This window comes from Choloepus didactylus, chromosome 13 (genome assembly GCF_015220235.1).
Source record: "Choloepus didactylus isolate mChoDid1 chromosome 13, mChoDid1.pri, whole genome shotgun sequence".
Classification (NCBI taxonomy): domain Eukaryota; kingdom Metazoa; phylum Chordata; class Mammalia; order Pilosa; family Megalonychidae; genus Choloepus; species Choloepus didactylus.
Genome location: NC_051319.1, coordinates 98,329,926 through 98,474,104, shown reverse-complemented (window position 1 = coordinate 98,474,104; position 144,179 = coordinate 98,329,926). Strand labels below are relative to the sequence as shown.

At 42.4% G+C, this 144,179-nt stretch overlaps 1 protein-coding gene across 1 annotated transcript; it reads left to right on the top strand.

The window, feature by feature from the left end:
* The first annotated feature begins 30,224 nt into the window (after window positions 1-30,224).
* Window positions 30,225-117,528, top strand: NSG2 (neuronal vesicle trafficking associated 2). The gene is made up of 5 exons (XM_037802080.1): window positions 30,225-30,394; window positions 31,282-31,432; window positions 50,228-50,311; window positions 107,951-108,061; window positions 115,657-117,528. Exons 2-5 carry the CDS (start codon window positions 31,304-31,306, stop codon window positions 115,846-115,848), a joined length of 516 nt encoding a protein of 171 aa, XP_037658008.1. The 5' UTR covers window positions 30,225-30,394; window positions 31,282-31,303; the 3' UTR covers window positions 115,849-117,528.
* The last annotated feature ends 26,651 nt before the right edge of the window (window positions 117,529-144,179 follow it).

Below are 144,179 nucleotides of genomic sequence, written 5' to 3'. Positions count from 1 at the left end.
TTTATTTAGGATTAACCTATTTTTGGATTTGTTTACCAAAGAAGATTATGAAGAGTTTAAAGATGGATCTTTAAATTGAATCATAATGTTTTTTTGTTAATTTTTGTGTGTTTTGTTGGAATTGAGACTTTAATTGTTGAATAGAAAAACTGCTTTCTTTATTAATATAATAGTTAAATATTGTTATACTCTGAATACAAAGGCAATTTTCAGAATTAATGCTTATTCCATACTCTTTGAAATTAATTTTACACATAAAGTGAAATTAGCGTATCAATACAATTGCACATATTTAAAATTTGCCAACTTTTCCCTTTTATTAGTGAGTCTGACACTGCTGCTTTATTCATCCTTTCTTTTAGATTTAACTATTTTAAATTAAATTTGAATTCATTTGAATTAGTTTTGGCTTCCTCATTCTCTCTAAATTTCTCAATCATTTTATGATAACAACCTACACTTTACATAGGAACAATTATTTTGAGTGTTAAAACTGAACTAATGATTATTTAAGCCATCTTTTCATCCTAAGGAAAATTAGTATATTTATGCAAATTCTATATTATAATCTGGAGCAATTTTGGGAAAAGATGAGAGGGGACTCCCTTCTCCTTGCCAGGAACTTTATTAATAGATGGATTTTTCTTAAGTCAATGAATGAGCAGTTTTGAACCCTGAAGATCATTTACAAGTGTTTTTCTGTGAACTTCATTTATTTTCTGCTCAACATAACATTAAGTAGTGATTAATCAACTATTACCTACGCTGGGTTTTCATTTTTCTTCTGGTGTGCTCTCTCTCCCTAAATCGTTATCAGAGGCGTAGGTGGAACTAGAAACAGAATGGAAGGACAAAAAGGTTTGTCTGGGGTGAAGCTCCCTCAACACTTGTCACTGCTTCTTTTCCTTGAGGGGGCAGGTCCTTCTCTTTTATATCTAAGATGACAACAATGATGACATCCATTCTTTTGTGGGGCATTGAGAGGGTGGGCTTCCTCAGTTCTCTTACAAAGGCATAAAAAGTGGCAATCATAGAACATTTACGTGAAATAGTACAAGGTGAAAGGATTGTAAAATAACTCCTGGTTGTGTTTCTTTAGTTACAACTTAAGTAAATTCTTTCGCAAGACTAAAGCAGCCTAAGATTTATGGTAACCTATTCTTCTAGTGCCTGTTTACCAAATCCATATGTTTGCAATCGAAGGATACTTTGCCTGGACAAAAGGTCTGGGCCTTGCTTGCCATGCCTATTTCAAAGTTCCCCTGGCACAGAGGGACATGTGACTTCTTTGGAGTAGGCTGGATAAATTTTGAGGCTGCTGAATCCTTGGGCGAAACTTCAAATTTTAACTTAAACAACTTAAATGAGACATTTACTTGTTTATACTATAATTTATGCTGCATAAATGTTTGTGGGGAATATGAATGAGGATTTTAGGTTTTCTTCAGTGTAGGGTTATATTTATGTGACTTATGCAACTTGAAATGGCAGTCTGATCTAATTATCAGGTATGTCAATGTTAGATTTAAAATATGAGTCTAATGCTGGATACAAACTTAGTGTGTCTCACTATTCTTGAACCATGAAACAAGGAAGACTTCCACTGAAATGAGTGTTCCAGATATTTGTTCCAAATCCTTTCATTTTTATTTAATAATTTCTGATGAAATGTAATAAACCTCTGCTTTGTTAGTAGGATACGGTAAACATAATACAAACTTTTTTTTCTGACATACCACTGAAAATCAGCTATGATACTGTGATTTAGTTAAAGTACTGTAATTCCAGCAGGGGTTAATGAACCCTACATTAAATGACCTCAGATTACCATGTTTTTATAAATTTTCAGTTCGTGCCATCAGCTCTCACTTCTTGCCTGTACTGTATTGCTGCTTCTAAGCAATTACCTTATTTCCAATATCCATACCTTAGAGTTGCTGCCTCCTTTCCTATAGTTTAAAATAAACAGACCTTGTTAGTTGGTCTGTCTTCTAGTTGATTGAAGTTCTGGAAGTCTGACCTCTTGGATAAGGCAGAATAATACCATATTCTACATTATAATAGACTTTAAAATACCTTATGATACTTTTTATATGCCTGACTGTGATAGCTTGGCTCATAATTTTCCCTTTACTCAAGATAAATTAAGACATAATTATGTGTGCCTGGGTATGTTTGTGTATATAACTTTGCAGCACAAAAGTATATTGTTTTAGTTTTTATGACTGCTGTAACAAATTGCCACACAGTTAATGGCTTAAAACAATAGAAACTTACCCTCTCACAGTTGGGGAGGCCAGAAATTGAAGTTCGGTTTCACTGGGCCAAAATCAAGGTGTCGCAGGGCTGTGTGCCCTCTGGAGGCTCTGGAGGAGAATACATTTCCCTGCCTCTTCAGCTTCTGGTGGCTGCCAGCATTTCTTGCTATGGGGATGCATCACGCCAGTCTCTGCCTCTGTGGTCACATTCCTTCTCCTCTTCTGGGTATGTCAAATGTCCTTCTGCCTCCCTCTGATAGGGATACATTTGATTTCCTTTACGGCCCACCTGGATAATCCAGGGTATTCTCCTCATCTCAGAATCCTTAACTCAATCACATCTGAGAACACCTTTATTCTACATAAAACAACATTCACAGGTTTTAGGGATTGGCACATGGGTGTCTTTTGGGGGATATTTTTCAGCCTGCTACATATGATTTATAATGTATACGTTTTACATCTTCTTGCAAGTTTAAATATCTTAGTTTTATTGTATGTCATATATTATATGACGATGTGAGAGTTAACTCTATTTGGAAGCTAATAAGTTATCTTGTCACAGTTTCATGGGTGCTGGCAGAAGACACAAGACTTCTGGGTCAGAGACAAAGAGCATATGTAATATATTTATTACATATAACAGAGCAGTAGTCAGAGTATCATTTTTGCACCAGTTTCCTGAGCACCAAAGTCTATAGTTGGGTCTTTAAAAAAAAAAAAAAAAAAAATCCAATCTGCAAATCTCTCTCTCTTTTAATTGGTATGTTTATGCCATTTACAATAAATGTAGTTTTTGATAGGGTTGCATTAAATCTACTACATAATTAGCATTTTCTCTTGGTTCCATCTTTTTGCTTTTCTTTTCCTATTTTCTTTTGAGTTAACTGAGTATTTTTATTATTCCATTTTATCTCCACTGTTGGCTTATTATTAGTTGTCTATTACTATATAAAAAATTAGTTATCTATTACTGTATTAGTTATCTATTACTGTATAACAAATTATCCCAAAACTTAGTGGCTTAAAATGACATGCATTTATTATCTCACATTTTCTGTAGGTCAGAAATACAGACATGGCTTAGCTGAGTCCTCTTCATGGTTTCTCTCAAGGCTGCAAAGTTTTAGTGCAGGGTGTATGGTATCATTTGAAGGCTCAACTGTGAAAGGATATACTTTCAAGAGTACTCATTGGTTCTTGGCAGCATCACTTCCTTGCTAGATATTGGCCAGAAACCACCTTTTGTTCCTTGCCATGTGGGCCTCTCCAATGTAACAACTTTCTTCATTAAAGTGTCCAAGATATGAAGGCAATGGTGAGAGTCAGCTAGCAACATGGAAGTAATAGTCTTTTATAGCCTGATCACAAAAGTCATAGCTTATCACTTTTGCCCTATTCTTTTAGTTAGATGCAAGTCATGAGGTTCTTCCAACATTCAAGGGGAGGACATTATACAGACGGTGTGAAAACCAGAAGTTGGGCTTATTGGAAGCTATGTTAGAAGTCTGCCTACCCCAGCTTATTATTTATTGCCTCTTTTTTTAAATAAGTGATTTCATTAGGCTTTCCAATATATATCTTAAAATTATTCAGAATCTACCTTCAAATAATCTGTTAGAGCAATTAAAAGAAAAAAAGAATTATATATTTACTTCCCTGTGTGCCATTCTGGCATTCTTCATTGTGTAAATTCAAATTTCTGTCTGGTATCATCCTGACTGAAGAACTTCCTTTAATCTTTCTTTTAGTGCATGTCTGCTGGTGATTAATCTTTTTTGTTTAGTTGTATGAAAAAGTCTTTATTTCTTTAGTTTTGGAGGATATTTTCCTTGTGTAGAACTTTGCATTGACCTTTTTTTGATTTTAGTACTTTAAGAATGACACTCCATTGTCTTATAGCTTACATAGTTTCTGATGAGAAGTCTTCTGTAATTTTTGTCTTTGTATGTAATGTGTCTTGTGTCTGGCTACCTTTAAGATTTTTTCCTTTATTTTTGGTTTTCAGGAGTTTGAATATGATGGGTCTGTGTTGTTATAGTTTGTTTTTGGATTTATCCTTTTGATGTCCTCTGACATTTTTGGAAATTTGGTTTGGTGTCATTTATTACTTTGGGAAATTTTGGCCATTGTCTTTTCCAATATTTCTTCCATCACATTTTCTCTCTCCTCCTTTTGGGATTCCAATTGCACATGTATTAGACCATTTGATATTGTACAACAGCTCATGGATGCTCTGTTCTATTTTTTCCCCCCACTCTTGTATCTGTGTTTCAGTTGGGGCAATTCATATTGCTCCATTTTCAAGTTCATTGATACTTTCTACCACTGTATCAAGTCTACTGATAAGCCTGTGGAAAGCATTTTTCACCACTATTACTATCATTTAAAAAATTTTTATTCTAGTATTTTTTATTGCTAGTATTTTCATTTGATTCTTTCTTATAGTTTCTTTTTTCTCTGATGAAATTCCTCATCTGGTCATACCTATTGTCTGCCTTTTTCACTAGAACCTTCAATGTAGTAATCGTAGTCATTTAAAATTCCTAGTCTTGTAGTTCTAACATCAGCCTCAAATCTGAGTTGTTTCTGTTGCTTGCTTTGTCTGTTGACACTTGTTTTTCTCTTGCTTCTTTGGTCCTCCAGTGGCTTAAATTTTTGTTTGTATAAGAGCTAGAGAAGAATAATCTGGACAGAACTTTGTGGCTTTCCAGCAGTGTTGCGATTTCCCTATCCCAGTCCAGCACCATGAGGGAGGCTTTCTCTGGTCTTTTCCCTGTCCCCAATCTTTCTTTTGAGCACCTGGTGAGGTCTGTGGAGAAGATCCTTTGAATAGGTTCAAATTCTCTTGATGTCTTTGGGTCTTGGGGATTCTGTACTCTCACACTAGCCCATACTCAGCTTTTAATAGTTCATTTTTAGCTGAATTATGTTACCAGTTTTAACAGTATCTGGCATCAGTAAGCAAGTGCTGACATCCAGGCTTTCCTTGGAAGTGCTTGTCTTTCCTTAGATTCCGGTTAAGATGGGTTAAAGCAAAATCGTGATTTTGCAAATATGCAGCTATCCTTTTGTTAGTTGTTTTAAAGGTGGGGGTGATGCTCTTACTAGTTGACTCTTAATTGACTGTAATTAATTTTAGGTCATCAATTGACCACCATGTTGTATTCCTTACCACCACCACCCCCAAATTTATGGTCCTGAAGTATATAGATTGGATTAATCATTAATTCTTGGTTCATGACATGCTCATTGATTGATGCTTGGTCTGCTTATTATTTTTAATAATTCAATAAATAACTATGAACCTGCCTCCAGAACACTATCTTGAAAATAACTTACATCTAATCATATTGCCCAATACTACCCAACCCATCCCCCTGCCTTTCCTACTCAAGATAGCTATCATGCTAATCGTATGCCTATGAATTCTTTGCTTTCCTTTTTGTATAGTTTTATTGCAATTGTATGCCTTCTTGAAACTTGCATTACAAATTTTAGATATTTTTAATTTTATGAAGAGGACATTATGCTATATATAATCTTTTCAGACAATATTATATTGCTAAAATTCATGCATATTGTGTATCATTGTGGTTCATTTGTTTATTTCTGCATTTTCTAAAAGTCAAGTAGAGTGTGGGGAAATGTCCACATTTTTGGAAATAAATATGGTTTGATCCCAGGTGATTTCACGTTTCCTCATTTACTTCCCTATGATGTCCAATATGTCTTCCTTGGACTAGTGTGCTGATCTAGTACATTTCTTGATCTGAGATCTGTCCACATTCCTAGAAATGACTTTATAAATCTCTCTGTGACCCCAGCTGTCTTTGAAACTAACCCACTTGCTTTCTAGGAATTTTTGTAGATAGGAATAAATGTTTACACTTTTAGAAAGAGCTCAAATTGTTTTTATGTGACCAGAAATGACCCTCTTTAACTTCCAGTGAACTTTCAATGACCTTGATGATCACTCTGTGATCCTAAAGCTTTCCTCAGTTGACCTTTACATTTTACAGATTTTGAGAGGTGTGTGAAAAAATATTTACAATCTTGAAAATATCCATGTTTGACCTCAGCTAACCTCACTGACCGCTAGATGTGCTCACTTTTAATACACTGTTCCAAGATATCAAATATGTCATAATTTCAATCTTATCTTTATAAAGGAATTTCATATCTGGAGAAAAGCGTTTATAAATATTGGAATTTTTCCAAGGTAACTTCAGATAAACTCATTGACGTCTCATTGAGTCTGTTCAATTTTATTCATTTTTCCATAATCCTAAATGACTACTAATGTGATCCAATGATTTTGGAAATCTGGTCATGTTTATAGAAAAATGTTATATTCCTAGAAAAGTTACAGTTTGAAATCAAATTAATCTGTAGATTTCCGGTTGTCTTTATTCCACCTGAAGAACCATAGTCACTGCTTCAAGAAATGTGTCCTTGTTAAACCACCTCTATACTTGCTAAGAATCTGGTGGAGTATAAGGGAGTTTTTTTTTTATTTATAGAACTGTCTCAATATGATCTCAGATGACTCCCTTAAATTGTCAGTTGTTGTATTGGGATTTCTGTGACACTAATGTTTCCTTATTTGACTCCTTTCATTCTAGGGATCTGGTGGAGTTTTTAGAGGAAATATTTAAATAACTGGAAATAGCCTTGTTTGCTAGGGGTAACTCCATTAATCCCAATATTTAGTATCTGCCATATTAGTGATATTTCCTCTCTGCCTCTTTAAGCCAGAGTTTTTTGTTGTTGTTTTTCTTAATCACCATAAAATGGAATCTTCTGGCCATCAAGAAATGCAGGCCAACTGAAATTGAAACGATCCCAGGAAAGACAATGCCAAGTAGTTCCCAAACATGTACTACCCACTCTTTCCTACAGATGGGAGTCTTGTGTTATCTCATGGACTAGGGCAGAGCCTGTGGACGCATGGTGGCACTCAGTGACAAGTCTCCTACCTTATGTGGGTGAGGTTCAGGTGGGTCATTCATTCACTCACTCGGTCATTTATTCATGAAATATTTACTGAGTACATACCATGTTCCAGATTCTGTTTGAGGCAGTGGGGGAAGAGAAGTAAACAAAACATACAGAACCCCTGTGTTCATGGGAAGACAGACAAACAAAAAGAGTAAAATATATAGTCCATTAATAAAGAAGTGCTATGGAGAAAAATAAAGCAATAAATCAGGGATGGGGAAGAGGGTGGCCAAGGGAAGGCCTTACATAGAAGGTGACATTTAGATAAAAACCAGAAGGAAACCAGGTATGCAGTTATCTGGAGAAAGCACATTCTAGATAGAAGCCAGGCTCCTGAGGCGGGAGAAGAGGGAAGGGGCAGAAAACCCAGCAAGGATGGGAAGCAGAAGGAGGCAGGTGACACGGCAAGAGAGGCCAGATTACGGTGGGTACTTTAGGATTTTCCTTTTACTCAGAGTTAGATTGAAAGCTACCAGAGGGTTTTGACATGAACTGACTAAAATTTAACAGAACTACTTTGCTGTTTTGAGAATGGATTGAAAGGTGGCAAGGGTGACTTCTATGAGTCACCGAGTGACTTTTGTTTCTTATTCATTAATAAACAAAAAAGCAAATATAACTTTTCTACAAGGAGGGACTTTTCATGGGGAATTTGCAAATTCTACAAGTTTTCTTTCCCTGAGGAAGATTTAGTCCATTTTCTGGAAGGAACACTCAAATCTTTGTTGCATTTTGCTTAGGAACCGTAGAAAATGTTTATAGTCCTTTAATCCTCTCTGGTGACATCAGAGGGTCTCAGACCCATAAAAGGCATTTTCTGCAAGGTATTACATGACACCTAGTGACCTTATACTCAACTGTTTGATTTCATCATGTTGGCTTACCAGCCTTTTATCAATCCACTGTCTTTTTTAAAAATTTTTCTGGGACTCAGTGGATTTTCCCTCTAACAGAAAATTATTCTGTTTTTCTGTTGATTTAAAAATAAATAACATTTTGGGGGTAATGAGAAACTAAAATTTATTAGGAAAATAATGAAAATTACTGTTTTGCTAAAGCTGCCATTATGCAAAATATCAGAAATGGATTGGCTTTTATAAAGGGCATTTATTAGGTTATAAATTTGGTGCTAAGGCCAAAAAGTGTCCAAACTAAAACATCAACAATAGGATGCCTTTACTGAAGAAAGGCCAATGGTGTCTGGAACACCTCTGTCAGCTGGGAGGGCATGTGGCTGATGGCTGCTGGTCCTTTGCTCCCATGTTGTGTTTCAAAATGGCTTTCTCCAAAATGTCTCTGGGCTTCTGTCTCTCTTAGTTTCTCTCTTTCAGCTCCTGTGCATCCTTGCTTGTTCTCCGAGGGCATTTCTCTCTAAGCATTTGGGGGTCCTCTCTTAGCTTCTTCGGGGCAAACTCTGGGCTTCATCTCTTAGCATCTCCAAATGAATTTCTGTCTGCATCGCCAAGTGTCTAGATCTGTTTCAGCCCCTGAGCTCTCAAGTACTCCAGTGAACTAATCAAGATCCACCCTGAATGGGCAGGGTCACACCTCCATGGAAATAATCTAATCAAAAGATCTCACCCACAGTTGGGTGGGTCACATCTCCATGGAAACAATCTAATCAAAAGACCCGCCCATAATAAATCTGCCCCCCCCCCCGCAAGACTGAATTAAAGAACATAGTCTTTCCTACGGTACATAACTCAAACCGGCACAATCACCCATAAAATCATGCAGAAAAAACCCTATTTTACACTTTTCAATCTTTTATGTATATTTACACAGAATTGAGATCATAATGTGTATTCAATTTTGATTCCTCTTTTTACCTAACTGTATATTGTAAATATTTCCTGTGTTACTCATTATTCTGTCACATTTTAAATGACTGCATAATATTTCACCTTATGAGATGAACCAAATTCACCCATCCACCCCCTGGCTGTTGATACTGAGGTTGCAAAAAACTCAAACTGTATTCTCATTGAACTACAATTACATGGCCAATCATGTAATTTTTAAGTATGATAAGTATTTTGACATAGAAGAAGAGGGTGCTAAGGGAGCATATACCAGGGAGGTAGATATAGGCTGGGACCTCAGGGGAGACTTCTCTGAGGAAGTAGCATTTGAATTGTTCTGTCAGCTCATGATCAATTAATCAAGGAAGTGGGGAAGGACACTCCCCAAGGAAGGAACATTGTTAGAAACATGTGGAAAGTCCCTGGGTAGGAAAGGAGTGTGTTTGGGGGTGTAGTGAGCAAGGGCAGATGTGGCAGGAGATGAAGCTTGTGCGATAGACAGGTGTCAAATCATGAAGGACCTTATAGGCTAAGTTTGAGATTTTGGTGTTTACCTTTAAAAAAAAAAAAAGAAGAAAGCCTCAGAAGAGTCACTTCTGAGTGACTTCCTAAGCAAGGAAGTGACACCTGAATTTCATTTTACAGAGATAGTCTGGGCTATAATATAAGGAATTGGTTGGTAGGAAGGGCACATGGTTGTCAGGGGACATGTTAGGTAGGGAGATAGAGTGGACTAAGGTGGCACATTGGAGACAGGAGGGATGGACTGATTTGAGAGAGATCTGTGAGGGAGAATTACCAGGAGTTGACAACTGGATGTGGGAGTGAGGAAGGAGATGTTAAGAATTCCTCTTAGGTTTCTGAATGGAGCAATGAGTAGATAATGGGGCTATTCACAGAAAGAGGCAGCACAGGAGAGTGAACAGGTTTGAAAGGAGATGCATGAGTTCAGTTATGGACATGTTGAGATTCAGGTTGCCATGAGCCATCCAAGTGGGGATGTCAAGGAAACAGTTGCATATATGCGTCTGCAGTTCAGAAGAAACCTTTCTCCTGGAAATAAAAATTTTGGAATTATTGTCATATGAATGGTGTTTGAAGTCATGGAAGGCGATGTAATTGCTGAGGGAGAAAGTATGGTTTGAGGAAAGCTTGTGGCTGATGCTGTGCTACGCTGCCCAGATGCCCCATCAGGACTGAAAGTCTTCCCCCACCCCAGCTGCTAGCTGACTGTGCTTGGTTATTAGCCCTCTCTGAGAAGGGATTTTGGCTGAAGAGAGCCACCTTGCACAAGGCTATGCTTTCTTGGTGCAGGGGTCCCACCTCACAATAACTAACGAGGGCCATCCTAAGTTCATAGCTACTTTTGAGATTGACTGCAGACTTTGTTGAGACTGTATCACAATCCAAATTCATCCTCTAACTAATCCTGCTTCCTTCCTTCCTTTCTTCATCCTGAGAGCATTCCCCAACAAGCTTTCTGAATGAAAAGCTCTGTCAGAGTTGGTTTTATAGGGAACCTACCCTGCAACCATCTTACTACTCAATTTTGATTTACTTTACAACATAGATTGGGGATCCTTTTGTTAAAAGAGACAGATGAATGGATCATTTAACAAGGAAATAGTGCCTTGGAATGCCTTTTAAAAACATAGATTTCTAGCCCAAAATCAAAAATTTTCTCAAAAAACCTTTATTATTAATGTATTTCTTTCTAAATGGATTCCTAGACCTTAATTGAAAGGGTTCTTTGTAAGTCATCCTGCTTGTGTTAAGTAGATGTCAATTTTCACCCTTAAGGCTTGCCTCCTTTATTTAGACAGTTTCTTTCTTCTATTTTTTTCTAACCAATCAGAGGAGTGATTTTGACTGGCCTTTCTGCCTCTCTATTCTCCTTTTTACCTTTAAATCAAAAATATGCAATGTCCCTGTCTCTTTTTAAGAAGAAAGAGACTCTCAAGCTTTTCATAGCTTTCTGACTGCTATTATTTGAAATTTAAATATAGAGCTTCTAGCATTAGTTTGAGCAAAGCGTCCTTTCATGCTTGCCTCTGGGAGATTCTTAGAACAGATTTCTAAAAAGCTTATATTCCTATCAGACTATTAAATTTTAAATAACATTCTTAAACTGACAACTTAACAAGATTTATAATGAGACATTTAAAGTGTTTTTATCGTCTCTTTCATTGGAGATGTACTTATACATGGAAAAAACCCAATATATTAAATGCTAAGATGCAATGAAAATTGATTTCAAAAGCCTCATAGATCCTTTGAAATTTATGTATGTAAAAATAATTAGTTTTAGATAGAGCATCATTTGAGGCCTTCTGGAAAAAGACTCACATTATATTCCCTTTTCCTCCATTTCCAGTTCTGACAAGAGTGTCTCAGAAAATGGGAATAAAACAGGTGAAAATGAGCAGCAGTGAAAATAAAGACTTGAATTTAATATCTAAGGTTTTTGATAAATATATTGGATAAAGAAGAGGCACGGAAAGGAAAAGGAGAAATAAATGTGTGCTAATTATTTCATTTCACATAGGGGAAGATCAAAATAATTTGTTCAGCTCTTGTGGCTGGGAGAGGAATGTTGATTCACATATGTTTTTGACATTAAAAAATAATTGAAAACAATTTTTAAAACTTTATATGTATCTTCTAAACTACTGGCAAAAAAAGTTTATGTAGAGGACAAATGAAAGAAATAAATGAAATAGAAAGGAACCATTAAAAATAATGTTAAACAAAACAAAACATGACACTGTAACAATTAATTTTAAGGGGCTAAATTACTGTTTTAGTTTGCTAGGCTGCTGAAAGCAGATACCGTAAAATGGGTTAGCTTTTAACAATGGGAATTTATTAGCTTACAAGCTTACAGTTTTTTTTAATGCAATTTTATTGAGATATATTAATACACCATACAATCCTTCCAAATTATACAATCAATGGCTCACAGTGTCATCATTGTTCATTTATCACCACAATCAATTTTAGAACATTTTCATTACTCAAAAATAAAAACAAAACAAAACCCAAAATATCCCATACCCCTTATTCCCCCATTATTGACCCCTAGCATTGCTATTGTACATTTGTTACTGTTGACAAAAGAATATTAAAATATTACTCTTAACTATAGTCCATAGTTTGCAGAAGGTATATTTTCCCCCTTATACCACTCTATTACTAACTCCTTGTAATAGTGAAATACATGTTCTAGTTCATGAAAGAACTTTTTTATATTTGTATTGTTAATCACAGTCATCATCTACCACAGGGTTCATTGTGTTATCCAGTCCCATGTTTTAACCTCTGGCTTTCCTTCTGGGGACATCATGACTCCAAACTTCCCCTTTCAACCACAATCACACACGTAATGCAGTGTTGTTAATTACACTCACCATAATGTATTACCATTACCTCTAGCCATTTCCAAACATTTAAATTCAACATAGATAAAATTCTTTACTTATTAAGCACCCACTCCCCATTCTCTAGCCTCATTCTATTTCTGGTTATCTATATTCTAGATTTTATCTCTGTGAGTTTACATATTATAATTAGTTCATATTAGTGAGATCATACAATATTTGTCCTCTTGTGTGTGACTTATTTCACTCAGCAGGATGTACTCAAGGTTCATCCATGTTGTCTCGTGTTTCAGGACTTCTTCTTTCTGTTAAATAATATTCCATCATATGTATATATCACATTTTATTTATCCATTTGTCAGTTGATGGACACTTGGGTTGTTTCCATCTTTTGGCAATTGTGAATAATGCTGCTATGAACTTTGGTGTGTGAATGTCTGTTCCCTGCTTTCAGTTCTTCTGGTTATATGCCTAGTAGCAGGATTGCCAGATCATATGGCAGCTCTCTATATAGCTTCCTGAGGAGCTGCCAAATCATCTTCCAAAGAAGCTGTACCATTATATATTCCCACTGGCAGTGAATAAGTGTTCCTATTTCTCCACATCCTCTCCAACCCACTTGTAGTTTCCAGTTTCTCTAATAGTGGTCATTCTAGTGGGTATGAAACGATATCTCATTGTGGTTTTGATTAGCATTTCTCCAATAACTAGTGAAGTTGTGCATCTTTTCATGTGCTTTTTAGCCATTTGTATTTTCTCTGGAAAAATGTCTATTCATGTCTTTTGCTCATTTTTTAATTTAGTTGTTTGTCTTTTTATTGTTGAGTTGTAGGATTCCTTTATATAGTCTAGATATCAAACTTTATCATATATGTAGTTTCCAAATGTTTTCTCCCATTGAGTCAGCTGCCTTTTCATCCTTTTGACAATGTCCTTTGAAGCAAAGAAGTATTCAATTTTGAAGAGGTCCCATTCAGTTTTTCTGTCATTGCTTGTGTTTTGGGTGTAAGGTCTAATAAACCACTGCCTATAACTGGATATTCAAGATGCTTCCCTACATTTTCTTCAAGGAGTTTTATGGTACTGGCTCTTATATTTAGGTCTTTGATGCGTTTTGAATTAATTTTTGTAGAGGGTGTGAGATAGAGTCCTCTTTCATTCTTTTATGAATATCCAGTTCTCCAGGCACCATCAATTGAAGAGACTGTTCTGTCCCAGTTGAGTGGACATGAAGCCTTGTCAAAAATCAATCAACCATAGACCTAAGGACCTATTTATGAACTCTCAGTTTGATTCCATTGATCAATATGTCTATCTTTATGACAGTACCATGCTGTTTTGACCACAGTAGCTTTATAATATGTTTCAAGGTCAGGAAGCGTGAGTCCTCCAACTTCATTCTTCTTTTTTTAAGATGTTTTTGCCTATTCAAGGCCCCTTACCCTTCCAAATAAATTTCATAATCAGCTTTTCCATTTCTGCAAAGTACACTGTTGGAATTTTGATTGGTATTGCATTGACTCTGTAAATCCATTTGGGTAGAATAGAATCTTAATGACATTTAGCCTTCCAATCCATAAACACAAAATGTCCTTCCATTTATTTAAGTCTTCTTTTATTTCTTTTAGTAATATTTTGTAGTTTTCTGAAGATAAGTCCTTTACATCCTTGGTTAAGTTTATTCCTAGATATTTGATTGTTTTAGTTGTTATTGTAAATGGAATTTTCTTCTTGATTTACACCTCAGATAACTCATTACTAGTGTATAGAAGCACTGCTGAATTTTTGCTTTTTTATCTTGTATCCCCCCACTTTGCTGAACTCGTTTATTAGCTCTAGTAGCTTTGTAGTAGATTTTTTGGGACTTTCTAAATATAGGATCATGTTACCTGCAGATAGTGAAAGTTTTATTTTTTTCTTTCCAATTTGGATGCCTTTTATTTCTTTTTCTTCTCTAATTACTCTAACTAGAACTTCTAGTACACTGTTGAATAACAGTGGTGACAGTGGGCATCCTTGTGTTGTTTTAGATCTCAGAGGGAAAGCTTTCAGTCTCTTACTGATGAGTATGATGTTAGCTGTGGGTTTTTCATATATACCCTTTAATCATGTTGAGGACATTTCTCTCAATTCCTATCTTCTGAAGTGTTTTTATCAATAAAGGATGCTGGTTTTTGTCAAATGCCTTTTCTGCGTCAATCAAGGTGATTATGTGGTTTTTCCCTTTTGATTTGTTAATGTGGTGCCTTACGTTAATTGATTTTCTTGTGTTGAACAAGCTTATAGTATGTTTTGAAGCAATGAATATATCCAAATCAAGGCATTATCAAGGGATGCCTTCTTCCCAAAGACTGGCTGATGACTGACTCCTCTGTCACATGGCAAGGCACATGGCATCATCTACTAGTCTTTCCCTTTTCTTCTGGGTTTTGTTGCTTTCAGCTTCTTGCTTCTGTGGCTTTCTTTCTTTCTGTATTTATTCTGTTTATAAAGGGCTCCAGTTAGAGGATTAAGACTCACCCTGGACCACACCGTAACTGAAGTAACCTAATCAAAAGGTCCTATTTACAATAGGTTTATACCCACAGGAATGGATTAGCTTCAAGAACATGCTTTTCACATTATTAATGGCTGGGAAGAGCAAATACAAACCTTAGAAAGAAGGGTTTGTAATTTTATTTTGTGATAAAGAGGAATTCGAATAGCAAAATATTTAACAGGACAAACAGGTCATTTTACTTCACAGGATTCATGAGACTGCATCATAATATTGAAAAGAAGATGTGATATGAAACTATATACTAAGTAACATAGCTTTAAATATACAAAGAGAAATTTGAAATGCAAGGAGAAATATCACAGCAATAATAGAAGATAGTAACAGACTCTTTTTTTTGACAGATCAAACAAACAAATTAGAAGATTTAAATAATATAATAAACAGACTTGATTTAGTAGTTATGTATAAAAATTTGTACTTATAGAGAATATGAGTTCTTTCCTTATTCACAGAACATTGTAACAGAGATAGTTCATATGATAGTTCATATGTTAAGACACAGAGAAAATTTAATATATTTCCCAAAGCAGAAAATATACAGACTACATTGTTAGACTACTTGCAGTAAAACTGGGCTTAGTCTCAAAAAGGTATAAATAGCCAGCCATTTAGTAATTTAAACCATTTTACTGAACAAATCTGAGTCAAAGAGAGCAGCAGATCTTCAGTTATATTTGAAAATTGATCACAAGAAAGCAACAGTAATCAGAGATTAAGTAATAGCATTAACTGCATTCCTAAATCTGTTTTAGTTTCCTCATTGCTAAAGCAAATACCATTCAACGGGTTGGCTTAAACAATGGGAATTTATTGGCTCACAGTTTTGAGGCTAAGAGAAGACTAAATCAAGGCATCAGCAAGGTGTAACTTTCTTCCCGAAGACAGTGTTCTGGGGCTGGCTGCCGGGGATCCTTGGTCCTTGGCTCTTCTGTCACATGACTATGCACAGAGTGCCTCTCCTGTCTTCTGTTTTCTCTTCCGGGTTCTGTTGACTTCCAGCTTCTGGCTGTTCCTTGAGTCTTCTCTCTCTGTGACCTTCCCTGTGAGGCCTTCAGGAATAGGATTATGACCCATCTTGGGCCGCACTTTCTCTGAAGTAACCTCCTCAAAAGGTCTTGTTTACAAGGGTTCACACCCACAGGAATGGATAAAGTTTAAGAATAAGCTTTCCTGGGGTACATAACTCCAAGCCACCACAGTTATCAAACAGAAAGAAGTCAAATCAATAAAATCCTTATAAAATGGCAATAAAATATTTGTGCCAGGACATTCAAAAGAGAAAATAAGATAAACTTAAGGAAATAGGAAGAAGAAAAATTTTAAAAGCATAAATTAATAAATTAGAAAACTAAAAATCAATAAAGCTGATTAATGCAAGAACTGATTATTTAAAATGCCTATCGAATAATAGAATAATGAGGAAATAGTTGCATAGCACTTAAGGGCATTATTCTAAGCACTTTACATATATTACCTCATCTAATCTTTGAACAGTTTTAAGCAGTAAGTATTAGTATTATCCCTAATTTACCATGAGAGAATGGAGGCACAGAGAGGTTAAGTAACTTATCCAAGATCAAAAAACCTAGCAAGTGGCAGAGCTGAGATTTGACCCCAGACTGTCTGGCTCCAGAGACTGTGTTCTTAATTCCCATACTGTACTCACAATTATTAAGGAAAATAATTATCAAAGTAATAAAAACAATAGCAATTTAAAAAATTTAAGTGAAAACAATGCATGTAACATTATGCTAAACATATGGATGAATTTTTTTATATTCTTCATTAATTATTAATGGAGAAAGCCATCTAGAAATACCAGATAATGTTCAAAAGAATAATTATTTCTGTGTTTTATCTAGGCCAGTGCTGATACACTGCCTTTAGGGTAAAGCTGATAAAGTGTAAATTCTTCAGCATGGCCCTGTGCTAGAGAGACATCTGTTGTTTGCCATGCCCAGTGCTCCTTTTGCTTCTTGGAAATGTGCCCCTCTTTTCTTCCAAGAAATGCTTTTGTCCACTTCAACCGTGTGGAATTGTCGTGTTCATACAAATCTATTTTCACTGACCAGATTCTACCTCAGAAGTTTAGAACGTGGAACCTGAGAGAAGGAACCCTCAACTTCCTCTTTGGCTATGATGGAAAATATATCTTAACAATAGTCTTGCTAAGGACAGCTAAAATTTTGGTTAAAATTAAAACAAAACAAAACAAAAAACAGCTGTTTGAAGAAGAGTGACTTGAGGAGCTAAAGTTCTGGAGAGAGGGCAATGGATTTGGGTAAGTTCCAAATTTTCCACTGCTTTCCCCCTTCACACTGTCAGTTCTTAATGGCAGACTTTCAGATCCCCGAAGGACTGTTCAAACCAAAAACAGACCATACCTTAACAAAACTGAAACCTGGCCTCTAAATATCTCATGTCTTGAATGAATTAAGGGGAATTGGCCCCTTACTGCATGCCAGAGAAAAAGGAAATTCTCTCTATAGGAAGATATCAGTGTCTAGAGCCTGTACCGTTTTTCATATGTCATGTTAAACATTCAATAAAAAAATGTTACAGGCGTTTCAGGGTTAGATGACTAAAAACTAAAATAGAAAAAAAAAGATAGTAGACATAGATCCACCTGTGATCCAGACACTAGAGTTATTGAACATGGACTTTAAAATATCCATAAATAATATGATCAAGAAAATAGATGAAAGATGCCAAATATTGCCAAAGTCTGGAATCTATATTAAAGAACTATAAAGAAATGTCTAGAAACTTAAAAAATAACTAAAATCAAGAACTCAGTAGATGATTTAACAGCAAATTAGATCAATTAAGCAGATAAAGACCCTAAAGATTAGACAGAAAAGCAGATTGGTGAAGTGGAAGTTAAGCCAAAAGAAAATATCCAAATTAATAAATGTATTTAAAAAAAAACAGATGGGCAATGCAGAAAAGGCCATAAGAGTGTGGGAACAAAGTGAAAATGTCTGACAAACATGCGATTAACATCCCCCCAAAAAAGAGGATTGAGGAACGGGGGCAGTAAATGCCTAAATAAAGCCAGGGAATTTGCTGAATCTGTCAAAAAACATCAAACCACAGATTCAAGTACTATGCATCTTAATCATACATAGTTTTACATCACAGTGAAACTGCTGAAAACTAAAACAAAGAAGAAATATTAAAAGAACCCAGAGTAAAATGGAAACATTACCTTCAAAGGAGCAAAAATGAGGTGGATAGCTGATTTTTCAAGAGAAATAAAGCAATGGGATGGCATCTTTAAGTGCTGGAAAATCAAAACAAATGCCAACTTAGAATTATATACCCAGAAGAAAATATCCTTTAAAATTGAAAGACAATTCCAGACAAACAAAAGATGAGAGAATTTTCATCAACACATCTATACTAAAATAAATACTAAAGGTAAATCTTCAGACAAGATGAAAATGATCCAGATGGAAGCACAGAAATACAGGCAGTAATGAAGAGCAATATAAAGGATAAATTTGTGTGTAAATCTAAATGAATATTGACTTAATAAACTACATTATAATAATGTATGGTGGGGTTTTACACTTTGTATAGTTAAAATGTATTACAAGAGAACCAAGGTAGGAAAGTGTGAATATAGTTAAATTGTTCTAAGGTCCTCTCATTGAGAAGAAATAAAAAAAATTATATTAGATGGTAATAAATCAAAGACATACATCATAATCTCTAGGATAATGACTGAAGTGTTTTTTTTTTTTTTTTAAAGAAATAACTAAAAGCCAATATTGGGGAAAATGTAACTAAAAATATTTGAATAATCCAGAAGAAGGCCAAGAATGAGAAAGAAAGAAAGAACAGATGGGACACAGAAAACCAATAGTAAGGTGGTAGGTTAAGCACAAATATATCAGTAATTGCATTCAATATAAAAGGACTAAATAATTCAATCAAAGGAAAAAAATTTTCAGACTGGATAAAATCACAACCCAACTCTATGCTGCTTGCAAGGGCATAGGGATAAGAATGATTTAAAATTAAAGGATGAAAAAATATTTACCATATGAACACTAACAAGAGATCTGCTTTATCTATACTAATACTGGACAAAGTAGACTCTAAGACAAGACACATTTGTAGTGATAGAGTGCCATTTCATGATAAAAAGGGCTAATCCACCAGAAACAATTCTAAATTTGTATCTGCCTAATGAAATAGCCTCAAAATACATAAAACAAAAACTAACTGAAATAAAGTGGGAAATAGATAAGTCCACAGTTCTACTGGGAGATTTTAACACACTTATTATAGTTACAAATAGAGCAATGCAGATTAAAAAACCAGTAAGTATATGGAAGATTTGAACAATGTGAAGAACAAAACTGACCATGTTGACATACCTAGGCCCCTTCACCCAACAGTAACAGAACACACATTCTTTTCAAGTGCATGTGAAACATTTACCAAAATTGGCCACATGCTGAGCCAGAGTAAGAATCAACACATTTCAAAGGAATTAAATAATAGTGTGTTCTCTGAACACAGTGCAATAAGTTATTAATTAATAAAAAAAGAGATATCTAGAGAATCCCCAAATGTTTGGAAATTAAATACCCTTCAGAGAAAGGTGGTCTTAGTGACTACTGTAAGAGGTGATCCTGAAGGCTGTTGTTGATCTTCATTTCTGCTTTATGGAGGAAGATGGTCTGAGGAGATAAAGCCAACACAGACAGAAGCAGATCCAAGAGACAGACAGACAGATAGATAGATAGATAGATAGATAGATAGATAGATAGATAGATAGTAGACAGATATGATGATGGAGATAGATAGATAGAAACAAAGAAAGATAGATATAGAGGTAGATATAGAGATTGAGGGTAGACAGAGATACTTATATAGATGATGGATATAGAGATAAGCAGGCAGATAGATAGGTAGATAGATAGATAGATAGATAGATAGATAGATAGATAGAGATATCCATTACTGTGGTCCCTGCAGTTGGGCTACTTGAGCTAATACATTTCTGAGTCTGCCTAGACTAGCTCCACAGACTTACAGCTTGAAACCACGAGAGTCCTGATTAAGACAACCATAAGAATGCTTTTCCTGGCCTGATCTCTACTTACCTCTTCACTCTCCTCTGTTGAGTGTTCCTCCTTTTAACCCTATGCTCCAGTCAAACCAAACTACTCATCATTCCTAGGAAGTGTGCAGGCTTTTGAAATGACTTTATCCTCTTTGCTTCGCTTGACTCTTATTTGTCCTCAGATCTCAGGTAAGACTTTTTCTAGGAAATATTTTATGTCCCTAGGCCAGGACTGGGCCATGAATTCTTCCTCTTCACTCCTCTTGCATCTTATGCTTCCATTTATCATAGTGGTTATGGTAGTATCTGGAGTCAGAGACTTGGCTTCCAATTAGATGGCTTGCTAGCTGTTCAACATTGGGTAAATCACTTTAGAGTCTTAATTTTCTCATCTGAAAATAATAGTATTTACCTCACATGGTTATTGTGAGAATTAAATAGCATTATACATGACTAGTGCTTGGCACATAGTAAGTGCTCAATACATTAGATATTATTATTACTTCAGAAGTGTGCTGCAAAGATAAAGAGACAATGACTGTAAAGCCTGTAGCATAGTGACTGGCACATATGAAGGGTTCTGCAATAGTCTGTTAGCGAGTCTAATCCATTTAATGGACTGCGAGTTCTTCATGACCTGCAACCATGTTGGAGGTGAATTCAAACCTCGTGTCTGACCCCACCATCTATGCTTTTTCCATTTTACATTATTGCCTCCTTGGAAGAAGCTGGGAAGTAGATAAAATTCACCTTCAAAGCATTTTCTCCTCTCCTTTCAACCTCTTTCTTCCATTTAACCCCTCTCCATTTCTTTCTCTATGAAAACTAACTCTTGGGGAAGGATCAAATAGACTCACACAAAAGCTGATTAAATTAATATGTCCTCCTCCAGGACCTTAAGAAAGATATTAGATATGCTTCCCCATTCCATCAAGTGGAGAGAGCCTCTGGATTCACTAGTTGGGAAGCTATAGTAGCAGCTCATACACTTTTGTGCTGTTGGCACAACCCAACTTATTAGGCACATACTCATCTCTTTCCCACTTTGACAGCTTGAGATTGCTTCCACAGAGAGAATGGGAAGCGAATGCCTATTTATTGAGCACATATTATATGCCAGATACTGTGCTAGGCACTCTATATACATTACCTCTAATTCTCACAATCATCTTGCAATTATTATTATTCCCATTTTATAGTAATAGTAAGAATAATAAATCAAATGAGGTTTAGAGACAGGAAGTCATTTGGGATAAGGTCAGAAAAACCAATGATTCTCAGAGCTGAGATTTAAATCTATATCACCCTGACTCCAAAGTTCTGAACTATGCTGTTGTCCTATGACTCCTATGGCAATTTTCTCCCATGAAAATAAAATAGCATGAGCAAACATCTATTGCACAAGGGGTTTATCTCAGCTTTAATTATAACATTTGGAGATTGTCTAGTTGAAGAGATTATTAAGAAGTGAAAACATGGACAATGTTAGGTAAAACAGCAGAATGCAAACCGAACTGATGGTATAGTTGCATATATGTACAGGGTTTCTGCAGAAGATAAAAACTGGAAGAGAAAATGAAGAAGGAAAAAGAGAAACAGAAAAAAAGGAAAGTAAGAAAGAAGTAGAATTAGTGTAAGTTCAGTGAATTTGACATGCACTGAGCACACTGACTTATTTGTTGAATGCATCCTTATATGATGCATATTATGATGTGGTAGAACTATTAAATTCACTGAAACTTTATTTCTTAAATTAACATACAATGAAATTGACATTTTTTGGTATATGATTTTGTGAATTTTAACGCATGCATAGATTCATGTAACTACCACCACAATCAGGATAAAGAACAGTTGCATCACTCCCCAAAAGTCCCTCTTGCTATCACTTTGTGATGACACACTCCCCTCACATCTAACCCCTGGCAACCACTGATATGTTTTCCATTGTTATCAGAAGTGGAATAATTTGAATTATTGGAATGGAATAATACAGTGTGTTATGCTTCTCCTACTCAGCATAATGCCCCTGAGATCAATCCAAGTGGTTGCATATATCAATAAATCATTTCTTTATATTGCTGATTAGTATTCTGTTGTATTGATGTACCAGTTGTTTAGCCATTTACCTGTTGAAGGACATTTGGGTTGCCTCCAGTTATTGAAAATTATGAATACAACTGTATAAAGAGGTTTTTGTGTATATACTTTTTTATTTTTTTAGGGTAAATCCCCAGGAGTGGGATTGTTGGGTCATATAGTAAATGAATGCCTAACTTTATAAGACGTGACCAAATTGTTTTCCAGAGTGGCTGTACCATTTATATTCCCACCAGCAATATAAGGGATGTTCCAGATGCTCATCATCTTTATTGGCACTTGTTGCCATCAGTATTTTTATTTTAGCTAATCTAGTAGGAGTGTAGTGATTTCTTATTGTAGCTTAATTTATAGTTTTTCCTGATGGACAATTATGTTGAACATATTTCAGTGTGCTTATTTGGCATCTATTCATCCTCTTTGGTGAATTGTCTGTTCAAATCTTTTGCCCGCCTACCCCTTTTTATTGGGTTGCTTGTTTTCTTACAGTTGAATTTTGAGAGTTCTTTATCTACTCTGGAGGCAAGTCCTTTTAAGATATATGATTTGCAAATATTTTCTTCCAGTCTGTCTTTTCATTCTTTTAACAATGTCTTTGGAAGATCAAAAGTCCTTAATTATGATGAAGTCCATTTTATCTTTTATAGGTTGTGCTTTGTGTCAAGCGTATATACTCTTTGCCTAACCCTGGGACATGAATAGTATCTCCTTTGTTGAATTCTAAATGTTTTATAGTTTCATATTTTCCATTTATATCTCTGCTTTATATTTTTTGCATGAGTCATAAGGTTTAGGTCAAAGATTCATTGTTCCAATACCATTTTTTTAAAAGATTGTCTTTTCTCCATTGAAATGCGTTTCTACCTTTGTCAAAAATCAATTGGTCACATTTGTATGGGCCTATTTCTTTTCTGTATGTTCAGTTCCATTGATCTATGTGTTTATACCATTGCCAATAGAATACTGTTGAAAAATACTGTAGCATTATAGAATATCTTAAAATTGGGTGGTGTGATTTCTTCAACTGCATTCTTCCTTTTAAAAATTGTTTTGGCTATTCTAGTTCCTTTGCTTTTCCATATGAATTTTAGAATAAACTTGTCCTAGCTACAAAAAATTCTTCAGGAGATTGGAATTGAACATTGATCCATAGATCAATTCTTAGAGAATTGGCATCTTTACTATGTTGAGTCTTCCAATCCATGAATATGGTATGTCTTCAATGATTTAGGTCTTTGAGTTCTTTCATAAGAATATTTTAGTTTTCACCATACAGATCCTGTACATGTTTTGTTAAATTTATACCACAGTATTTCATTTCTGTGAGCCATTGCAAATGCTATTTTAAAAATTGACTTCTAATTGTTCATTGTTAGTTTATAGATATATGATTGATTTTTGCATGTTGCTCTTGTATTCATGACCTTGCTAAACTCATTTATTACTTCTAGGGATTTAAACATCTTGGGATGTTCTACTTGAAGAATCATCTTGTCCTCAAATAAAGATAGCTTTATTCATTCCTTTCTAACTTGTATTCTTTTTTTCCTCCCTTCCTCCCTTTCCCTCCCTCCCTCCCTCCCTTTCTTTCTCTTTCTTTCTCTTCTTTCTTTCTTTCTTTCTTTCTTTCTTTCTTTCTTTCTTCCTTTCTTCCTTTCTTCCTTTCTTCCTTTCTTCCTTTCTTTCTCTCCTTCTTTCTTTCTCTCCTTCTTTCTTTCTTTCTATCCATTACCTTTCTAGGCTCACTAATTAGTTCTAGGAATCTTAAAAATAGACTTCTTGGGGTTTTCTACATAAACAGTCATTTGTCTGCAGATAAAGATAGTATAATTTCTTCCTCTCCAGTCTGGATGCTTCTCTTTCTTTTCCTTCCTTCCTTCCTTCCTTCCTCTTTTCTTGTCTTGTCTTTTCCTTTTTGCATTGGCTACTACTTCTAGGTATAATGCTGAATAGCAGTGGTGAGACTGGACATTCTTGCCTTGTTCTAGATCTTAGGGGAATGCACTTAGTCTTTCACCATTAAGTATGACTTAGCTATAGGTTTTTTTTTTTTAACTTTATTTATCAAAAAATTAGAAAACAAAAACATTGAAAACAAAACAAAACAAAACAAAGGAACAAGAAAACAAATAACCTAAAATAACTAATTGCTTCCAACATGTTCCTACCATACCCCAAGAAAATTAACAAACTATAATCATAAAGAGGAATAAGAAAAACAAATAATCTAAAATAACTAGAATGATGCTAATGATTTTTTTTAAATGCAATAGCTTTTTTTTACTTTATCAAAAAATTAAAAAAAAGACAATTCAAACAAAAACAAAACAAAGGAATAAGAAAAATAAATAACCTAAAGCAACTGCATTGCTTAGAACATGTCCCTACCCAAGGAAATTTAACAAACCATAACAAAACAAAGTAATAAGAAAAACAAATAACTTAAACTAACTACATTGCTTTCAACATTAGGTTTTTTTTTAAAGATGTCCTTTATTGGGTTGAGGAGCATTCCTTCTATACAGTTTGCTGACAGTTTTTATTATGATATAATGTTAATTTTTTTTCAAATGAATTTTTCCATTAATTTCACTCCCAAGATAAAGTCCACTTATTTATGCCATATTATTTTTTGTCTTTTGCTGGATTTGATTTTCAAATAGTTTGTTAAAGGTTTTTATACCTATGTTCAAGAGGGATATTTGTCTGTAAGGTTTTTTTCCTTGTTCTGTCTGTCCAGTTTTGGTATTTTCTGGGAAGATGCTGTGTAGAGTTGGTGTTATTTCTTCTAAACATCTTTGGTAGAATTCACTAGTGAAACTATATGGGCTTGGTGATTTATTTTTTTGGAAGATTTTAACTATAAATTCAATTTCTTTAATAATTAGAACTATTCAGGTTATCATTTCATCTTGAGTGAGTTTTGGTAGTTTGTGGTTTTCAAGGAATTACCTCATTTAATCTAGTTCATTTGTATTATAGAACTATTTGTAATGGTCCTTATTATCCTTTTAATGTCTACATACTCTGTAGTGTTATTCTGTTTTTCATTCGTGTTATTGGTCATGTTATTGGTAATTTGTGTGTCTTCTCTTTTTCTTTGTTGGTCTTTTGAAAATTTTATCAAATTTATTGATTTTTTTCAAAGATCCGGCTTTTGGGTTCATTGATTTGCTTTATTGCTTTTCTGTTTTCAATTTATTGATTTATGCTCTTATCTTTATTATCTCTTTTCTTCTGTTTGCTTTGGGTTTATTTTGCTCTTCTTTAATTGTTCTGGGTGACAGCTTAGATTATTAGCTTGCGATCTTTCTTTTCTAGCATAAGCATATAATACTATAAATTTTTTTCTAAGCACTGCTTAAAGACTTTCCTGTTATCATTCTGTCTTTGATTACTGTTCTAATTCTGTTATAGCCAGAGAACATACTTCTTATGATTTCAGTTTGTAAAATTTGTTCAGACTTGTTTTATAATTCAGGATATGGTCCACCTTCATAAATATTCCATGTGCACTTGATAAGAATGTTTAATTCTATTGTTCAGTAGAGTGTTCTATAACTGTCAATTAGATCCAGTTGGTTGATGGTGTTTTTCAATTCTTCTATAGCAGTGATTCTCAACTGGGGGTTAATTGGCCCCCAAGGGAACATTTGGCAATATCTGGAGACATTTTTGAGTGCCATAATTTGGAAGCGTGTGCTCCTAGCATTTAGTTCATGGAGGTCAGGGATGCTGCTAAACGTCCTATAATGCACATGACAGCTTCTACCCCCCTCCAAGAAATAATTATTTAGTCCAAAATGTTAACAGTTTTGTTATTGAGAAACCCTGTCCTATACTCTTGTTGATTTTCTATTTATTCTATCAATTAATGAGAGAGAAGTATTGAAGTCTCCAACTATAATTGTGAGGTTGTCTGTTTCTCCTTTCAGTTCTGTCAGTTTTTGCTTCATGTATATTTTTGTAAATTCATTTTATTGAGATATGTTCACATACCACGCAGTCATACAAAACAAATCGTACATTCGATTGTTCACAGTACCATTACATAGTTGTGCATTCATCACCAAAATCAATCCCTGACACCTCCATTACCACACACACAAAAATAACAAGAATAATAATTAAAGTGAAAAAGAGCAATTAAAGTAAAAAAGAACACTGGGTGCCTTTGTTTATTTGTTTGTTTGTTTGTTTTTTCCTTCCCCCATTTTTCTACTCATCCGTCCATGCACTGGACAAAGGGGAGTGTGGTCCATATGGCTTTCCCAATCACATTGTCACCCCTCATAAGTTACATTTTTATACAATCGTCTTCAAGATTCATGGGTTCTGGGCTGTAGTTTGATAGTTTCAGGTATCTACTATCAGCTACCCCAATTCATTAGAACCTAATAAGGGTTGTCTATAATTGTGTGTAAGAGTGCCTACCAGAGTGACCTCTAGGCTCCTTTTGGAATCTCTCTGCCACTGAAGCTTATTTCATTTCCTTTCACTTCCCCCTTTAGGTCAAGATATTCTCCATCCCACGATGCCGGATCTAGATTCCTCCCGAGGAGTCATATTCCACTTTGCCAGGGAGATTCATTCCTCTGGGTGTCAGATCCCATGTAGAGAGGAGAGCAGTGATTTCACCTGCCAAGTTGGCTGAGCTAGAGAGAGATGGCCACTTCTTGCTTCATGTATTTTAAGCTTTTTTTCATTAGGTTCATACACATTTAGAATTGTTATATCTTCTTTGTGAATTGTTCCTTTTATCATTTGTAATGCCTTTCTTTATCTCTGGTAATTTTCTTTGCCTTGGATTCTACTTTTTCTGATATTAATATGGTATAGTAGATTGAATTATGTACCCCAATTTAGACACTTTCTTAATTTTAATATGTGTTCCTTTGTTAAGAACTTATAAATAATCTCTCTTGTAGGTGTTATTTTTAGTTAAGGTATGGTCTTAGTGTGTATTATTGGAGACCCTATAGAGAGAATAAGTAAATCACAGAAGCTAGAAAGGAGGGGACATCACCATGTGATATGAGGTAGAATTGAAAGCCATGGAATTTCAAGGATTGCAGCAATCTAGCACCAAAATGCTACAGTCTTCAGGGAGAAAGCAATCCTTTTAGCTTCCAAAGCCGTGGACCAATAAGTGCTTCTTGTTTAAGCCAAACCAGTTTCTGATATTTGTGATAGCAGCTCAGACAAACTAAGATATATAGCTACTCCAGCTTTCTTTTATTTAGTGTTATCATGGTGTATTTTTTTTTTTTTTACCATCCCTTAACTATTAACCTACCTATTTTTTTTTTTATTTGAAGTAAATTTCTTGTTGAGAGCGTATATTTGTGTCATGTTTTTTCTCTATTTTGATGATATATACATTTTAATTTGTTGGTTTAAAACATTTACATTTAATGTAATTATTAATATATTTAGATTTAGGCCTAGTATTTTGTTATTTGTTTTCTATTTGTTCTCTCTGTATCTTTGTTCCTCTGTTTCTATCTCCTGGCCTCCTTTTGGGTTATATGAGCATTTTTTTAGTATTCCATTTTAATATATTTGTATATTTTGGGATGCCCTAGGGATTATAACCGACATCTTTAAATTATTACAGTTTGCTTGGAAATATTTTATCACTTCAAGTGGACCAGAGAAACATTATTACTGTATTGGACCCTTTACCCCCCCACTCCCCCCTTTATTTTGTAGTTGCTTTATGTATGACATCTATGTACATAAAAGATTCCATCAGAAAATGTTACAATTCTTGTTCTTGACTGTCAAAAATATTTTAAAGAACTTAAGAGGAGACTAATAGTCTATTACATTAAGGATTTCTTAATGACATTCTCCAACAAGGGGCTTTTCTACATCACTCTGGCCCCAGTTTTCTTCCTGCAGCCTCTCTCCTGACCTTACCCATCAGAAATCTTGGATTTTCCATTGCCATGAAACAGGCCCTTCTCCTGTCTCAACCCTCAGGGTTTCTGGCTTGGCATTATTAAAGGTGTGATTTTTTCTTGTGAATCAATCACAACACATGTAAAAGGGATTGCTTTTTTCCTTCAGAGGCAGCAATAATAGGATTAAATACAAGGGTTCACAACTGATTCCATATGGTTTTATACATTGTGTTGTTCTTAGAAGGTGTTTTTTTTTTTTTTTTTTCCTGAAAATCATCCAGATCTTGGGGGAGAAGGGGGTAGGGAGCTAACATTTATTGAAACACTTCCCTCTCATATATATGCATACTTTCATTAATACTGCCTCTTGGAACTCTGATGTGTTGTAGCCTTTCTTGCCTTAGAAACCTCTCTTTCTCTCTCTCCACACACACACACACACACACACACACACACACACACACACATACACACAGCACACATCCATTTCATCACTAAACAATACAAGAAAATATGTTTTCTCCTGGCCTCTTAGCCAGTACAGATATACTCAGCATGGGACTAGCTGGGGTGACCAAATAATTTATCATGCAAGCCCAGGATGCTTTTGAAAGTGAAAGGGGAAGCTATTAAAAATGCCAAGACAGCTAAACTTCATGAAGCGCATCATTAACAACACTGCAGCTGGGGATGAATGGCCAGCAATGATTTTAACCACAGCTTGGAGAAACCAGTGGTGACAGTCTTGACCTCAGAGGATTTCAAGAGAGTATAAGAGCAGCAACCAAAGATGAAAGAATTCAGTCATGGAGAACCTTGTCCCTGAGCTAAATGGGGTTTGCTTGAGCACACATAACCTCTTTTCATATTCGCAACCGCTCTGTGAGTGAGGTGCTATTATTCCCACATGAGCAATAAGGAAAGAGAGGCTAAGAGAATGAACACAAATTGTCCAAGATCCACAAGGCTAGAATTTGCTAGGGACTGACCTCTGAGTCCAGATACCCCGTGAAGGACATATGGTGCAGTGGACTGAATACAAACTTTGGTGGCTAGGGATCAGGGTTCCAATCCCAGTTTTAGTGCTCTACTAGCTATGGGTTCTTAGCTGACCTGTATGATCCACAGTGCAATTGTGAAAACAGTAGCTGATGTGTTTGGACTACTCCATGTGCTCTGCTCTGAGTGAAATGCTTTCCCCATGCCATCTCATTCACACCACATGCTAACCCAGTCAGGTAGGTAGTATTAGAAATCACATTTTGCAAATGAAGGAAATAGTGTATGTGAAGGAGACTTGGAAAGTGCCCACTGCACGGGAAATAAATATTAGTGTCCCTTTTGTCTGGAGCACAGGTAGGTCTTGAACTATTCTGTGTTTCATAATACACTTTGGAAAGTTTTAGGAGGTAGTCATGTCTCCTAATGAATGTATCACTTTTGCAATTTTTCTAAATACTCAAGGGTTGTGTCGCGGTTTGAATTGTGTCCTCCAAAAAGATATGTCCAAGTTCTAACCCCTGGTGTGTGTGTTTGTGATCTTGTATGGAAGTAGAGTCTTTGCAGATGTAAAGTTAAGGCTCTCCACATGACTTCATGCTGGATTTAGGGTGACGCCCAAATCCAATGACTGGTTTCTTTATAAGAGAAAGTAGAGGGGGATTTGAGACCCCGAGACACAGGGAGAAAGCTGTGTGAAAACAGAGGGAGGGATTGGAGCCAAGGAATGCCAAAAGTTGCTGGCCATCACCAGAAAGCAGGAGAGGCTTAGAACAGATTCTCCCTCAGAGCCTACAGAAGGAATCAACCCTGCCGACACCTTGATTTTGGACTTCTAGCCTCCTGAACTGTGAGCGAACACATTTCTGTTCTTTGAAGCCACCAAGTTATGGTGATTCGTCACGGCAGCCGTCAGACACTAATCCAGATCGATTGTTATATGGTGTGTATTAATTTGTTTCTTTGTTTTTTGGCCAGAATCCCTCCCACCTGCTCAGCTGTTTTCCCACTTTTTTGAAGCCGTTTTGTCCCGTGCAGCGGTTGTGGCCATGCATGAGAAACAGCAGGTGGTGCCAGATGACAGATGGTGTGAGAGCCCGTTCCCCGGTGGGAGGGGGCGCGAGCAAGCGAGCAGGCAGGCAGCTGCCAGCAGCTCTTCCCTGCTCGCCTCTCGCTTCTTAGAAGCTTCCAATCCAGTCACTCGCAAGGCGCTGTCCTTTCAGCACCACAAGCTCGGGCTGAGGAGGGAGGACCCCAGGCCGTCTTCTTCAAATTGACTTGAATCTGCTCTGACCCCTCCAAGAGTGCAAGACAGTAAGTAGGCGTTTGTTTTTGCTACTCCCCCACTCCGCCCCATATCCTCCAACCCCTAACCGCCCCTTTCATCCGCACAACAACCCTGTTTTGTCTAATAATGTTCCATCAGCAGGATTGACGAGAGAAATTCAGTTGCACTGGGCTTTTGGGGGTGGAGTGGGAGCATTATTTGACTTCCAAGAGAGCTGGAGAGGAATAAACGTGATTTGTTTATTTGGTTGGCAATCTTGCAATACGGGGGTCGCTAACTTTCCTTGGATCCAAGGAAAAAAAATGGCCCTTCGCTATTTAGGAAATGGAGGCATTCCATGGCTGAATAACAGGATGGAGTTCAAGCCAGCCTTTTTTGTTTTAGGAAACTGTATCCCATTTACAATGTACATATTATGTAAAAGGGTACACTTGAGGATATTTAACATATTGTTTTTTTTTGGGGGGGGGATTTCTGGGGAAAAATCAATATAATAAAATAGCAACCAGAGTGATGAGGTGAAATTTATCATGTGGCAGGGTGATCCAGAGTAATAAGATTTTATTTTGTACTAAGAATAAGCTTTTCCCTGAGATTAGATGAATACTTTAGCTTAGTGTCTTGGGTAATTTTTTAAGCTTGTATTTTTTTGTGTAGGTCTGGGATTTTCCTTGAGTTTCCCAAATAAGCAGGCTGTTGAATCCCGTGGGCAGGTGGCCTATTTTGATGATTAAAGAAGTTTTACTGGGCAATGGGGATCATGTCAGGAAATCTACCGGAAGATTGATGACTGATCTCTAGATTGAAAGCCACCTGATTGGAATTGTTGAGGACAATGCTATTTTCTCTGTCGTCAGTCCTCTTTTCCCCTGCTTCACCTCCTGCTGTAATCAGAATCCTACTGCTTGCCTAGGTCTGGGAAGAAAAGCGTAAGGATGGTGAAGCTGAACACTAACCCTGGCGAGAAGGGAACCAAGCCCCCTTCGGTGGAGGATGGCTTCCAGACCGTCCCTCTCATCACACCCTTGGAGGTTAATCACTTGCAGCTGCCTGCTCCAGAAAAGGTAAAGCACGTTCTCTTCTCCTTATCACTCCCCAAACTCCCTCCATCTCAGGAAAATAAAATAGCAAAAATCTGACAACCTGCCCCCCCCCCCCAATCCTTTTCACTCCCTCATCAACCAAATATGTTCTCTTTCTGGTAAAATGTAATTATACTCCCTCCAGAGACGTAACATCTCTTGTGTTATTTCAGATTTGTGATAAGTGTTAATTCATTTTTTTGGTTCACATATACAGACATGGTCAAGAAAATTAATCTTTCATTTTGTAAGCTTTGTCACAGCAGATGAATACTATTAAGCTTCTAGGTGGTGACAGGGAAAAAATAAGTCTTATTTTGGGGGGCTGTTAAAAATTTATAGGTATAGATCTGAGGACAGAGAACTGGATTCAGTCCAACAAGCATTTAGTTTGCACCCAGAAGGCCCTGTTCCTGTGTTAGGAGTTGGTTATAAAAACACAAATGACAAGTTCTCCAACCAATATAAAAATAAAATATACTGCAAAAGAATTAATTAATTTATAACGAATGAATACAATGCATCATGGTAAAAGCATTATGTAGGGATTACAGACATTGTGAGAGCATCTCCACTCTCACAGGGGGTGGAAAACAACTCAATTCTGTTGGAGTGGGGAGGGTTTGGAGAAGGGGCTGGGAGGTCAGGTTAGGTAAGTTGCAGAGAAGAAACGTTTGAGTTGGGCTTTTAAAGGTGAGTAAAAATTTTTCAGGTAGACCGTGGGAGGAAAGGCAGTTAAAGACAAAGGGCACACGTGTGCGAAGGCATGGAGGTGTGGAGAGCTTAGGGGGAAGAGATGGCAGGAGTAGAGTGTCTTTGGGGAGGTGTGGCTGGCAATGAGTGAATGTCTGATGGTGAATCTGACATGGCAGTAGTCCCTGAAGAAGGGAGGTGGGCATTTATACAGAGGCAGAGGAGAGGTTTATCTCATGGAACAGGTGGGAACAGCGTAATCATTTAAAATCCATCTGAGAGGACTTGAGATTTTATATTCCAAGCTTTTGTGCAGTCAGGGATACGCTTGGAGGCAAATGATGGAGTTCCCTGCCTGAAGAGCACACAATGGAGCATTCCATCTGCTTGATTTCTCATTGGCATCTCCAGGAGGGCATTGTGTATCTTAACCAATTGGCTCCATCCAATCAATAGAAGAGAAGCCAAAGCTAGATAAAGGGCCTTGCTGATTGGCGGTAGGTTGAGTCATCTGTTTTGAAAGTGCCGAGGCTGTCAATATGAGAACGTGTGTGGGGGTGGCAGAAATAATCCTCAAATCATCCGGAGACACTGATAAGCTCTTTAAAAGTACATTTCGAACAAGCAATTAACAATAAAGAAGTGGGAGGGATAGGAGAAGAGACAGTGTTAACTGAGTACCTGCTACATGTTATAGCAGAGGTTCTCAGTTTTTGACTGCTTATTAGAATCACCTAGGGGAGCTTTCAAAAATTCTGGCATCTAGGCCACACCCCAGACCAGTTATGTCTGGATCTCTGGGTTAGGACTGAGGCATCAGTATTAATTAAATCTCCCCAGGTGACTGTGTGTAGCCAAAGTTGAAGACCACTGTGTTAGAAGCTCATTAACCCTGGGAGTCAGAGATTCAGCCTCAGATTTACAGATGAAAACATGAAAGATCAGAGAAATTTGGTGAGTTATTCCAGTTCACAGAAGGAATAAGGGGATTTTGAGCCCAGATTTATGTGAGAGGTAGGGAGGAAGAATATAGCATATTTTCTGAAGGTTTTCTGAGGCTCTAGGAAGAAACTTTACCCCTCCACTAACAGCTACATTCTTCCAGATCTGCATGTCCCTGAAGGGTAAACAGTGACAAGGGATTATGGTGAGGCCACCTCTCCCCCTAACCCCTGCTGGCCATTCCAGAGATTACCATGGCCTCTGACTCCCCTTACTCCTCCCACCCACCTCTGAGGGCTTCTTCCTCTCCCTGGGACAGGAGACAGGCCTGATAACCACTGAGCATCCAGCCCAGATGTCCCAGAAAGCTGTCCCAAAGCCTGAAGGAGAAATACATTGACTCTCATGGTGACCTGCAGTCATGGAAGGGGAAATCAACTCATTTTGAAAGATGCATTGGGTCCCAGTTTGACTGCAAGTCCCTACGGGGGCCCATCCTCACAGGGGTACTTCCCGGGAGGTGTACTTACTCTCTGGTATTCATGACAATTTTTCTACCAGGTGGACCTCTGTTTCCTTCTCCATGAAGTGGGAAGGATCATACCTGCCTCGAAATGGTCAGAAAAAAATTAGATGTGACCTCATATGTAAAGTGCCTGGCATAGAACTAACTATGAGAGAATAATAGTTATCATTTTTGAATGCTTCCTAATTGCTAGATGCTTCTCTAAACCATATGTGTACACACACACACACACACACACACACACACACAAACACACATGCACAATTGTATTTCATCCTCTCAAGTTAGTAGAACTCAATAAGGGAGTCGCTACTTTCATCCACATTTTAAAGATGAGGAAACTGAGGCACAGAGTGATAAAGTAATTTGCCCAAAGCATGTGGTTATTCAGCAGTGGATTCTGGTTGCTGAACCCAGGCAGCGTGGTTCCCCAGCTTTCCACCTCAGCAGGAACGTGGAGGGAGCTGGTCTGGGAGTCCCCAGCATTGGGCTCAGCCACCAACCCAATGAGAGTCCATCAAGTCACATTTCCTCCCTTACGCCTTTGTTTTCTCTTCTCTGAGTCAGGAATTGTATGAGCTCTTTTCTCAGGTAGTGTTTAGATTTCATGATCTTTATGAGAGTAAACAAATTTTTGTTCCTGATGTTAGGAGAAATGGGTTAAAAGTGAATTTGCCTCAAGGAGCCAAAAGTCCTCTAAATGTTTAGAGTAGTGTCGCAGTTACCAACACAGGTTCAGGAGCCCCCACCATAGGGTTCAAATCCCTGCCCTACCTTGTATTAGCTTCTTTCGGTTATCGGCTCTTTGACTATGTTGCAGTCAGATGGTAAGTATTTAAAGCTAAAATAGCTATCAGAAAGATGTATAATTTGGTCCCGATGTAAAATAATGGTTTTTTGTTTTGAAAATATAAAATACAGAATGTGTTTGGTGTGTAATATGACAATCATCTTTAGATTCGATCACTAAATCCTCTTTGGGATGGAATGTGAATATTAGAAGACAACCTTTAGGAAGCTAAATGGAGGGGACAAACACGTCCAAAGTACTTGCTCTGAGTTAGGGATGGGGCCACTCAGGGTGCTCAATAGCTGCATTTAGGTTAAACTTTCCAACAGTCCCATGAGGTGGGTGTTAATGAACCCATTTCACTGATGGGGAAACTGAGGCTCAGATAAATGGACTGTTGACTTGCCAGGGAGTGGAAGAGCTGAGTTTAGATCTTCAGGGTACCTGCTGACCTACCTTTCCCTCTGCCCCATGCTGCTTTCAATACTGAGAAGCTTCCCACCCCAGGAGAGCCCTTCCTCAAACTCTGCCTTCCCTCATCCATGGCCACAGCCATTTTTGCCCTTCCTGGAGCTCCCCCTCAGGCAGGCGCCTGGACCTGCAGGTGGGCCTGGGGAAATGGCTCAGAGAACATCTGGGGCTCCAATGCTCCCTCCCTGCCCTGTTCTGTGGAGGCTGGTGCCTCCCTCGGGAGAGGAGATGGGCCTGGCCTCCTGGATGGCCTCCCTGCCTCTTCTTTCTTCCACTCTGGTCAGCCTCCACCCTGCCCCTGAGGTACCTTCCCTGGAGTTGTGAGCAGGTCACTCTCCTGCGGAAACTTCTTTTCAGCCCCTCATCCCCACAGGATACAATCCTCAAATCCTTACCTTGGCATTCCAGATCCTTCATTAACTGGCTCCCTGGCTTCCATTCCTACCACCCCTATTTTGTACCTTGCACGTCAGCACATCACATCCACCTAAGCAGCGGTTCTCAACCAGGGGGACATTTTGCATGTCTGGAGACATTTTTGATAGTCACAGCTGGGAGGGAGAAATGTATGCCACTGGCATCTCATGGGTAGAGGCCAAACACGCTGCTAAATATCCCGTCATGCATAGGACAGACACCAAAGTGACGAATTATCTGGCCCAATATGTCAATGGTGCTGAGGGTGAGAAACGCTGACGGAGAATTTTCTACACTCTCCAGGGTGTTTCCTGCTTCTGCATCCTCGCTCTTCCCATTCCTTTGGCCTAGAAGTCCCTTCCCACCCCTTTGCTTACTGATAAGACATTATTGCTCTTCCTAAACCCCAGTTCAGATGTCAGCTCTCCTGGACACCTTCCCTGACCACCCAAGAATATGACTATAGTTGTACTTATCACCCTGGAAGGTATTCACTCATTCATTCATTCATTTATTCATGAAACTCTTCTTGTTGGGCACCCTTTCTGTGCTAGGCATGGTGCAAGGCTGTGTGTGTGCAGCCAGGCATGGCCACTGACTTCATGGGGCTTCCAGTGCAGGGGGAAAAGGGACTGCAGACAAGCCATTACATGAATAGAAATACTTGCAAATTGTGAGAAGAGCTATTAAGGAAAGGATAAGGCATTTTAATGTAACAGAGAATAAGACTTTGGAGAACATGAACATGATGAGAAGACGGTCAGGGAGGTCTTTCTGAGGAAGCAGGAGGATGGGTTAGTAAGGGGAGCAGGGGAAGACAGCCCAACATGTGGGCAGACCCTGTGCCAGGGCAGTCTGTGCATTGGAGAAACAGCTGAACAGGCTTGGCTGGAGCGTGGCGAGTGAGAGGAGTGTCACAGACCACATAGACACAGTTCATTTAGGACCTCATGCACCTTTTTTAAAAAAGGTTTAAAGCAGGAGTACCGTGGTCTCAGATTTTAATTTAGGAAGATTACTCTGGCAGCTGTGGGCCATACTAGGGACAAAGGACAGGCCCAGCCTCATGCTTGGTCTCCTGACCTCCCCTTCCTCTCTCCTCCCAATCAGCCTGGTAATGACACCAGAGGTAGTTACCCTCAAACAGAGGTGACTGGATCCCACACCCTGCTCCGTGTGTGGTAGAAGAAGAGAAAAGAGTGGAAGCAGTGAGACCAGCTAGAAGTCCACTGCCATTTCTTAAAAGTGATGGTGGTGATTGGGACTAGGGCAGGGGCCCTGGGAATGGGGAAGTGGGTGGATCTATTTAGAGAATGGACAGGACCTGGTGCCAGGTTGGAGGTGAGAAGTGAGGGAGAAATCTCTTTCCCAGTTCCATTTGCCCACCAGTCCTGAGCACCCTGCCCTGCTCCTATGTCATCTCTCTATCCTGAATGCTGGCTGAATGACAGGGGCCCCCTCTCACTTGCCTTGCTTCAGACTAGGCTTGATTTCTTCATTGGTTAGGTGGGGGGAAGATCTGAATCTAAGCTGTTGGGTGATGTTCTCCAGGCAGAGGGAACAAGCTTTTGAGAGGCTTGCACATCAATCCACAGACACCAGATTCTGGGACATGCCCTCGGGGCCTCACTGCCTTCAGTTTATCTAAGTAAACCACAATAACCCAAAGGTCATCACAATTACTCTGTGAAGTTGCTTCCATTACTGCCATTTTATAGATATAGAAACAGGCTCATAAAGGTGAAATGATTGCCCTAGAACACACCCAAAGGAAATGGTGCAGCCACCATAGGCTCCCAGGTGTCCCAGGAGATGTCAGCTCATGGATGGCAGATCTGCAGAAAGCCACCCACGACAGGCACTGGCCCACTTTATCAAAGCCCCAGATGCTTGGCAAGCCAGCTGCCAGGCTCTGGGCAAATGCAGCTTTGCCTTGTACTGATTATTAAGTCTCCACACAGTTTTGGAGGAGATTGACTCACCTGCTTGTGAGAGGAAAGGTACATAGACATCCAAAAACCAATTATTGATGACACTTCTGATTTTGCATGCCAGACCACATGCACCCTGACCAAGCCCTAACTCTGTCACCCAGGTTTCCTTCTTGGTCTCCCCTTTGGCTGTGCCAAAAGTCACAGGAGCCAAGAAACGCCAGCCTTTCCCTAAGGAGCAGCAGAAATGCCCATCTCTGCAAGTTCCAGGCTCATAGCTCTCTCTTGTCCTTTGGAAACTACTGAAGGAGGGATTATAAATCCCCTAAACTGGGGCAAATGCTCTGACTAGGCAATTGCAGCAAAGAGATGTAAAATGACAAATAGCATTTTTTTAAAAGGGGTGTAGACATTATGGGGAAAGGGGACACATCTGGTTGATGTTCTTGAAGAGGCTATTGCCTCTCGATTTTGGGACTTAACTGGCATAGTATTTCTCTGAAGGATTTAAGTTTCTGAAGAATAAACTTGGTGAGTGAAACTTTTATAGAGTCTCAGATAGGGATCTGGGTATTCTTTAGGGTTTTTGGGACTAGTGTTGACTTGGGCTTACTATACTGTGGCCATCTGGCATATCTAGGTGAAACTTGCATAGAAGTAACCTCCAGGACAGCCTCTTGACTCTATTTGAATTCTCTTAGCCACTGAAAGCTTATTTTGTTGCCTTTCTTTTCCCCTTTTGGTCAAAAAGGCATTCTCAATCCCTCAATGCCAGGGTCAGGCTCATTCCTGGAATCCGTGTCCACGTCACCAGGAAAGCTCATTCATCTGGGGGGGTCCTGTCCCATGGTGTGTGTGTGTGTGTCTGTGTGTGTGTGTGTGTGTCTGTGTGTGTGTGTGTGTCTCTGTGTGTGTGTGTGTGTGTGATACATTTATTTGCGGAGTTGGGCTTGGAGAGAGAAAGTTGACACATTTGAGCAACAGAAGAGGTTCTCTGGAGGTGACTCCTAGGCATAATTATAGGTGGACTTAGCCTTCCCGTAACCACCATAAGTTTCACCTGAGCAAGCATCAATATCGAGGGCTTTACTTATAAAGTCGAGGGTTCCTAAGTTCACATAGCATATGTTATATCTGTGATAATCCATCCATATCTCACATTATCATCACTTAGTTGTACAATCCTCATCACTCTTGATTTAATAAGCCAATAAGCATATTAAAATGCTCATTTTGATAATTTATAATCTTTGTAGTTATAAATAGAATTTTAAACAGTTTGTGACTTTTTTTAACTTAACATAATTGGCAAAAAACAAAAGTTTGATAATGCCTAGTTTTGATAGTGTTAGGGAACAAATAAACTATCTCAGTGCACTCTTATTTGGTGTACAACTTGATGCTTTTTTCAGAGGGCATTTTGGCAGTGTTTATAACATTTAAACTGTGTATGTCATTTAACTAATGATTCTACTGGTAGGAAGGTATCCTATGTATATATTTTCTCAAATTTATTAAAAACTGGAGCACCCAGAATGTTCTGTGGGAGGGGCCTGGTTAAATAAACTCTGTATGGTTGTGGACTACTAAGCAATTGTTACAAGAATGAAGCAAATCTGTAAGCATTAATGTGGAAAGAACCAAAAAGCACATTGTTCAGTTAAAAAAAAAATGAACTTTAAAGAGAGTGGTGTTGAGTAATTGCATTTGTGGAAATACATTCACACATGTGTGTATGTTTTATGCTTATAATTTATAAAGCATTTTTGGAAGAACACACAAGAAACTGTTAAATGTTTGGGGGTGGGGTAAGGATTGGGGTGGGTGGGGCCTGTTTGAAGATGTTTATTTTATAATTTTGTCCATTTTTACCATGGGAATAAAATTTTCTATTTTTAAAAAAATCACCCTGTTCCACAGATGGTGAAACAGTCTCAGAGAGCTAAAGCGATTTGCTGATGTCCACACACAGAGAGACCACTGGGGAGTGAGCTAGTGTCTCTATACATACAAGGAGGTGCTATAGCAGCACAATCTGGATTAGAGTCCTAACGCCACCACCTACTTGCTCTGTGACCCTGGGAAAGTTTATTAACCACTCTGACCCTCAGTTTCCTCATTGTAAAAATGAGGACAATAATATCCCCCTTTATGGATTGTTGTAAGGATGAAATGCAAAAATACACGTCAAATGTTTAGCACGATTCCTGGCACACAATAAATGTTTAATACAAAGTGGTTATTACTATAATTATCATTTAACTCCCAGAATCAGGTCCCTGTTTCTGGAGAGCACAGGGACTGCCCCCAGCAGGAATGAGAGTTGAGCAGTGAATGCTCTGGCCTCTGGATCGTGGAGGACAATCCTTGGTGGCAGAGTCCTGTGCATCCATTGTAATGACTCCTGCCTGGGCAGCTAGTTTTTTGCTCATATCAGAAGGAACTGGAAGGCCTCTGTAGAGGATCCCACGGAGAACCCCTCATCTTGCACCACACCCTGCATTGCCACAGAGTGGGAGAGTCACAGACTTAGGGGGCATAGGAGTCATTTGAGACCATCCTGGTCAGCTTTCTTTTTCTCTGCATCTGAGAAAGCAAAGGCCCAGCAAGGAAAAGAGATTTGATGGCATGGAAAGAGCATGGAACTGGGAGTCAGTAGGTCCATACTAGAGTCTTGCTTCTGACCCAGTATTGCTGTGTGACCTGGAGGAAATCATTCCCCACTCTGGGCCCCAATATCCCCACCTGTGAATTGATAGGGTTAGAAATCACTGCCACTAAAGGCCCTTAAGCACTAACATTTTGCCCTGAGTTCTGGGCCCAGTACTAGGCTTCAAGGGGCCAGGGAAAGACTCAAACCCACAGGGATAGAGTGTGGGTGAGGAGTGAAGGGGGCACAGTGAGAAAGGTTGTCAAGTAAGGGCTTGGTCCCCATTAGGGCAGACTTTGCCTTCTCTCTTTAGAGATACGACCCATTCACTTGTTCATTCACACAGCAGTCTTTATGGGTCCCCTGTTATAGGATCAAAGTTTGGGTGTTATGATTTTAGAATAATGACCTTGCTTGTGGGTAGCATTTGTATCTGATCCAGAAGCTTAGGTTCAAGCCTCAGTTCTGCCTCTTCGTGGCTATGTGAGGTTGTGAAATCATTTATGTTCTCTGAGACTCTGTTTCCGCATCTGTAAAATGAGGATAATCACCTCTTCCTTACAGAGTGATTGTGAGGACTGATGAGATACAGGATGTTAACATTTTTGGCACAGTGCCAATAGTGGGTGCACAATGAATGGGACCTTTTTTTTTTTAACATGATATTTAGGAAAGAGCATGATAATTCCAAAGTTGAACACTGGCTCTGCCACTTGCCAATGTTTGCTCATAGGCCAGTCACAACCTTCTGAGTCTAAAGTTCCTTTTCTTAAAAATGGATGGGTGGGGGTGGGGGGATGATTACAACCATTTTAAAGAAGAGAACTGAGGATTGGGGAGGAGATTGTAGGATAATGATGAGAATTAGAATTAAATGGGTCCCCAAAAGTGGAACATCCAGTTCAGCGTCCGGCACACAGTAGGTGCTTAGTGGCTTGCTGTGCTCTGTCTTGGCTCTAAACTACCTCTGCTGTAGGGAGGGGTGGAGGTCTATGGCCTAGAGCTATTTTTGGCCTGTGCGAGTCTGGCTCATAAAAATACAATCTTGCTCCTTGTCAGCATTTCTGCACTTTTATTTATTGTTTCTGCCCATCCTGGGGCCTCTCCTTGTGGGAACCTCTTCATTATTGATAATCCTGGGAAGTCATATTTTAAATTTTTATAATCTGTACTTTGTGCCATCTGAACCACCATGTATTATCTGGCCTTGCCAGTGAAGGGGGAATTATATCCAGACGTGGAGTCCTTTTGGGATGAATAATTTATTTCATTTTCACAATGCCAATTATGTTGAATTTATGTTCTTTATATCAGTGCCAGACAGGACAATGGGAGACCAGTGTGTAAATATGAAAAGAAAACAAATTTATTAGTTTGCCCAAATCTGCAATGATATTTGGAGTTTCATTTTTTTCCAAATATTTATAAAACCCCATTTAAATAATGAACAGCATAGGAACAATTTTCCTCCCTTCTCTCTGCTTTTTTCTCCCTCCATTTCTGTTCTTTATCAAGGAGCTCAGCTCTCTGTTTTGCTCTATTTTTTTTAACTCCTGGCAAAAGAGAATTTCCAGAGTAGAGTCTTTCTTTGCAAATTTCTCTTCTCTCTCCCCTTCCCTTCCCTTCTCTTCCCCCTTTCCCCTTCCTCCTCCTCCTCCTCCTTCCTCTCCCTCTCTCTCTCTCTCTCATCTCTCTCCTCCCCCATTGCTTATTCAAGCTGATTCCTCCAAGATACAATTAATAGTTATTAGCTAACATGTCTTTTGCTTTTCCCTTCCTAGTACAGTAAAAAGTAACTTACTGTATCATTTTTGTAGAAATATTTCTGGCCTCATTCCATAGACAGAACACCAAGGCATCATGAAACTCCTAATAGCCAGTTAGAAAATACAGCCCTACAGTGACTTTGTAGGGCTGTATTTTCCCTGCTCTCTGCCTTGACCCACTCCAGGGCATCTTCACTGTGGCTAGAGGGTTCTCTTATACTTGAAGCACATCTGGAAAGCAACCTTTTTGCTTATAATCCTTCCTCAGCTCCTCATTTTCCTTTAACTTGAGTCCTTTAACTTTAATTTCATGTGGCAATTTGGAGCCTCTCTCTGCCCCTCCAGCTTAATTTCTGCCACCCTTCACATCACTTGCCCTGTTGTCTCTGTTCTCAGAACAGACTGGTTCTTCAGGATGTCAGACTCCTGAATGTCTTCTGAATGCTTGTTGGTATGTGTTGCTCCTACAGTCTAGAAAGCTGTTCCCTGGGTGTGGGGAGGCAAGAGTGGAAACAAAGAGGGTGGCCTGAGCCAATGTCCACAGAGAGATGATGATAGACTGGAAAAGGGAATGGTGCTGTAACTGGACCAATGGGTAGATTCAAGATAAACTCTTGAGGAAGCAGGAAGTGCTGATGGAATGGATTAGGGGAGTGAAGCAGATGTGGAGATCATAGGAGAGTCCTGTCTTTGATTTGACATAAATAGTGGTGTGAAGGATGCTGCTATTTTCTGAGCTAGGAATTACATGGGGAATAAAGCATTAAGTGTAAGATGTTGGGGGAAGGGGGTGGATAAAAGCACTCAAGAACTTTGCTTTGAACACATTAAGTTAAGGTGCACAGATCCAAGGACAAATGTCAAGTAGGGTAATCTGAGTGTTGGGTGTGGTCTGAACTGGGGGTATAAATTTGAGAATAAAGATGGACATGGAATTGATAGGAGTGAATGAGAACACTCAGAGTGGGGTGTAGAAGGAGAGACCTAGCCCTGAGATATTTCAGCCTTGAGAGGTCAGGCAGAAGAGGAGCCTGGAAAGGAAACTGAGGAAGTTTGGCCATGGAGGTAGGAAGAGAACCAAGTCAGAGACTTCATGTACCAAAGGGAGGAGAGTGTTCCAAAGAAGGAGAGACCAAGCCTGTCGAATACCACAAAGAGGTCAAAGATGATCAAGACAGAGGGCTGTCCATTTGTTCCAGAGAAGTGGGCAAAGACCTTCTTTTGAAATGGAGATGGGGTTCTATAGAACTAACATTTGTTTAGGGGTAAGGTAAGATTTTATGTCGAGTTGCAACTCTTTAACCTTGGTTGCTTTTGGAGAAAATATGGCTTAGCTGAAGAGAGAAGATGGACTGAGGACTGATGTGGTGTCAAGTACCCACCTGTTCCTTGACCTGCCTTTGAACTTGTGGTTTGAGGAGTGAGGCTCTGAAGCTAAGTGTATTAGTTTCTGAGCTGCTAAAATGAATACCATGCAATGGATTGGCTTAAACAATGGGGGTTGATTGGATCACGTTTTTGAGGTAAGGAAAAGCCCAAAATCGATGTGCCAGCAGGATATTTTCTCCCCAAAGACTCTGGTGTTCTAGGGCTGACTGCTGGTGATCCTTGGTCCTTGACTTTTCTGTCACATGGCAATGCACCTGGGGGTGTCTTCTCCTTTCTTTTCTGGGTTCTGTTGACTTTCAGCCTCTCTCTCTCTCTCTCTCTCTCTCTCTCTTTCTCTCTCTCTCTGTGTGTGGCCTCCTCTAGAAGGCCTTCAGGATTAGGATCAAGACCTATCCTTATTCAGCTGGGCCATACCTCAACAGAAGTAATCACAATAAAAAGTTCTATTTACGCTGGGTTCACAGCCCAGGAACAGATAAGATTAAGAATGTGTTTTTCTGGGGTACATAGCTCCAAGCCACCACACTGCCTTTTCACAAAACGCCAGAAATGAGTTGGCTTTTATAAAGGGGGTTTATTTGGTTACAAAGTTACAGTCTTAAGGCCACAAAGTGTCCAAGGTAATGCATCAACAATCGGGTACCTTCACTGGAGGATGGCCAATGGCATCCGGAAAACCTCTGTTAGCTGGGAAGGCACGTGGCTGGCATCTACGCCAGAGTTCTGGTTTCAAAATGGCTTTCTCCCAGGATATTCCTCTCTAGACTGCTTCTCCTCAAAAGTGTCACTCTTAGTTGCTCTTGGGGCATTTGTCCTCTCTTAGCTTCTCTGGAGCAAAAGTCTGCTTTCAAAGGCTGTCTCCAAAATGTTTCTGTAAATTGTAGCTCCTTTCTCAGCTCCTGTGCATTCTTCAAAGTGTCCTCTTGGCTGTAGCAAGTGTCTGGGCCTGTGTGGCTCTTTAGTGATTTAATTCAGACCCACCCTGAATGGGCGGCGTAACACCTCCATGGAAATTATCCAATCAAGTCTTGCCCACAGTTGATTGAATCACATCTCTGTGGAAACACTCAATCAAAGGACTCCAATCTAATCAACACTAATATGTCTGCCTGCACAAGACTGCATCAAATATAATGGCATTTGGGGTACATAATACATCCAAACCGGCACACTGAGTGAACTGTTTTCATTAGAAAGTCACCCTGGGCATAGTGAGTATTTCTTAGGGGCTCATGGCAAAGCAGAACATGGGTTTAGAGAAAGGACCATGGCCTGAACTCTGCATAAACTCAGCTCCACCCCTTCCCCACCTCACCTATTACTACAATTGGTAAATGGTATCTTTCTTTATATATATGTGTGTGTGTATCTATATATACACACATATATATGTATGTATATACATGTGTATATAATATATATAATACAAGTTTTTTTTATTTTTTAAAACTGAGATAGAACTTACATGCAGTAAAGTGCATAAAGTGCACTAATCTTCTAAGGTACACTTTGATGCATTTTAATATAAATATCCTCTTATATAATTGCCACCCAGATCCACATATAGACTAGTTCTAGCATCCCAGAAGATTCCATTTTGCCCCTTCCCAATCAATTCCACCCAGTCCTGGGTATTTTGACTTCTGTCATCATTGATCAGTTTTATTTTTTTTGAACTTGATATAAATGAAATCCCACATTTTAGGAAGAAATCTTTCTGGGTTTTTGGTTTAATATGATGCCTGTGAGATTCACTTGTGTGTGTGTGTGTGTGTATGTGTGTGTAATATTGATGCAGTATTCTATTTTATGAATAAACCACAATTGTCTTATTGATGGACATTTGGGTTGTTCTCAATTTTGGATTATTATGAAAAAAACTGCTACGAAATTCCTGTATATATCTTTTGGTGGATCCACCATATTTTTGCACTTATTTTTGCTAAGGTAATCTATTGATTTGAGTATGATTATTTCATATTTGGCCATCTTACTAAATTCTATTAGCTTTTAAGTTCATTTTCCTGGGTTTACTTGGAACACGTTTGTGTCAGAGAGACAGCGTTTGGCTTCAAGTAATGGAAAAACCAATCCAAATTGGATTAAGGCCCAAAGAGAATGTATTTGCCCCCAAAACTGCAGGATCCAGGGTGGGACCAGCTTCAAGCAAAGGGTGATCCAGGAGGCAGGATTTCATCAGAACCCATTTCCTTTCCACTGGGTTTCTCCTTTGTGTGCTGCCTTTGTCCTCATCCTGGCTCTCCCTCATTGGGGCAACAATTGCGACCATAATTTCAGAATTATCACACCATCCAGTGAAAGAGCTCCCGTCTTTGGAGAACATCCATGAAGTGTGAAGAGGATTCTTTCCCCAAAGCCCTAGGTCAATATTGCCTCATATGTCATTGGCTCAAATTGGGTGGCCTGCCCATCTCTGAGCAAGCCAAATTTTGTGATCGGTAACGTAGTAGGCACTGATCATCCCTATCATTAAAGGAGGGGGTCGATCCCACCAAACCACATGGCTTCCACACAGTGGGGCAGGGGTGTGTTCCCAAAAGGAATAACAGGGAGCTTTTGATTAAAGAAGGAAATGGATGCTAGAGAAGAAACCTCAAATGGTTTTCTATAACACTTAGAATGATATTGTGTCAACAATTATTCAATGTCTCCTCCCAACAGTTAAATGTTTTAGTTCTGTCTCCTGCCTCAACATTTTGGCTAGAACTTTTAAATTTACTAGGAATGATGAAAATGGTTTGGAGCTTTTTTGAGAAGCTTGGGGAAGAATGTTTATAAAACTAGAGAGGTAGTGGGAAGGACTAAGAAGCAAATATTTAACATTTCACTTGTGATGTGAAGAAACTGTAGACCCGTCTGATGGCTAAGGATCCAGAAAGGAAGGGATGGAGCCAAGACATGGTTGAGATGGCTAATACAGCAAGGTGTATTTGTTTTCTATGACTGATGTGCAAACTTAGTGGTTTAAAGCATCCCAAATTTATTATCTCACGGGTTTTGTAGGTCAGAAGTTCAAGCACATGTTATCTGAGTCCTCTGCTCAAGGAGTCACAAGTCTGAAGTCACGGTGCTGGCCGGGCTGCATTCTCACTTGGAGCTTAGGGCTCTCCTCCAGACTCATCCAGGTTGTTGGCAGAATCCAGTTCCTTGCTGCTGTAGGATTGAGGTCCCATCTTCTTGTTGACTAACAGCCAGGGGTCACTCAGCTCCTAGAGGCAGCTCTCAAGTGCTAGCCAGGTGACCCTCTAACTACACGTCAGCTTCTTCAAGGCCAGCAGGAGGGTCTCTCTCCAGTTTGCTAAGACAGAGTTTTTAATAACATATTGTAAGTACAGGGGGGCAACTGTGGCATCATATTCACGGGCCCAATCCGCACTTTTGAGGGAGAAGAACATGAGCATCAGGGGACAGAAATCTTGGGGATCATCGTAGAATTCTGTCTACCACAAAAGGCAACAAACTCAGCTGTGGCCCTCTCTCTCACTAACTGAGCCATCTCGACAGGTGAACTCGCTGCCCTCCCCTCTACGTGGGACTTGACTCCCAGGGTTGTAAATCTCCCTGGCAATGCAGAGTATGACTCCCGGGGATGAATGTGGACCCAGCATCGTGGGACTGAGAGTATCTTCTTGACCAAAAGGGGGATGCAAAATGAGACGAAATAGTTTCAGTGGCTGAGAGATTTCAAATGGAGTCCAGAGGTCACTCTGGTGGACATTCTTACTCACTATATAGATAACACCTCTTAGGTTTTAATGTATTGGAATAGCTAGAGGTAAATACCTGAAACTACCAAACTCCAACCCAGCAGTCTGGACTCCTGAAGACAATTATATAATAATGTAGATTACAAGGCATGACAGTGTGATTGTGAAGACCTTGTGGATCACATCCCCTTTATCTAGTGTATGGATGAGTAGAAAAATGGAGATAAAAACTAAAGGACAAATGAGGTGGGATGGGGGGATGATTTGGGTGTTCTTTTTTCACTTTTATTTTTTATTCTTGTTCTGGTTCCTTCTGATGTAAGGAAAATGTTCAGAGATAGATTGTGGTGATGAATGCATAACTATGTTATCATACTGTGGACAGTTGATTGTATACCATGGATGATTGTATGGTGTGTGAATGTATTTCAATAAAACTGAATTTAATAATAAAAAAAAAAGGCAACAAAATTATTGTCCCAAGTCTTGTGGCCTGAGACCTGGTGATCCAGTTCATACTGACCAGGAAATTTACTATGCTTAAAAATAGATATCTAGATATATTATACACATCTGAAGAATGGAGAGCTGAAATTATAATTCTAAGTTTGTGAATTGTACATCTAAGAATGTAGATTCAGAAAAATGATCAGACATTTAAGTTTTCCATTACTGCTGCAGAATCTGGCAGTTGATTTAGGGATATCCAAAATATTTCTAATAACTGAAATTTGTATAATATTCCTTAAGATTACAAAGCTCCTGTGCCTACATTATTTCATTTGGTCCTTCCCGGAATTTTGTGAATTAGGTAGTAATAGAAACAGCTAGCCCCTGAACTGTGCTTTAGTGTTTGCAAAGCTCTTATATTTACCTCACTCTTGGTACCAAAATTTGTAATAGTCAGGGTTCTTCAGAGAAATCAAATTTGTTATAAGAATTGGTTCATGTGACACATGGGGATTGGCAATTTTAAATTCTGGAGGTCAGGCCACAGTCAGGAACTCCAATGGAGGTTTTCAGTGAATTCCGCAGGAGAAGCTGGTAGGCTGAAGTAGGGATGGAAATTCTTTCTGACTGCTGAGATCATCAGTTTCTCCTTTAAGACCTTTAATTGATTGAATAAGGAGACTTCCCTTTGTTGATTGTAGATGCAATCAGCCATAGATGCAATCAAGTAGATAATGATTTAACTCCACAAAATTCCCTCAAAGTAGTCATCAGGGCAGTGGGCTAGCTTGACTGAATAACTGAACACTATAGCCTGGCCAAGATGACACATGGAATTAACCATCACAGCTCCCGATGCTCACGTTCCCATTTCATTTCACATGTCAGGAAAATACGTTACTTCACACTTTTGTTTCTTTGGCTATGTGGTTCCCTTGCCTTGTCCACACAGTAGACTTCTGTTGGTCCTTCAGAACCCTGGTTTTCAGGCAAGGAGATCAGGGGCATGCTTGAGCAGCATTAATCTTGAGGCTTCCTTATATTTGTTCTTGATGGGATGGGTAGGATGGACCTGCAGGCTGATAGGTGCAAGTCAGGCTCAATTTCACAACTGCCTTTGATAGGTATGGATGGAAATGCAGCAGCACCCAGAGACAGTGTTCAAATAAACACTTGCCATTGAGTGAATGGTCTGAATGTTTAACTTGTATTAACTCACTTAAATCTCACAAAAACCCCATGAGGTGGTTATGGTTATTTTCCCATTTTGTAAATGAGAAAACCAAGACACAGAAGGCCTCAATGACTCACTAAAGTTCATCAGCTTGTAAGCAGTAGAGCCAGGGTTCAAACCCAGCCCATGCTGTTATATCTGCCCCCTTCAATAATGGTAATATTGGTATCTGCCTAGTGATCTAGAATTCAGTGAGATAACACATATCAAGTGCTCGATGCCTGCTATATGGTAAATGTGCAAAACATGAGAGTTATTTTCATTACCTATGGCACAGAGGCTTCTGCCTTCCTATTCTTTGGACTAAGAAGAAGGAAAACATAAATAACAAAGCATCCCTCTACTTCCCTCCCAAAGAATTCCTCATTCTTTCTTGGCTGTACCAATTACCTGTTTGAAGGAGAAGCCAGAGTCTCTCTTTTTGTAATTTGGAGGAACAGACTACAGAATTTACATCTGGAAATGGGTTTTAGATGTCTAGGTGTTCTTGATGGGCTGGGGCCCAAGGCCTCTTTAACCAACATATTTATGTGCCATATAGTAGGTGTTCAATACGTGCTAGTTCTTTTCCCATTCATTCCTTTATGAGATAAATTTAGCCAATGATTTGCCTCACAGACTTTAAAGAATATTCTTTATGGAAGAATTCTTGCTTGAGTCAGTACACTGGACTATTGCCTCCAGGAAAACCTGGCAGGAGTTTTCAGTGAAAATTCCATTAGTGTAAGTTCTAAAGGGAGGTAAGAGTGATCATGGTTAGAAAATTGCTTCCTTTTAGCTGTGTGACCTGGGGCAAATGTCTTAGCATCTCTGAACTTCAATTTCCTTGTCAGGAGAATGGAAATAGTAGTGGTACTTGGGTAAGGAAGAACTTGTTTTAATTCTAGCACATCATAAATGGTTCAAGAATTATGACCTATCATTTAACCCTCAAAACAACCTTGTTAAATAGATACTATGATTATGATTACTGTGCATATTTTATGGATGAGGGCCCAGAGGCTTTGTCAGATTTTGAGTCCTTCCTGGTATTATGGCACATGGCAATAGTTATTGATTATCTGTCAGGTTTCTTTTTCTCCCACTTTGCCTGCACAGTGGGATGGAGTTTCATAAATGTCTTGGCAGGTTGACAGCATATCTCAATAAGATGTGAGCCACCTCTGCAAAAGATTCAGATTTTAGAAAAATAAGATGATACAATAGATTCAGTAGACTTTTATATTTTTCTTTGCACAGGTCCCCAAATCAAATTGGAATTAAGGATACATGCAAAGGTTTAACTACAAGATTTCATCATAATTTTTGTTTTTATGACCAAAATAGGGGAAATAGCCCAAATGCTCAGTGATTAGAGATTGATTAGATTAATTGTAGTATACTGATACAGCGAAATATTATGCTACATCAAAATGCAAAATGAAATCATTTATATGTTAACATAGAAAAAATGTGAATGTATTATTGTGTGATAAAAACAGAGTATAAACCAGTTCATGAAGTATGAATCCATTTATTAAAAGGGAGATATGTTTGTATAAATCATATATATATGTATTACACACATATAAAAACATCTGGAAAGTGTAACTAAAATAGTCACCTGTGTTTGTCTCTGTTAGAATGGGGAAGTATTATGGGTAATTTGAATTTTCTATTTTCTTGACTGTGTTTTTTATTTTTCTGATCTTTACGCAATGTATAATAACTTCTAGTTATTAAAAAAGGAAAGAGAGAGAAAATGAATGTTTCAGGTCTCCACACTTACTAACACTGGTTGAACATTTCAGGTGATTGTGAAGACAAGGACAGAATATCAGCCAGAACAGAAGAACAAAGGGAAGTTCCGGGTGCCGAAAATCGCCGAATTTACGGTCAGTTTCTTGAGGTTGTAACAGAAAGTGTAAAGGTAAGGCTGGCTTTAGCCGGCTCAACATTCCTCATGCTAGTGGAGCAGGTATACATGGGAGTGGGAAAATGATGTGTGAGCTATTTTGAAAGATTTCTTGAGGCCATACTGTCTGGGGCACTGAATTTAGTCAAAAAACAAGAGCTGTTTCTTGAGAACCCCTGATGCTCCTTTCTACTTGGGAATGTTCCAGTAATTTGATAATTGATAAATGCATCTGAATTTCTTCTGCTTATAAATGACTCCAGTAATCCGTATTAAAGCCTGTCCTGATTCAGTTAGGCTATACCTAAGTAGGATCTTAGAAGACCCCATTCACAAATGAATTCCCACCTAGAGGAGCATGGATTAGGATTCAGAACATGTCTTTGTCAGGGTACATAATTCAGTCTATCCCAAGCATGAAGCATGCTCTGAGAGGATGTGAGGAGGAACCTTAGGGAAGTGCCCTGAAGAAGTAACTTGGGAGCTGAGATAGGCAGGCAGAGGGGTGCTGGTAACTGAGGAGAGCACAGCTTTTGCAAAGGTCCTGGGGCTGGTCCCAACACTGAACAGGAATAAGGGCAGTGAGGCTGGGTTCCAGGAGCCCAGCGACAGAGATGGGTAGCACTGGGGTGTAGAGGAGGGTTGGCTTGGGGAGTAGGGGTAGGAAGCAAACAGAGATGTGGCAGGAGAAGCTGGCAGAGGGCAGGACAATTCCAGGCCTTGTAAGCCATATGGAGGAATTTGGATTTTATGCTAAAAGAATCAGGAACCCTTCTGAAAGACTTCAAGAAAAAGGAGGATATGATTTAATTTGGGTTTTGAAGAAAGTCTGACTGCTATGTGGCAAATGGAGTGTGGTGGGCAAGAGGGAGTGTGGGAAGATTAATAGGCTATGGCAACTGTCCTAGCAAAAAATGATGGTGGCTCAGACAAGGATGGTGAGCAAATGGAGAGATGTGGGCAGAACTAAGAGATAGGTCTGATTTTAGGAGGCAAAATCAGCCATGAAGGCAGTAGCAGAAGTGGTTCTGTGCATCGTGCTGGAGCAATCCGGCTGGGTTTGAGCTCTGCTTCCACCTTCTTCTAGCTGTGTGACCATGAGCAAGTTGCTAAACCTCATTTTATTGGATGGAGATAATAATAAGGTTTCTAGGAGGATGAAGTGCAGAATCCATGCAAAGCACTTTGATCTGTACATAACAGCACAATTAATAGTAGCTATTTTTATGTCAACTGCAACTGAGAACTTGGAAAGTGAAGACAGCCCTTGGTTGGTTATATGGGAACTGGTGTATGTGCATGGGTAAACCTACTGGTCTTTTCTGTCTCTAAGTTTCTTTCCCCCTGCTAAGTCTATGCCAGAACAGCTGGGGGTGTGAGCCTGGGAGGGAGTGTGCCACCTCTGTGTGCATCTCCCAAAATGTGTGACTTTCTTTTTAACCAACTCCCTCCTTGAAGGCGTGGGATGCTTTTATTTTTTCACTTTACCTTCACGGTGGACCCCGGGATTGTGCTCCTGTGGGAGGTGGGGTATCTGGATGTGTTGTGTATGAGCAGCATATCATGGAGTAAAGTTGGCCTGTTTTACTGGCAACAGAGGTTATCAGAAATATGCCCAAGTTTATGGACAAGAATGTTTATTGCGGCATTGTTTATAAAATCGAAGTATTGGCAACACTACTAGATTTTCAATAACTTTTTCATGATTCCATGACTAAGACCACATCCATCTGATGGAATATTGGACTGCTTCTTAAGAATCTCATTGTTTTTGAGAATGTTTAGTAGTTTTCTCTGAATTAAGGGATTACGAAAGACTCTCATCTTCTTTATACTCTTCTGTGTTTTCCAAATTTTCTACAATGAGCTTATCTTGTTTCAGTAATAAAAAATAGTATTTTTTAAAGTATGCTGATTTTTTTACCCAAGAATATTAGTTTTCTTTTTTTTTAAATAACAAACTTCATTTTTATAGCAGTTTTAGACTTACATGTAAGGCATAGAAGTATAGAGTTCTCATATCCATCTCCTGACACACGCACTGTTTAACATCTTGCATTGGTGTGGTACATTTGTTAAAACTGATGAACAAATACTGATATAGTATAAGTAACTAAAGCCTATAGTTTACATTTGGGTTCACTTTTTATGTTGTCCAGTTCTGTGGGTTTTGACATAAGCATAATATTGTGTATCCACCGCTACGACCACATTTGGAATAGTTTCACTGCCCTAAAAACACTCTGTGCCCCAACTATTCATTCCCCACCCCTTCCTGTGTTACAGGTTTTAAATGAAATTGCTCCTGATTTAGCAGTCATTAAAAATGGTGGTTATGAAGACATGCAATAATTTGGGCAAACACTTAAGAGAGAATGTTGAGTGAAAAAGCAGAGATTGAAAGCATATATTTTCTAGGATTAGAGCTATGAAAACTACAAATATGCAGAGGAAAAGTGACATGGAAAGAAATATATCAAAATGCTCTTTGTGGCTGTCTTATCAGTGGTGGTGTTAGATCATAATTTTTTTTCTCTTCTTTAAAAAAGTCTTGATGATGAGGTTATGTTATGACATGAATGTCTTTGAGTCCCCAAAGGACTGATATTATAATCAAGAGAAAACATAAATCAGAGGTGAAGGAAAAGGCTCATCCATTTAGCAAGCAGCAGAACCAGGGCTCAAAGCTGGGGTTTGGCTGTCCTTCTGTTCAGCCTTTCTGCCTTGGAGCAGCTAAGTACCGGTCAGCATAAAAGTGGATCAGCTAGGGGAAAAGGAAGCCCTTTATCAGGTCCAGGGCCCACGAAGGGCTCTGCAGAAGCCCCCATGCTGTTTGACTCAGGATGGAGGGCGTTGGGGTTCAGAGGTGACCTTTTTCAGTATTGACTGTCAGGTATGGGCAGAGGGCCCTGCCACGTGGGAGGAATGAAGAAGCAAATTCGCTTGCTTCTGTAACGTTGCAAACATTAATTAGCTTGGATTTTTGCTTTCTGGACTGTGTGGAGGATGCATCTGCAGGGGTGGATGGGTGAGAGTGGGTGTGAGTGGGCAGGGGTGGTAGCAGGAGACTTGGGAGGAGGCTGTGGTAGTAATTCAGAGGAGTTTGCAAAACCCTGAGCTGAGCCAGCTGCAGTGGGACTTGGGAATACAGGCTGTCATGGAGTCAGGATTTACAGGATTTGTCTCTGGTTGGAGCAGGGATTGGAGTGACCCTTAGAGGTTTGGCTTGGCCAACGGGGCCCGTGGAGATGCCTTCCACTGAAGTGAATAAACACAGCAGGGGGAGCCAGCATGGAGGAGACACACTGAGTGTGAACGTGGGGGGCAGCCACGAAGAGGTGGTCTGGCAGCTGTGGTATGCAATGGGTCTGCAGCTCAGGATGGAGACTTCAGCTGGAAAACCGGGTTTGGAAGTCAGGGCTGTTCCAGTTAGCCTTAGAGAGTGTGGTACTGATGCTGAGCCACCTGTCCAGTGCATTGCCCAAGGCTGAGGTGACCTTGGGAATGGCACAGGTCCTTCCCTCCCTATTCCAAACCCCTTCACAGAAGTGGAACAGCTTGTGGCTTTGTAGCTCATCAAAATCCTTCCAGAAAGAGCACTTTGTAGCAATTACATATTTTAAAAAATTCAGTTTTATTGAGATATATTCACATACCATACAGTCATCCACAGTATACAGTTGTTCACAGTACCATCATATAAGTGTGCATTCATCACCCCAATCAATTTTTGAACATTTTCATTATTCCAAAAAATAAAAATAAAAACAAAAATAAAAATAAAAAAGAAGTCCTAGATCATCGCATCCTCTCCATCCCATCCTATTTTTCATTTAATTTTTGTTCCCATTTTTCTACTCATCTGTCCATACACTGGATAAAGGGAGTGTGAGCCACAAGGTTTTCACAGTCACACAGTCTAAGATACATAGTTATACAATTGTCTTCAAGAATCAAGGCTACTGGGTTGCGGTTTGACAGTTTCAGGCATTTCCTTCTAGCTATTCAATACACTAAACACTACAAAGGGATATCTATATAGCACATAAGAATGCCCTCCAAAATGACCTCTTGACACTGTTTGGAATCTCTTAGTCACTGAAACTTTATTTTGTTTCATTTCACTTCCCCCTTTTGGTCAAGAAGACTTTCTCAATCCCACAATGCCAGGTCCAGGCTCATCCCCAGGAGTCATGTCCTGCATTGCCAAGGAGATTTACACCCATGGGAGTCATGTCCTACATAAAGGGAAGGCAGTGAGTTTACCTGCTGAGTGGGCTTAAGAGAGAGAGAGAGAGGCCACATCTGAGAAACAAAGAAGTTCTCTGGGGGAGACTCTTAGGCACAATTATAAGTAGGCTTAACCTTTCCTTTGCAGTAACAAGCTTCATAAGGGCAAGCCCCAAGATCTAGGGCTCGGCCTCCTAAATTGGTAGTCTTCAATGCTTGTGAGAATTATCAGTAATTCTCCAGGTGGGGAAGTTTAATATTTCTGCCATTTTCCCCAGTTCATCAGGGGGACCCTGAAAATATCTTTGTATTCTCTGCCCAAATTACTTTGGTATGTGTCAGAATTTCATACTAACCTGAGCAAAACTACCAGATCTCGCTTCCTATTCAAAGTTTCCTGTAATTATGGTGTTTGAATACATTGAACATACAAGTTGAATTATTTTGTGTGCTACAGAAAATGTAGATCCTGCACCAAATAAACATCTCTTCCCTTGGTCTCACACAAAGGTTGAAGTTTTAAAACACAGTCAATATCGTCTTTTACCCTTTGGCCTGATTTGCCTTAGTCCTAACCAGATCTGCTTCATTGATATCTCTTATTGAAGTCTGAACTCCTTTTCAGCTTTTTTAGCTGTTGCTGTATGAGGTAATACTGACATTCATAGCTGCCAAACTCTTAGCTCTGAGTCTCAGGTGTCATACAGATACCCAAAGTTCCAGAGATTGACCAGGTTATATACAAAGAGTTCAGCACCTCAGAATTTGGAGATAACCATTACAACTCAGGAATAGATGTGACTGTTCTAAGAGCTTACAATCTAGGGACCATTACAATAAGGGTTCTCCTGATAACCTGTACTCTAAGATTCAATTCTCAGAGTTTATACATTATAGTTAGCCCATATTAGTGAGGTGTTATAATGTTTGTCTTCGTTGTTTCTGGTGCATTTCACTCTTAATGCTGTCCTCAAGATCCATTCACCTAGTTGCATGTTTCACAATTTCATTCTTTCTGGCAGCTGCTCAATATTCTACTGTATGCACACACCACAGTCCACCATTCTGTTCCTCAGTCGATGCACTCCTAGGCCACCTCCACCCATTGCAGATCATGTATACTCTCTCCATAAACACCAGTCTACAAATGTCCATTCATGTCCCTGCTCTCAGATCCTCCAAGTAAATGCCCCCTAATGAGGTTCAGGACCTTTTGGCACCCACATACTTAGCTTCTTGTGGAACCACCACACTGTCCTCCAGATGGGCTGCACCATTCTACTTCCCCACCAACAGAGAATAGGTACTTTCCTCTCTCCATGTTTTCTCCAGCACTTGTATCCCTCTGTTTTATTTTTTTTCCCTGCAATCTTATAGAGATATATTCATCTACCATACAATCATCCTCGGTGTGCTATCGATTGTTCACAGTATTGAAGCAATTACATTTTGAGAGAAGGAGAGAAGAGAGCAGGGCGGGGAGAGAGATGAATTGAGAGTGATTGGCTGAAAGAATTTCCTGGACTTCTTGTCATTTCTAAAATCCAGGGGCTCTTGCAATCCCTGTGAGGGGCTGCAGATTTGAAGACCTTTCAACAAGTTTATCTGAGAAGATATGAACATGTAAGGATAAGCTCTTCCTTAGGGGTGGAGGTGGAGGTGGAGCTTCATCTTAAAGCTGATTTTGCTATAGAAGGTGCTGGTGCATCTGGCCCTGCTGCCACTCCTGTTTGCCCCGGTGCTGGTCCGTGAAATGAAAATGAACTTTACCTTTGAGGTTGCTTGTGTCATTTGATGAGAGGCGTCCAGGGGAACACCTAGGCTTTGGGGCTCCACCTACCTGGGTGTCTCAGATCTCCGCCCTGTTACCTCTTAGCTTCACCACCTTGGGAAAGTCCCACCACTTCTCTGAGCTCCTGACTCCTCATCATTAAAATGGGGCACAATCTTGATATAACATAGTGCAAGTTCTTGGTGTACTCATAGGGGATTAATAAATGATCATTTTCTTTCCTTCCTACTTAGATCCGTTCTCTTCATTGTGGGTTCTTTAGCTTCCTGCCTCATTAGGATTTTGTCTATTGATTGGGCTCTGGGCTTCCCTTTCTTGGCTTTTCCCCATGGGAATGAGTCTGGGAAAACCTGGAGGAATTGTTCAAGTGGAAGCCCGTTCAGTGTCGGGATTCATGGGGCAGCCTCTGGCAGGCACAGCAGTGAGAGCTGTAACTCTGAGAGCCATTTCTTTGGAGTCATCTCTTTGCCTCCTGGAGAGTGTAGGCTATTTTTCAACACATCAGTTATAACACGAATAATATCTCTTAAATATGCATTTGCATCCACTTTTCAGCCTAACAACAACCTTGCGAACTAGTCTTTTGTATTATCCCCATTTTAGAGATGAGGAAACTGATGCTCAGAGAAGTGAAGTGACTTTCCTAAGGTCACTCAGCCAGCTCTCTGTGACTCCACTTCCTACACTCTCCACCGTACCTTGAGCCATCCTGCCACAGCCTGTCCTTGCCAATCTGCGGTCTACCTGCCTCCTTTCCTTTCTTCCTGACCTCCCTCCTCTTTCTTCTTTCTCTTTATTAATATTTGCTCTGGGCTTGGCCAAATGCCTGTTGCTGGGAGGCACAAAGATGGAAAAGACAAATTCGCTGCTCTCAAGGAGCTTGCAAATGTGTGGATTAGACCAGGAATGTTTTGGCTTGCCATTCTGTAGGATAAACTCCTCCTCCGGGGTGCCTCCCCAGATCCTCCAGCCAGCTCCGCAGGGTCCAGTGGAGGCCTCCATCATTGCTGCCGTGGGTCTGGCTTTTCCTGTGTCCACAGCCCCCACTAGCCTCTGGTCCCTAGAGGGCAGGAATGTGTCTGGCCCACCTCCATGGTCCTGGTTCCCAGCACAGGGCCTGGTGGAGAGGGGTGTCAGGCATCTAGCATCAAGGGCCTCAGTCTTTGGGACCATCTCAGTTTTCACTCTTGATCATGTGTCCTGATTCAGGGCTCAGAACATCTGGCTCCTGTGGCCTGGGCTTGGGCAAGTACAGATTGGAGGGTATCCAGGCATATGGGGAAAAATCCTGGAGATGCTTGCGGATCAGGGCCCAAGCCACGATTGTGGGGAGAACCAGATCAGGATGGGGATGGTGGTGATGTGGGTCCCCAAAAAAACCAGAACTCACCATCCTGTCAGGCTAATGGACACATTAAAAAAAATGTGGGGTGCTCTTTTTAGCTAACCCAACTTGGCAGGTGAATTCACTACCCTCCCTCCTACATGAGATCTGACTCCCAGGGGTGTAAATCTCCCTGGCAATGCAGAATATAACTCCTGGGGATGAGTCTGGACCTGGCATCGTGGGACTGAGAACATCTTCCTGACCAAAAGGGGGATGCAAAATGAAACAAAATAAAGCTTCAGTGGCTGAGAGATTTCAAATGGAGTCGAGAGGTCATTCTAGTGGGCATTCTTACGCACCAGCTAGATATTCCTGCGGTCGCGGTTGATTCGTCTGGGGGGGGGGGGGTGGCGGCCGGTTGCTAAATCCTAGGCTCTCAGGATTGCTCGGAGGGTACCGGCGGCGGGGGCTCTTTCCCGGAGGCGAGGGCGAGGCGGGGGACTTGGCCAGGTCCCCGGCGGGGGGGCGTGCAAGGTGTGGAGGGCGGCGAGAAAGGAACAGGCGGGACACGGTTCTTTGAGGGATGATGAAACCAAGAGAGAGCTTTATTAGGGGAGAGCACCAGCTTATATTGGGCGCTTAGGGGGCGGGGTAGCTGTAGAGGTCAAAGGCTTGGATTGGTTCAGAGAGGGCGCGGAGGTTGATAGACAAGGGGCGGGAGTAGTTCCGGTGACTGTGCATGCGCACTGACGGTGGGGGAGTTGCTCTGGCAATGGGGAGTGTCAGGGGCAAGATAAGGGGGTGGGGAAAAGGCGGTTCCCTCCGGCAAGCCTCCCCTAACGGTGGTATTTTGGGTGAGGAAATGGGGCCTGCCTCCGGCTCCACTTTCCCAGGCCTGGGGGGCTGTGGAGGGCGCTGTCGCCCGTGCCCACCACCCTCCCCAGGGGCTGATCAGGTCCCCCAGCCCAGGCCCGCCAAGTCAAAGCACGTAATCAGTATCCCGCATTTCCCCCTTTTTTCTAATTAAAGGAAGAAGCTTACCGGAGAGGTCCGCTAAAGGATGAGGGAAGGGGAAGGTTGGGGAGGGGAAAAAGGGTTGACGGTAGCTCAGCAAGGCTGGAGCTCAGCGTTGGTGTGGCGCCCGGGCGCTCGACAGGGGCCTTGCTGCTTGCGGGATGGACGTGGATGGGAGGTTTAAAGTTGGAGGTTTAGATAAGCTGGAGCTCGAGGTTGGTGTGATGTCCAGGCGATCGAGAAGGGCCTTGCGGTCGGTGGGTTGACCGGTGGCGGTGAGGTTGCGGAGGGTTGGTTGTCATCTCGGAGTAGGGAGCGTCAGAGGTGGCGAGTCGCTGGTACTGGATTTGCACGAACGAGGAAAAAATAGCATCTGTTTGTTTCCTTACAAGTTGGACAATTCTACGGATAATACAGGGTCCTAAAGTGAGAGCTAGAATGATCATTAGTAGGGGGCCGAGGAGAGGGAGGAGGTATGGGAGGAGGGGGGTAAAGATGTGGGACCAATAACTGGTGGCTTCACGGTCTCTTCTACGTTGCTCCAGTCCCTCTCGGACCTTTTTTTAGGCTGTCTTCGGCGAGACCTGTGGAATTGGCATAAACACAACACTCTTCTCCTAGGGCGGCGCAGAGGCCTCCTTCTTTGAGGAGGAGAAGGTCGAGACCTCGGCGGTTTTGGAGCACTACCTCAGAGAGGGAATTGACAGAATTTTTAAGATGGGAAATAGCGTCTTGTAGGTGACGAATGTCCTCGTCAACAGCCGCCCGGAGGTGAGTTAGGGCGGAGCTTTGACTGGCTAATGCAGCGATTCCGGTGCCAGCGCCTGCAAGACCTAGGAGGGAGGCAATCGTGAGGGCGGTGATGGGCTCTCGCTTTTGCAGAGGGGCAGGAGCTGCAGTTTTTTCAGGCGGAGGAAGAAGTCTTCTTCGCTGTGGTATAGGACCCTAGGGATAAGGACAATTAGGAGGCAAGTTTCATTAGTGGTATTGAGGGTTTGCACATTAAGGCAGGGAGTAAGTCCTGTAGAGGAGCACAGCCATTGGGAGGAGTTGTGGGGAATAAGAAACTTGGCAGAGCTGCTGGGAGAGGAGTAGTTGGTATAAGCTGTGAGGCTGGGAGAGTTACTTGAGCGAGGACGGATGCACTTTCCTGTAAAGGAGACTGAGTGAAAAGTTAGAGGGACGGCAGAGGTATTCCAATTGCATTTCGAAGGGCTGTCCTCTATGTTTTCCGAAAAGGAGAGGTTGGAGGCAACTGGCTCATATAGGGGGAAGGAGGTGGAAAGGCAAAGCCAACAAGAAGAGGTAAGATTAGGGCTGGAGAAATTCACCGAGGTGAAGGCTGCTTGGATAAGGCCGAGGAGGGGAGAGGAGTAACGAGAGGGGGGTAAGAAAGGTTGGGGTGGTGGGGTTGGCGATGGGTTGTTTGTAGCTGAGGTGCGGCTGGTTGGAGCTGAGGTGCGGCTGGAGGGCTGTGGAAAAAGGGGGTTCACTCGGACTGGGGTCCAGGCCCAGGTGTACTGTTGTCATCTGGTGCACCAGGTTGCGGAGACGGCGGCGTTCTCGTCTCGTTAGACGCGTGGCTGCTGGTGGCGGGCCGGATTGCCCTTCCTGGGATCCAGATTGGTTGCGCTGCATCATCTGGGAAAACACAAGCAAACCCGCGCCCCTGGGCGAGGAGTGGGGAGGGACCCTTCCAGGCATTACTCTCTGGGTCCTTCCAGTAGACCATCGGGGCCTGGGTGGGCCTATACGAGGGCCCCCAATGTTTATGTAGGGGCGAAAGCCCATCCTTATCCCCCACTTGAACTGAATGAAGGTTGACATAACTGAATAGGCGGGGTTCCGGGTGGTCCTGAGAATAAGAGAGGAAGGCAGAACGGGTTTTGGATGCGTCAGTGAAGACGGTAGTGGCACCCGGGATGGGTGCAGAGGAGGGGAAAGGATGGAAGGGGCTGCGGAAGGGAAGCTTGGCGAGCCCCTGTAACAGTCGATGGCTAGGATAATGACAGCTGAATTCCCTCTGAAATCCTTTCAAGAGGATTTGCATGTCCGGGTTATCACGGATAAGGAGGCGGGTTTGGCCTGCGTCCAGGGGCCAGATAATTTTTTCCGGCGGCGCTCCAAATACATGAACAGCCAGGGTGACTAGATCTGAAGCTAGGCTGATCCAGAGCCGCACTGCGGGGCAAATTTTCCTAAACCGGCTTTTAGCAGGGTGCACTCAATGTAGAGGGCCTGGCACGGGAGTGGGGGCAGGGGTAGCGTTGCCCCAAGGGTTGCCTTGAGGTGTAGAAGGCAGCCAGGGGTTGTTAGTCGGCAGGGTGGGAGGAGCGGCGGCAGCTGCCGGCAGCGGCTTTGAGGGGGAGCTTGTCGTAGGGGGAGGTGGAAGTGGGAGGCTCCAAGCGTTGCAAGATGGCGGCGCGGTAGGTGTGGCCAAGACACAAGATGGCGGACCAGCCCCGCCCTGTGAAAGGGTGGGGTCCAAGGCACAAGATGGCGGACTAACTCCACCCTGTGAAAGAGCGGGGCTTAAGGCATAAGATGGCGGACCAGCTCCGCCCTGTGAAAGGGCGGGGTCTAAGGCACAAGATGGCGGACTAACTCCACCCTGTGAAAGGGCGGGGCTTAAGGCATAAGATGGCAGACTAGCTCCGCCCTTTGAAAGGGCGGGGTAAAGCGCATGCGGTTTCCGGTCTGGCTTAGGGCTGACGTTATTACTAGAGCACTTCCTCCCCTCAGTAGAAGAAGAAGGAGGAAGTTCGCCATTTTGAAGCAGTCTGGGGGGGCAGTTGCAAAGAGGTACAGGGCGCCAAACAAAGAGAGAAAGACAGAAAGGAGGACAGCAAAGTAATGGAGGGGAAGAGGGAGAGCGTTAGGAAGAATGGGGGTTATAGAAGAAAAGAAGGAGAGGCAGCCGGGATAATTGGGGAAGGGAGGAGCGGCTCCGGAGCGGCGAGGGAGAGGCGGCCCCTAACGCGGAGCGGCGAGGGAGAGGCGGCCCCTAACGCGGAGCGGCGAGGGAGAAGCGGCTCCTAACGCGGAGCGGCGAGGGAGAGGCGGCTCCAGAAGCGGCGAAGGAGAGGCGGCCCTTACCTTGCAGGCGAGGAGAAGGGGAGCTGGAGAGGCGTCCGGGCGAGCGGGTGGTGTACTGGATCGCTGCGTGGAGAGGTCGGGCCCCACGTTGGGCGCCAGTTGCGGTCGCGGTTGATTCGTCTGGGGGGGGGGGGGTGGCGGCCGGTTGCTAAATCCTAGGCTCTCAGGATTGCTCGGAGGGTACCGGCGGCGGGGGCTCTTTCCCGGAGGCGAGGGCGAGGCGGGGGACTTGGCCAGGTCCCCGGCGGGGGGGCGTGCAAGGTGTGGAGGGCGGCGAGAAAGGAACAGGCGGGACACGGTTCTTTGAGGGATGATGAAACCAAGAGAGAGCTTTATTAGGGGAGAGCACCAGCTTATATTGGGCGCTTAGGGGGCGGGGTAGCTGTAGAGGTCAAAGGCTTGGATTGGTTCAGAGAGGGCGCGGAGGTTGATAGACAAGGGGCGGGAGTAGTTCCGGTGACTGTGCATGCGCACTGACGGTGGGGGAGTTGCTCTGGCAATGGGGAGTGTCAGGGGCAAGATAAGGGGGTGGGGAAAAGGCGGTTCCCTCCGGCAAGCCTCCCCTAACGGTGGTATTTTGGGTGAGGAAATGGGGCCTGCCTCCGGCCTCACTTTCCCAGGCCCAGGGGGCTGTGGAGGGCGCTGTCGCCCGTGCCCACCACCCTCCCCAGGGGCTGATCAGGTCCCCCAGCCCAGGCCCGCCAAGTCAAAGCACGTAATCAGTGTCCCGCATATTCCTTTCTAGGTTTTAGTGAATTGGAATAGCTAGAAGTAAATACCTGAAACTATCAAACTCCAACCCAGTGGCCTTGACTTTTGAAGACGATTGTATAACTATGTAGCTTACAGGGGTGACAGTGTGATTGTGAAAACCCTGTGGATCACACTCCCTTTACCTAGTGTATGGATGGATGAGCAGAAAAATGGGGACAAAAACTAAATGAAAAATGGGGTGGGATGGGGGGGAGATGATTTCTGTGTTCTTTTTTACTTTTATTTTTTATTCTTATTTTACTTTTTCTGGTACAAGGAAAATGTTCAAAAAACAGATCGGGATGATGAATGCACAACTGTATGATGTTACTGTGAACAGTTGATTGTACACCAAAGATGATTGTATGGTATGTGAATATATCTCAATAAAACTGAATTTAAAAAATGTGGGGTAGAGGAGAACTAAAAGTGAGAGGGTTAATACATTCTTTTTTTTCTTTTGGTAACAGCTTTATTGAGATATAATTCACGTACTACACAACGTCAACTGTTTAAAGTGTGCAATTCAATAATTTTAGTATATGCACAGATACATGCAACCATCACCACGATATTAGGATCCCATGCTCTTTAGCTATTACCTCCCAAGCCCCCATCCCCTTCAGCCCCCAGTAACCATGAAACTACTTTCTGTCTCTATGGATTTCTCTCTGCTGGACATATCATATAAATGGAGTCATACAATATGTGCTCTTTTGTGCCTGGCTTCTTTCTCTCAGCACAATGTTTTCAAGGTTCATCCCTGCTGTAGCACGGGTTGGTATTTCATTCTTTTATGTGGCTGAGTACTATTTCATTGTATGGATATACCACATTTGGCTTATCCATTTATCAGTTGGTGGACATTTGGGTTGTTTCTACTTTTTGGCAGTTATGAATGATGTTGCTATGAACATTTGTACACAAGTTTTTTTTTTTTTTTGTGGATATATGTCCTCATTTCTCTTGGGCATATACAAGGAGTGGAATTGCCAGGTCAAGTGGTAGTTCTGTTTGACTTTTTGAGGAACTACCAGACTGTTTTTTAAAGTGGCTGCACCATTTTATATTCCCTCCAGCAGAGTATGAGGGTTCTGATTTCTCCACTTTCTTGCAAATACTTGTTATTTTTATGACTTTTTGATTCTAGCCTTCAGAGAAGTTCCGAAGGGCTATCTCATTGTGATTTAGACTTGTATTTCCCTGGTTATTAATAATGATGAGCCTCTTTTCATGTACCTATTGGTCATTTCTATAGCATCTTTAGAGAAATGTTTATTCATCCTTTGGCCATTTTATATTCAGATTATTTGTTTTTTTAGTATTGAGGTATAAGAGTTCTTTGTATATTCTAGACATAAGTCCCTTATCAGAAATACTATTTGCAAATATTTTCACCCATTGTGTGAGTCCTCTTTTCACTTTCTTGGTAGTGCCCTTTGAATCACATTTTTAATTTTGACGAAGTCTAATTTATCTATTGTTTCTTTTGTTGCTCATTTTTTTAGAGTCATATCTAAGAATCAATCGCCAAACCCAAGATCATGAAGATTTACCCTTGTTTTCTTCTAAGAATTTTATAGTTTTGACTATCACATTTCAGTCTTTTATCCATTCTGAGTTAATTTTTGTAAATATTGTGAGGTAGGGTTGCAAATATTCTTTCACATGTGGCTATCCAGTTGTCTCAGCAACATTCATTGAAAAGACTATTCTTTCCTTAATGAATGGTCTTGATGTACTTATTAAAAATCAATTGACCATGGATACATGGGTTTATTTCTGGACTCTCGTCTCAAGTCTATGCTATTGTTCTTATGTCTATCCTTATGCTGGCACCGTGCTATCTTGATTACTGTTACTTTTTAGTAAGTTTTGAAATCAGAAGTGTGGGTCCTCCAAATTTGTTGTTTCTCAAGATTATTTTGGCTAGGGCTAAACCAGTGTCAGTGGGCTATTATGAAAAACAAAAACAATGAACAAACAAAAAAATTTTTAAAACCTAGCTGAAATTTCAATCCTAATAGAAGGTAATGCTTTTTTTTTTTTTTAAAAAAATACTGTTTCACCCATTTACTGATCAATTCAACCATTTGTGCTCTGACTATGCTCCTGGCCGATGACTGGTGCTTTACATATACTATCCCATTGAATGATCTCAGCACATTGGGCTGGCAGGATTATTACCCCACATGCAGTTCAGGAAAACAAGCTCAGAGAAGCTGGGTGACATACCTGAGATCCCACGCCCAGGAAGCCATGGAGCTGGGATGTACTTCTGGGTCTAAGCACAGGAACACCTGAACCAGGTGTAAAGGGTTGGCAGAGGCTGCCCAGAAATTGCATCTGAGTGGAAGAGGAGTCCCGTCTACATATAAACAGTTTCCTAGGGGATGGTACTGAGCTAATTGACTGCTACCTTGTTCTTTTCCTCCTCCTCTTCTATGAGACCAAGGTATGGGGGGCCTTGGAACCCTGTTTCAGGCTTCAACCCTGCTTATGCTCCCTCCGACACCAATACAGGAAAAGGCATGGTGAAATGCAAAAACTTGCCTCCCCAGTGCTGGATGGCATGAGTAAGAGACATTAGAGGGTCCAGTCTACTCTCCCTCCTCAAAGCCTCAACTGACTATCCTTTCTTTTCTGTCCCCACTCCATCACACTAGCTCAGACCCTCATCATCTCCTGTCCCAGCTTCTCCCTGGTCCCCCTGCCTCCTTTCTCAGCCCTATCCAGTCTAGTCTTCTCCCTGCCCAGAAGAGGAACTTTCCTAAAGCACATACCCTGAAGTAACATCACCAGTCTTCAAACCTGCCCATGGCTTTCCAATTCTTACCCACCTCCTCCCACAGGTGCCCTGACCTCCCTGAAGTACTAGCCCTTCCCTCGTGGCACCATACATTTCATTTATACCTCTGTGTATTTGTACATGCCATCTCTTTTCACTGGAATGCACTTTCTGCTTTCACCATTGGGCAAACTCCCTCTTCATCCCTCGACCTCCAACTCAAACATCTCCTGGCCTGTGCGGTGTTGCCGGCACTCCTGTGCGAGTTTAGTCCTTCTTCCTTTGGTTTCCTGCCCCTCCCCTATGACCCTCCATTCTGTTACCAATCACATGTTTTGGCATAACTGATTGACCTGCTGTGGCTCCCACTGACTGGACCAGGAGCTCCTTGAGGGCAGGGACAGTGTCTCCTCCATCTTTGCATCCCAATAACCTAGCTAGTACCTGATCAGTGTAGACACCAAAACAAAAAATGTGTGTAACAGATGGAATGAGCAAACAAACAAAAAAATCCCCATTGCTGACTGAGGAACTGTGCATTGATAACAGTAGTGCTCAAACTGCCTCGTTTTCAATATCTTTGTTTAAAATCGGGGCCCCATCTTTTCTTCTAAGCTTCTTGGTGATGACACATCCTCGTAAACACATCCTCCTGATGCCGCATTCTTAGGAAGTTTAGACCCATTTGTAGCCCTGCCATTTGCCTCTACAAATTTTTCATCGAAACTCCAGGGGCTGCCTTCCATTGGTAGGATTCTAATATTTGCTGACAGCAGCAAATGGAGATAAGTGATTTTTATTTTATCGTCTACTGTCCATGGTTTTTATTGTTCTCCATTTTTTATTTTGAAGAATATTTTAGGCAAGTTATTAAAAACACCACCTGCCGGGGTAGGAGCAGAGTCATTATCTGGCATGGAAAGAATCTGTACACGAGTGTTTGGTGGGGAGAAGACTGCAGTAGTATTTAAAGTTCATTATTCCACTTCTGGTTAGGGTTTTATTGAAAATCAGAATAAAGATGCTGGCTTATGTTTTGGGCTGGATGCTTTCTCTTGGGCTGACGGGATTGCATTTTTCAGAGTATCCTTTAAAAATAGAAATTGTTATTAATTGATAGTTGAAAAGCAAATACAGCTTCTTTATTTATTCTTTTTAACAAATCTTTTCCCTGAGAAAGAAAACAGACTGACCGCTGTCTCAGAAAGAATGTGCTCGGGTTTGGGTGAGGGTCTGAGGGATTCAATGACCACCCTCCCAAGACTGTGTTGTTTTAATTGTTGACTTTTCATTCTCATCAATTCAAACAAACATTGGTTAATAGTGGATGCCATAAAGCAAGTCATCTGTTAGTAACCTTAGTGTAGACGAAGATTTGCAATATTTAGTGACTATTCTTGTTTCCCATGGGACTGCCAGTGGGATATGCTGACACCAGCTCAGACTCACTCCTGAGAGCCGATTGTTGAAAGTTCGTAAGTCAGTTATTAAATTATCGGAAGCTTGAAGTCCAGCATGGTGGGAGTATTTACACTGTGGAAATGGGCAAACACTACCAATTAGGGCTTTTTCTCCCCCCTCCCCCCAGAGAGCTGGTTTACCAGCTCAGCACTGTGTGTTAGGCAGTATGCAAGGGGCGGGGGGGTGGGATGCATCGGTTAGGGTGGGACTCTGTAGGTTTGTGGGAACTAGAGCAAGTTCCATCACCTCTCTGAGCCCATGTTTCCCCATCTGTGAAATGGGGAAGTTTACATCATATGCCTGGTGCAAGGACTAAATGAGATGGTCTAAGTCAACACTGTTCCACAATAGCTTGATAAATCTGAGCATCCCCTTGCATTTACATATAGCTTCCACCTAGGTTGGGTCCCCATTGAGAAGCCATGCCTGGTACCTGTGGGCACTCCATCTCAACTCACATTACTCCTAGCTCAGGTACTCCTCCCTGCTCCTCTCCTTCACTGTGCCAGCTTTTGGCCCTCCATTTCCATCCCACCCCCTTCCGCCCGTGATAAGCCAAATCAGATTGGATCATCAGATCTATCTCCTGCTTGAGAAATCTTCAATGGCTCCCAACTTCCTACAGATGAGAGTGTGAGATCCTTGGCATGGCATTAAGGCTCTTCCAGAGGTGGCCCTTGCTCCCAATTCCAGGGTCCTATGCCACTAAATTCCTGTGCTCCCAGAAATCCAGGCCTGTGGGGTCTCTCATAGTTCTGTGAGACTGCCGTGCCTTTCACACCTCCAGATCCCTGTCCATGACATTTCCTCTGCCTGTATTTCCATCTCATCCAGCCTGTGGCCCAGCTCAGAACCCACCTCCTCCAGGAACTCGTCCTGGGTTCCCCAAGTCCGTTTCTCATCCCGGAGCCCTAGAGTCTCAGAGTTTCCCTCTGCTCTTGCACTTATCACTGCTCTGAGATGGTGCATTTGCTTCCACAGAATTCCCTTGCTTCTTGGCTGGATTTCTGAAGGTAGTGCTGAAGACAGGGCTCAGTCAAGGTTTCTCAAATCTCATGTTGGGGTAATAAAATAAAGATGTCCAAGGAAAGCAAGACAAAAATATTTTTATTATTATTCATAATTAGTAACTATAATTTCCATTTTATTGAACTCTTATGTACTCTTTTACTGAACTCTTATTAAATATTTTTGCTAGTCATTTTCCATTTTATCTTTAGTAAAAGTCATGAGATAGGCAATATTTTTGATGTACATTTGAAATAACTGAGGATCAGAGAGGTTAGTTAAGGTACCCAGGTTCACACAGCCAACAAGGGGCAGAGTCAGGCTTTTCTGACCCTGAGGAGTATGTGTGTATATGTGTGTATGAGTGTGTTTGTGTAGTATGTATGTGTTTTTGTCTATACCATCTTCCAAATCAGGAGACTCTGCACATTTGGGGAATTGACCAAATTCAACTAAACTGAAAAATGGTCATTAGAATACTGAAATTTGCTTCATGTCCCCACTATTTGAAAAGCATCAGGGTAATTTTGCTTTCGCTCTCTTTTCCTCTTTCTTCTATTGGAATACACGGTTTATTGGCACAGTCCTGAAATGCACTGATCCAAAAGAAAAAAAGAGAAGCAGAGATTTCCCGAGGGAGAAATGCCATTTTCCTCAAGGCTTGTCATGTGGCCTGCCTCATGGTTCCAGTCACAAGGAGGGAGGGTTAATCTGACTTTCTCCCTCTCCCGGCCTCTGCTGCTGCGATGCGTGATTATATTCAATGTGATTAAAAAAAAAAAAAGTACGATGTTTAAGCTCCTGGAACTGTCAGAGGAAGACAGGCCTTAACAAAGTGACTGTAGGTGCAGCTTGTCATGTCACCACCATCTTCTATAATTATAAGAAAACTAGTTGCCATGGCAACTGCCACATAGGCCTAGCTTCTTCCTGGAGATGTTGACAAGCTACTGGGCTCTGTGATCCAAGCAATTGGGAAGGAATTTGGTTCTCTAAGGGGCTTGACTCTCACTTGGCTGAGAATCATTAACCCCTTCTGGTTGAGCAACCCTCTAATTCTCTACAACTTGAACTCAGTTTTACTTTACAACCTGACAGACCTAGGTTCGAATGCTGGTTCTATAATTTGCTGGCTGTGTGACCTTGGGCCAGTTGCTTTACCTCCCTAAGCCTCTGTTTACTTTTCTTCTAAAATAGGGGTGCCAGTGCCCTGTGTCAGAGGCTCATTTTAGCCATTAGGGCAGTGTGTGTGAGTTGCCCCTGGTGTGTTTTAGATATCTTCCCCGTAACATCTTTCATGAAGAACAAACAAAAAAAATGAAAATGCCGAAAGGAGAGAGGGTAGATGTTTTCACAATCTTTTAAAAAATTATTATTAATTTTGGTAGCATTTGTGGCTAGAAGAACAGGTTGCTAAACAGAAATTCTAGGTTGAATCATGCATAAGATGAGTGAGAGAGAGATGGAGAGAGAGAGAGAATGAATATAAATGATTTTTTAGCCAGTTAAAACTGACTTGGAGTAAAATTCACCCAACATTTCTCATTGCATTTCTCTGAGGCTAAGAAAAAAAAGTCTCTAATTTCTAAGAATCTAAATTGAGACGGGAAACCTGGTTTCCAATCTTGGTATTTGGGACTCAGTTTTCCCATCTGTAAAATGAGGGGGTTGAGTGAGATGATCCCCAAGGTCCTTCTGGCTGTGATGTTTCAGGACAGTGGGTCTCTCCCCAGGGGACATTTGATTGTCACAACACGGGGATGGAGTGGTGTGCTTTTGGCATCTAGTGAGTAGAGGCCAGGGATACTGCTAAACATCTTACAATGTGCTCAAGAGCCACCCACAACAAAGAATTATCCTGCCCAAGATGTCAAAAGTGCTGAGGCTGAGAAATCTTGGCCTAGAATTTATAGCATATTTACTGGGTCTAAAAATAGGAATCATGCCATAGTCACCCCACCAAGCTGTGTCAAATTTGTTGGGTATATATTTCAGTTTCTTACCCTAGCAACCTCCTGGAGATTTGAAGTCCTTGCAAAATCAGTCATGGCAAAGACAAAAAGATTTCTCAAGCCGAGGGGCTTAATGAAAAATGGGATGGCTGCAAGAGGTGGGAAAAATATGTTCCTTTGAATTTTCTTTTCCCTTGGGATGCATAACTCTAAAAAGATCAAATGTGATTGTTTCATGAGTAAGGAAAAATGCACAGAATGCAACATTTGGTCCATAAACTAGCTTTAGTATTACTTTTTTTCCATAGAGGGGGATTAAAAATAAGTCTTACATTTACTTCAACTTCCCCTCTTGTTTCCAGTGCCTGTCTTCGGTCTTGACATTCCAAGCCATAGCCAGAGCACGTGTCTTCTAAAACTCATGTGTGTGAACTTCTTTCCCCTGCCTAGAACCACTCTCGAGCTTCCCCTGGCCTTCAGGGTAAAATGTGAACTCCTTGGCTCTTAGAGCCTGTCTCATGCTCACTGATTCAACCTCCTCTCCTAGCTGCCTCTGCACCTCTTTCCCTAACAGATTATGCTCCCAGCAACCTTGATTCCTTCTGGAATTCTCAGAGCCCTCTGCCCTTGCTCTCCTCCACTTCTAGGCTTTTGCTACTCTCTCTGCTTGGAATGCTTTTCTCTCCCTATTCATTTCATAGGACTGGCTCAAACTTCATCTCCTGGATGAAGCCTTTCCTAAAAGCCCCTCCCTCTGCCCCCTATGTCAGATGTAGAACTGACCAGCTCTTCCTCTGGGACCTCACTCAGTGTGGAGAGTTCATTTGCTTTACCCCTTCCCAAGGTTATTTCCTTCTGTTTTATACATGGCCCTACGGCAGGGCGGCCTCAGTTCCCAAGAACAGAAACTGCCCCTGGTTCAGCTCTACAGCCCCTCTGACGATCTAGCCCAGGGCCTTGCGTGCCATAGGTGATTGTTACATTTTCTTTTTAAATCAGAGCAACACATAAACGTGCGCAAAATTACAGTAGTACAGACAGGCATAAATTGGGCAATAAAACTCTTCCTTGCTCTCCCTTCATAATCCTTCTCACCCAAAATATCCATTGACTGTGTCTGTGCTCTTTACTTTGGTAAACCCTAGCCACATGTGGTTATATAAATTAAAATTGATTAAAATGAAGTAAAATTCAAAATTTAATTCCTCAGACACACTAGCCATATGTCAAGTGCTCAGTTGTCACACGTGGCCAGTGGCCACCATATTGGACAGGTCAGATTTTATAGGACATTTCTATCATGCTGGAAGTTCTGTTAAACAGCCCAGGATTGGTTTCCTATATAATTATCTGGAGACATTTTCTATGTATCAGTTTATATATATATTCTGAATATATGTTCATATATACATTTGATATCCTCTTTCATTTTATTTACATTCTTCTGTACCTTGTTTTTTTCCCCTTAATAATATACCTGAGAGATCTTTCCATACCAGTACTTTGAGATCTTTTTGTTCTTGTTAATGGCATAGAATGAGGATGTTTTATAACCTTTCTCAATCAGTCCCCTGTTTTTGTTCTAGCTTTCAGGTTGATATTATAAAAGGGACTTTTTCTTCCATCGTATTTTCTAACCGATTGGTATTTATTTTTAATAAAAAGTGCTTTTAATTTTTGTACATTTATTACCAGTGGTTTACCAACTTCTCTCATTGTTTCTAGTAGTTAAAAAATAGATTAATTGGATTTTTCTCAGTATATGATTGTATCATCTGCCAATGATGCTAATATTGTCTCCCCCTTTCTGATATTTAGTTCTCTTATGCATTTCATTTTTCCAACTTTTAGACTACTTATATCATTTTCTTGCCTAATTGCATGAGTCAGTACTTCTAGATGCTGTTCTAGCATTTCACCATTTAAATTCGGTGAATGTTTATTTTGTCTTGAAATGCCTTTTTAACCTCTATGGAGATGATCATAGGGTTTGTCTTCTTTGACCCAGTATAATTAGTAAATTCTAATAATGAATTTCTAACTATTAAGCCATTCATGCATGCCCTCATTTGGTTATGATACATTATCTTTTAGTGTACTGCTGAATTCTATTTTCTAGCATATTCCTTACATTTTGTGTTTAATATTTGCTTTACCTCCTTCCCAAGGTTGAGCTTTCTTTTTTGTGCTGTCTTCGTCAGGTGTGGTGTTCTGGTTTGCTAATGCTGCCATTATGCAAAATACCAGAAATGGATTGGCTTTTATAAAAGGGGTTTATTCAGTTACAAATTTACAGTCCTAACAAATTTACAGTCCTAAGGCCATAAAAATATCCAAACTAAGGCATCAGCAAGATGATTCCTTTACTGAAGAATAGTCGATGGTGTCTAGAACACCTCTGTCAGCTGGAAAGGCACGTGGCTGGTGTCTGCACGTCTCCAGGGCAGTCTCTGGGGTTCATCTCTTAGCTTAGCATTAAATGTCCTTCTGTCTGCAACTCCAAGTATCTCTCTAAGTGTCAGCTGCTCTTGGGGCGTTTTGTCCTCTCATAGCTTCTTCGGCGCAAACGCTGGGCTAGCATCTCAAAGTGTCCATAAAAATATGAGTCTGCTCTTTTTGAAGGACTCCGGTAAACTAATCAAGACCTATGCTGAATGGGCAGGGCCACATCTCCATGGAAACATTCAATCAAGAGGTCACATCCTAATCAAAAAGATTAATCAATCTGCCCCCACAAGAACACATTAAAGAATATGGCTTTTTCTGGGGGGACATAATATATCCAAACTGACACCTATGGTATTAGTGTTAAAATGCCTTCATAAAAAGAATATACATGCCATTTTCTTTCTCTATGTTCTAGAAAATTTGAAAGCATATGTAATAGTCTATTTTGTGGAGAGTTTTTTTTTTTTTTTAAACAGAATTCACCCATAAAACCATCTGACTTAGTGTTTTGGGGAGGGTATGAGTAGTTTTCAGTAAATATATGAAGAATTAATAATTAATAACAAATAAATTCCATTTGCACCAAGCTACCTCCCTAAAGCTATGAAAAAATTACATTTGAAATGCACCCTTTGTCATTCTCTTACTTGTGACTCCCTTCAGCAATCTTTCTCCAAGTAGCTCCATTCAGTCAATAAGTATTTATAAGAGGCACCGTATCCCAGACCTTGAGGGTGGTGTGGGTGATTCATGAAAGCACAAGACATGGTCTGTAATCCAATGTTTCTGGGATACTGACATACAGCTGAAACCTTCATTTATGCAAATTTGATTTTAAAGCAATATCGTTTATCATTGAATATTAATAGAGCTCAAAGCTTTGTATTTACAGATTTCCATTTAGGCATACATTAGTCATCCTTGGAACTAGAGAACGCTACCTCACTCCAGGCTACACACACTAATGCAACATTCTTTCTGTTTTATGTGTGAGCCAGGCCCCATTTCTGGTGCTGGTTGCAGAGGAGAGCTGTGGGTCTGTGGGGGGTGGTACAGCGCATTAGACCTGGGTTACTCATTGGCTCTGCCTCTGGCTTTTGTGTGACTCACATCTCTTTACTTCCCTGAGCTTGAGGTTTTTTCCAATCTGTAATAGGAGACATTAATCTTATTTCTGTGACATTTAGATAAGATAGCATTTGTTTTTGTTTGCTAAAGCTGACAAAATGCAATGTACTAGAAATGGACTGGCTTTTTACAATGGAGATTTATTAGCTTACAAGTTTACACTTCTGAGACCATGAAAATGTTCAAATTAAGATATCAACAGGATAGTACCTTCTCTGAAGGTCAGTTACCAGTGAATTTGGGATCCTCTGTCAGATCGCAAGGCACATAGTAACATCTGCTGGTCCTTCTCTTCGAGGTTTCAGTGCTTCCAGCTTCTGGCTTCAGTGGCTTCTTCTCTCAGCTTCTGTGTGTGTGTTCTTGTCTCTCAGATTCTCTAGGTCTTTTTCTGTGAGCTTCTCTGGGTTTTCTGTGTGTCCTTTATCCTCTTACAAGGGACTCCAGTAAGAGGATTAAGACCCACCTTGAATTGGCTGGGTCACATCGCAATTGAAATAACCTAATCAAAAGGTCCAACTTATAATAGGTCTGCACCCACAGAAATGTTTAAAAGAATATGATCTTTTCTGGGGTACTTACAGCCTCCAGATTACCACAGCGTATGTAAAGCATCAAAACCTAGTTGGCACCCAATGAATGTAAGTTTTCCTCCTCGTTTTGGTCTCTCCCCAAATACCTAGCTTGGTACTGGGCTATGAAGTAGACACTCCTGCAATTTTCTTCTGGGTTATTTTTAGAACCCCTAACTAGTCTTACTACCTCCCAAATCCACCCCCTTCAATTCAGTTTCCATCCAAATTGCCAAAGTAAAAATTTTAAACTCCAATTGAACCATATCGTTTAACAACTGTTGTTAAAACCCCATTGTTAGCTCTCTGGTACTTCCAAAAAACTATTTTTTTTTTGTTCTGCCAACAATTTTTTTTCCATGCATGCCTTTATTTTATTAGTCATCTAACCATATACTGGATAAAGGGGGTGTCAGTCACAAGGTTTTTATAATCACACAATCATAAGATAAAAGTTATATAGTTATACAGTCATTGTCAAAGATCAAGGCTACTGGAGTACAGTTCAACAACTTCAGGTATTTCCTTATGGCTATTCTAATACACTAGAAACTAGAAAGAAGTATCTATATAATGATTCAGTAGTCATAATTATTTGTTAAATCCTAACTTCTCAGTTACAAGTCCTCCCTCTCATTTGATCATTCTCTCAATCTTCAGGGATATCTGGGCAATGACCATTCTAACATCTTCATGCTGAAAAGGGGTGTCAACATTATGGGGTAGAGGAATGAAACTGGTTGATGTTCTTGGAGAGACTGGTACCTCTGGGTTTCAGGGCTTATCTGGCATAGGAGGCTTTAAGTTTCTGAAAAAATAAACTTAATAAGTAAAACTTTATAGAGTCTTACATAGAGCCCAGGGTATTCTTTAGGTTTTTCAGGAATACTGTTGGTTGGGGCTTGGCATATTGTGGCAATTTGCAATATCTGGTTGAAGCTTGCATAAGAGTAACCTCCAGAATGACCTCTTGACTCTATTTGAAATCTCTTATCCACTGAAACTTTATTTTGTTTCATTTCTTTTTCCCCTTTTGGTCAAGAAAGCATTGTCAATCCCATGATGCCAGGGCCAGGATCATCCCTGGAAATCATGTCCCATGTTGCCAGGGAGACTTATACCCCTGGAAGTCATGTCCCATGTAGGGGGGAAGGTAGTGAGTTTATTTGCAGAGTTTGGCTTAGAATGAGAGAGAAGCCACATGTGAACAGCAACAAAAGAGGTTCTCTGGGGGTGACTCTTAGGCATGATTATAAGTTGGCTTATCTTTGCCATTTCAGAAATAATTTTCATAGGGCAAGCCTCAAGATCAAGGGCTTGGTTTATTAAATTAGGAGTCACTAGTGCTTGAGAGAATATCAGGAATTCCCCAGGGCGGGGTAGGGGGAGAGTTTAATAGTTCTACATTTTTTCTATAGTCCCTCAAGGGACTTTGCATATACTTTTTAAAATTTTCTCCCCAAATTACTCTGGAATGTATCAGGGTATTACATTAACCTGTACAGAATAACAAGATCTCATTCCCTGTTCTAGGTTCCATGTAATTAGTTTGTTTAAATAAACTGACTAGATAGGTTAGATTAGAGAGTGTGCTATAGAAAATTAAATATCTCTTCCTTTGGTCTCACACAGAAGTCTAAATTTTAAAATATAGACAATATCATCCTTTACCCTGTATTCTGATTTACCTTAGTCCTAACCAGATCAGCTTCATTCATATCTCTAATTGAAGTCTGATCTCTTTTTCAGCTTCTTTAACAGTTGCTGGATGGACTCATGCTGACTTTTAGAGCTGCAGAACTCTAATTCTGAGTCTCATACAGATACCCAAAGTTCCAGGGAACTATGAGGTTATACACAGAGAGCACGGCATCTAGAAATAACAGTTAAAACTTAGGAATAAATGTGACTGCTGTAAAAGCTTGTAATCTAGGCCCTAATTTTCTTATAAACACTTTCTAAATGAAGCTGTTTTCAGAAATAAAAACATTTAACAGTTCACTTATATATTGGGGTCATCAGCCACCAGCCACAGCAGAAGTTTTGTCCTGTCTCACCTTTACACATTTACCAGGGTTATGTTAATTACCAGGTAGGACATATTTATGTGCTTGACTTGCTTCTCTCTCTCTTTTAAAAAATGTTTTGTTCATATACCATACAATCCATCCTAAGTAGACAATCAGTGGCTCTTGGTATAATTACATAGTTATGCATTCACCACCACAGTCAATATGAAAACATTATCATTTCTTCCAAAGGGGAAAAAAACCCATACCCCTTATGTCCCCCACTTTTTGATATTTAGCTTTGGTATAGTGCCTTTGTTACCATTAATGAAAGAATATTACAATGTTACTGTTAACTATAGACCTTAGTTTTCATTAATTGTATTTTTTCCCTATAATACCGTATTATTTTTTTCCTTACATTTTTTTAATGAACTTTGATTATCAAAAAATAAATAAAGGGAGGCGGGGCAAGATGGCGGACTGGTGAGCTGTAGGTTTTAGTTACTCCTCCAGGAAAGTAGGTAGAAAGCCAGGAACTGCGTGGACTGGACACCACAGAGCAATCTGACTTTGGGCATACTTCATACAACACTCATGAAAACGTGGAACTGCTGAGATCAGCGAAATCTGTAAGTTTTTGCGGCCAGGGGACCCGCGCCCCTCCCTGCCAGGCTCAGTCCCGTAGGAGGAGGGGCTGTCAGCTCCGGGAAGGAGAAGGGAGAACTGCAGTGGCAGCCCTTATCGGAAACTCATTCTACTGATCCAAACTCCAACCATAGATAGACTGAGACCAGACACCAGAGAATCTGAGAGCAGCCAGCCCAGCAGAGAGGAGACAGGCATAGAAAAAAAAAACACGAAAAATTCCAAAATAAAAGTGGAGGATTTTTGGAGTTCTGGTGAACATAGAAAGGGGAAGGGCAGAGCTCAGGCCCTGAGGCGCATATGCAAATCCTGAAGAAAAGCTGATCTCTCTGCCCTGTGGACCTTTCCTTAATGGCCCTGGTTGCTTTGTCTCTTAGCATTTCAATAACCCATTAGATCTCTGAGGAGGGCCCTTTTTTTTTCTTTTTTTTTTTTTTTTTAATCCTTTTTTCTTTTTCTAAAACAATTACTCTAAGAAGCCCAATACAGAAAGCTTCAAAGACTTGCAATTTGGGCAGGTCAAGTCAAGAGCAGAACTAAGAGAGCTCTGAGACAAAAGGCAATAATCCAGTGGCTGAGAAAATTCACTAACCACCACAACTTCCCAAGAAAAGGGGGGTGTCAGCTCACAGCCATCATCCTCGTGGACAGGAAACACTCCTGCCCATCGCCAGCCCCATAGCCCAGAGCTGCCCCAGACAACCCAGTGTGACGGAAGTGCTTCAAATAACAGGCACACACCACAAAACTGGGCGTGGACATTAGCCTTCCCTGCAACCTCAGCTGATTGTCCCAGAGTTGGGAAGGTGGAGCAGTGTGAATTAACAAAGCCCCATTCAGCCATCATTTCAGCAGACTGGGAGCCTCCCTGCACAGCCCAGCAGCTCAGAACTGCCCTGGGGGGACGGCACTCACCTGTGACATAGCACAGTCATCCCTCAACAGAGGACCTGGGGTGCACAGCCTGGAAGAGGGGCCCACTTGCAAGTCTCAGGAGCCATACGCCAATACCAAGGATTTGTGGGTCAGTGGCAGAGACAAACTGTGGCAGGACTGAACTGAAGGATTAGACTATTGCAGCAGCTTTAAAACTCTAGGATCACCAGGGAGATTTGATTGTTAGGGCCACCCCCCCTCCCTGACTGCCCAGAAACACGCCCCATATACAGGGCAGGCAACACCAACTATACACACAAGCTTGGTACGCCAATTGGACCCCACAAGACTCACTCCCCCACTCACCAAAAAGGCTAAGCAGGGGAGAACTGGCTTGTGGAGAACAGGTGGCTCGTGGACGCCACCTGCTGGTTAGTTAGAGAAAGTGTACTCCACGAAGCTGTAGATCTGATAAATTAGAGATAAGGACTTCAATTGGTCTACAAATCCTAAAAGAACCCTATCAAGTTCAGCAAATGCCACGAGGCCAAAAACAACAGAAAATTATAAAGCATATGAAAAAACCAGACGATATGGATAACCCAAGCCCAAGCACCCAAATCAAAAGATCAGAAGAGACACAGCACCTAGAGCAGCTACTCAAAGAACTAAAGATGAACAATGAGACCATAGTATGGGAGACAAAGGAAATCAAGAAGACCCTAGAAGAGCATAAAGAAGACATTGCAAGACTAAATAAAAAAATGGATGATCTTATGGAAATTAAAGAAACTGTTGACCAAATTAAAAAGAATCTGGACACTCATAGTACAAGACTAGAGGAAGTTGAACAACGAATCAGTGACCTCGAAGATGACAGAATGGAAAATGAAAGCATAAAAGAAAGAATGGGGAAAAAAATTGAAAAAATCGAAATGGACCTCAGGGATATGATAGATAATCTGAAACGTCCAAATATAAGACTCATTGGTGTCCCAGAAGGGGAAGAAAAGGGTAAAGGTCTAGGAAGAGTATTCAAAGAAATTGTTGGGGAAAACTTCCCAAATCTTCTAAACAACATAAATACACAAATCATAAATGCTCAGTGAACTCCAAATAGAATAAATCCAAATAAACCCACTCCGAGACATATACTGATCACACTGTCAAACACAGAAGAGAAGGAGCAAGTTCTGAAAGCAGCAAGAGAAAAGCAATTCACCACATACAAAGGAAACAGCATAAGAGTAAGTAGTGACTACTCAGCAGCCACCATGGAGGCGAGAAGGCAGTGGCACGATATATTTAAAATTCTGAGTGAGAAAAATTTCCAGCCAAGAATACTTTATCCAGCAAAGCTCTCCTTCAAATTTGAGGGAGAGCTTAAATTTTTCACAGACAAACAAATGTTGAGAGAATTTGCTAACAAGAGACCTGCCCTACTGGAGATACTAAAGGGAGCCCTACAGACAGAGAAACAAAGAAAGGACAGAGAGACTTGGAGAAAGGTTCAGTACTAAAGAGATTCAGTATGGGTAAAATAAAGGATATTAATAGACAGAGGGGAAAAATATGACAAACATAAACCAAAGGATAAGATGGCTGATCCAAGAAATGCCTTCACGGTTATAACGTTGAATGTAAATGGATTAAACTCCCCAATTAAAAGATATAGATTCGCAGAATGGATCAAAAAAAATGAACCATCAATATGTTGCATACAAGAGACTCATCTTAGACACAGGGACACAAAGAAACTGAAAGTGAAAGGATGGAAAAAAATATTTCATGCAAGCTACAGCCAAAAGAAAGCAGGTGTAGCAATATTAATCTCAGATAAAATAGACTTCAAATGCAGGGATGTTTTGAGAGACAAAGAAGGCCACTACATACTAATAAGAGGGGCAATTCAACAAGAAGAAATAACAATCGTAAATGTCTATGCACCCAATCAAGGTGCCACAAAATACATGAGAGAAACACTGGCAAAACTAAAGGAAGCAATTGATGTTTCCACAATAATTGTGGGAGACTTCAACACATCACTCTCTCCTATAGATAGATCAACCAGACAGAAGACCAATAAGGAAATTGAAAACCTAAACAATCTGATAAATGAATTAGATTTAACAGACATATACAGGACATTACATCCCAAATCACCAGGATACACATACTTTTCTAGTGCTCACAGAACTTTCTGCAGAATAGATCATATGCTGGGACATAAAACAAGCCTCAATAAATTTAAAAAGATTGAAATTATTCAAAGCACATTCTCTTACCACAATGGAATACAATTAGAAGCCAATAACCATCAGAGACTTAGAAAATTCACAAATACCTGGAGGTTAAACAACACACTCCTAAACAATCAGTGGGTTAAAGAAGAAATAGCAAGAGAAATTGCTAAATATATAGAGACGAATGAAAATGAGAACACAACATACCAAAACCTATGGGATGCAGCAAAAGCAGTGCTAAGGGGGAAATTTATAGCACTAAATGCATATATTAAAAAGGAAGAAAGAGCCAAAATCAAAGAACTAATGGATCAACTGAAGAAGCTAGAAAATGAACAGCAAACCAATCCTAAACCAAGTAGAAGAAAAGAAATAACAAGGATTAAAGCAGAAATAAATGACATAGAGAACAAAAAAACAATAGAGAGGATAAATATCACCAAAAGTTGGTTCTTTGAGAAGATCAACAAGATTGACAAGCCCCTAGCTAGACTGACAAAAGCAAAAAGAGAGAAGACCCATATAAACAAAATAATGAATGAAAAAGGTGACATAACTGCAGATCCTGAAGAAATTAAAAAAATTATAAGAGGATATTTTGAACAACTGTATGGCAACAAACTGGATAATGTAGAAGAAATGGACAATTTCCTGGAAACATATGAACAACCTAGACTGACCAGAGAAGAAATAGAAGACCTCAACCAACCCATCACAAGCAAAGAGATCCAATCAGTCATCAAAAATCTTCCCACAAATAAATGCCCAGGGCCAGATGGCTTCACAGGGGAATTCTACCAAACTTTCCAGAAAGAACTGACACCAATCTTACTCAAACTCTTTCAAAACATTGAAGAGAATGGAACACTACCTAACTCATTTTATGAAGCTAACAGCAATCTAATACCAAAACCAGGCAAAGATGCTACAAAAAAGGAAAACTACCGGCCAATCTCCCTAATGAATATAGATGCAAAAATCCTCAACAAAATACTTGCAAATCGAATCCAAAGACACATTAAAAAAATCGTACACCATGACCAAGTGGGGTTTATTCCAGGCATGCAAGGATGGTTCAACATAAGAAAATCAATCAATGTATTACAACACATTAACAAGTCAAAAGGGAAAAATCAATTGATCATCTCAATAGATGCTGAAAAAGCATTTGACAAAATCCAACATCCGTTTTTGATAAAAACACTTCAAAAGGTAGGAATTGAAGGAAACTTCCTCAACATGATAAAGAGCATATATGAAAAACCCACAGCCAGCATAGTACTCAATGGTGAGAGACTGAAAGCCTTCCCTCTAAGATCAGGAACAAGACAAGGATGCCCGCTATCACCACTGTTATTCAACATTGTTCTGGAAGTGCTAGCCAGGGCAATCCGGCAAGACAAAGAAATAAAAGGCATCCAAATTGGAAAAGAAGAAGTTAAACTGTCATTGTTTGCAGATGATATGATCTTATATCTAGAAAACCCTGAGAAATCAACGATACAGCTACTAGAGCTAATAAACAAATTTAGCAAAGTAGCGGGATACAAGGTTAATGCACATAAGTCAGTAATGTTTCTATATGCTAGAAATGAACAAACTGAAGAGACACTCAAGAAAAAGATACCATTTTCAATAGCAACTAAAAAAATCAAGTACCTAGGAATAAACTTAACCAAAGATGTAAAAGACCTATACAAAGAAAACTACATAACTCTACTAAAAGAAATAGAAGGGGACCTTAAAAGATGGAAAAATATTCCATGTTCATGGATAGGAAGGCTAAATGTCATTAAGATGTCAATTCTACCCAAACTCATCTACAGATTGAATGCAATCCCAATCAAAATTCCAACAACCTACTTTGCAGACTTGGAAAAGCTGGTTATCAAATTTATTTGGAAAGGGAAGATGCCTCGAATTGCTAAAGACAGTCTAAAAAAGAAAAACGAAGTGGGAGGACTTACACTCCCTGACTTTGAAGCTTATTATAAAGCCACAGTTGCCAAAACAGCATGGTACTGGCACAAAGATAGACATATAGATCAATGGAATCGAATTGAGAATTCAGAGATAGATCCTCAGATCTATGGCCGACTGATCTTTGATAAGGCCCCCAAAGTCACTGAACTGAGTCATAATGGTCTTTTCAACAAATGGGGCTGGGAGAGTTGGATATCCATATCCAAAAGAATGAAAGAGGACCCCTACCTCACCCCCTACACAAAAATTAACTCAGAATGGACCAAAGATCTCAATATAAAAGAAAGTACCATAAAACTCCTAGAAGATAATGTAGGGAAACATCTTCAAGACCTTGTATTAGGCGGCCACTTCCTAGACTTTACACCCAAAGCACAAGCAACAAAAGAGAAAATAGATAAATTGGAACTCCTCAAGCTTAGAAGTTTCTGCACCTCAGAGGAATTTCTCAAAAAGGTAAAGAGGCAGCCAACTCAATGGGAAAAAATTTTTGGAAACCATGTATCTGACAAAAGACTGATATCTTGCATATATAAAGAAATCCTACAACTCAATGACAATAGTACAGATAGCCCAATTATAAAATGGGCAAAAGATATGAAAAGACAGTTCTCTGAAGAGGAAATACAAATGGCCAAGAAACACATGAAAAAATGTTCAGCTTCACTGGTTATTAGAGAGATGCAAATTAAGACCACAATGAGATACCATCTAACACCGGTTAGAATGGCTGCCATTAAACAAACAGGAAACTACAAATGCTGGAGGGGATGTGGAGAAATTGGAACTCTTATTCACTGTTGGTGGGACTGTATAATGGTTCAGCCACTCTGGAAGTCAGTCTGGCAGTTCCTTAGAAAACTAGATACAGAGTTACCATTCGATCCAGCGATTGCACTTCTCGGTATATACCCGGAAGGTCAGAAAGCAGTGACATGAACAGATATCTGCACGCCAATGTTCATAGCAGCATTATTCACAATTGCCAAGAGATGGAAACAACCCAAATGTCCTTCAACAGATGAGTGGATAAATAAAATGTGGTATATACACATGATGGAATACTACGCGGCAGTAAGAAGGAACGATCTCGTGAAACATATGACAACATGGATGAACCTTGAAGACATAATGCTGAGCAAAATAAGCCAGGCACAAAAAGAGAAATATTATATGCTACCACTAATGTGAACTTTGAAAAATGTAAAACAAATGGTTTATAATGTAGAATGTAGGGGAACTAGCAATAGAGAGCAATTAAGGAAGGGGGAACAATAATCCAAGAAGAACAGATAAGCTATTTAACGTTCTGGGGATGCCCAGGAATGACTATGGTCTGTTATTGTATGTTTGTTTTCTTTTTAACTTTTTTTTCATACAGTTGATTTAAAAAAGAAGGGAAAGTTAAAAAAAAAAAAAAAGAAAAACAAGGAAAAAAAAAGATGTAGTGCCCCCTTGAGGAGCCTGTGGAGAATGCAGGGGTGTTGGCCTACCCCACCTCCATGGTTGCTAACATGACCACAGACATAGGGGACTGGTGGTTTGATGGGTTGAGCCCTCTACCATAGGTTTTACCCTTGGGAAGATGGTTGCTGCAAAGGAGAGGCTAGGCCTCCCTATGGTTGTGCCTAAGAGCCTCCTCCCGAATGCCTCTTTGTTGCTCAGATGTGGCCCTCTCTCTCTGGCTAAGCCAACTTGAAAGGTGAAATCACTGCCCTCCCCCCTACGTGGGATCAGACACCCAGGGGAGTGAATCTCCCTGGCAACGTGGAATATGACTCCCGGGGAGGAATGTAGACCCGGCATCGTGGGACGGAGAACATCTTCTTGACCAAAAGGGGGATGTGAAAGGAAATGAAATAAGCTTCAGTGGCAGAGAGATTCCAAAAGGAGCCGAGAGGTCACTCTGGTGGGCACTCTTATGCACACTTTAGACAACCCTTTTTAGGTTCCAAAGAATTGGGGTAGCTGGTGGTGGATACCTGAAACTATCAAACTACAACCCAGAACCCATGAATCTCAAAGACAGTTGTATAAAAATGTAGCTTATGAGGGGTGACAATGGGATTGGGAAAGCCATAAGGACCACACTCCACTTTGTCTAGTTTATGAATGGATGAGTAGAAAAATAGGGGAAGGAAACAAACAGACAAAGGTACCCAGTGTTCTTTTTTACTTCAATTGCTCTTTTTCACTCTAATTATTATTCTTGTTATTTTTGTGTGTGTGCTAATGAAGGTGTCAGGGATTGATTTAGGTGATGAATGTACAACTATGTAATGGTACTGTAAACAATCGAAAGTACGATTTGTTTTGTATGACTGTGTGGTATGTGAATATATCTCAATAAAATGAAGATAAAGTAAATAAATAAAGAAATAAAAAATAAAAAAAATTTCAGATCAAATAAAACAAAGGAACAGGAAAAACAAATATCCTGATATAACTTCTTTGATATTGAACATCGTGTACTCCTTAATCATTGATTATCCAATCTCTGCCCACTTTCTATCTCCTGATAACCTATGCTCTCGAATTTAATTCTCTGAGTTTGCTCATTACAGTTAGTTTATTTTAGTGAGACCATACAATATTTTTCCTTTTGTTTCTGGCAACATTCTTCCCTAACAACACTGAGTAGGTATACCTTTCTCTGCACATCTTCTTCAGCACTTGTATCTTCCTTTTTGTTTTTTAAACAGTTTTATTCACACACCATACAATCCATCCTAAGTGTGCAATCAGTGGCTCCTGGTATAATCATGTAGTTATGCATTTACTGCCACAATCTATCAATCTATATAAGAACATTTTCATTTCTTCCATAAAGAAAGAAGAAAAGAAGGATAAAAGAAAAGAAAAAGAAAGAAAAGAAAAAAAATCCCATACCCCTTCCTTATGTCCCCCTCTTATTGACATTTAGCTTTGGTGTATTGCCTTTGTTATAATTAATGAACGAATATTTCAATGTTGCTGTTAACTACCTACTCTAGTTCGCATTAATTGTATTTTTTTCCATGTACCATCCCATTTTTAACACCCTGCAATGGTGACATACATTTGTTCTTGCTCGTGTAAAAACTTTCTTATGTTTGTACAATTAGTCACCATCATTGTCCATTCTAGCTTTTGCTAAGTTATACAGTCTCAGTTTTTATCTTCTATCTTTCCTTCTAGTGCCATACATGCCCCTAGCCTTCCTCTTTTGACCATACTCACACTCGGATTTGTTCATTATACTTACAATATTGTGATACCATCACACAGTATTTTGCTGTCCAGTTAAACATTCTTTACTCCTTAAGCATCAAATGTCCAATCTCTGCACTCTTTCTATCTCCTGATAACCTATGTTCTCTAATTTAACTGTCAGAATTTGCTTATTATAGTTAGTTTGTATTAGTGAGATCATACAGTGATTGTACTTTTGTTTCTTGCTTATTTCACTCAACATAATGTCCTCAAGGTTCATCCACTTTGTTGCATGCATCATGACTTCATTCCCTCTTACAGCTGCATATTATTCCATCGTATGCATACACCACAGTTTGTTTATCCACTTTTCAGCTGATGGACATTTGGGCTGATTACATCTGTTGGCAATCATGAATAACACTGCTATAAGCATCGGTGAGCAAATGTCTGTTTGTATTCCTGCTCTCAGTTCTTCAGAGTATATACCTAGTGATGGAATTGCTGGATCATATGACGATTCTACCCTTCGTTTCCTGAGGAACCTCCAAACTGCCTTCCAGAGTGACTACACCGTTCTCCATTCCCACCAACAGTGAATAAGTGTGCCTCTTTCTCCACATCTTCTCCAACACTTGGAGTTCCCTGTTTGTTTAATAGCAGCCATTCTAGTAGGTATGAGATGATATCTCATTGTGGTTTTGACTTGCATTTCCCTAATAGCTAGTGAAGTTGAGCAACTTTTCATGTGCTTTTGAGCCATTTGTATTTCCTCTTTGAAAAATGTCTATCCCTGTCTTTTGCTCATTTCTTAATTGAGTTGTCTTTTTGTTGTTCAGTTGTAGGATCTCTTTATACATCTAGATATTAAACCCTTAACCAATATGTGGTTTCCAAATATTGTCTCCCATTGAGTAGCTGCCTTTTTACTTTCCTGACAAAGCCCTTTGACATACGAAAGTATTCAATTTTGAGGAGATCTCATTTATCTATTTCTTCTTCCATTGCTTGCACTTTGGGTGTACCCAATAAACTCTTTAGTCTGATGCTCCAGCTCCTTCTTGAGGTTGCCTCTTTTACCATTCAAGCTTCATTTTGCACCATTATGTACCACCCACGCCTCCACACCTGCTCTGTCTGCCTGGATCACCCTACCCCTATCTTCACATGGTAAATTCCTACTGTCAAGACTTCATTTGGGCAACACCTCCACCAGGAAGACTTCCCTCCTTTTTTCTGCCCCTCTCGCTCCAGGCTGGCTTTGGTTCCCCCTCCCCCCAATGTATTCACCATCATGGCACTTCTCATCTTGCCTGATGCTGGTCTTTTCTCTCTCCTGAATCTCTTGAGAGCAGATACCAGTATCTGTCATCCCTGCGTCCCATGTGCCTGGACCCAGGCCTGCTGCAGAGTATGTATTCAGCCTGCATCTGTTGTCAGCTGGATGATTAGGCTTTCAGTTACATGGTAAAATATGAATGAGCTTTTCTTCATTTCAGTTCTCTGAGGAGCCCCGGGGAAATCGTTCTTTAAAACATGAAAATGAGGCCGGGAAAATCAATTGCATTTCTCGGCTGCAGGAGATGACGGAAAAGCGTGACCTCCCTGAGCATCCCAGGGCACGGCTGTCTAATGGCGAGCTGGAGGCGCCTTTCTTTTTAACGTGTACTTCAAACGGGGCCTGGGCTGGAACTCCCCAAACCATCAGCCTCCCATCTCTTGAGGTCCTGGAACAGTCACCTTTGAAAAGCCCCGAGCCTTCTTGCACCGTTCCTTTCTTCTTTTTTTCAGATAATAATGAGCAGGTTGGCAGCTTTGCCAATGATCTTACAGTTGAACACCCACACTCCAAAATGCCTCCTTCAATAATAAGTAGAAGGAGGAAAAAAAGGCCAGAATATTGATGGTGAATAGTCTGGGCTCCAGTCACTGTGCTTGCCACATGCATTGTCTCTTTGGACCTTCAAATTGTTCTGTGATGGGGGAGATTGTCATAATTACTCCCTTTTTATGGAAGAAAAAAATGGAGGGTGTGAGAGAAGTGACTTGCCAAGGACACACAGCTTAGAAAGGAGGCATCTGGGGCCTCTTCTGAGCAGTTGGTTTGTTTTAATCTTCTGGACTCTGTGAATGTTGTAACTGGTCCAGCTCCTATCTTTGGTCTTGGGCTTCTAGAAAACCTTGAGTCAAACTCCTTACCCACCCAGTGCCAGTGTGGGGCACTGTTAGAACACCTGCCTCCAAATTATGCCTCTCCTGGTTCCTCCCATTCACTTCATGACTGTTTTTCTCATCTGTAAAATGGGGATGATAATAACCATAACCATCCTGAAAGATGCTGATGAACACAAAATGGAGAAACCACGTAAAGGGCTCAGTGTAGAATTTGGCACATTCTGAGCACTCTGAGTGTCAGCTATCATTAAATCACTTAGCCTGTGAATTGCCTTAAATCATTTCTGGAAGAAGATGGGGGTGTGATAAAAATAAGATGAATGAAACGAGTTAGGTGGCATTTATTACTTAGTACAGATTTATTGGGAGTCTCCTGCAGCCAAGCCCTGGTCAGATGCAGGGGGTGCTGAGATGAATAATCACTGAGCTTTTGGCCCTCAAGAGGCAAATGTTTCAGTCCCAAACTGGCTTTCTTAGCTGGCTCGCACAGAGCCCATAGCTAAGAACATTCTGCACTTGCTGCATCCCCTGCTGTGCTTTATTTTCTGTGTCCGGGAGGCAGCCCTTGCTTGAAGCTTGCCTCCAACCCCATGGTTTGTCAGGAACTCTGCAAAGAGGAGCTTCACGTAAAAGAATTGACACCAACCCTTTGCTCTGGGGTCACAATGCCCTCACCTCTCCCTGCCGGGGCTGCCGGGAAGAAATAGACAGAGGTCACAGTTGAATAAACACGTAGACCATGCAACCGAATTGCAGCCGCTATAGGGAACTCAGCTGAGTGCAGGTAATTTCATTAGCTTCCAAGCCCTTGATTTTTTTTTTTTTAATATTCATTTTATTGAGATACATTCACATTCCACGCAATCATACAAAACAAATCATACATTCGATTGTTCACAGTACCATTACATAGTTGTACATTCATCACCAAAATCAATCCCTGACACCTTCTTTACCACACACACAAGAATAACAAGAATAATAATTAAAGAATAATAATAAAATAGCAAAAAGGAAAAAAGAACACTGGGTGCCTTTGCCTGTTTGTTTGTTTGTTTCCTTCCCCCATTTTTCTACTCATCCATCCATAAACTAGACAGAGGGGAGTGTGGTCCTTATGCCCAAGCCCTTGCTTTAATGTTCTGTGGAGATGTCTCTGTGGCCTCGCAGGGTGGTTGTGCGTACAACTCTGTATCTACTGGGTGACTTTCTCATTGTTGGAGAGGCAGGATGACTTATGAACAGATATGTGCTTCTGTTATTTAGAGCCAGGGAGAGTGGGCAAAATTCAAGGGCCTGATTTCTGCCCCAGTAAAAAAAAAAACCCTGGGAAGGTTAATTAAGGCTGTGACTCACCAGACCATCTTGATGAAATTAAGAGGTCCATCAGGCATCCAGATATTTTTGTGGCAGGCAGGCAAGCCACAGTAGTATGCTCTTTAGGGAGACTGGTTAAGGAATGTATTTAAATGTTAAATAGAATTTAAATGAAATACTATCCATCACTCATGGGAGCTTCACTTCCAGTGTCTTTGGGAGTCCACCCAGTGTACCTGACAAGTGGCTGCTAAAATTAATTCTATTTTTGCAGATATGGAGACCGAGGCTCAGAGAGGAGATGTCTCCTGCCTATGGTCACACAGCCAGAAAATGGTGCAGCCTACGTGGATCCCAGGTTGTTTTTTTGCTAGAGCCTGGGCTCTTTCTCCTACTCTCACTTCTTCCCTTTTAAAGTGCTTCATCCCTGCCTCTGAATAGCCCAAACAAAACTGCTACACCCCTGCCTACACCCTCAACCCTTGGGAGCCTTTCATTTCCTTAATAATAAATTAAAATCATAATCACTGATGCAGTAAATAAACATCATGACCTGTCTTCTCAAAGCCTGTTTGCCTGCATGTTGAGACCAGATTTGTAGGTACAATCATTACCTGTTGCACCAGCTAAGGCATGTATGACAACATCTAAATTCACTGAATTTCACCTTTTGCAAAATGATCCTGTGATAACCCTGGTAAGATTTGAGAGGGTTTTCTTTGTCTGCCCCATTTTCCCCAAATGCTGGTGACAAACGGGGTTGCTGAGGATTCTCCAGCAGGTGTGCTGCAGGCCTGAGTGTGTTGAGCAAATGTCAGAAATAAGAGCCTCCACCTGGCCTGGCTGGGTGACCCTGAGGAGTCTCCTCCCCTCTCTGGGTCTCAGTTTGCTCAACAGTAAAATGGGGATAATAACTTCTCCCTCAAACAGTTGTTGTGAGGACTTAATCCAGCAGTGAATTTAAAGCATGGTACCTGGGTCATAGTAGATGCTCAATAAAAGGCCCTTCTCTTCCACACCCCCAAACCCCTCTGCTCTGGTAGAAGGTGGTAGCCCTGTTCCCATTTGGAGATGCTATGTGGGCACACATTCCAGCACCTTTAATTCTCCCCCCTGCTCTATACAGAAATTGGTCACGGTTGCTCATGGTGCCACACTCCCCACTTCACCTTAAACACCATCTCCTCCCTGTTGGAAATGATTGGGGGTGAGTCCTGGATTCAGCATTGGCTGGTGAACTGATTCTGGACCAATCACTTCTCAGAACTTTATTTCCTATAAAATAGGGATAAAAAGACTGACTTCATAACGTTGTTGAAAGGCTTACATGAGTAAGGAAAGTGGCACAGTTTTGCATCAGCCACCCTCAATTTAAAAATTGGGGAAATTTAAATTCAGAATTTCTGTCTTTTTTGGAAATAGCAGATCAGGCTATGTCAGGGTCTCATTCGCATTCTTGACCATTGTCTGGAGCTGAGCAGCTGCTGTCCTCTGTCCCTACAGTCTCTGACATGCACGCTGCCTCACAGCCGACCCTCTGTACTCAAGTATGTTGCACATCGTAGATGATCAGGAAAGTTGGGTCTTCCCTATTGATGGTTTGCTTAGGTCTAGAGGAACATATTTGGATCTCTATTTTGCATTTGCCTTTGCTTTGTTAGCTTATAAAGATAACAACCATTGTGAATTAGGGCCTCTGCTTCTCCATCCTGTAAGTGGTTCCTTGTCAAAGGTCTTAATATCCTCTGGTCCAAGTTGAATGATGGCTTAAACTTTTAAAATGAAAAATACTTCGGGACACCAGAGGTTTATCTCCTAGCCAAGCAGGGTTCCCGGACCCGTGTTTCTTCTTTTTAATGGTTATGCCAATAGCACATTAAATCAGAAAATGAGTTATTGCTTTGGAATGTTCCAATTTAAATTGTGCTCTTTCTCTTTCAAGGATTCCACAAATACTAATGAATTCCTGGCTCTGCACCCCACAATCACACTTCCACACCACTCCTCCCCATGGAGAGTGTTCCTCTCAGGGTTCTGAAAGAGACTCCTGAATTATTGCTCATATAAAGTTTGACACCACAAATGTTTCATTTTCCCTTTACTCTCAGAAGGCAATTTACTTAGTGGGATTCAGTGGGGCCCTGGAGAATGGGCTTCTTTAGTAATTTTGGGGGGGCTTCCATTGGAGCTGACTGAACAGTGTGATGCTGCAGTCATTTTGGTTTGGGGATGGGAGAGAACCTTTGTGTTCTGAACAATTACTCTACCAGAGGCAGTGGAGTGAGTGGAAAGTAAAACACAGCCCTTGGGATCCCATATGAGTTTAAATCTTTGCTACTCCGTTTATTATTTGAGTACCCTAATGCAACTAAAAGCACTTCTCTGGGTCTTATTTCCTTTATATGAAAAACAGAAAAGAAATAATAGGACCTACCTTCTAGGATTGGTTTCAAACTCATTGATAGCAACTAAAATTAAAATAACTAAACTGTGTTTAATAGTTTTTACTGTTCGTCTTAAGCCTTTCCAATGAAATAATCTTGGATGATGACAGCATGACCCACAGACAAAGCCAACTCTTTCAGGAACTGACTCCACTAACAACTGAGGAATTAAACAAAATTGTGGGTGGCAAACAAGGTTGTCAAACAGGTGGTCACTGTCTGGATCTGTCTTGCATATTTCCACCCAAGAAACGATATCTTGACAAAACTGGTTCTGATACAAATTCACTCGGAAGCCATTTACTGAACATGCCCTCTTTCAGACCAAAGCCAAACAGGTGATTTATGGGCTCCCATTTCACCTTCTGGAAGCTTGGAATTGTTGTAACTCCCATTTTATGGATGAAGAAACTGAGGCCTGGAGATGTTGCAGAACTTCCCTCAAAGTCATGCGGACAGTAAAGGGTGGAGTTGCAATTGGAGAATGGGTCTGTTTCCTGAGCCTGCACTGGTTTCAGAGCAGCTCTGGCCAGTAGTAATGACCAACTTCAGCCTTGTCCCAATAGTTCACAGAACCCAAAGGAAACTATTTCTTTTCTTCTCGTGAGTCCAGAAAGACTAATTAAATATCTGGGGTCTTTGTTTTGGTTACTTCTTTTCTCTCCTTTTCAGAGTGTATTAGTTTCTTAGTGCTGTCCTAAAAAATGACCACAAACTGGGTGGGCTAAAACAATAAAAATGTATTCTCACAATTCTGGAGGTGTTTTCAGTTTGTGAGGCTGCCATTATGCAAAATATCAGAAATGGATTAGCTTTTATAAAGGGCACTTATTTGGTTACAAAGTTACAGTCTTAAGGCCATAAAAGTGTCCAAACTAAGGCATCAATAAAAGGACCTTCACTGAAGGAAGGCCAATGGCATCCGGAACACCTCTGTCAGCTGGGAAGCATGTGGCTGATCTCTGCTGGTCCTTTGCTCCCAGGTTCTTGTTTCAAAATGGCTTTCTCCAAAATGTCTCTTGGCTTCTGTCTTTCTTAGCTTCTTCAGCTCCTGTGCATCCAAGCATCTGGGGGTCTTCTCTTAGCTTCTCCAGGGCAAACTCTGGGCTTCATCTCTTAGCTTAGCACCTCCAAACATCTTTCTCTCTGCATCTCCAAGTGTCTGGGTCTGTGTTGGCCCCTGAGCTCTCTTAAGGACTCCAGTAAACTAATAAAGACCCACCTTGAATGGATGGGGTCACACCTCCATGGAAATAATCTAATCAAAAGTCCCACCCTCAGTTGGGTGCGTCACATCTCTATGGAAACAACCTAATCAAAAGGTCCCACCCACAACAGGTCTGCCCCAAGATTGCATTAAAGAACATGGCTTTTTATGGGGTCCGTAACAGATTCAAACCGGCACAGGGGAAGAATTCTGAATCAAGAAGTCAGCAGGGCTGTACTCCCTTTGAAGGCTCTAGGGGAAAATCTGTTCCTTTCCTCTTTCGGCTTCTGGAAGGTGCTCCTTGGCTTGTGGTGGAATCATTTCAATCTCTGCCTCTGTGGTCACATGGCCTTGTCTTCTGTCCATCCTCTCCTCTGTGTCTTTTATAAGGACACATGTCATTGGATTTAAGGTCCATCCAGGTCATCCAGGATGATCTCATCTCATGATCTCATGTAAATCAGTGACCTCTACAAAGACCCTTTTTCTAAATAAGGTGAGATTCACAGGTTCTGAGTGGATATGTCTTTTGGGGGACCACATTCAACCCATTCACATGGGTATAAGTCTGATAAACCCAAAGAGGAAAATGATCTCATTAGTATTTAATGAGTACAGGCTGTTTAGTGGGAAACTCCTACCACTCTTTCCTTCAGAGGCTCCCTGCCAAGGAGGTGTGTATATAAAGACAGACCCCAAAGGGAGACCAGTAACTGCTGTCTTCACCTGGCGAGTTCCAGGAAACCCTGAGTGGGCAGCTTCTCCCAGTGGGCAAAGCTGAGGCATGAGGCTCAGGATGGAAGGCTTACCTGCATCTCCAGCTTTTCATCCTTCTTTGCCCACCCTAACCCCAGGAAGGGATTCCAGTCACCACCGCAATGAGTGGAAAGGTCAGTCCAAGGCATATGCACCTCCACCAGAGAGGGAAAAATGCAAGGTACATGGTAGAAATATGTTTATTCTCGATTTCTAGTGTTAGGCTCACCCAGCCGTAGTGTAGATGAGGATGACACAGGAGAAGGCAGCAATAGATCTGAAGAAATATGGCCTGGGCCCCTCCCATGCAGGAAGAACAAGGCCATGTAACCACAAGGCCATGTGGCGCTTACCCTTTTCCCGAGCCATGAGGCGAGGGTTCTGGGGGATAAGAAGGGAATGGTAGATGGCTGGGGCCTGGGGCCTACTTTTCAGGCACAGCACCCCTAGTAAAATACAGCATGCCAGGCTCTGGAAAATATGATACATAATGCCTTCTCCTTCAGAGGGAGCTAGGAGAGAGCCTATAGGGAGGAGCTGTGTCAGGGGTCCCCAAGGCCACCCCCAGGTTTGATGATTTGCTAGGCGGGCTCCCAGGACTCAGCATAGGGTGGTACTCCCAGGTATGTTTTATTTAGTGAAAGGACACAAGGTGAAATCAGCAGAAGGAAAAGGCACATGGGGGCAAAGTCTGAGGGAAGCCAGGTACAAGCTTCTGGAGTCCTCTCCCCATGGAGTCACATGGGATGTGCTTAATTCCCCCCGGAGTGAGTTGTGACAGCATAGGTAAAATGTTGTCTAGCAGGCAAGCTTGTTACAGACTCAGTGCCTGGCATTTCTGTTGGGGGCTGGCCATGTAGGCACCCTCTGCCTGGCACATGCCCCAATTCTAGACTCCTAAGTGGAAAGCAGGTGTTCAGCATGAACAGCTTTGTTTGTAAAGTTTAGGCTCAGTGAGTTACTCTTATTGGGGAACAGCTGGAAAAAATCCAAATTCCCAGACTCTAGCCAAGGGCTGGGCTGGCCAGTAGGACTTCCTAGGATAGCAGATTTGGGCCTGCTGTGTTCTCTGCACAGTTGCTGAAAACTCCCTTCAGGACTCTTCTTAGGTAGAGAGTGTGCATGCGTCTGTGTGTGTGTGTGTGTGTGTGTGTGTGTGTGTGTTTGTGTAGGGCATTAGGGTTGGGGGGTGGTAAAAGGTTGGGTGGAAATCCCTTATCCCTCATGGACAAAGAGTGCAAATTGAGGAGGGGGCAGAAATGCTGCCTTTCCTAAACATGGCTGACATATGTCCAGAAGAGAGGCTGCTGTGTGTGCTAGATTGTGGGATTGCCAGGCATTATTTCTCAGCTTTGCCAGAATTACAAGAAGACATGAAGTAGTTAAGCTGGCTCAGAAACCCTCACTGGCATTTCCAATAGCTCCAAACATGGGAACTTGGAGAAGATGATTTCTAATTTTCCAAATTCCAATTTTGCTGACCTGATTCTTTTTTATTTACTCTTCTGCCAAGAAAGTGGATTGAGGAATGAAAGTAGCTGAATGGAACAAGCTATTTGGCCTGCAAGGCTCCCGTCTCCATGGCGATGCTGATGCAGGCTGTGTCTGGGCAAGCCGGATGGCGGGCTGGAGTGAGGCGGCTCTGCACCTCTGGCCACAGCTGGTATCTGGATCGACGTCTCTCTGGGCAGAGGAGACCACCTGGCCCTGCATTCGGGACCACCTCTGGGCTTGGTGGGGGCTGACGGGGTGGTCTCTGAGTCCTCCGGAGCACAGTCATGTGCTCTTCATGCCAGGGCCCGGCCAAGAGCCAGGTAAGAGGCCTGAGGCGCTCAAGGCCTGCTGGGACAGGCAGGCAGGTCAAGAGGCCAAGATAATACAGAGCGAGATGTGACCGAAGCCAGTACTGAGAACCACGGGAGCCCTGAGAGCTGTGCCCATAAGGGAAAGGGGGAAAGGTCTGGGAAGGCCTCTTGGTGGGTGGGTTTGAGGAAGGGAGGAGGGTAAGGGTATTCCAGACTGGGGAAAGGCACACCAATAGGAGTGAGCCTAGAACTCTCAGGAACCAGGACTGTGTTGTGTGTGTGTGTGTGCATGCACCCACGCACGCTGTCTGCATATCTCCGTGTTTGTGTGTGTATACATGTCCGTGTATGTTGTGACTGTGTGTTTCTGTCAGTGTGTCTGTATGAGTGTCTGCATGTGTTTGTCATTGTGTGTGTGTGCTATGTCTGTATGTCTCTGTGTGTGTGCTGTGGCTGCATGTCTCTGTGTTTATGTGTGTGCATGTGTCCATGTTGTGTTTGTTGTGTCTGCATGTTTCAATGTCTGTGGTGTCTGCATGTGTGTGTCTTTGTGTGTGTCTGTGTGTTTGTGTGTGTGCTGTGTCTGTATGTCTCTGTGTCTGTATATCTCTGTGTTTGTGTGTATCTGTGTATGTGCTGTGTCTGTGTGTGTGTCTATGTATGTGTGTGCATGTGTGAATGTTCTTGAGGCAGTAGCAACTAGCGATCTGTGGCAGGTAGGCAGGAACCAGATGGTGAAGAATGTGGTGTCCAGGAATGAAAAGGTGTTTGGATCCAGACAGACCTGGCCTCTAGGCCTTGCTCCACTGCTGATGGGCTGGGTAATCCTGGCAATTTACCCAACCTCTCCAGTCCTCAGTTGCAACATCTGAAAACCAGGAACATCACCAGTGCCCATTTTATGGACTTCTGGGTAGGACTGAGTGATGGAATATATGCAAAGTGCCAAGTAGAGTATCTGACAATCAAGGGATAGGAATCCCTTGCCCTCCTCTCTTTAAGAGCCAGACAAAGGATTTTGGACTTTGTCCTTACCTAATCATAGGCTCATTGACAACCAAACCTCCTTTGGTTTGTGTTAAAAAATGCTGATTGGTGGGTGTTGTGGCAGATGGAGGGAATCAAAATCTCTGGGTGCAGGGCTCAGGATGTTGCATCTTGACAATCTCCTTCGATGGTTCAGATGCTCAGGAAACTTGGAGATCCACTGTGCCAGGAGATGGGAAGTCCAGGGAGGGGGTTGTTATGTTTAGAGGAGTCATTCTGGAAGATCCCTTTGGTGGCTAGCAGGGAGAATGGATGGGGTGGGGGAAGCAGGAGAGTCCAGAGAGGAGATAGAGGAGATGGCCAACGTCAGAGATGCCTTTCTGTCCCCTTAACATTCATCACCAGCAAACACTTCACAGGGCATGACACTTAGGTCCTGGGGAAGCCCCAAGGGACCATCAGTCTCTCGAGTGGAGGATGGGTCCCTGGTGGTGGCAACACCATGCAACACTGATCCTTGTGCTGAGGAAATACCTGACCCGAATTCAACCCTAATGATGCATAACAAGGATGGCAACAAGAAGCCTTTTTGAGTTTATCATTTTAACATTTACATGGTGCATTTGCAATGTTCATCTTGGTTGTACCTCCTGAAGGTTTTGTGTGGTCAGTGTAATGACTCACAGCCATTTTACAGATGGTAAAGTTGAGGACTCACTCAGTTCTGGGTTGGTCCAGACTTGGTATGTTAGGATGTTCTATATGACCACAGAAAGTTGGATTGACACCACATGTGTATGATGGGATGGGAGCAGCAGGAATCAAGATGTTTGTTGAGAAGCAAGTGGGTAGAAATGGACTTGGATCATGGCGGGGTTAAAATGGGTGTTTTTCCTCTTGGATTTCTGATATTGTTTTATAATATTGGTACAATGCTTTGTATTAAAAATAAATGCTAATGTGGGTCTAAGTTTATAGGCTGTATAATAGATGGAAAGGCAGATGGCCTTTTGAGTTTGACAGAACTGAGTTCAAATCCTCAATCTGCCCTCACTTAAGAAAGTCTTTTTGTCTGATTCTGCTCCACTGTCTTACTTTTCCTAATCCGCGTTCACAAATACCACACAATGCGTTGTCTTAATCAAAGGGAATTTATTGCCTTGCAGTTTTGGAGGCTAGAAGGTGCCCCAAATCTTACATATTGGTAAGGTCTGTTTTCACCCCGAAGACTGTGGCATTCTGATGTTGGCTTCGGGCAATCTTTGGGATTCCTTGGCTTGAAACTCTGCCTCATGTTACATGACAATGTCCTCTCCTTTCTGTTCTTGGGTTTCGTTGACTTCCTACTTCTCCCCATGGCCTTTTCTCACTCTATCTGAATTTCTTCTGCTTATAAAGGCCTCCAGTTACTGGAATAAATCCCACCCCCATTCAGTTGGGCCACACCTTCACTAAAATAACATCTTCAATATACTCTATTTAGAATGGGTTCACCCCCACAGGAATGTGGGTTAAGATTAAGAACATGTCTAAATGGGGACACCTAGTTCAATCTGCCACATACACCTTCTGTAAAATGGGTACATTGATTGACCTGGAGAGTGGTGAGCCCACGAGGCCACGAGCCGGTGCAGTGCACTGACGTGCCCTATGTGTGTTAACGAAGATGATCACTATGTCGGGTTGAGCATCTCCAAAGGACCAGGCCCATCCAGAGCGCTGCCTGCACTCCCTACCTCATCCAGTCTCACAATGGCCAGTGCACAGCAGCTCTCAGTAGCATCCCCATTTCAGAGATAAGGAAGCCGAGTATTCCAGAGGGCAAGCAACATGCCCAAGCAACACGCGACTCAGTGGCCAACCTGGGCTCTTAGCCCAGACTATCAGGTTCTGAAGGTTCTCCTGCCATCACTGCTTGATGCAGGGAAAGGACTAGGAAAATTGGGGTGTTGTTTGGGCAGGATTTACAGGGGGCTGTGATCTCCCTGAAATTTCCACTCAAGCCCTAATGTCAGGGTCTCTGGGGCTGGGCCAGGAACAATTCATTCCATGGAGGTTCCGGTGTGCCACACAAAAAGCAAAATATCTGTGGGGCAGTTCTGTTTTCATTGCTCCAGAGAGTTTTATTTCACTGATGTGAGTGCTTCTATTGCTTTGAGGTTTCCAGAATTTGTCTTCTTCATTAAAAAAAAAAAAATGCAGTTTCTTGGGGCTTGCTGCAGTATATGTATGCTAATGAAGTTCCTGTTTCCTGGCATAACGAGGGTCCTAAATCAGTGGCCTGGCTTTGCAGACAGTAGAAGGATTCTCACTTTCTTCCTAATTTCTGGGGTTTCCATGTCTTTGGTGATGTCTTTGGTGACGTAGAGTTCACGGTCCATTTGTGTATAACATCTTGCTTCACTGCAATATTGAAAGCAAATGCAGCTACAGGCTAGGGGAGTAATATTCATCAAGGGGCTGATTAAAGTCATGATTAGGATTGAGGACTTTAGAATCAAATATTCCAGAGTTCCAATCAGGTTCAGACAAGTTATCACCCCTCTGTGCCTCTGTTTCCACAGCCAGAAAATGCAAGAAGAGTTGGGCTTATAGGACTATCACGAGGATTTAAACACTTGATGCGGTAACCTCATCCACTACCGAACACTCAAAAAGTGGTTGTGAAGATCACACACCAGGACACCACCAGGCGATTTACAGACCTTGTTTAATTTCATCCTCACACCAATCCTGTGGGTTAGAGTTTTTGCCTTCATTTAACAGATGAGAAAACGGGCTCAGAGAGGTGAAGCATCTTGTCCAAGGTCACACAGCTCATCAGAGGCAGAAGCAGGCTGGGAACCCTGTCGGACTGGGAACACAGCTACTCGAGAAAACAGCATGGACGCCGCACAGCACGGAAGGTCCAGCCCTTCCACCCATCACAGAGAGACCTCATCTTCTGGGGGCTCAGCAAATAGCCAGGGAGGTCACTTTGGGGGCAACTATTATTCCTATCACTGTTCAACAAAATGTACTTCAGATGACCCTGTGCAGTGATTTTACCCAATGGGGTTCTTCTCTTCCCTTTCCAGTCATCCTGCCAGGCTGTGGAACAGTTAAGAAGAGGGGCTCCAAAAATTCACTGCAGGTAGTGTTTTATGCCAAAAATGAGGAAAGGTGAATGGGGTAGGGAATGTGGGATATGCATTAGCCTCTTCTGTACCCCGTGCCAGGCCATGAGCTAGAAGCTGGGACCACATTGGCAAACAAGGTATGGTCCCTACACAAAGTGCTGTGAGCACAAAGAGACCAGGGAAGGCTCCCCAGAGGAGGTAACATGTGGTGAGTTGGGTTTTGAATCCTGCCTAGGAGTTCACTAAGGGAGGAAGGGCTGGACAGGTACACAAGAGCAGCCCATGTTGAGGAAACGTCACTATTCCTGGATGGTTGGAGCTTTTGAGGTCTGAGCTGAGGAGAGTGACAGATGGCATGGAGAGAGCTGGGAGCTAACATCTATAAACATGCAGGGACTGTGGGAGGGGTTTACATTAGTTTCCCGGAGCTGGGTAACACTTAGCACAAACTTGCTGGCTTTAAACAGCAGAAGTTTATTGTCTCACAGTTCTGGAGCCCAGAAGTCCAAGATCAAGGTGTTGGCAGGGTTGCCCTCCTCTGAAGGCTCTAAGGGAGGACGCTTCCTGGCCTCTTTCAGATTCTGGTGGCTCCAGGTGTTCCTTGGCTTGTGGTTGCATCATTTCAGCCTCTGCCTCTGTGTCACATGCCTTCTCTTCCCCTATCTTCTTCTCTAAGGACACATGTCATTAGATTTAGGGCCTGCTTGCCTAATCCAGAATGAGTTCATCTGGAGATCCTTAACTTAACCACATCCACAATGACCCCTTTTCCAAATGAGAACACAGCCACAGTTTCCGGGAGTTAGGACATGGCCATATCTTTTGGGGAGCCACCATTGAACCCCCTGCAGGGCTTCACATGCAATATCTGATTTAATTCTCAGAACTCTGCGAGGCAGATACTACTGTTATTCCTCTTTGACAGAAGAGGAAACTCATGTTCAAGGGGATCAAATGACTTGTTCAAGGTGACCCAGCTAGTAAATGTCAGGGCCAGGCTAAAACCTGGTTTATCTTTTGGTCCTTCTTGGTGAAACTCAACTCTCAGCTACTCAGAGAAGCCTTCCCTGACCGTACCTTCTAAACTCCTCCTGTGCGGCCTGGCCCCTCTCCCTCCCGTCGCTTGGTTGTTTTACTCTCTTTCTACAATTGCCTACAATAATCACAGGTTGTCATTACCTTCTTTGGTTACTTGCCCATTGCCTTCATTCCCATTAGAAGGGAAATTTTTAAAGCGCAGGGACTTCACCTGTCCTCCTGAGCACTGTTTGCCCAGCATGTGGAATTATCTCTGGCATATTATAAATGCTCAGTTAATATTTAGGTGAATAGGTAAATAGCACAGCCCATGTTTTACAAGGAATATAGTATAGGCTCAGAGCCCAGGTCATACTTCATAGAGTTAGACCCCCAACTGCATTTTCTTATTAGCTGTGTGATCTTGAGAAAATTATACAACCTATCTGTGCCTTAGTCTTCTTATATGAAAAATGAAGATGCAGTGGCACTTACTTCGAAGGGCTGTTGTGAGGCTTATGTAAGTAAATCCATATCCAGCACTAAGAACACAGCCTGGCACCTAATCAGTGCTTAGTAAGCAAAAGTGTACAGTATTATTCCACGCTGCCTCTTGAAAGGGGAAGAAGACAGGTGATGGTTGATCCCAGCTTACTGGGAAAATTGTCTCAGAGAGCCATAAGTGAGCAGAGGAGTGACTAAATATTGCCTGAAGACTTTTGGGAAAGTCTTCAGGCAAGAGACTGTATTTGAACGGGCTCTAGGATGAGCAGGGACTAGATGGGCTGGGAATGGAAATTGACTTTCCATGCAGAGTGGGGGCAAAAGCACAAGCAGTTGTTCAAGGAGTTCAGTGCCTGAAGTGTGGAGGGGAGGGGAAGAAGCAGAAAGGGGAAAGCAGGGTCAAATGGGAAGGACCTTTTCTGTTGTGCTAAGGAGTTATGACTTGATCCTATAGTTGTGAGGGGTCATTCGTCAGGGGAAATGGTGTGGTCAGGCTGGTTTGTTAGAAAGTCTAGGATGGACTGGAAGCCAAGAGGCTAGAGGCCAGGAGAACCGAAAGGAGCCCCTGTGCTTTCCTGGGGCAAAATGAGGTGGTTGCAACCAGGGAAGTTACAATGCAGATGGTGGGGAGAGAGAAATAAGCCATGTCAGAGGCAGAAGTTACCGAAGTATAGGCTCTGGGGATACACGGAGGTTAGGGTGACTGCAGAGGTTCAGGCTCCAGAGAAGGTGGGCAGCACTGCCTCCCACCATGACTGAGGGCAAAGACACTGAGATAGGTTTTGGACACATGAGACACCTTTCTGCATCATCTGTCTTTACTTTTTACCAACTGTGGGGCTCTAGGCAAGTCACATAACCTCTCAGAGCCTCAGTGTCCCCATCAGCAAAATGGGGATAATAATTGTACTTGCTTCATATGGGCGTTGTGGTAACAGCATGTAGTAAGTTCCTGATAAATTTTAGCATCTGTTACTATTACTATTACTATTACTATTACTATTACTATTACTATTACTATTACTATTACTATTATGTGGAACTTGGAACCATGAGGGGTGCATTATGACTCCAAGCTTAGCACATCTATACCAGAGTTGCAAACTCCATCCTCTGTGTTAAGTTGTCCCTTTCCTCTCTCGCTGATGTCAGCTCAAAAGCTCAAGGAGAAATCCTGGGCAGCTTTTAGCCTATGCTAATGCAAACTCTGCTTCTTTTGAAGGTTAAGGTCTTGTTGTCTGAGCCTCTTTGTTGGTGGTGGATGGGGTTGCAAGCAGGGGATGGAAAAAAGAGAAGGCCAGGTGTGGCTATTTCACTGCTCCATCTTGCCTGAACAAAAGGTGGTTTGGGCCAGGTCGCATGTCTGTCTGTCTGTGTAGGTCTGAGAGTGGGAGGGTGTAGGTGTGGGGAGAGGGAGGTCTTGATTCAACATGTCAGTGCAGTGGATGTTGGCTGGAAGTCACTGAAGAAGCCTCAGTTTGGGGCCCGGAAAGGAGTGAGACTTGCCCTCTGCCCCAGACTGTCCCAGCATGAGGATGACCCAGCCATGGGGTGTGATAATGACTGTGCAGACCACAGGTACAATGCAGGGCAGAAGGATCAAGTATTCAGGGAAAGGACACCAGGGGTGGGAGAAGTTCTCCCTGCAGGAGAAAGGCACACATGAGCCCTAGGCCTGGGTCAGGGCCCACAGAAGCAAAGCAAAGCAACTCTCAGCAGGTTGGGGATGGCTGGAGGGCAAAGGGTAGGCCAGGGAGGGTGGCAGAGGCCCTGGAAAGATGGCCCCAGAGGCCAGGCCAAGTGTGGATTTATCCTGAAAGCTCTGGGATGCAGCTGTAGTCAGCTCCTTTCACTAGCAGCTCAAGGATGCTTTTGGCTTCCAAAATCCTATTGGGCCTGGCCCTGCCTACCTGGCTGGCCTCACTTCAGCACTTTCTCCTCCTTGTGCCCACCTGGCAACCAGACTGCTCCTCTGAGGCCCTCAGGGATCCTGAGCTCTTCTCTGTTTTACCGTCTTGGGGCAGGCTGCACCCCGCCTCTTCTTGCAGTGCTCTAGCCTGGAGTTTTCTCGTGCTGGGCTCCTTCTCACTTCCCTGATGCCCTCTCTGTTCCAGGACCCTGTTCAATTCCTGTTTTGCAATTATTTATTTGGTTATTTGCTTGTTTAATGTCTGATTCCCTCCCTACTGTAAGCACCTTGATGCAATGACTCTATCACAGTGTCTGGCACACAGTAGGCTCTTTAATAAATATGTTCTGAATGAATGAATGCATGAATGAATGAATGGGTGAACAGGCAGACAGGGATCGAGGAGGGTGCTTTAATGTGGTAAGGCTCACATCCGTAATGAAATGCTCAAATCCAGCACTGGAAAACTAACAAGTTGTTTATTTCTCATCCCGAGTTGTTAAACACACAAGTGAAACCAAGGGCTTTAGAACGTCTCCAAGGAATGAGATTATATAAACCGAGTCAATAAATTTTGACGTGGAGACAGGCGTTCGTGTTCAGAGGTGCTTTGTGGGAAGTGGGAGTTTCTCTTCCTCATTCTCTGAGCTCACCCTCCAGTTGGGGAGATTTGCTGTAGGGATCAAGCACTGTGTGACCTCTGAACTCCCCAAATCCACCAGAAAGGGGGAAGCGAGAACTCTGCAGATGCCCCCTGAAATCTGCCTTCAGGAAATCTCGGCCCTGGAATCAAATCAGAAAGCTCATTCTCCCCAACCCACCCCAGCAGCAAATGCTGACTCAAGCATCAGGAATCCAGACCCAGCTCAAATGCCATCTTTCTGGCCATGAGTGGGCCCTTCCTCCTCTCCTCCCACATCACTCTGCTCACCTCCTGGGCTTTCTCAAGCCACTGGCTGCTTTTCACCCCACTGCCCCAGGTCTGCCCTAATGCATCATCCTCCCCACTGGCCTCCCTGCCTCCAGCCTTGTCCTAACAAACCTTCTTCCTCCATGTTGCCACAGAGACTTTCCATAACAAATCTGATCATGTCACTTCCCTGCTTAAAACCTTTAGTAGCTCCTGTCACCCTTGAGTTCAAGTCCAACCCCCTTAGCCTGGCCCTCTGTCCACTTACCAGCACTCAGGCCTCTCATTCACTTGCATCCCCTGGGTGAGCTATACCCAATCTTACAATATTTCTGGAATGACCCATGTTCTCTCCAGCTTCTGTTCCATGGCAGATGCTAGTTCCTCTGCTCAGAACGTCTTCCTCCCCAGTTGTATTGTTCCTCCAGAGAGTCATTGCTGGGTTATATCTGGGGGGAGGTGGGAACTTGAGGGCAAGGTTCTCCTCTGGGTGCTGCCTGACCTCCCTTGGCTCTCCAGGGAGGATTGACCTGAGTTGCAGAAGTTACCAAGATTCAGGACAAGGAGGCAAACTCTTCTTCAGCTAAAATAGCCTCAATTTGCCCTCGTTCTGGTGTTATGGAGCCCATGGCTCACCTGACTGATGTTGGCCTTGCTCAGGCAGAGTCCCATGGGCAGGCCGCCCACCTGGTGTTCCACCCCACGTTGACCCTTGACCCCGAAGGTCATCCGGGCACCTGGTCCCATTTCTATAAATGATGCTCTTCCCAATCCTGGCTGCCCACTGGAGCCACCTTGAAGCTTAAAACAAATCCTGGTATCTAGATCCTACTCCCAGAGATTCTGATGGAACTGGTCCAGAGTGGGGCCAGGGCATCAGAATTTTTTTAAAAATCTCCTCAGGTAATTCTAATAATGTGCAGCCAGGTTACAACCACAGGCGATACTGGAGTAGTGGTTCTCATGTCTGGTTGCACATCATGATAACCTGGGTATTTTATAAAATCACCTGTGGTAGGTTGAATTATGTACCCCAAGGAAAGGCAGGTTCTTAATCTTAATCTGCATTCCTGTAGGTTTGAATTTATTTTAAATAGGACCTTTTGAAGACGTTATTGTTAGTTAAGGTACAGCCAAACTGAATCACGGTGGATCGTAATCTATATTACTGGAGGCCTTATAAAGAGAAGAAACCGGAAGACAAAAGTCAGAGAAGCCAGAGGAGCCAGCGGAGACCAGAAGATCAGAAGCAAGGAGAGATCGCCATGTGATGGAGGTAGGGTATAGAAGCCAAGGAACCCCAAGGATTAAGGCAAACCAGTGCCAGGAAGCTGCAGACTTTGGGGAGAAAGCATGGCTTTGTCCACACCTTGCTTTTAGTCATGTAGCCTTCTGAGCTCTGAGCCTTCCTGCTGTGAAGCCAACTCATTGTGTGGTATTTGTCATAGCAGCCCTGGCAAACTAAGACACTAGCCTTCTGATGGGTATAAAATACCAGGGCCCTGGACCCAACACAGGCCCATTAAATTAAAATCTGCAGGGCTGGGGGCAACCCAGGCATCAGCATTAAAAAACAGCCCAGGAGGTTCTAATGTGCAGCCGGAGTTAAAAGCACTATGCTTAAAGGGTTCCTCTCCCCTCCTTTTCTCCTCTCTCCCTTCCTCCTCCTCTTTTTTCCAGAAACATTTGCTGAAGGCTTACTCCATGCTCACCTTGTCCAGCCCTGGTGACACTGTGTTGGCCTCATGGGTTGGGGTTGTTAACTCAGGGGCTGTTAGGAACAGGAGAGCCACCCTGTCAGGGGAGACTGTCCTAAGAACGGGCATGCTGGGCTCTGCTCCACCTCCCAGCACCCTCCACCCACCCATTGCTGAACAGGGAAAGCATCCAGCCCTGCCTGGTTTTACCCACACTGAGAGCTCTTGTCCTGCTTCTGTGTCTGCCAAGAGGCGTGGCTCTCTGCTCAGTCAGGGGTATTGATCACATGTGGTTGTTAGGATCATTGGCTTTCTGGGATCCCCTAGCCCCAGAACTGGGGAGCTGTGGCTCTCCTGCTCTCCCTTTGGCATGTCGTAGTGCGCTGTTGCATCTTTGTCCGTGCATGGGCCTATGACCAAGGCTGTGCTCCAGTCTCTAAGTAGCAACCTCAGCTGTGTCCATGCAATATTCTCTGTAAGATGAGGGGATGCTCACAGGATTCTAAAATCCCTTTTGACAAAAAGAGTCACCCCTGGGCAGAGCTGTAGATGCCAGGCTATTGCTAGTGCTCTGGGCATTTTTAATTTTGTTACATCTGTACCCCAAACATATACTGACTGGGTGCTCTTAGGTCCTCCAGCATTGGTGAGTAGTAATCTTGGTGGGGGGGTCTCCTTTCCTGTACTACTCAAATACTATCCTCAGGGATCCTGAGGGGGCTTATGTGTCTTCAAGGCTCTCTTGCTCCAGGTTCCCAACTGCCACTGTTCTCTCCAACTCAGCTCCACACCTTGCTGGGTGCTTCCTGTCCAATCTCTGTACCACCAGCACCCCAGTCCTGGGCAGGAGGCCGATGAGTGTGCAACAGATGTTTACTGAGGGTTTCAGTTAATGGAGGGGCTGGGCAGCATGTTGTGTGAACAATAGTCAAAAACAGAATTTTACACACCAGAGGCCATTGATGGTGTCTCTCCACGGGATTCAGGCAGAGGCCCCCCAAATCTGTCTTCCCCTTTTCCTTTTCAAATTTCTCCCATCTAGTGTTTCAAGCTGCCAACGGATAGCTCTGTTCGTTTGGAGTCCTCTTCTTTAGACCCTGCCCTGGATGGATATCCCCAAGGTTGATTTTTTTCCCTTCTGATTCAAAATAAACCTTCTCTCCATGAGACGAATTTTGTTACATCTCTAGCCCAACTGGCTCAAAGTGCCAATAGCTTTAAAAATAACTTTAGAAAATTTCATTTGTAAGGACTTGAACAGAGTCAGAAGCAACTCAAGTATCCAGCAACAGATGAGTGATAAACAAAATGTGGTATATGCATACAATGGAATACTATTCAGCTGTGAAAAGCAATGAAGTTCTCATATATGCTACGACATGGATGAACCTTGAGGGCAAGAGTTGAATGAAATAAGCCAGACACAAAATGACAGATATTGTATGATTTCACTTATATGAAATATATAGAATAAGCAAATTGATAAAGACAGAATATAGATTACTGGTTACCAGGGATAGGGGGTGAAGAGGAGAGGAATGGGGAGTCAATGCTTAATGGGTACAGGGTTTCTGTTTAGGGCTAAGAAAAAAATTTGAGTAATGGATGGTGATGAAGGTAGCACAACATTGTGAATGTAATTAATACCACTGAATTTTGAACTCAAAAGTGGTTAAAATGGGAAAATATGAGTTGTATATATGTTATCACAATAAAAAGGTAAAAACAGTTGCACAGTTGATATGCATAAACAAACAAACAATTCTGCTTACAACTCAATGCTCAATGTCACGGAGGCTACTCTACTACTTTGTACATAGGCAGTGGGATGGGTCCAGTGCAAACCTGGAGGTTTCTCTGAAATTAACAATTCACTCCTTCCTGATAAATCTTGAGGGTGTCCACTGGTTTGTTGTGTTACTTTTTTAAAGCTTGCTGGTAGATTATTGTTAGACGTTTGGATTTTACTCTGGGTTGGAGACCATTGGCTCTTTTGAGCAGGGAAGGGACTTGATTTGGATTAGATTTTAAAAGGATCTTTCTGGATGAATTTGTGGAGAATACACTGTAGGGGGTTGTATCACTTTCCTAGCTGCTAAAACAAATAGCATGCAGTGGATTGGCTTAAACAACAGGAATTTATTGGCTCATGGTTTTGAGGTGAAGAGAAGTCCAAAAGAGAAGTATCAACAAGGAATGCTTTCTCCCTGAAGACTCTGGCATCCTGGGACTGGCTGCCAGTGATCCTTGGTCCTTGGGTTTTCCATCACATGGCAACTCACATGGGGGGGGTCTTCTCCCTTCTCTTATGGATTCTGTTGACTTCCAGCTTATGGCTGCTCCCTGGGTGCTCTCTCTTTGTGGCCTTCTCTGTAAGGCCTCCAGTAATAGGAATAAGACCCATCCTTATCATCGTGGTTCAATTGAGCCACACCTCAACAGAAGCAACCTCATCAGAAGGTTCTATTTACAGTGGGATCACACCACAGGAATGGATCAAGATTAAAAACATGTCTTTCTGGGGTACCTAACTCCAAGCCACCAGGAGTCAAGGGGGTTAGAAGGCTGTTGCACAACTGCAGGTGAGAGGTGATGATGGCTTGGACCAGCGTTGTAAGAAGTGGTCAGATTATGACTGTATTTTGAAGGTGGAAGTGATAGGTTCTGCTGGTAGATTGTGAGAAAAAGAGAGAGACTCAAGGATGACCTTAAGATTTTTGGCCTGAATGACTGCAGGGATGGAGTTGACATTTCCTAAGAGGGGGAAGAATGCAGGAGGAGCAGGCTTTGGGTGGGAGGAGAGCAGGGATTTGGTTGGGGAATGTTGTGAGATGTCCAAATGGAGGTTAAATAAGCAGTTGGGAATAATCTGAGATTGGAGTTCAGTAGTGGTGGCTTGGGTGGTGGTGCTGGAAGGTAGAAAGAGTGTCAGTGATGGTTTAATGACCCCCCTTCAGCCCCCTACTCCACCTCAGTTAAGAAAAAGTAAAATGAGGGGTATGTTGGGTCCAGAAGTATCTTCAGAGATTATCCTGAAGGTGGGGGTAACTGAGGCCCAAAGAGTGCAGGTGGTTTGCTCAAGGTCACATTGCAAGTTACTAACAGAGCCAAGACAGCTCCAGGTCTTCAGAGCCCCAGCTCCCTTCTCTTTCTAACATACCATGCTTCTTACCAACTCTATGTTTCGAAGGCTGCACTATGGATTGAAGGTGGGCAAGCTGTGGCTGGATGACTCTCAGTTTTGTTTTCCTCCAGGTCACCATCCTTGTCAGCCTGGCCCTAGCTTTCCTCGCATGCATCGTGTTCCTGGTGGTTTACAAAGCTTTCACCTATGACCACAGCTGCCCAGAGGGATTTGTCTATAAGGTAATGGGTTTCTGCCAGGTAAGTGGCCCCAGGTCACTGTCAACTTCAATCAAAGGGTTAGTCAACATCTTCTCTTCATTAGCATCCAAATTCTGTGTGGGGCAACTTCCATCCAGGCAATTTAAAATGCAGTATGTGTCTGGTAAGGGGTTTTCAAGTTTTCGTGAAGGCCTTGGTCTCAACTAGGCAACAGGGTCCCTTCAACCGAGGTAATGCTCTCTAGAGTATGTGCATCAACAGGTGGTCCAGCTTTTGAAATGCACATCAGCTGTGATGGAGAGCTCATTACCTCTTGAGAGACTCTTCCATCTTTCAAAAGCTCTGACTTGTCATGAGTCTTCCTGTTTTGATGGCTGATTCCTGGCCTCTACAATGGCCCTGCAGAGATGTGAAGACAGGAGTGGGTGCCTCTGAGGTTCTCCTTCCTATCTTGGAACTGAGCCTCAGTGGCAGGGCCCTACTCCTACCCCTTTACACCACTCCTGCCCTGATGGTGCCTTCTCTCAAAGACCCAAACCAGTAACACTGGGGAGTCTTCTTGCCTCGCTGAGTCTCAGTATTCTTGCCTGTAAGATGGGGGCTGATAATGCCTGCCCACAGGATTTTTTTATGATTCTTTAAATTAAATAAACAAAAGGACTATCATACAATAAGCTTTCAACAAATGTTAGTTAATGGGACCCTTTCAATAAAGGTAGAATCTGTTTTAGACTATTAATATTATAAATTACCATTTACTGAATACTTATTATAGGTCAGAATTTTCGATGGACATTTTCATAAATACTATCTCATTTGAGCCTTTCAAATATTGTGAAAAATAGCTTTAATTGTCACCATTTTACATATGAGGAGATAGAGGTTATTAGAGTTTAGTTCCAAGAGTTTTCTATGATATGACAGCTATTAAGTTCCAAAAAGGGAGAATCAGATGGGGGGTATTCTGACTTGAAAATAATCTCCTTTAGCTATGCCACATGACTTCCTGTTCAGGTTTGCTAATGCTGCCATTTTGCAAAACATCAGAAATGGATTGGCTTTGTAAAGGGGGTTTATTTGGTTACAAAGTTACAGTCTTAAGGCCATAAAGTGTCCAAGGTAAGGCATCAACATAGAGCACCCTCACTGGAGAAAGGCCATTGGCATCCAGAAAACTTCTGTTAGCTGGGAAGGCATGTGGCTGGTGTCTGCTTGCTCCCAGGTTGCATTTCAAAATGGTGTTCCCCAAAATGTCAGCATCAGCTTCCAGTGGCCATCTTCAAAATGTCTCTCTAGGCTGCAGCAGCACTGAGCTCCTTCTGTCTGAGCTTTTATAGAGCTCCAGTAAACTTACCCAGACCCATGCTGAACGGGCAGGGCCATACCTCCATGGAAATAATGTAATCAAAGGAATTACCCACAGTCGGGTGGGTCACATCTCCATGGAGACAGCCTAAGCCAAAGATTCCAACCTAATCAACACTAATGCGTCGGCCCCCAACAAGATTGCATTGAAGAACATGGTGTTTGCGGGAACATAATACATCCAAGCTGGCATACTTCCTAAGACCCATTCTTAGTGGACTAAAAGCTTAGGTTCTGAAAGATTGGAAACAGCTATCGTAAGGGGACAGGTTAAATGAACCATGATCTATCCACACAATGGAATGCTACACAACTGTAAAAATTAATGACGGTCTCTATAGAGGGACATAGGATGCTCTTGAGGATAATATGGTTAAATTAAGAATGATGCCACCTTAATGTAAGAAAGGGGGAATGAAGAATTTTTATGTTTTGAGAGAGACTCTGGAAAGATAAATTATATAACTAATAAAAATTGTTATTCAGGGGAGAAGGGAGTGATCAGGGTAAAGGGAACAGAGATAGAGAAGACTTATCTGAATATATCTTGTTACATGTTTGTCTTTGGAAATATGTAAATGTTTTATGTTTAAAAAAATAAGAAAAAAGCAATTCCTAAAAATTTAAAAATAAGCTAAATAAAGAATCTAGTTCCTTATCAAGTTGGTGACCTATGCAGAGATTAAATATTTTAAGTGACTTTAGAATGCAGGACATTGACAGTAGATCCTTAGTGGAATATATTCTAAGGACAGCTAGAGCTTCAGAGAAATGTTAAAGTTCATTCAGGAAACTGTTAATAATAATTTTGGTGTTTTTTGGTAACTTTTATTTTATCGATAATGAAAATATACAATTATGTGAATATTGATAGGAATCAAGCCTTTTGAGCATATGAGAAAAGGGAAACAGGTATGAAATCAAGGAAATAATGAAAGCAGCCTATAATGTTAAATTGAATTAGAAACATCAGTATGAAATCGTGATTTTGTATTTAAATAAAAACCCACATTTTTTTTCTTTCTTCACCCATTGAAAAAGTCTAGAAACAATAACAACCAAATAGTATTGAGCACACCTAGCGCCTAGCTCATGGTCTCTAATTACCATTTACTACTAAGGGAAAGTGAGGCTCCTTGGAGGAAATGCTGATTCCATGACCAGGACAGGAAATTCACAAGATGAGTCTGGAACATCTTATGCCAGAAGTGGGAAAGCTGAGCAAATACTAATGGGTTTTACCAAAAGGACATAAAGGGGCTCCCATTGGCCAAAGATGGGACCATTAGAGTATTGAAAATAATAAGAAATGAAACTGATTAAAATACATTGAATATATAAAAAACTTATGAGTTTATAATGACAAATTACACACATAACCCACACTTATTGTACATCATTGGAAGTAACTAGGGCAGTAATCCCTGACTCAAAAACCTGGCAATTAAAAGAAAGAATTACACATTTATGTTGCCTGCACAAACTTTAGTTTAGGGTAACAACATATCCATAATTGATGAAGAAAATTTCTTCTTTACAGAAGAATTGCAGCTAACAAATGTGGCAGAAATGATGGAATTAGAAAATCACTAATTTGCAACCCCAGTGAATTGATTGATCCAGGCAAAGATTATCAAAGGGTAAAGCCATACATTGAAAGGCTAATGGAGAGGGGTCTTTATAATGGATAAGACTATCACCACCTTTTAATATGGTCACCACTGATTAACACTGGTTTCAGTAAAAGGACAATCAGATTCTACGTACCTTCTGATAGGATGTAATATGAAGCCCACAGTATCACTAGGCTGAACCTGCACCTTGCCAAGTCCTAGGGCTAACTTCTTGTTTTAGTGGGCTAGGCTGCTCAAAGCAGATACCAAGAAGTGCATTGGCTTTAAATATGGGAACTTGCTATTACCTTACAAGCTTACAGTTCTGAAGCTGTGAAAATGCCCAGATCAAGGCATCATCAAGACAATGCTTCCTTCCTGAGGACTGGTTGCCGGAGATCCTGGACTCCTCTGTCACATGGCAGGGCACATAGCAGCCTCTGCTGGTCTCTCCCTTCTCCTCTGGATTTTATTGCTTTCACCTTCTGGCTTCAGTGACTTTCTTGCTGTCTGAATTTCATTCTCTTATAAAGGACTTCAGTAAGAGGATTAAGACCCACCCTGAATGAGGTAGGTCACACCTTAACTTAAGTAGCCTCACCAAAAGATCCTACTTACAATGGGTCCATACCCACAGGAATGAATTAAATTCAAGAACATGATTTTCTGGGTTACATGCAGTTCCAAACCACCACACTCCACCCTCTGGACACCAAAAAGACATTTTCTTTCCATATGCAAAGTACATTCATTCCATCACAATATCCCAAAAATTTTAAATCATTTTGGTAATAACACTAAGTACAAAGTCTCATCAAAATTGGTTATAGGTGGGTCTGTCCTGGGGTACAATTCCTGTCTTTGGACCTGTGAAATCTAGAGAACAAGTTATCTGATTCCAATATCCAAAGAAGGGAGAGTCACCCATTGAAAAAACATTCCCATTCCCAAAGGGGGAAATTGGAAGGACAACAGGGGTCATGGGTTCCAAACAATTCTGAAAGCCTGCAGGCATGCTCCATTAGATTTCAAGGTCTGCAAGTCATCCATAGAACGATGTTTTGTCCTACAGGCCTGATGGAGTAGCAGCCCCACTCTTTGCAAGTGTTTGAGCAGTGGCCATCCTCTCCCCAAATACTGAGATGAAAGCTCTAACATATTCAAGCATTGAGGTGATCACCAGGCTCCTGGCTCCACCCTTGCCAAACATCTGGGTGTTGGCCAGACTCTAGGTTCCATGTTCCTCACGTATCAGATGGTGGCCAGACCTCTCCATGATCCCCCAAGCATCTGAGAACACTGGGATGGTAATACTCTTTCTGAACAATGAAGGGGGAGGCTTGACCTCTCCAAGTCTCAAGGTATACTCCTTTCACATACAAGGGTTGACCCACTCTCTTGGCCCAAGAAGATATCTTCAGTCCAGACCTCAGTTCCATGGTTCTGCCTTTGAAGTCATTTTTCCTTCAGACTTCCCTTTGCTGTCCCCTTTAGTCCAGGCTGGCAATTGTTTTGTTCATACAGATCTTGCTAAAAACTTACTGGTTTTGCATATAATACTCAGGGGTCCAAACCATCAGACAAAAGAACCTTCCACAAATCCTTTCTGGATAACTGCATTTCCAGTCCTGACTTGCACTGAAATGGCTGACTGGTTCCATGTTCAGTTTAACCCTCACATGGAGCATTGTACTTTGGGGACTCATTTTCTGGAAGCTCAGAATTTTCCAAACCATCAATTTCTGGTTTGTTTGTGCCCAGGAGTTCAGTTCTCAGCTTATCCTTTTCCTCTCACATTTTACTATAAGCTGCAAGGAGAAGCCAGGCTGCACTCTCCACATTTAGTTTGGAAATCTCCTAAGTTAAATAGTCAAGCTCGTTATTTTCAAATTCTGCCTTCCACCCAACAAAAGAGGATGCTGCCAAGTTCTCTGCCACTTTAAAACAAGGGCCACCTTTCTTCCAGTTTGCAATGACACATTCATCGTTTCTGTCTAAGGCCTCGTTGGAAGTACTTTTAGCTTCCATATTTCTACCAACAGTCTCATCAAAGCAATCTAGGCCTTCCCCAATTCTTCTCGCCTTGATGCATTACCGAATAACAACCCTCCCCCTCTTTTTAAAATTTTTGGTATTTGCAATGGCAGCACCCCACTCTTCTGGTACCAAAATCTGTTTTAGTTTGGTAAACTGCTCAAAGCAGATACCATGAAGTGCATTGGCTTTAACTATGGGAATTTGTTACCTTAAAAAGCTTACAGTTTTGAAGCCATGCAAATGTCCAAATCCAGGAATCATCAAGACAATGCTTTCCCCCTGAAGACTGGCTGTCAGTGATCCTGGACTCCTCTGTCACATGGCAAGGCACATGGCAGCCTCTGCTGGTCTCTCCCTTCTCTTCTGGGTTTCATTTCTTTCAGCTTCTTGCTTCAGTGACCTTCTCTGTCTTTGAATTTCATTCTCTTATAAAGAACTCCAGTAAGAGGATTAAGACCCTTACATCTTAACTTCAATAGCCTCACCAAAAGATCCTACTTACAATGGGTCAACCCCACAGGAATGGATTAACTTTAATAGCCTACTTTTCTGGGGTACATACAGCTTCAAACCACCACACTTCCATTTACAGGAAACACAGGGGATAGAGGAACAAGTTAAATGATATCACAAGGAGGCAAATGGACAAATACAGAACGTGGGGTGCTCTACAGGGCACTGGTCCAGTTTCTACATTGTCACTGGGGGGTGGGGTGCTTTAGTTTGGAATAAATTTCTTCTAGAATTTATCAGCCTGGGCAGTATTGACATTTTGGGCCCAGATCATTCTTTGTTATGGGGTCTGTCTTGTACAATTGTGGGATATTTAGCAGCATCCCATGATGACTTCTAACCACTAGATCCAGTAGCATCTCCCCCTTCCCACAAAATTGTGACTACTAAAAATATCTCCAGACATTGTCAATGTTCCCTGGGAGGTAAAACCGCGGTGGTTGAGAAGCGCTGCTGTAGAATCTGGGCGTGTTCTCCATTTAGCCACCAGTTGGGCAGAGGCAATGTGAGGAAGGCACTGTCACTTCTTAGCACTTCAGAGCTCAGAGCAGCACATCACTCTCACTCACATCCATGGGCTTGAATGAGTTGCAGGACTCCAAGTGGGGCTGGGAAGTGCAGTCTCTGGTTGGGCAGCTTCTCACCAGCCACCACTCTGGAAAGACAGTAAAACCTCTGGTGGTCAGCTGGCCACCTATGCCACACCTGCAAAGTTGTCCATAAATGTCAGAAATTGCTTTATTTGCAACCCCAGACACTATCATTTTATCCATTAAACCAAAAAGGAAACTGAGGCTCAGAGAAGAGAAGTGACTTGTCCAAGGTCATTGCCTCAAATTGTGTTCCCAATAAGCTGATCTTGAAGTGGGGATTTTTTTTTTGTCCAAATGTTTTATTGATAGAGGGTTCTCATGAGGAACCCAGGCAGGAGGGAAGCAGGACAGGCCAGGGGAAGAAGCGAGGGAAAGGAGTGGGCTCCTGAGAAGGTTGGCCTGAGGCTCATCCCACAGGGGACTCTGGAACATGAAGGATACCATAGAGTTTCCCACCTTGAGGCAAGGGTGTCTGAGTTTTTTTCCTCTGTACTACCCAGTTATTGGCTATTGACACCCCCAGCCCCACCCCAGGAAGCGTGGGGAGTGACCTCCAAGACATCTCTAGATGATGTGGTTCCCAATGGCTGCAGGCAATGACCTGGAGAAGCAAAGGGTGGGTGGGTGGATCGGATGGGTCACCAACAGTATCTGCAATGTCATATAATCAATAAGCAGAGGAAGTAGGTTTCAAATCAAAATCAAAATTAGGTTCATTTCTTCTGGCTTCCACTAAGCGGCAGCTTGGATGATGATGAAAATTGTTCCGATTTGCTAATGCTCCTGGAATGCAAAACACCAGAAACAGATTGGCTTTTATAAAGGGGTTTTATCTGGTTACAAAGTTACAGTCTTAAGACCATAAGGTGTCCAAGGTAAGGCATCAACAATAGGGTAGCTTCATTGGAGAAATGCCATTGGTGTCTGGAAAACCTCTGTTAGCAGGGAAGGCATGTGGCTAGTGCCTGCTTGCTCCCAGGTTGCGTTTCAAAATGGCGTTCTCCAAAATGTCAGCATCAGCTTTCAGTGGCAGTCTTCAAAATGTCTCTCTTGGCTGCAGCACTGAGCTCCTTCTGTTTGAGCACTTATAAGCTCCAGTGATTTAATTAAGACCCATGCTGAATAAGTGGGGCCACATCCCCATGGAAATAATCCAATCTGAGTTATCACCTACAGTTGGGTAGGGCACATCTCCATGGAAACAACCTCATCCAAAGAGTTCAACCTAATCAACACGAATACGTCTGCCCCCCACAAGATTGCATTAAAGAACATGGCATTTGGGGAACATAATACAGCCAAACTGGCACAACAATGAAGATGGCAATGCTGTTGGTGAAGCCTGCTGTTTGTTGGGCTCAGGCCAACTGCTCTCACCTGCTCTCCGACTGAGAGTCCAACCCAGCTGTGGCTCTCAGATGGGGGTGACCTTTTCTCAAGGTGGGTTGGGTGCAGTCTGCAAAACAACCTATGACTCTGTCTCTTTCTTCCCCAGCACAAGCGCTGCATCCCAGCCTCCCTGGATGCTTACTACTCATCCCAGGACCCCAACTCCAGAAGCCGCTTCTACACGGTCATCAGCCACTACAGTGTGGCCAAGCAGAGCACCGCCCGGGCCATCGGGCCGTGGCTGTCGGCCGCCGCCGTCATCCATGAGCCCAAGCCGCCCAAGACCCAGGGCCATTAGAGGCCCACCCTCGTCAGAACGGGGAGGGGAGCAGAGAGGGTTCCCCTGGTTGGCTAAGCCAAGCTCCAGTTACAAGACAACACTGTACTCCTGGGATATGGGGGCGGGGGCGGGGCAGGGCGGGGGGAGGAACTCACTGAAAATACCGTGCACTGGAGTTGTCTGAATGGATATTTCTTTCTGTCCCTTAGTATTGTTGATTCGTCCCAGAGTCAGGCTCATGTACAAAGGCATGTTTCATGTTGATCGTTCCCATGTAAGATATTTTCAAAGCCGCTGCTTATTCTTTGTTAGGAAAATTTTTAAAATTGAAAAGGCAAGGAACAAAGGAAAGGTACAAAACGCATTAAACTGGCTAAACCTGGATGCCTTTGCAGGGTGGTGGACAGCGCAGACCCTCTGGGCCTCTTAGACAAGGAGTTGCATCTTCACCATGGGCTCCCGTGGGTGATACAGACTCAGGCTCTGTGGTTTTCCTTTGCAGGGTAGGAAGAGGGGAAGTTAGAAATAGCTGAGTCCCGGAGAAGGACTGACTTAGAGTATGGGAGGGCACCCGGGATACAGGCACTCAACCCAAAGTAAAAAGCACCCCCTGCTGGGCCATTTTGCAAGGTTAGCACTGACTTGCAGAGATGGCCATGAAGCGGCTGGGACCCGCCCACTGGGCCTCGCCTCTGAAAATGTAAGCCGCATGGTGTGCTGTGTGTTCCTAAATTGACAAGCGGGCCGATTTTCTTTGTCTGTTTCTTGTCTTTTGAGATCTATACCTGGATGAAACTCACATTCATGAGACGACAGGGAGAAAGGGAGAGGAGGGGGAAGAGGCTGCAGGAGGAGGGAAGGTATAGTGCAGGCAGCTAGCACCTGGCCAGGCTAGAAGCACAGACACCCAATATATATATATATATATATATATTTTAATTTTGTTTGTTTGTTGTTTCCCCCGAGTGCTAATATCAGTAGCAATGACAATTACAATTAAGAGCCGGGATCCTCATGTGACAGTGGAGAAGACTTTAAGATTGGGGCTGCAACAACCCCAAGCCATTTCTAAATGAATCAGAAAAATGAGACTGTCTTTGGCCCACTCCATCGTGTTGACAGGAGACATTTGTTCAGATGCCCCCACCTGGTTCTCGGTGTTTCTGGCAAGGAGGTAGCATCCATCATTGACCCACTGCTCTGGAACCGTATCAGGTACTCTCACATGGCTCTCTCACAAATGTCTCCGAGAGGCCTGTGCTGTGGGATGTCGGCTGGCTCCGGGCCCAACAGGGCCAGAACTGGCTGGGAGAATTGGTTATTTGAGATGTGGTACTGTTTCCCCCTGAGTCTCTGACCAGACCATTTAAAAGGTATACTTTTTGCGTGGCTTGCTACGGTGCCAAAATCATTCTTATACAACAGCTGGGTAATAAGTGTTAAGTGCGAAACATCCTGCCAAACGCTCTCATCTGATTTTTCCTCCCTCCTCTCCCACCTGCCCATCATCTTGAGTCACCTGTAAATTCATTTGTTATCTAAAGTGGAACAACAAATTTGTCCCTAGCAAAACTGCTGAGCGCTTTATAATTTTGTGGTGTATTTTTGTTAGTAGGTAGCAGAGGCTGAAGTATTTTTTGGTGTAATTCTTAAAATTTTCTGACAGGAAACAAATAAAGATAGATGTGTCTAAGCGTCTTGATCTTTCTTTGCAACTGCCTTAGTCTCCTGCCTTAGTGAGCTTGAGGGGTCCTGGAGGGCAGGGCTGAGCCCTGGGGGCAGCGTGGCCATTTAGATGGGGCTGGAATTGCACTTTGGTGGGTGTTGTGGTTTGCTAATGTTGCTGTTATGCAAAATACCAGAAATGGATTGGCTTTTATAAAGGGGGTTTATTTGGTTACAAAGTTACAATCTTAAGGCCATAAATTGTCCAAGGTAAGGCATCAACAATAGGGTACCTTCACTGGAGAAAGGCCATTCGCATTTGGAAAACCCCTGTTAACTCAGAAGCATGTGGCTGGCATCTGCTTGCTCCAGGTGGCATTTCAAAATGGCATTCTCCAAAATGTTGCTCTTGGGCATTTTGTCCTCTTAGCTGCAGCTCCTCTTCAAAATGTCACTCTCAGTTGCTCTGACCTCCTTCTGTCTGTGAACTCTTTATATGGCTCCAGTGATTTAATTAAGACCCACCATGAATGGGTGGGATACACCTCCATGGAAATTATCCAATCAAAGGTCTTGACCACAGTTGATTGAGTCACATCTCCATGGAAACACTCAATCAATAGGTTCCAACCGAATCAACACTAATACATCTGCCCCCACAAGACTGCGTTAAAGAATATGGCTTTTTCTGGGGGACGTCATACACACAAACCAGCACAGGGGGTATCTCCTTCCTCAGGCAACAGGGGACCTGAACTGATCCTGAGGTCCTAAGCTCAGATCAAAGGATGCCCCTGGCTACTTGTCCTGCAGCTCAAAGTCCTTGATCCTGAAAGCATCTGCTGAGCATATGCCGAGGTCCAAGGCTGGTCTGGGCATGGGGCATCAGCGATGAATGACCCACATTCACTCCCTGATGTCCAGATGTGGAAACTGACAGTGGTAAAAGAAGAGCCTGATGATGCAGTCAAAGCAGTGCAACTGGTAATTAGCCAGCAGCTTAAGGAGGAAGAGAATGATTGATGAATGAGGCTCCTGTCAAAATAAGCTCATGCAATTCTTATTCTAACTTTGGCAGGTAGGGATCATTGACCCCCATCTGACAGAAGAGTATATTGAAGCTCAGAGGGATGATGGGATGGTTCTAGGGATGTAGTGGAGGGAGTGGGATTTGAACCCACATCTGTAGGACTTCTTTGCCCACCTAACTGCTTCTGCTTGGTACAAGACCCCAAGCAACACTGTAAAGCCCCCAGTTAATTCCTCAGCAAATCAAGTCACAGTTTTCATAACAGTGAGTGAGCTTATTCTCAGCCAGAACTCAGTAGCAATACTAGTCCATACAGCCCCACCACAGAGCTGTGAGGTAGGTATGTTTACTGTCAACATCATGGCCATCAGATGAAAAAATGGAGGCCCAGGGAAGTGAGGCAATTTGTTTCAGGCCTTGCTATTAGCAAGTGTCAGAGCTGTGTCCTTGACCCGCATATTTTGATACCAGCGTGTTAACCACTGTACCATGCGACAGTAACCACTCATTCTGCATTTTGCTTTCTAGTTGACAGTTTATGCCCACAAATCCTATCTAACACAGAAGGCAGGCCATTAGAGAAGGAGACCCCAAGGTTTACCATGGGCAGAGGTGGAAGCAGGGGTGCCAAGCTGAGTGCCATACAGGGGATGCCAGCCAAGGACCCCTGGCGGGCGGGGGACAGAGAAGGAAGTGGCAGCCCAGCTCCTGCCTGCTGTGGGAGGCAATGTGAGCACTGGGCATTGGGCAACTGTCATCATACCCAGAAAGCCTTGGGTTTCCAGGCTCTCTTTAGGGGACGGTGAGCTAGGAATGCCACGGCAGTGATCCGGGCTGGGGTCCACTCACAAAGGCAGGCAAGCCATATGGTCAACATTAAACACCTTTTTAATACCAATTACACCAAGTCAGCTAAAGACTTAATGAACACATGTTCAAACATTTTGTCATAAATGGATTTGCCACTCCATTGCCTTAAAAAATGAACCTAAGCTATCTTTTCTCTGGAATGAACAAGCTATGGGTGCATGAGCGGAAATAAGGGAGAACAGAAGAGATTGGAGATGGACAACAGATATTCTGCATTTAGGTGGGACCCTGGGCCATGTGCTATTCCTGGAAGAGTCATAATTATTCTCATCAGAAAAAAAAAGAGGGCTCCTAACTTCGCCCATGAATTCAGTGAATTTTGGTCAGGGACAAGCACCTGTTGTTTGGAGGAGGCGGCTTCACAGATCCCTGCTGGCTCACAAAAAGTAAGGCAAGCCAGACGACTACAAAACAGCACCTTGGTTTGTAGAACAGGCTGTGCTTGTGGCTTTTGCACACTTTTTAAATTTGTTCACGCATATTGTGGACATCTCTTGGCCAAGTCCTGTGCCAAGTCCCCTTTGAGAAGCTCACAGTCAATGGGGTGATAAGGCAGGACCAAAACTGTGCAGGATGGGCAATGACTCAGAGATCCAGAGTGTGTTAGAAATTCCAGGGGGGAGTTTTCCATGTCCACGTGGGAGTCAGCCATGGGTTCTTAGAGCAATTAAACTTGGAAATGGGACTTGAAGGACAGGTTGCATTGTAACAGAAAGAATTCAGGAGGGTGAGGAAAAGACGCCCTGGGCCGTCTTTCCAGGCAATGAAAAGGGCATCACAGAGATGCGAAGGAGGAGGGAAAACTGAGGCTTCTCTTCACAAATAACTCCAGGGATGTCTCCTCGGTGCCAGTGCTGGATGCAAAGATAAAGCAGTGCACAGGAAGCTGCCCCTGCTCGATGGGCTTATAGTCTGGGGAGGGAAGGGAGATGAATGAATAGTCAATCAAGTCAGAAGATATTAAGGGAGACATACCATTTTCTGGAAAATTGAAAGACCACCTGGCAGGACTGCTGCTGATCAATGTAGCCCTCCCTATCCCCGTAATGCATTTTCATCTCACTGGGGAGTCATGTGGAAGAAGAAGAAATAAATCCCTGATAATTTTTCCAAGCTGCACAGTGCACCATCTCTTTAGAAAATAGCGCTCCTGAACAGGCCCGGGGAAAAGGCTGGTTTCCATGGCAACATCAATGCCGGTTCCCACAGATCAGACTCGGTCTGGCAAAGCGGGGGCGTTTATCTGACTGTCCTTTTGTCAGACTCTGGGAACGTGGACAGACCCAGACTTCAATTAGTCAGAGCTAATTTTTTTTTTAAAACCATGCTCTTCCAGCAAAGATGGGATTTTAAGCTCCTGCTGCAAGGCCAGGTCTGGTACGGAGGGTGGCCCAGGCCTGGGGCAGTTAGATGGAGCTCTGCGCCCAAGGTGGAGCCAGATGGGAAGCCAGTCAGGCCCTCTTTGTGGCAGCCCCGCTGCCCTGTGCGAGCAGTGTGCAGTGCCTGCTGTCAGAGAGCAGGAAAGCACACCCGCTGTCAGATAAGCTGAGCTGTTGCATTCCATAAAGACAGAGGTTTGCATATGTCAGACCACACAGTGAGGCTATTATACATTTGCTCGTTTCAATAAAACTGTTTTTAACTAAAAAAAAAATAAATCTGAGATGCACACCCCTACTTTCTGGATGCCCTCTGCCTCTCTCTATGTTCCTTGGGTTTCCTCTTTCTCTCGGTCTGCTTTTGTATTTTTCTGTATCTGCCTCTCCATCTCCTCCAAGGGAATGGTGACCAGAAGCTGTGGCCTGATGATTGTAACTTTTGTTTTGTAATTTGAGGTCCCTGATGAGTGCTGTGCCTGTGTCTGGGCCAGGGGTGGGCTTATGGCTGGGGTGGACGACAGTGTCCCTGGGAGAAGTGCAGCCACGGGGAAGGAATGTGAGCACCCAGGTCAGGCAACCTTCAGGCTCTGCTCCTCTGGCTTCTGATCTGTGGCCGTGGCCAAGTCCATTCCCCTCTCTAAGCTTCTTCTCTAAAATGGGGCTAATAATTGCATCTACCTCTCTTTGGAAGAATTCAATGAAATAATGTGTTTAAAGAATTACCTACAGCCGACACTCAATACATTGTAGATATGGTTCCTTGAATAAGTCTCTTGGCTTCAGTTTCCTCATCTGTAAAGTGGAATTATCTATAAGAATCCCTCCCCTTGGCAGGGCTGCAGTGGATTAAAACAAACTAATGGCTGTGAAGTGCCTATAACATAGAAATCCTTTACCTCTTGCCCCATCCTGAAAGAAGCTCTCATGTACCTCCCCTTTCTTTCCAGTCCTTGCATGTCTTCTATGCACATGCCCCAAAATAAAGCCACATGCCACCCCATTCTCCCAATGCCCATGAACAGTTTTTAATTTATAAATTTAGTTACTCGAATATGTCATTTTAATGATAAATTAATTTAAAATAGTGCTTTGGGGTCTCCTTCATATTTCCCCAAGAAATTTTGATCAAATTATTTACATGCTGTTCTGGTTTGCTAATGCTGTCATTTGCAAAACACCAGAGATTGTTTGGCTTTTATAAAGGGAGTTTATTTGGTTACAGAGTTACAGTCTTAAGGCCATAAAATGTCCATCAACAAAGGGTACCTTCACTGGAGAAAGGCCATTGGCATCTGGAAAACCTCTGTTAGTTCAGAAGGCACGTGGCTGGTGTTTGCTTGCTCCCAGGTTGCATTTCAAAATGGCGTTCTCCAAAATGTCTGTGTCAGCCTCTTGGGGCAAACTCTGGGCTAATACCTCCAAAACGTCAGCAAAACTCTGCTTTCAATGGCCATCTTCAAAATGTCTCTGTAAGTTGCAGCTCCTCCGAGCTCCTTCTGTTTGTGCTCTTATATAGTGCTCTAGTAAACTGATCAAGACCCACGCTGAATGGGCAGGACCACACCTCCACGGAAATTATCTAATCAGAGTTATCACCCACAGTTGGGTGGGTCACATCTCCATGGAAACAACCTAATCCAAAGGTTCCAACTTAATCCCCACTAATATGTCTGTCCCCACAAGATTGCATCAAAGAACATGGCTTTTCCTGGGGGACATAATATATACAAACTGTACATGTGCTTTTTTTTTTTTAATGAGATTATAGACTTTATTCAGGTTTCATCATTTTTTCTCTTAAAATCCTTTTTCTGTTCCAGGACCTGATCCAGAACCCCACATTGCATTTAGCTGTCAGGCCTCCTAAGTGCCCTTCAGTGTGTGGCAGTTCCTCATTCTTGTCTTGTCTTTCATGACCTCAACACTTTTAAAGACTGCTGATGAGGCACTTTGTAGACTGTCCATCAATTTGGGTTTCTGTGATGTTTACCCTGATAGATCCAGGATATGGGGTTTTGCGACATGCCTTTCTCAGCACATCAAATCAGGAGCACATGACATTGACTTTCACCTCAATCTCTTGGGTTGGGTAGAGTTTGTCATGATTTTCCACTATAATGTTGCTATTTTTTCCCTTTATAATTAATAAAACTTGGGGGAAGATACTTTGAGGATATGCAAATACCCCATTTCTCTTTAAACTTTCACACACTCATTTTAGCATTCATCGGTGGATCTTACCTGACATAACTACTGCTGTGGTGTTCTCATGACAATGCTCTGTTCCTTCCATTAATTCTACATTTATTCATTGGAATCCTTCTGTGAGGAAGGGATGTCCCTCCTCCCCATTTATTTATTTATTCAACCATTTTATTTTATTCTTTGGGTTATAATCCAATACTATATTTTATTGCTCGAATTGATCCAGCTTTGGTCATTGGGAATTCTTTCAGGTTGACTTCTGTGTCCTTTTTATGCACTTGGTGTTTGTTGTTGTTGTTGTTGTTTGTTTGTTTGCTTGTTTTAGCACTTCTTTATGTCCTGGCACCACAGGATACTCCAGGCTCATCTTGTATTTTCCCTGTTCTGGTCCTGGAATCAACCACTTCTCCAAGAAGGTCTTTTTCCTTTTATTGGAGAATAGTATTTAGAAACCAAAATCTGGGTGTTAGGTGTGCTCATTGCTACAGGGGTGTCATTGCTTCAAGGCCATCTCAGAGAATAGGGCTAGGAAATTATAGATGTATGCTTATGCTAACTTATGTATACTCACTTATCTACCCATTTATCCATCCATCCATCTATGTCTGTCTGCCTGTGTATGTATGTATGTATGTTTCATCTATCTAATCTATGTGTCTATCTGTATATCTATTATCTATCTATATCTCTATCTATCTCTATGTCTCTATATCTATCTATCTATCTATCTATCTATCTATCTATCTATCTATCTATCTATGTCTGTCTGTCTGTCTATCATCTACCTATTGTCTTTCATTCTCCAGGCTGCCTTGTCAAATCTCACATAACGGATGGTTTGGCTTAAAAAATAGGAATTTGCTGGTTCATGGTCTGGAAGGCTAGAGGTCTGAAATCAAGGTGATGGCAAGGCCATGCTTTCTCCCCCAAATCTGTGGTAGCTGCAATCCATGGAGTACCTTGGCTTCTGTCCCTGCCTCCCAGCACATAACAATCTTTCTTGCCTTGATTCAACTGTTCCAGTTTCCACTGACTTTCAGCTTCTTCCGGTGGGGCCTTCTCCAACTTCTGGCTTCCAGGTTCTTCTGTTTATAAGGCCTCCAGGAATTTGGATTAAGACCCACTCTCACTCAATTTTACCACACCTTAACCAAAAATAACATCTTCAAGAGGTTCTATTTACAATGGGCTCACATCTACAGAAATGAATATTAAGATTTAGAACATCTCTATGTTGAGGTATATAACTCAATCTACCACACCATTTATCTGCCATCATCGTCACCATCATTTGTTTAAATCAAACAAATATGAGTTTATTCTGATATCTCCAGTTCCAGTTCAGAACTACAGGGTTCATTCTAGCCTTCCCTCTTTTCTTATTTATAACTTCTTTAAGAATGGGGAAACTGACTCTATTATCTACAGTATATTTACCTATTTATTCAACTCTAGTATGCATGTAAAGCCATTTTTTTTTGACACTTAGAATTTCTGACATCACTGAAGATAGATGCTTTTTTTTTTTTTGCTATTACTAGAAATACTTTTTGAGTCAACTAAAATTGTTTTACAGAATACTATCTTTATTTCTGTTTCATTGTATGGCCTAATATAAAGTCACTTCTTCTGTTCCGAAGGCTAATATTTTTGGAGGGGAACAATACATAGGTTATTTTTAAGCTGAGTTTCCCAAGTCTTCACTACCTTGACAGTAACAATGGGGTCTTATGAACAATGACATATTAAATGTCCTAGACACCTGCCCCCATGGAGGTGCTTTTGGAGGGTCCCAGCCCCCTGGTAAAGAACTCAATCCCAGCCCACTCCAGGTATTTCTGGGAGCCCCCAGATGGATTTTCATATGTATTCAACAGGTATATACCTTCTGGGTTCTGCTGCTCTGCTGAGCTCCCTGGAGACCCTAGATAATCTCAGATTTTGATGGGCATTGCTACAAATGCCTGGGAGTACTTGAAGTTTCCAACTGCCTCAGTCTCTGGCAGAGTAAGAGCGGGGGAAGGCATGGCTCTTTCCTCTCATTTCCCTCTGTTATTGGTGTCCCCCCTGCAGGACTGCTTGTGCCCAGTGCCCTATAGATTTTTAACCAAAACATTTCTCTTTGTTCTTTTAATTTTATCCACAGCACCCCTACCTCTTCCTTGCTCTACAGGGGACCCATACGTGAGCCAATGGGGGTGTGCACTGAAAGACAAATTTGAATACTAGCCATCACACTTGGGTTGTAGGTAAATGACTTGCATGTCCTCACTGCTCCTATCTGTACCCACGGCTCATGCTGCTAATCAGCCACATCACTCTCTAAGACCAGCTGAAGCCAAATACTTTTTTTCTACATAGCGCTGGATGCTCCCTTGACCACTCAAATAGATGCCAAAGTGACAGAAACTGCTGGTTGTCTAGCAAACTTCCCAAACCCTGTTCCATTGTGTTGAACTGCCACCAAGAGGGCTTTGACTGGTGAAGGACTGTATCTTTCATAGCTCCTCTTTCTTTCAGGCTTGACCATGTACTGGATTCCACTACTGGATTGTGAGTGGAAGCTGAAGGGATGGGGGATGGAGCAGAGAGGGGTGTGGATCATGAAGATGCTAACAAGTTTCCCAGGCAGGGGCATCAGGCCCCAGAGTAGAAAGGCTACAGCTGCATCCAGGAGGATGGGCAGCCTTCCAGAAGATTCTAGGGGTCCATCTGTAGCGCAGAAGCAGAAGAGAGCACTTAACCTAAAAGGGCCATGGAGACAGGCACAGTTGGTCTCTAAGAGGTGTCTAAGATTCTGGAACTGACATTTTCAGTGGACTGAGGTGACATCACCAGTTGGCCCAGCAAGATGGGGGTTCAGAATGGGAATTTAATTGGGTTTGGGGAAAAAGGGATCTTGCCCACCTAAACTTTTGGAATGAGAGGCATACCTTGTCAGCTCTTCTCACCATTTCATTTCTTTACCTTGCAAATGCTCGCTCTACCATCAGCCCTGTGGTATTGCTTTCAGACAGAGTTAGCTCACTCACCCTTTGAGCCTCCATGGTATCTTTTACATGTTTCTATTGTATCACTTCTTTTGCAATTATTTACTCATTCACTAGAATACAGTTAGGATCTATTAGGATTATTTCATTTTACAGGTGAGGAAATGGAGGCTCAGAGAGGTCAAGCGCGTGTAGGGTTTGAGCTCGTCCTAGCGTCTCCAGGACATCTCCAGGTGTCTGCAGCCTGGCACAGAATCGGTTTGTGCCTGCCCTCATCATCCTCTCTGCAGCCTTCCTGCCATCTGGCTCTGTGCGCCGCCCCCCCCCTCAACTCCGGCCCCACTCTCCTCCGGGACTGACAGTCTCCACTGAGTGGCTTTTTTTTCCCCTTCAGCTTTAAACAAACACATTTGATTAGGAGATGTGCATCTCTGTGTTGGTAATTTATTCCCTTCTATGCAAATTGCCCAACTAATTAAAAAAGATAAATAAATTAAAAAAAAAGGAAAGACACCCACTGTTCAGACCAGTGTGCTCTTGAAAGAGAAAATGAAGACGCTGTCTGCAAATTGGTAGCATCTGAAGAGCACTGGGCTGGGGGTCAAGACAGATCCACCGCTCTCTGGCTGTGGGACCTTGGGCAAGTCACATCACCTCCCTGAGCCCCCTTTCCTTGTCTGTGGAGTGAGGATAAAAATCCCTATTTCACAGAGTTGTTGCAAAGACCACTGGAGAAAGTATATGAGTGTTTTGAAAGCTTTAAGGTATCCTGGAAGTAGAGGAAAAATGTTCATTGACATTAAATTGCAGAAAACCAGACACATGATCCATATGTCCTCTTAAAAGACTCAAGAGTACAAGCTGACACAGCTAGAAACTCGTAGGGTCACAGCTTGGGCCGGGTCCACCAAACCCCAAGGACTGAGCCCTTTCTCTGAACTGCACAGAGCCACGGCTTGCTGTGTAGCAATTATAATAAGCGAATACAAGTTCAAGTCAATCTATGCAGTTCCGTGTTTGCTGACCACATTCCACATGACTAAAATGCAGACCTCTCCTTCAAGGTGCGCCCCTCCGATGATGCTTTGTCATTCTTTGAAATGCCCACAACTGTTCAAGAGGTGCCCACACTGCCTGGATCAGCTGCTGGGGATCTAAAGGTGGGAGAACCTGGCTCTGCTTTTATGGAGCTCAGAAGAGACAGGATGCAGAGTTACAAACAGCTTGGAAAGGACATGTGAAGGGAGTACACCACGGCTTCTGCTTCTGGGGGCTTCGCCATCTGGAGAGAAGTAGGAAAGTCTCCAGATAATAACAGCAGTCGCTATGTTAACCATCACACCCACAATTCCCCAATCATGACAGACCTGGGAGAAAAAAGAAATAGGAGAGAAACTTCCTTTGTACTAGATGAGCTGGAAAACAAACTCTTTTCCTCACCTGTGTACTGATACTCTAAAACTAGCTGTAATCATGAGAGTTAGATAAAATAGCCCAGTGATTTGGGTTTGAAATCAGCAAAGGTAGTTGGCATCTAATTGCATTTGGAAAGGCAACAGAGGAAAATCTTTTAAATTCACGATTGTGTTTTCTCCAGTGTGAGAAGCGGTGTTTTTAATGAGCTTTTCTTTGACCCCTTTCTCAGGAACACAGAATAAACCTGACTGAGCTGGGCAGGGGCCAACACCATATTCTCTGCCACAGTTCCTAAACAAAGTAGAGGTGGTGGGTGGTATAGACGCCTCCTCAGTGGAGGGCGAGAACATTGCCTTCTAGGTGACACGATGGCAAAGGAGGTTTAGACTCAGCATTGTCGAAAAGCAACAGGGAGAGAACTGGACTTTTGGTTTGGGCTTTAGCCTGGAACACTTTCCTGGAGCTTTGGGAAGGAAGCCTCTTTCAACTGAGGCCTGCAAAATATGAAATGTCTGTCTTTTGTTCAGGCCCATCAGACAGCTTTATTGTGGCTGATCAAATCCTTTGCAAATGCATTTACATCCCCAGAAGCAAAGGGACAGCTTTATCTTTCTTTTTTTTCCCCTTCTTCTCTATACTAATGCAATGAGATGGGGAAAATTCAGTTCAACAGATTTCCTCCTGGGAAGAGCACTGTATTTATTTTGAAGAAATAACATTGGGAAGCCAGTTTGGATGAGGGACAATACCTTAAGGCAGTGATCTTCAAAAAAATTTTATTTAAATTCCTACTAAAATGATAATAAAAACCATGTTTTCCCTTGCACATTTTAAGTTGATATCTAAACTCTTTTCTATCACAGGTTTAAATAGTTGCAAAGATGTAACTTCATGCTTATTATATATTAAATGTATGATTTAAATATATTTTCTTTGAAACCCTGAAGCTATACATTTAGCTCTTTCAATTACGGAAAATGTCTTCCATGTAGCCTAAATGGCCAAATCATTTATTTAATCCAACAGCCAAATCAAACTGTACATCAGAAAATCTGATTTTATTACTTAGTTCAAATAAACATGACCTTGAGACAATCATCCCACTTCTGAATTTTAATTCTACATTTAGATGATAGATAAATAATAGATAGATGGTGGATGATAGATAGATAGATAGATAGATAGATAGATAGATAGATAGATAGATGAATCAAGTCAGGAAGGGAGACCCCAAGGAGTTTTCTAGCAGGGTGCTGACCCTTTAATATTTCTCACCAAAGTTCTTTTCTTTGCTCTGGCGACGCTCTCTCTGAGTTATCCCTTCTTAAATCTTTCCCTTTTTTTGAGGTCTGGAGGTCTCTGTCCCTGGCAAAGCCCCATAATAATAATTAGGATGGATGAGAAGCAAACTTTCCTTTTGCCAAGGGCCATTGTAAAGGGAGGTGGAAAGGAGAACCGGGGGATCATGGAAGTTTCCAGAGGGCAAGAATTTCAGAAGCAAGAATCTATGGAAGTTGAAGATCTGGAAATCGATTCCCTAAAACCTATCCAAGTCCTTGTGTACCCCTAGGGGTCTTCTCCCCCAGTTTGAAGATTCCTGGGAATTAATAGATAAAGGGATCGATTAAAGTTTGTTAAGTTCACAGATTCAATGAGACAGCTGGAGACACCAACTGCAGGCTTAGCTTTCTGAGACCTGATAAGGGGGGCAAATGCCAGGAACTCGATTCACTCCAACAGCTGCAGGGTGGCAAAGGAGTGGAGAAAGAGGACTGAAACATCTTTACCTGGCTCAGCCCCCACCCTCCCCTTCCAGTATTAAATAGGTCAACCCATTTTAGAGTCTAGGGGAGGATACACTGGCAAGGATATTAAAAGATTCCCTACTTATAGGTCATTTTTTGCCCCAAGAAGTTATTGTCTAAATTAAGAGTGGACTCTTCTCTCTCTCTATAAGCCCTATCTGGTGTCCTGGCAGTAGTTTGGGATTATTCTGGGCCCACACAGAGAATCAAAATCATGCTGCATTAAAACCTTTTTAAAAGAGAGCAGTCTTTGTGATTTGGGAGGTGCTTGTCAAGCGCCTGTTGTCCTTCTCCAGAGTATTGCAAAAGCCTCCCAGAAGTCACCCAGCCTGCTCAGGGCTCTTCTCCATTTAGTCTGTCTCCCTCCTAGTGATCACCAGAGTGATCTATCTTTTGCAAAATCTTAGGAAATCATTGGTGGGAGTATGGAATAATACAACCACTTTGGGAAAAGGTCTGGAAGTTTCTTATAAAACAAAACATCCACCTACCTGTGATGGGTAATTTTAAGTGTCAACTTGACTAGGACCTGGTGTCTGGTTGTTTGGTCAAGCACTGGCCTAGATGTTGCTGTGGAGGTATTTTTTTAGCATCTACAATGAGTTGACTTTAAGTAAAGGGGATTGATTACCTGTGATAATTGTGTAGGCATGATCTACTCAAAGTTGAAGGCTTTGACAACCAAGTGTTGAGGTTTCCAGAAGAAGAAATTGCTCCTCAAGATTACATCATCTATTCCCTCTCTCTGAGTTTCCAGCCTGCTGGCCTGCCCTACAAATTTTGGACTTGCTAACCCCCACAATCACATAAGCCAATTAGTTAAAATAAATCTCTCTCTCCATCTGTATCTCTATCTCTATCTCTATCTCTATCTCTATCTACATCTACATTTATATCTATCTCAATGTATCATCTATATTTATCTATCTATTACCTATCTATCTACTGTCTATCAACTATCTATTTATCTATCATCTATCATCTCCTGTTGGTTCTATTTCTCTGGAGAACCCTGTCTAATACACTGCCCTATGGTCTAGCAATGGCACTCCTAAGAAATACGAAATCTTACGTTTGCATAAAGGCTTGCATAAGAATGTTCGTAGAGGCCTTTTTTAATAATAGCCAAAACACTGGCAAAGCCCAGGGGCCCATCAGTAAGAGAATGGGAAAACAAATGGTCAAATGGTGGCTCAGCTGTATAATGGGATACTACTCAGAAACAGAAGGAATGAGCCACTGATCTATGTGGTAACAAGGATGGATCTCAAAAATATTCTACCAGTGAAAGAAGTCCCACGCCAAAGAATGCATACTGTATGAGTCCATTTACATAAAGTTTTGCAATAGACGAAACTAATCTCTGATGATAGAAATCAAAATTGCCTTTCTCTCAGGGTGAGTGGTTCTGAGGATTGACTGCAAAGGTTCTGGGGTGATGAAATGCTCTGTATCTTAATAGGGGTTTGTGTTTCATATGGTTAGACATCAAAACTCATCAACTGGTGCTTTTAAGATCTGTGTATTTTGCTGTATTAAATTTTGCCTCAAAATAAAAAGAAACTGTAAATAAATATTAACAGTAGTTGATGCTATGCATGCTGAAGTGTTTGGGAGGAAGTATAACAATATCTACAACTTATTTTGAAATACATAAAATATCAGATGGATGAATGGGTAGATAGAGGGTATAGAGAGATGGAGAAATAAGTGATAAAGGAAGCAGCAAAGTTAAGGGTATGGAGAGATGAAGAGATAAGTCATAAAGGAAGTATGGAAAATTATTAATTACTTTAGGTGGTGGGTGCATGGCTGTTCACTGTACAATTCTTTTAAGGTAAGACTGTCTTAAACATACTCTATTCTCAGGGCTTAGAGCTATCCCAGTATGAACGACGTGTCAGGAATTTTGCTCATTAAGTTTTGGTAATAATCTTAGGAGATATCATCACCCTAGGCTAGGGTGAGAAAATAGAGGTTCAGAGAGGCTAAAATAACATGCACAAATTCATGGAGTTGGTCAGTCCAGACTTGATCCCTGGCAGTCTGCCTCTGGCACCCTTGCTTTACTCATCTCCCCAAGCACTAAGGTTGGCTCATGGCCCACCCTATCAGAGGTCAGTAGCCATTTTAAGTCCTGGGAATTAAGGTTGGAAAAAAAAATGCTTCCCTAGCTATAGTCCAGGAGGACTTACAGAAGCTGGTGGACTCTGGTGCAGTGCATTTTGTTCTCTTATTTACACAGTTCCTGCTGTTTCTCCTTGGAACATTTCAACATTGAGATGAAGTAATTCTCAATCCTGGGGCATTTTATTTTGTAACTTGTTTTGAGAACCATTCTCCTCCCTCCCCACCGCCCTTAAATTTGTGATATCATATCTTTAACTGAATTCTGATGAAAGCTAGTGGGAGAAAGGATTTAATTTATAGGAAAGTATTTTCCAGGTGACCTTTCAAGAATTGATATATACCTGGGGAGATTCTGGGAGTGAAAATAAAACTATTTAATAAAATCATAAAGTTTTGCTGAAACTATCAATATGTCTGTGGAAAAAGTAGCTCATGCTCATTTAAAATAGCAAGAGTCTCAAAAGTGGACAGAAATTTTTTTTCACATAAAGGAAAAGAATACGGCACCTTCTGTTACTGTCCTTGTTCCTTCCTCCCTTCCCTCCCTCACCTGAGCTCCTGTAACACATCCAACTCTGTGCTAGCTACAGTCTATCAAAGTATCCTGCATCCCTTCCACGGGGCAGAGTTGTTCAGGAAGGCAGCCACGGGGCTTTAGACTACATTTCCCAGACTCCCTTGCGTCCAGGTGGTGTTCATGTGACTGAGATCTGAGATCTGGCCAATGAAGTGTGGGAGGAAGCAATGTGTGCCGCTTTCTCATCAGCCTGGTCCTTAAAAGATAAATTAGAAAAATTGGTCTCCTTAACTACAGATACCTCACTTCGCTGTGTTTTTGGTTTCAATAATCAGAAACCCATCAGCTGTAGGTTAAGGAGAAGGAAAAGAACAGGCTGTCAGTGGGGAGAGGAGGGCTTTATCAGCACACTAACTTTTAAAGGTACCACTGAGATGGGGAGGTGCTTTTAAGAGATCAGGGACAAGGCTTTAAATAACACCGAATCATACTATGAAAAGATTGTTCTTTTTCTAAATGTCTATAAGTCCTGATTATATTAGAAGAAAGTCTTGACTGAGGGGTACATTGTTTTAATGCCTTTCTACATGTCTCTACCCTCAGCGTGTGAAGATACCTAATATTTACATCATTTTAATTATATTTTTATCATTATCTCTAGGTATAGAAAATGGTATAAATTTCCTGTTTATAGTCTTGATGTAAAGTTTCCTTTTGAAATTACAAGTTTTAAGCAAAAACAGTCAATTTAAAGAAGGTATTAAATAAATGGTAGTTGATGTAGTACAAGAAGATGGTTAAAATAAAGGTAGCATTTGGAGGCTGAAAAGTTGGAGAACATGGGTCAGGAAGATACCAGGCTGTCCCATGGAGCTGGGCCTCAGGAGCCAGGGAATGGAAAGGGAATTTGCGAAGCCCTCCAATCCTGCTCCATCTCTGCTTCTCTCCACTCATCTAGTCCATTCTCATCTCTCCAGGTAGGTCAGCTTTATCACAGGAGAAAACTGGCCTGGCAAACATTAGTAAGTGAGTACTTCCAAGTGCTGGGGGTTGGGGGTTGGGGGTGGGGTAGACCAGAACTCTCCTGCCCTCAAGCTGGAACATAACTTAGCAGAGTCCTCCTGGAAAGACCAATTTTTGCAGACACTATGGGAGAGATTGACTGACTTGGCTTTTAGTTCTAATTTCATCTTCTTTAGGAATGGGATCATTGGGCCAAAGGGGTCAAGTGCCCATCTGTGCACCAATAACATGTCCAGAGAGGAAAGATGATATTGGAGACCTGTGGCTGTTCTACTACAGTTGCGTGGTTGGGGCAGGAGTAAGTTGGGGGAGAAAAAGAGTTCTGTCAAGCTGTAGAACAACAACAACAAAATGAATGGATTTGACATTAAAAATGGAGAATTCTCTCAATAATGAATAATTCCGCTGGAAAAGTTAATAGATAAATGGTAGGCTTAGACAAGATATTTGCAATATCTCATATCAACAAATCATTGATAACTGTTATATATAAAGAAATCCTACAAATAAATTTAAAAAGAAAAGACAGGACACAATGTAAATTGGGCAAAGAAGATGAACAGTTCTTTCCCAACAGGGGGAATCCAAGTGGCTAAGCAATATATGAAGAGAGGCTCAAGCTCAGTAGTAATGAGAGAAATGGAAAAGAGAACAGTGTGATGATTAATTTGCATCTACTGGCAGGGCAAACATTAGTATTTGAATAATTCCAAGCTCTGGTGAGGATGCAGGGATACCAGAACTCTCCTGCCATCAAACTGGAACATAAATTAGTGGAGTCCTTCTGGAAAGCTATTTGCAACACTTAAAATTAAGCATGCATGTGCCATATGTCCCAGTTAACACATTCTTAGATGCATAGCCCAGATCATTTCTTACCAGGGTCTGCAAAGAAACAGGTAGTAGGATAGTCCTTGCTGGGCTCTGGGAGGTAGGGGAGGAGAGGATTGGGGGCAACCTGTGTGCTCATCATTAGGGTCAAGGACAAATGAAATATGGTAAAACACACTATACTATACTAAGCAGCACCCAGAAACTGCCAAGTAGATGTAGAGACAGCCGCATGGGTAGATCTCCATGCAACAAGGTGGAAAACCAAATGAATTGAATATCATGATGTGATTTACTTGAATTAAAATATATTACACACAAAGCAGCAGAATGTCTTAGATAAGAATTGATGCATGTTGAAGGGCCTAGATGGGACACGCTAGAAAGGGTACCAAGGGTGGGAGGGTAAGTTAATAAAGAACCAAGGACGAAGGAGGAACATCTTTAACGAAGAAAAGGGCAGCAAGGCAGACAATCAAAAGGGATGTGTGACCACTGGGTTCCCCATGGATGACTCCAGCAGCCTAAGCTTTGTGCACATAAGAGACAGAAGAGGGCAGGGACAGAGAACCAGCTGGGGGGCTCTTATAATCATCTGGGCAAAAGAAGGTAAGACTTGAACTGAGACAGTAGCAGTGGAGATGTAGAGAAGTCACTTGATCTAAGTGATCCATGGGAGGAGGTAGAAATGATGGATGTGGTCACAGGTTGAATGTGGGGGTGAGGGAGAAGGAAGAGCCTAGAAGCATTCCCATGTTTCTGGGCACCTTGGAGATGGTGCTGGCATTCCTAGGATAGGGAACCCGGGGGGAGAGCCAGGTTTGGGGTGAAAATATTGAGTTGCCTTTTGGTTGTCAATACCCGATGAAATCATTGGTGTGTCCATGACGAAACGTGAGCATGTTTTATTGCACATAAACATCTGGGCAACCCATTTGAGCAGATTCCCTGCCTAACATTACTCAGGCTGCTATGCTAAATTAGCCTTTTTAAGAAATGCTAAGAAATAGCGACATGAATTTCTGAACTCAAGAAGAAAGCAAACAATATTTACGCTCCATTGAAGGAGAGAGGTTGGGCAGGTCCAATCTAGATAAGACACCCTCATTTGAGGTTTGAATGGAAATGCTGGAGTTCCTTTTCAAATCTCTGAGTTACAAACTGGGATTTGTTGACTCCAAATCATGAAGAATATCAAATTTTAGGGCTTTCGTAATGCAGCACCAGAATTTATTGAAGGAAATAAATACAACAGTGGCATAAATTTCATTTCACAAACTCTCAATTAGGCAACTGTAGGGACAGAGATGTGGCAGGGTTGGGTGGGAGATGGGCACTGACTTGGCCAGTTAGAAGGAATCTCCCCGTCAACAAGAATGGCTTTGAATAAGACTCATCTTGGGGTGATGCACAAAACTCCAAAAGTGTCTTGCCAGGTGGTGGGAATAGAAGAGAAGGAAAATTATGTGAAGGGCAGGTAAAAGGCCCTGGACTGGCTGCCAAGCACCTTGGGGTTCCAAATCTGCCACAAACTTGCTGGGCCGCCATGGGCAAGTCACCCCCATTTGCTTCTCTGAGTCTCATCTGTTTCCTCATTTGTAAAATAAGTTGGTTTAATGATAGGTCTCTGAGCTCTTCCCCTACTCGACTCCGGTGCTCTCTGCTCCACCCCAACATTTTGTGTTCTAAAACCATTTTCTGAGACAGACGGGTTCATGTATCTTTTACAAAAGAGCTTCCCATTCAGGATCTCCCTGGGTTCCTCATTGCATACCTGTGAAGCTAAGAAAGGTGAAATGATTCCCCAAGGCTATGCACATAAAAAGGTGACCAGCTCTTCCAGTCTGCCTGGGACAGTCCCAATTTCAGCACAGGAAGTCCTACATCTGGAGAAACCCCTTAGTCCAAGACAGTTGGTCCTCTTAGGGAAGCATGGTTTCAGGGCTTTAAAATCATGCTTATCATTTGTCAAATCTTCTGTTCTTGTTAAATAAATATTGTGTCTTGTGCTCAGAAGTGTCATTTTTTTCCTCTCTCTCTCTCTTCTTGATCTCGCTCTACATGCCACCTCCCGCCCCCACCCCGGAAGAGTCTCAGAAATCCTTGGAGCATCTTTGTGAAATTTAGCTTAGAATTGAAACTGAATGTCAGAGTCTGGCTAGTCGTTCACCAAAGCATTTGCTCCCTCTTTCCTTTCTAAAATTACAGCCAGACGGTACTTCCCAGCTTCCATTGCAGACAGGTATGGTCATGTGACCGAGTTCTGGCCAATGGAATGAGGCCTGGGTCATCAGAAACGCTTACCCTCTCCCAAGCCTCTAGTTTCGATTCCCATCCTCCAGCTGTATAGAGAAGGCTCTAAGGAGCTGGAGGAGGATACTGATACAAAAGGGAAGGAGCTTGGGTCCTTGGGTCATTGCTACTAGGGACCATTGTTGGGAGAGGATCCTCCATGGGGCTTTCACATCTCTGTAGGTCTTAATGAGCAAAGGCACTGACAGCTTTTGTTCCCAACTATTTTTTCAAGGATGTTTGGATAGTGAACAGCCTTGGGAGATAAAGACAGTGTCTACTTCTAGAGTAGAAGTCAGATTTGCTTACTGCTTGATATAATAAAGATAATGTCTCCCTCCAGGGCAAAGTTCAAGCAGAATTACCAGCCATTGTGAAAGATTCTGGTTCCTTAAGCTGGGGGTTGCTCATTTGTGACCTAACCTACCTGAGCCACTCTTCATTGCTGTGGTGGGTCTGGGGGATACGATGTTTGCTCTTCTATAAGTAACAAAATCCTTTTCCTCTGCTCTAAGACTCTTGTGCCTTCTGCCAGCATCCATGAAATGGTGGAAGGCCAACTTGTTAGCTTGCAAATGGGGTAAAATCTCAGACCCTTGTGGCTACCCAGAAAATCTACCTATCTAGGTGTACTCACTTTGAACTTCCATGTGAATAAGCAATTAACCTTTATTTTGATAAGCCACTGAAATATTGGGGCTGCATGTTATAGCAGTTCATCTATCCCAACCAACAAAATGATCAGCAAGAATTCACCAAGCCCCACTGTGTACCCAGCACTGATCCAGGCCAGAAGGCATATGTGACTAAGGCGGAGAAGTTTAGTGTCTATGGAATCAGGTAGAGCTGGGTGCAAATTCCAGTCCCTTCCCCTGTATCATTTTACTGTCCCCAATCCAGGTGGCAGTGGTCCCTCACCCTTTGGACTTGAGAAGGAGCCTGGGACCCATCTGGGCACATGGCAGAGCTTGAGAAGTTTCAGTCCTTGTCCCCATACCCTCCTTCCTCTGCCCTCCTCCCTTTGTGGAGACCAGAGAGGCAAAGCGACGTCCCCTCTCCGCCATGGCCTGCTTTCAGTCCTTGTAGCTTGCTACTGTTTGGGTGAAGGTAACAGGAGGACACTTTGTGAATTTGAAGGGAGAGGCAGCAAACCCATCTCCAGTAGGGAGATAAGGTTATTGATTCATAGCATCAGCAGGAAGGTGGCAGCTGTTTGGATTCGGGTAACAAACCCTGGCAGATGCTGTTCAGAGATGGTCTTACAGGTGAATGCTTGTGTTTGGATCCTGTACAAAATAATTGCTCTCGCTGGCCTTCACCTTTATTCCTGGCCAGAACTGAGGCTGTTTTCTGGCCTCTGGATACTTGCTAATTTGGGTCAGAAACAATCCTGATGTTATACACATTCCGTGGAACAGCTGCAAGGAAGAGTGCTCTAACACACTGTTCCAGTTTGCTAATGCGGCAGTTATACAAAATACCGGAAATGGACTGGCTTTTATAAATGGGGTTTATTTGGTTACAAAGTTACAGTCTTAAGGCCATAAAGTGTCCATCAACAAAGGGTGCCTTCACTGGACAAAGGCCATTGGCGTCCAGACAATCTATGTTAGCTGGGAAGCACGTGGCTGGCATCTGCTTGCCCCCAGGTTACATTTCAAAATGTCATTCTCCAAAATGTCACTCTAAGAGGCATCACCCCTCCTTCTATCTGTGAACTTTTTTATAGGACTCCAGTGATTCAATTAAGACCTACCTTGAATGGGTGGGGTAACACCTCCATGGAAATTATCCAATCAAAGTCTCGCCCACAATTGATTGAATCACATCTCCATGGAAACACTCACTCAAAGGATTCCAACTTAATCAACACTAATACGTCTGCCCCCACAAGATTTCATTAAAGAACATGGTGTTTTAGGGGACATAATGCATCCAAACCAGCACACACACCAAATATGATCATTGTCCACTCCCCAATGTAGAACCCCCTTGGCTCTCACCACACAGGATAAAGCTCAAACCCTCTGATTACAACTTCCTCTCCTACCATTGTCCCCACACTCCATCCTAAACTCCAGCCCTAGCTGTGAACAAGCGAAATTCACACAACCGAGCCTTTTGCCCATAAGGTCCAACTCCATCAAATCCCTCTGTTGGGATCCCATATCACTCATCTCATCTACTGTTTTGTCTCTCATGAACTTTGCTCCAGCCACTCTGACATTCTTTCTGCTCTTCAAATACACCCAGCTGACTCCCAGCTTGGCGAGAGTCTCAGAAGACTTCTTGGTGGGAAGCCATGAGCTGTTTCCCTGCATTCACCCAGACTCACTGGGCCTGCTGTGCCAGCGTCAGAACTCTCTGCTCCCATCTCTGCCCCACGTGCCTTCTCATCGTCAAGGAGTTCGCTCAAATGTCACCTGTCAAAAGCCTTGGCTGAGCAGGCTAAATAAGGCACAGTCTCCTGAGCCACTTGCCACCTTGTTTTATTTCCATCATAGCACTTAATCACTAGCATACATCATCTCATTCATTCATTTGCTTACATGTCCATTCCCTGTCTTCCCTCACTAGACTATAAGTGGCATGAGGGTGAGGAGCTTATCTATTTGGATAATTATGACACTTCCAGTGATGAGGACAATGCCCGGCACCCAGGCGGGCTTCATAAATGCATACTGGACAAATGGAAAATCACGTCTATACGTAGATCATTTATTTATATGCTAGGGTTCTAAGTGCTTTAAATATGCTAACTCGTTTCACCCTCACAGCAACCCTATGGGGTCATGAGGAAACTGAGGCAACCAGCTGGGTCAAGAGACTCAGCCAAGGTCACACAGCTGGTCAATGGCTGCATCGACATTTGAACCCAGGGCTGTCACTCTCGACTCCTGTGCCGTACTCCTGCATTGGTGGGTGGAAGGAAAGAAGGAAAATGGTTGCAGTCATTGTGTCCTCTGAGAATTCTTCCAAAATTCATCTCATGTACTTCCTCAGGACCCCATCCAGCCCCCGGGTGTACCTCGGCCATGGGACCCGCCACACTGTATTCCAGTAACATTATTGCCCAAATAGGTCTCCATTGCTCTTACTAGATTGTGTGCTCCTTGGGGGCTGCTACTGCCTGCTTTCTCTGTGCCCAGTGCCTGGTGTGGGGTCTGGCACACAGAAGGTGTTCTGAAAATGCCAACCATTATCATTTCCCACCCAGACCGTGGGTCCCTCATCTTCCCACATCCTGGCTGTACCAAGCTCTCTCTTGCCTCTAGGATTTTTGCACTATCTTTTGCCTAGAATGCTTCCCCCACTCCTCTCTTCCTGGCTCTGCCTTCCTTACCTTCCAGTTTCATCACCTCCTCCAGGAAGTCTTCTCTGCTTGCCTGCTTGGGTTGGGTGCCCTTCCTGTGGGTGCTCAGAGCCTGTTAATTATTCTTGCATCATGCATGGTGCTTACATTCCCGGGGGGTGCCATCTGTTTATGTGGCTGCCTTCCTCACTAGGCTGGGAGCAACGTGAGGGCTGGGACTGCATCTTATTTACATCTGTATCCTCCAAGTCCAGGGCCCAGAGCAGAGTGGGCAGTAAGTCAAGGGGAGTTATATGATACCACAATTTTTTTACTTTTAGTTTTAGCCAGCATCTATTGGGTATCCACAGTGTGCTGTACTGTTCTCACATTTTCCATGTGTTAACTCACTAATCCCCACACCACCTCAATGAGGCAACTAGTATTATTATTCTCAGTTTACAGTTTCTGAACCAGAGGCTTAGAGAGGTTAAGAAACTTGCCTAAAGACACCCAGACAGTTGGGTTCCAGAGCCCAAACTCTCAGGTATTAAACTATACCTGTAAAAGTCTAACATGCTGTCCAGGGAAGGCCTCAAGCTACCACCATCACACCAATGTCCCTAAGGCATGTCTTCAAACCTCCTGCTCTAGGTTTTTCCAGACACAGGCTGGGTGCCGGAGCAAGGATCTAAAACCACTTACACCCATACCTTGAGGAACCACCACCTCTCAAGAAGCTCAGTGAGGAGAATTTCCATCCTCCCTTGGGTCCAGCTTCCTTGAATTTCCTAAACCCCAAGGTCTCACCAAAAATACCTACGCCATTTTGCCATTTATCATTCACCAGTCATTTATTGAGCCCTTACTTTGCACCTGCCACCATGCAGAGGATTTTACAGACTTCATCTCATCCCAGCCTCATGGCATTCCTGCAGGTGTTGCTACCTCCACTTGGAGCTCAGGGGAGTTAGTGACTTGTCCAAGGTGACAGTACGTGGTGGAGCTGGGGTTCCAATCCAGGTCTGCCTGACATTAAAAATTCCAGTGAACGGGCTATTGAGAAAACAGTGAACCAACCCATTACTCACCAAGAGGGGAGCCCTATGGAGAGGCAGCACCATCTCATTCAGCTACATGCTTGGTCAGCTGGGGGTGATTCTGTCATTCAGTCATTCATCAAACATCAAGGGAAATCTACTGCATTCTAAGAACTCTGCCAGGGGGTGGCTCATGGGGGTAGGGGGTAATTAGAGATGCTGCTGATGGATGGCTCTTATGTGCCCCTCCCTGCTGTGATTCTGTCAAACCCTCTCCTGCTTCTCCCATGCCATCTCTTCTGTCTGAAATGTTCTTCTCCTCCCTTCCCCTCTCCCCTCAACCTACTGAGCATCTCTTATAATGTCAACTACTTAAGTCACTCATCGCTCATCCATGCACCTGGACAATAAGAATTTACTAAGCATCCTATGCTTTGTCAATCACTCCTTGAGGATTTGGGGATCCAGTGGTGGACAGGCAGGGTTCCTGACCTCAGGAGACTTACATTCTAGTGGATGAGATGGGAAACAACAAAGAAACAGAGTCAGGAGATACGCCGATGGCTGTGATGGGAAATAATGGAGGTGGGGCAGAGGGGCCACGAGCCAAGGGTGACACAAGCCAAGGGAAGGGTGTCTCAGAGATAGGGAATAGCAGGCTCAGGAACCCTAAAAAAGAAGGAGCTGGGCAGGTTTTGGTAAGTGCAGCAGGTAGAATTCACTGACCCCCACCCTAAAAAGAATTAATACACTTTCCATCTGTGTTTCTGCAGCACTGGGGAGCTGTGGGAGCTGATGCCATATGGTAATTAACAATTGATATGTTGTCTCTCCCATAGAACTGGGAGTGCTTCTAGGTTAGGGACCATCTGCGACATGCTGTTAATAATAGTAGAAACTTTACAACCCTTATGGGAAAAGTAAACGAGTTAATATGTGTAAAGCCTTTGACACAGTCTCTGAAACTGTAAGTGCTCAGTCAGTGACAAGCATTATTATTGATCTTATTACTGATAGCAACCTAGTCCCCACCTAGCTGCTGGGGGCCGACATGGCAAAAGGAAGTGACCAACATGGAAGGATGCACCCCAATGGGGGCAGCGGGGGAGCTGGCTCAACAGCAAAGTCTGGCTGAGGGTTTCTGCTTCAAGGAAAATGTGGCTTCTCTGAGTCGCAGTCATTCAACGTAGTGCAAGAAACATTTTTAACTTCATTTGCTATCATTTTATAATCATTTCTAGTTTTAGCCTCCAAGCCAGGGTGGCAGACACTTAATCAAATGCTCCCCTTCTTTTTCCTGGAATGGTGTCTAAGTTCTGGAGGACTCAACTTCTATAAAGACTACCTAGGATCTGGCTCCTTTGGTCTTTGGTAAGATTCCCTCCCGACACAATAAATATTCCTTAATCACATAGTGAGTGTCACTCACTGTCCTAGGGGCTGGGGAGGCAGATATTAAAGAGACAAAGTCCCTGCTCTTGAAATTTGCATTCTTATGCAGTGGGGAGCAGATATTGAAAATAATCAAATAAGCAGATATGGTAGAGCCATAAAGAAAAATAAAGCAGGATTATAGGATGAAGAGGATGAGTTTCATTGAGGTGTCCGGGTAGCATCTGAGCCCATATATGAATGAATTAAAGGAGTAAGCCCCGTTTCTGCCTGGGAAAACTCCAGGTCACGTGCAAAGGTGCTGAGGTGGAGTGTGAGCCTTGTGTGCTGGAAGAAGAGCTGGGAGGCCAGGGTGGCTGGTGCAGAGTGAGCAATGGGTGGGGTGGAGGCCTGGCAGGGGAGGTCCCAGAGGTATGCAGGTAAGGCCTCACGGGTCATGGAGGGAATCTGCATTTTACACTGAGTGATAGGGGATGTCCCTGGAGGATTCCGAGCAGAGGAGGAATGGCATGGTCTAATGTGTGTCTTAAAAGGATGACTCTGACAGCTCTAGGCAGAAAATCTGTAGTAGGGTAGGGGGGAGGTAGGTTAGAGGCTCCTGCAGCAGTCCAGGTGAGAGAGTGGGCCAGGCTGTGAAGATGGTTAGAAGCGCCAAGCAGAAAGAGTAAGACTAGCAGAGCAGCTCACCATGCACGCACGTTGTGAAGGACGAGCCCGGGATTTGCTGGGAAGTGGGATGTATGTGAGAGAGAAAGAGAGAAAGAAGCGGGGGGAGAGAGAGAGGAAGAAGGAGGAGCTGGAGGGAGGTACCAGACAGAGGGAGAGAGAGTGGGAATGCTTCGTAGGATTTTGGCAAGAGGAACTGGAGGAAGTAGCGTGGAATGGGGGAGATCACCAGGACCCCAGGATCCTGCACTGTGGGGTCCCTGACTCCCTTTCCTGTGTGCTGAGGGGTTCTGCTGAGTCCCTGGCTCTCAGAAGTCATTCCATTGCTTTCTGCAGCCCCTTGAACAAGGCCTTATTTCCCAGACTCACCGTGCATCCACTTCAGGGGTTTCTTTTAATGCCCCCCTCCCCACCCCTCACCCTGTCCCCAGGCTCCCTCTGGGAAGTGCAGGGCAGGCCCCCTCTGCTCTGGGACCCCTCAAACCCCGCCTTTGGATTTTGCTGCCTTCCTGGGGCTCAGCCCTGAAACAGAGATGAAGCTGTTTCTTTGGGACCCACCTGTAGGTCTTGATTCTCCTTCTTGATTCATCCTCTTCTGTCCGGTCTGGAGACTTGTGTTCTGATCTGAGGGGTGCAGACTGTACAGACAGGGGAGGCCTGGTTCCCAAAGGCTCATGCTTTCTCCTAAATATTTTGTCTGTGCCATGTGATTTTTCTCCCCCACCTCCTGAGGATTTAGATTTTTGCAAGCTGGAAGCCTGAAGCTCTGAGGAAGCTCCTTTTTTTTTCTGCTTTAATCTCCATGTACAGCCCCGGAGGCAGCCAGCGTCACAGTAAAAATATCAGTAACAAATATTTTTCTAGATTTGGTATTGGGATGAAAGCAGACTACACTTGAGTACACAGGGGTGGGGCATCTTCGTGCCCAATCTGTCCCCAGTCCTAGGCCCTGGGGCTTTCCGTTTCAGGCCACGGTCTCTCCTATTAGCGCCAAGAGCCCCACCCTCTGGGTTAGGACTACGGCAGGAGGCAGGGACTTAAATATTTCTTTGGCTATGGGAAGGGATTTTCTAGCTGGAGCAGTGGGGATGCAGCACAGCAAGTCCCAGCCTCTCCAAGCCTCTGCTGGACCATCCACGGGTAGGGTGCGGGCAGCTGCCTTCGGGGGGCCCTTGATGGCGAATGGCGGGGTGTCTGGCTGTTTCCTGGTGCTGATCTGTGCTTCTCAGTGTGATCTTCCTTCACCTTTGGACCGGGTGTCTTTCTCTCCTTTTTCAGCCTTTTAAGATCACACTCTGCCTTTCACTCTGTACCTTATCTTCCCTCTCTCGTGCTTGGGGCAGGGGCAGGGGAGGCTTAACTGCTTCTCCTTTTTTACTTTTCCAAACCTACATCCATAAATTCTGCACCAAACTTCCTGCAGGGCGTCCTCTTTTGATTCTCCAGACCCTATTTTGAGGGTCAATAAAGTGCACATCAACTGTGACTTTCCCGTGGCTTTCCCTGTGATCCAAACGCCCCCCAGGAGATAGGGAAGAGGCCTTTGACCATTAGGGAAAGGTCCCTGCAAAACAAAATGCAAATCAACCCCCTAAACTACCGTATAAATGCTTTATTCGGCTCTTGGTCTAAAGTACCCCTAGAGTGGTGGGGCTTCTAGCATTGGATCAACAGCCAATGGTTCCCTCATGTTTCCTTTCCCTCTTGAAGGTCTTTTCCAGACTTAGGAGAGTTCTGGGATGTGTGAAACATCCCGTCCCCTTGGTCAACCACGGACTTGGCTTAGATGGAGGAAGAGTGGCTGCA

What these genes read in the sequence shown, in the direction of transcription:
- NSG2 (XM_037802080.1), top strand. Translation starts at nt 31,304, where the DNA reads ATGGTGAAGCTGAACACTAACCCTGGCGAGAAGGGAACCAAGCCCCCT. An exon ending in AGCTGCCTGCTCCAGAAAAG is followed by an intron (nt 31,433 to 50,227) that starts GTAAAGCACGTT and finishes TGAACATTTCAG; the next exon opens with GTGATTGTGAAGACAAGGAC. An exon ending in CAGAGGGATTTGTCTATAAG is followed by an intron (nt 108,062 to 115,656) that starts GTAATGGGTTTC and finishes TTTCTTCCCCAG; the next exon opens with CACAAGCGCTGCATCCCAGC.